Source organism: Macrobrachium rosenbergii, chromosome 13 (genome assembly GCF_040412425.1).
Source record: "Macrobrachium rosenbergii isolate ZJJX-2024 chromosome 13, ASM4041242v1, whole genome shotgun sequence".
Taxonomy (NCBI): Eukaryota; Metazoa; Arthropoda; class Malacostraca; order Decapoda; family Palaemonidae; genus Macrobrachium; species Macrobrachium rosenbergii.
The window spans coordinates 33,969,314-34,113,492 of NC_089753.1; the positions used below are offsets into that span (position 1 = coordinate 33,969,314).

Sequence of the window (144,179 nt, forward strand, 5' to 3'; positions counted from 1 at the left end):
TGACTGTAAGGCACATCCCCAAACCTTACAGTACGGGCAGGATTTTAAAAAATCACTCCGGCTTGTGCGACCGTCACGGGGCATACTTGGCGCTCCCGCTATAGGCACCATCTAGGGGCGTAGGAGATCAAGAATTTTGTATAGCGTAAAATAACTACGTTGTTTTAAGCAATAAAAGCTGTTTAAGAGAAACTTTCTTTCATTTTCCACTCCCAGGTATTCAGACTAAAGGATTATCCCTGCCTGCATAATGAGAGTAATAAAATGAGCAGAATAATAAAATTAGCAAAACAAAAATCAGTTTTAGATGAAACGAAAATAAAAGCACAAAATATCAATGAATAAATCTGTATATCACTGAATGAAGGACACACTGCTTGTACTGACATGAAATCTGAGACTAGAAATTTCTTCCAACAAAGTAACGCAAGGAAAATATATTTTTTGCACATAAAATATGTCCTAAATCGAAACCAGACAGGTGTTCTGTGTGAAATGACTCAACGTCTGTTTGAAAACGTAAAAGATATGCATTAAACAGGTAAAATAAAGTAAATAGTGCAGTTATCCTATAACCAGCAAAATGATTTTATATAGACTTCAATATATTATGAAGACACATATAAAATTCAAAGGGAATGTAAAGGGTAAACTTAGTAATCAGCAAAGATCACAAAAAGCAACAGATGAATTGGTAAAACCAGACTGAATAGTAATGTTCATAAAGGTACTAAAGAACTTGTAAGCCGGAGGAAGTTGATCTTTGTGTGTATGCTTGTGCGTACATCAAGAAGAAAATCAAAATATAGAACATCTATTACCGTGCCATGTGTTCTGGCGTAGACAGTGATACTGAATGTTAAAGATCTCCCACAGAAATACGTGACGGAAAGGAAAGTACGGGTGCATGTAGGAGTATAAATAATTAGATTAATTGGTGCCATGATGCAATAAGGGCATTAAAGTCTTTGAATCCACAACACATAGTCCATTCAGTAAGGTACCAGAGGAATAAATTATCTGAATAATTAGATATTTAAGAAGAATTGTAACAATAGTTACACTGACGAACAATCTATTCAAGGCAACAAACTGCATCCGACAGGTAAATGTGGCTCTCCACATGGACCAAATAAGGGCCGAAAGGAGGGTTTACTGAACTAAACAAGGTGGGGAGGAGGAGAAGGAGAGTAAATTTCAGTACCATATACTGTATTATCGAAAAACAACGTGTATTTTTACCCGCAAAAACATCCAACAGGCATAAAGAAACTAGAGTGGGTCTGAGAGCCGTTACATAGATTTTCCCACTACAGCAGCTTGTTTACATTTACTTCTACCACCACTACTACTACTAGACGTAGGTGATGAGTGGAGGCTACGTTGACTGCGTTAATTCCTTTTGTCACTTTATGGTAAGTGTAATTTTTATATCCCTCTGCTTGCTGTGTGTATATATAGACCTTAAATGATACCCTAGGGCACAGAGCTGAAAACTACTGGACTAAATTGTCATAAGCGAGCTTTGGGTAGAAGTCGAAGCTTGGCCGGGGGAGGTTAGGCTAGTAAAGCTTAGCTAGTAGCCATGCCTAGCTTGCAGTCGACGTAGCCAAAAAGCTATTCGGCACCTAGAGTAGTTGGTAATTTGCAGAGGCGCTACTTCTAGGAGCGAATACAGACCAGGGGGTCAGGGCTACTATAAGATTAGGCTATTAGGCATTTCAAGGTGAATGTAATATAACCAGATGTAGACTACCTTTACCTGAACTAGTCTGGGACGCCGAGTACTAACCTGGCCGGGGAGGTTACCCCCCCCCCCGGCAATTCGTGGCCCCTTACTCAGCATTCAACCCATCTACTTGTTAATTATGGTAGGCTATTAGTATTGGCCCAGGCTTGAAAGCCTGTTGTAGCCTAATTTAGAATAGCCTGTGATAAGTAAGGGTTGGCATAATATTGATAAATGTTACTTGAACACTGAGTTCATAATTGACTACAATTTTAAAATACTTCTCAGCCTATAGGGTACTTGAGTAGCTTAATCCTAGGTTACAGTTGAGGCTGTCAGTCGAGAGACATGCCAAGCGCCATCCTGGGTCAAAGTATTTTGTAATTTAATTTATTATATTTTAAAAATGGCACTTGGCAAGTTTCTCGACTGAAAAGTTCAATTATAAAGTACAGTGTAGTACAATAGCCTATTGCAGAATGGTTGTGCACTCCTCATTCTGCTATGGATAATCATATAGGGTTGGCCAGGTTCAACGTGGCCAAAGCCTACCCCTCTAAGTAAGGGCATTGTAGGGTAGGATAGGTTAGGTTAAGGGAAGGCTAGGGTAGGATGCTTCTTTGTTGGAATTTGTCTTTGATCTTCTTGTAAGTTGGCCGTGGCATGTGGAATAAGGCCTGCCTTGCACAACTCAACTGAACTTTTACCAGATGTAGCTATATCTGAGTTAATTTTGATGTTCATGTAGTGATAGCTCATGATAAGTTAATAATGTTAAGTGTTACTGGTAAACTTATAATTGATTATGACTGAAAATACATGTGAACCTATAATAGAGTAGGTTTATATTTAAAATATAGTTTTTTTCAGAGGGTTTGTGTTGTAAATTAAAGGAATTGTGATATAATCTTCCATAAAGAATGCTTGATAACTTGGTTAGGATAAGACATTTGTATTTATAACAGATTTTTAAAATTTATATTTGCTTTGCTGCAACCTAAATTGACATTACCTACTTATGCTCTCAGAATTCATTTGCAGTACAAACCATTTTGCTTGTTCCACTGATTAAGAGTGATTTAGGTTTGTTTTCAATTGCCATGTACCTTTGAAAACATCTATTGTGATTCAGAAGCAAGATGGAAATGTGCAACTTTCTCTTGGAAGAGTTGTGGGGTTTTGAGGTTAGTAATTATGTTTAGCAACAGCGTAGATTGAACAGCAGCGGTTTTCATCCTAGTTTATGTAGAACAATTAGAGAGCCCATGCAAATATGAATCCTTGTATTATGGAGTGTGTCCATAGCTTCCTTCATTCTGCTTAATACAATAACCTATCATTCCTTGCAACAAGAGTGAAGGTACTTTTGAGTGATCAGGTCCCCTTCCCCCTTGCTTGTTTCATTATTTAATGGATATTTCAGGCTCAGGATTTAATTTCACCATTAGGGTCATTGGTTTGAGCCCTTAAAACAGATATTGTTTAAGATATATTTTTCATTTTATAATAGCTGATTCATCAGTTTTATTATTTTGACCATCCCATGTATTTCGTTAAAAAATGCTAAGAAAAATTGACAGAATTGAAGTCATAGACTAATTGCCCTGTGGATGAGGAATGATGACAGGCATGTCTGAGAGCTTTCTTATTAATGTGAGTCATATTGCCACTGACAAAACATTCTTTTTCAGTAATCTTAGAAGCATGCTACCACAGAAGTTGTAGCAGTTTAGTACTGCAGTGGCTTTATACAAGTTTCATTAGAAGCAGGTTAAAAGTAGTGTCCTATTTTTTGAGGGGATATGAAATCTGTAAAGCATAATCCCATTTCATCAGATGTTGAAAGATGCATGAAATGAACTAATTCTTGTTTTTTATGTTAAGTTGGGTGTCTTGGTTTTAGTGGGGGAGCAGTGCCAAGTCCTTCAAAATACTTGAGAATATGTGTTACAGGAAGTAATTGGCAGTGCAGCTCATGTCTCCACTTTGATATGAAACTCAACACAGCTCTGATTGTAGTAGTTGGTACAATGTAAAATATTTTAATGTAGTTTTAAATTTTTATGTGATAGTTTCTGATCATCATTGATTTTGGCAGTGATAAGTAATTAGAGAAGTTAGGTAATTTGCATGTGGACTGCAGTATATAATTAGCTATTTTCACCCTTTGTTCTTATACACTGCGTATTTAAGTTATTATTCCAAAAAATACTACATGTAACATATCTTCTTGATTAAAATTTTTACCTTAACTATTTATTCTTTCTTATGATTATTTTCTTTTTTCTTTTTTCTTTGCAGGTTATTGCATTACTACAAGAGCCTCCATTTAACATTTATCCCCTTGTCATGATTACCCTTGAAACATGAAAACTTAATCATAAGTAAATTTAGTTTCAAAGGAAAAGTCTTTTTGTATTTAAAAATCCACAGCAGGAAGTTGGAGTTGATTTTAGCTGATCTGAAAAGTCTCACAAGTATACATGTAGTAAAGTCTTCCCATAAATGCACATCCATCATTAGAGAAAGCTCATGACTGAATAGAAGTCCTGTGGTGCAGAAAATATCTTTTCAGATCTCTGATGGTGTGCTTGCAAGAATACTTGAATTCATGTGACGTTTGTTTTAAATTTATACATGAATACTTTTATTCTGAATTAATGCTTTGTGGAGAAGCATGATGAACTTTAGCTAAAAATTAGTCATTTTGAATAATTTGATGAGGCTAATTGATGTGGCACTTATCGGACCCAAATCAAGATGTCTTCAAGTCGTTTTGCAAGGTAAGTAGAAAATTTCTGCCTTTGTGAATATAGCTTAAGGTTTTTGTTGTATAGTTGTATTGCATTACCAGATTCTATGTACTGTATACTAGTTTGCAAAGATTTTTATATGAAATAGAAAATGTGAAGTCTACAAATTAGGGTAAGTTCACTTAGGATCTCATATGAGAGCAGAATTTGATCTGTGAATACTTTGTGAATGAATGTTCTAGTGGTTTGGGTAACATTCGAATCACTTTTAGAAGTACGAATGTGGTGTCTTACTAAGAACATAACACTTGATTACATCATACCCATTACTTAACAATAACCTAATTGTGCAGCCACACAGTTCTTCAGACCTGGCAGGGTATACAGTACATCTGGGCTCCAAAGTGCCTCTAATCAGGTACAGTTGTCGCTCAAAATTTGTGCGTGTTAGGGGACCTAACACCGTTTTTAAGGAACGTTATGAGATAACTGGAAAAATCTTCAGATCAAGTGCTCTTTGAGGATTTCTCTCCATATTCTGTTCTGCTTTTTTTGCTGGCTCAGAACAAAGTACAGTATCTGGCGATGCTACATCATTTCTATTTCACCATTGTAAGTATTAGGCAACCGTGTGTGTGTGTGTGTGTGTGTATGAGAGAGAGAGAGAGAGAGAGAGAGAGAGAGAGAGAGAGAGAGAGAGAGAGAGAAACACTCCGGTACTTTACTAAGAAACTAACTCCCCTGCATACATAATTGTCTTATACACAGGCACCCTCCCACTCTCCTTTCATATTGCCAGTTTGCACAGCACAAAACAATGAAAAACAATAAAAATTATTAATGCTAGATCATTGTTTCCAGTTTAGGCTGATGCACATTGAGTGCTGTGCACTGTATAGTAGGATACATATGTAATAATCAGTTACAGTATTCATTTACATTTAGTTATAAATTTTTTCATAATACTGTCCTGTGTAAGAAATCCTGTTTCCATGATTTTATTATTCTTTGAATTACTGTATATAACCAGTAATGGTTATTTTAAAAGGTATAATGGGATTTAAATGGGCATAAACAGTTTGCTTGTATGATCAGCATTTCTTTAGTACTCTGTTACATACAGGGTTTGCATTCATGCTTGGTTTCCTGTTGATGGGAGAGTGCAGATAAAAGTATATATATCTTCAATTGCTTTTTGCCTTGGTGACTTATTAGGGTGTACTCACTCTAGCAAAACATATTATAAACTTAATGTTGCCAACCTATCGCTTACATATCACAAACATCGTGAAAACAAGTGGATAACAGAAGTGGAGAACCAATCTTTGGCAAATGCTGGATAATAGTAAGAAGCATTGGTTAGGACTACCAATTAGTCACTTAACCTGTTTGTGATGAAGTTACTGACAAGTATTTATGATGTTTGACTGCATTGTGGATGCATCCTTAGAAGAACTTGTGTCCTAGAGATGTTATAAGTGCAAGTGAGAGAGAGAGAAAGAAAGAAAGGAAGGGAGGAAGGATAGAGGTCTGCCTCATCTACCAATAAACAATACATGACCATTGGAGGCGCTTCAGGATTTTAAACTTGCTTTAACTTATGAAGACGAAGTAAAAGAGAATTTGTCAAATATTGTTTTAGGCTATATCTGTGAATCATGAAAATCTGCTGAATTTTTAGTTTAGAAGGTATGTTCAAATGACGAAATTTTTCGTGTTGAAACTTGTTAAGGCAACTTCATGGTTGGTTTTGGGGAAGGAGCCTAATTCATAAGAGGCCTGTTTTGGAGGGGGGAAAAAAACGAGTTTTTCCAGAAAATGAAAACTTTAGTGCATGAGGTATCTAAACGAAATCCAGACTTTTTCCCACTTGCATATATGTTTAGAGATTTTTTATGTATGTATTTACTTACTTGAAGTACTGATATTAAATACAGTACTAAAAACTGGGACAGTGTCTTTATTTCTTTGAAGTTTTATACGACTAAGGTTCTTAAGGGAAATGGCCTTGCTTGTTAGTGATATACAGCACAGTTGTTATGTTCAAAGACAGTTATGAGTCAGAAAACCTTTAAAAGACTGTATGATATTGTGTAACTCTAATGAACTTTTTGGGATACTTGGAAATAATTTTTCATCTTGTAGTTGGTAAAATATATATTGTAATGGGTAATATTCTTCTGGGTGTTTGCTTACAGCTATTTAGGTATGCCTCATGCTTTATTTAAAACTAATTATAAAGGGTACATGTACATCTTTTATATCCAAATACCATACTGTGTCATACATCCCTGATTGAGCTTGGTATCTGTTGGTTTTAAAAGAAATGACTCAATACAACAGTTATCGGATGATTATTTACGGGCTGCTTCAGAATAAAAAACTAATTTCTGTAATTTTTATTTTTTTCAATTTTTTGCAGTGGTGAAGATCTGTTTAATGCGAAAAGCAGAAACCAAGTTCTTCCTTCGTGGGGCGTGAAGGAGAGCGAGGTATCTGGATCTTGGTTTGAAGAAAAACAGGTGGAAGCTCGCCTTCAAGACCGCCATGAATTGATTTCGGAATTACGATTGGCAAAGAAGTAAGATGTAAAAACTGTGGACTGCCTAGCATTATGTTTTTCCTTAATTTTATAATTTGGTATAGTGGTAGAGTGTATTTTAAGCCTCATCTTCATAATTTGTCAGTGATCAATAAATCTTCCTCAGTCAAGAGTAGTTGTATCTTGATACTATAAGAATGCAATCCCCTGTTTCTGGAAATCCATTGCTATTAGTTCCAATGCTTTTAGTGTACAGTATTTACTTGAAAAAAAATTTCCATTATGAAATCATTTGTTTTAATGTTAAAAATACATTTAATGGAACAAAACCATTTTAATTTCAGAATTATTGTTTCTGTAAAATACAGTAGTATAAAAACTCAGACGTCCCAATGTACTATGAAATAATTGGTCTGATGGACATAAGATTTTTTTATAAGTTAATTTTTTTATACAAACCAATATTTATAGCCCATTTCATTGTCTGTTTGTCCTAGACATGTCTGTCTAATTTAACAAACCAAAAGAAAAACGACAGCCAATAGGTAACTGCACCTTTGCCAACAGATCTCAGAGTCCTTTTTGGTTAACTGCCGTACTGTTTGTGGTTCGGGCAATTAACTCAGAGGATAGATGTGAAGAGTGAGACCAGATAATTAATAATAGGCATGTGTTGAAAAAAATTACTGTTTTATAAATCTGGCTTCACTGCAAACCCAACACTAACAGCTGAATTGAAACATATGAGATAGATCCCAATTTTAATTTGATGACGCCATATGATCTGTTATTAAGAGCTCCTGAGATGATATATATGCAGCTTTGAAGCCCTGATGGAGTAAAGTGAGAGGAAGGTAAGTGTGCATCCATTGTGAAACTCAAAAGAAGAAGCACTTGACTCTAATGTAAAGGACAAAATCATATTTGATGGAAAGTGAAGATGAAAAGGATAAATTAATCAGCCATTTCCAGAACTGAATAGGAGCCCATCTACTCATGGGTAATGCCCCTGAGATAAAAATATACAAATGAAAAGTAGATTGGCACCTGCTAAGTATCTTCTGCTAAAACAAATATTAATAGTTTTCATAAAAAGCAACAAAACAGTGAGTTCTGATATCATAGACACTCATTTTATTGATTAAAAAGCCACAATAATATAATTGATAAATTGTATATTTTAAGACAAAAATATACAAAAAGGGGATAAAAACGAGGAGCTTTCGACCGTTTTGCGCAAACGGTCGAAAGCTCCTCGTTTTTATCCCTTTTTTATATATTTTTGTCTTAAAATATACAATTTATCAATTATATTATTGTGGCTTTTTAATCATTATTTTCGATCACAATATAGTGATGCTCCACAGTTACTCATTTTATTGTGTAAAACATGGTATCCAATAAAAATGTCTCCTGCTAGAGATGCACTGTGTTATATAGTTTATGATTAATGGCTTACAGCATATGCCAGTAATCAAAATTTACCTCTGATTTCACAGCTTGTTATGTGCAATGTACGAGTATGTAGAAGTGTTGCTACCGTTAATTTTTGTCTTTTCATTTTCTTATCTGTAGTTTATGCAGCTTCAGAATTTCTTAAATTATATACAATTTACTGAAGATATATTTTCAGGGACCAGCTGGCTGTGGGTAGATGGATAGACAATTCAAAAATGGTACTACTAGTTCATCAGACTGGCACTTTTTGGGAGTATATGGGAGTGGAGACAGACATTGGTCGATGTCTCTACCCTGAGGAGGCACTTTATCTTATTGAGATGGTAGGTTCAAATATATTGTATTGATCACTTTGTGTCGTTAGTTTTCAGTTATTGTTTGATATAAAAAGTGTAATGTAAATATTTCCAAGTGGTTTTATAAGCTCTATATCATGTCAATTTACAGATGGACTGAGATGTCATTACTGTTTCTGTCTGACCTTTATACAAGAGGTGCTTCCTTACTATTTTGTTTATTAACACAGAAAGACTCTTAGACATATGGCAAGATTATTTTCCCTTGTGTATGTACTGTATTCATTTCTTTCCATTATGGTTTTAACTTAATGGTGCATTTGTTTTTCACTTGAAATGCTAGCTATGAGACTGAAAAGAGGAAGTCTGCAGTCAGATCATGAATATAGTGATTAACCAACCTTTTGAAATAGGAAAGTTTTTGTATTTTTGGTGGGAAAGTTCAGTAACAATCATTATTTAATATGTTGCACTTCGTTTTTTCTTTTCAGAAAAAATGTCATAAATCTTGCCTTTCATATGATTAAATGTTCAAATTAGAATAGTATAGCTGCATTACCTGGTGTATTGTATAGTTCTTGAAACTAGTATTTTAAAGATTTTGTTTGATGAGCCTGTTTAATTTTTTTTTTTCTTAAACCAAACTGTTGTTGTGCTGATGAATTTTGTTGCTGTACTTGAAAGAACTATGAAGTTGATGCATACAGTCACCATCCTTCTTACGAACATTCATGTTATGAACATTCAGAGATACGAACAGACAGGGTCACAAATTAAAATAGTGTATGCCACCCGTAAGTTTAAATTTTGCTCTGTGCACATATTCTGGTAGTAAGAAGTTTTGCAAAGAACAGAAGAACATGAGGAAGAAGCTGATTATCCCAAATATTCTCATGATTAACTACCATGTATTCTTCTTACAGTCATGAGAATACTCCTACTTATTTCTATCTTCCCGATATAACTCATTCTTTGGTGAATTCCCATTTTCTATATTTCCTCTGCCCATAGGAAATGTTTAGTATGTATTTTTGTCAATAGATGGCAGTATGCATTGTGTACTCTGTGAACTTCCAATGTCAGATGCTGCTTCTGCAAAATTCTTTCTAAGTTCATAACATTCAAAGCATGGAAAAAAATACTAAATTATGAATGCTGTATGAATCTAAATTTTATTTCCTTCTTTTTACCTTTCTAATATCCGAAGTAATTCTTTATAATACTGCATGATTTAAAAATACAGTAAAAATAGTATAATCCATTACCCCCGAGTTAACTCAGGAATGTAAACATCAACAAAAATTATGCACTTTATCTTAAAAACCAACTTACGAACAATTCAAGATACGAACAGCTGTCTGGAACGTAACTCGTTTGTTTGAGTCGGGTAGTGACCGTACAGGGTTGCTGTTTAGTGTGTCTTGAAGTGCTTTCAACAAAACATCATAAGGTTTTTCTTTCTGTCATGGCATAAATATTACTTGTCAAACTACCAGACAATAGTAATAACTTATTAACAATCAGATTAAAGGTATATTACAGTAGCTAGTCATTGGTACAGTGGTTAGTGTCTTGGCATCCTACTCAGATGTACTATCAATTTAAATTAAGAAAAAGATGAGTTATATTGCCTTAGATAAGGCTACTGGTAACTTTGGGTTTATATGTAAAAAATTATGTTGAAGTTTGAATCTGAGAAATAGAATCTAACATAATTTTTTCTGTTTATAAATTGTTACATGAAAGGTAATGTGAGGAGGAGCCTTCCATTGATCTCAGTTGAGAGTTGACCCTTTGGCTCAATTATGATGATTCATCAAAATCCAACCATTGAGTCACATGTTAACCCGTCATTTTCACAATTTCAACCTGCCGTTTTATTGCAGTTTTGACTCTTGATTTATTGTTTGATTTTTTGTCAGCATATAAGAATAAATTACAGGTATTCTGCTTTAAAATTAGACCAGAATGAGTATCATAGCACAAATAGTAACTTCACAGTGTGCAAAATAAGATGTTGCTTGTCACAGCTCTTTCTCTGGGACAGACAGGACTTACAAAGGCCAGTGAGGGTAAACTAGAAAATGTCTAATTGTAAAAAAGAAATGAGTTTGCAATATTTTTTTTTATCAATTTTGTTTGAATTTCCAAGGTTCTTTGCACCAGAGTGAATTAGGCAACACTTGATTTCTTGCTCCAGAGTGAAGTATATTTTTTCTACAAAAATGATTTTGAGTCACCTTGATTGGAAGTGGATAAAAAGTTTCCTGTTACTCTTAAATCTACCACTTATGTTATTATTTCAATTCTTTGTTCCAGGGGGAGTTGGAAGTAATGTTTGGAGATATGCCATTGAGTATGCAGTCTGCTCAGAGTGTTATGCTTCTTGATGAGTACCACCTGGATCTGTATTTTGTTTACTGTCATCTCGCACGTTCTGGATGTAAAGTAGTGCGTCATCAACCACACATCAGATTCACAAGTAAGAGATAGCAGATGTATGTACACTATTTAAATACAGCATACAGTATTTGCAATGTTATTGTTACAAATTTTCATTTCAAATTGTGTATGGTTGGTAATAAGAAAATTTAAAACTGCCTTCAGTATGTTTCACTCAGTTTAATGTATGGTGTATCAATAAAGTGGCCATTTTTTGGCACCTTGGAGGGTTACCACTGTGTGCCTGGTGTGGCACATTGTACTTGGTATTAATGGTTCTTTGTAGTTCCACTTTGCCAGTCTGTTGTCTACTTTCTTAAACTTTTCATCAGATGTCTTGTTTCTTCCTACTGAACAATTATTCAGTTTCTTTAACCTCACCTTGTCGTACTTACCACCTCTTTCAAGAACAAATCCTTCAGGCAAGCATTATTAGGTTATGGGAATGTGATCCAGTTGCATTGTTCAACTAATTGAAATAATGATAATTTATAATGCATTATAAGCAGGCCTGAAAATTGGTGATAGAGACCAACCTCCTCCTTGGGGATTTGAACCAGGCAAACATTATATCCACTCATTCACATAAGGCATTATTCATTATCATTGGAGAGTTAAATATACCTACTCACGTCTTGAGAGGCGGGTAGTGAATAAAACCATAAATGTGGTCACAGTAGTCCTGCTATGATGCCGGATTATACAGTATATATAGTGGCATATTTGGTACTACTCATTTTATTCCCTTAATAACTGATTGGATACAGTGTCAGCCTGGCAAATTGCAGGTGAGAATTTCAGATTCCCAAAGAGTTATGTCTGTATTAGTAATAAGAATAATAATTCACCAGTTACGTGTTAAAATTCTGATACTTTTTAAGTATCAGAATATTTTTTCCTAAGCACCAAGATTGGATTTTAACCCACCCCTCAGTTACTGACTATTTCAATGTTCAGCATTTTGCAGTTATGATGTATATCCCAGAGATTCAGGTTCATAGTGAGACTTTGCCCTGACAATGCACAGTTTTTTGTGCAGCGTTTTTTTCAGTTTTGAATGGTGTATATTTTCTTTCTCTTGATAGGGTTTTTTAAAAACTATGAAAAGTTGTGTTTTTGAAAGTGATAGAACAAGTCTTTTTCAAGTGTTTTTAACTCTTGATATGTTGTTAGAAATATACTTAAAAACTTAAAGGTTTACAAGGAATACTGTCATCATTGTCAGAAATTGGTCTTTTTGTTATGGTAGGCTCGTCTACATGTATTATCAAACCATGGCTGGTCATTTGTCGTAAATTTGGTTACCTTTCTAGGGACATATTAAAGTAACGATCAGCATTTCATTTAACTTCTTGGGATCAGGATCTAATATAACATCTGAGATAGTAGGTGCCTGACAAGCTCTTAATGTTTGAAGACCGTGAATGTGGGCATACATATGGTTGAAAGGCGGGTATAACAAAATTCAGATTGCCATATCACTGTTTTAGAGGGAACTAGTCAAAAATTGAATCCACAATTGCAGACAGTTGACTAGCTTGTTTTATATCACTTCTGTTTGTAGATGAAATGAGGTGGCAGTAGATGGTTCTTATTATTTAAGTATACAGTACTGTATATATTGTTCTTACTCTTATTTTGATTTTTCTAGAGTATGAAAAACAGATTCGACTTGACCAGCATCAGGTGAAGAAAAATAGGAAAAAGCTGAAGTTGAAAGCTGAATCTTCAAAGGAGTCATCACAAGAAAATGTAAGAGATGTACAATTGTTGCCAGAGAAATTAGAAAATGACGAGGAAGTGGTAGAAATAGAGAAGCCAAACCTGGATGCAGCTCTCAAGGATTTTTACTCTGTTATTGGAGATGATATGTCTTCTTTAACTGAAACACACAATACAAAAGTTTTAGAGGTTTCTAAAACGGATAGCAGTAGTGAGAAAGCTTCAGAAGTGTATGAAGTTATTAATTTGTCAGAGGATATGAGTGATTATGAACGAAAAAGGCATGAGTATTTGAATAGGTTTCCTTGTATGTTAGGCATGACCTCTCAGATTATTTATGCTGAAGAACCTGACCTTCTCCCTGAACATTCTAAGCCGGTTAAAGAAGTATATAAAATTTCTCTTGAAATTCTCAATTATTACAGTAGGTATTTAGATGATGGCAATCAAAATAATAATTGGAAGTTTGATAAGAGAAATAGTTGGAACAGAGGCCAATGGAATGCTTCAAGGCAGCATAGAAATAACAGAGGTAGATTTCAAGGTTTTAATAACGCACACGGTCGGTCTTACAATGATGGCAGCTGGCTTAAAGGTGGAGGAAACAGTGCTAACAGGGACAATAGACTAAGTGGTAGAGGCACTGGAATGCATACGACCAATGACCAGTTTGTTAGAGGGAAAAATGAAGATAATGTAAGTGTTGACAAATTTTTGTCCACTGTAAGAAATGAGAACATTGAAACAGAGTATAATAGTGGCGCATGTAACAGATCAAGTGATGATGCCAGTAGTGCTAGGATGATAGAAGGGAGAGAGAAGGACCCAAGGGACAGGTATAGATTTAGTAACGAAGATGATGCTTTGCAGAGCAGTAGAGTTTTAGGAAGAGGGTCATTGCATCACGGTCATGTACCTGAGGGCTTTCCTAATAGAGGAGACAACATACCACAGGAAAACAGATGGGCTGAGAATGGAAAATATTCTGGAAGGCAAAATAAAAATACAAGGGATGGTGATTCAGAAGAAAGGAGGGTTAATTGGCAGGATGACACAAGAGAGAATATTCACAGCAGAAGCATTAGGGATCAAAATATTTATGGTAGTAGAGAGAGGGAAAATATTGATAATAGGCAAGCAGTTCGAAGGGAAAATAGCAGCAGATGGCAAGATGAATATGAGAGTGAGAAAAGGGCAAGAATGAGTAGTGAAGTAACAAGGGGGAGACCGGAAATATCGGAAAGAGAGAGGTGGGACAGGACTAATCATAGGAATGATGAATGGGAAAGACCAGAAAAGGTCTTGGAAGAGAAGTGGCGTAGAACTGGGTTCAGTGATGATGATAGGTGGGAAAGACGGAGTAGTCTATCAGAAAATTTAAGGGACAGGGCTGAGCAGAGTTATGATGTTAGATGGGATAGGCAGGAAAGACCACTTGAAAAAAGGTGGGATGGCACCAGCATGGACTTTGATAATAGAAGGGAAAGGTGGGCAAGGTGGCCTGAAGATAGACAAGATTTGGACTGTAGAAGGGCAGGGTATAGTGAGCTAGGAGCCGAGTGGCAAGGAAATGAATTTCAGCATGCAAGAAGAGGTGTAAATGAATCTTTAAGAGGGTGGAGGGATGATATGAGGAACCCTGAGTGTATACAAGAGAAAGTAAGTGATAGGCAAAGGGATAAATATATGCAGCAAGATGAGATGGATCAAGATAGAAGGGCTGATGAAAGATACCAGCATTGGAGAAAATCTCAGTGGGATTGTGACAGAAGAAACGATAGTAATGTTTATAGTGCTCATCAAAATGACAGAATGGATTCTTGTGGCAGGAGATCAAGTGATTATCAAGAAAGTGCAAACACAAACAGATTCCAAAGTCATGAAAATAGAACTTACTCGAGTGGCACAAGAAAACCTGATTGGCATCAGCATGATGATAGATGGTCAGATCAGAACTCTCAAAGTGATAGGGTCTGTTCCAGTGGTGAAGGCAGATCAGATTATTCTGGAGAAAGTTTTGGAATCAGAGGTCACGACCCTCGTGAAAAATGGGGCTCATCACATACCTCTAGAAATTCTCCTGATTGTCATCAGTTGCCAGAGAAATCATCCGTTCCCTCCCCTGGTGACATGGCATATTCAAATCAAACACCTTATGAGCCTGAAGTAGACTTGACAGTCACCCCAGAATGGAAGAATAAAAGAAGAAGAAGAAATAAAAAAGGTGGTTATGACACTTATCCAAGTTACTTGGTTAAAGTAAGTTAATGCCTTTAATTTTTTTTTATTTAAATTTTATGAGACTTAAAGTAGTAATAATGATGTGTCACTTTATTTGCTGTTTTTAAATGACATATACTTTAGTCACTGTTGTCACTAAACTAATGTGCATTCATGCAATATACAACTCTCTTATTTTGTTTATGGTTACTATATGGAAAGATGCAGTTAGAGTTGTTCACAAAACAACATTGTTCACAAAACAACAGTAGTTTAACCAGACCACTGAGCTGATTAACAGCTCTCCTAGGGCTGGCCCGAAGGATTAGATTTTATTTTACGTGGGTAAGAACCAATTGGTTACCTAGCAACGGGACCTACAGCTTATTGGGGAATCCGAACCACATTACAACGAGAAATGAATTTCTATCACCAGAAATAAATTCCTCTAATTCTTCATTGGCCGGTCGGAGACTTGAACGTGGGTCAGCAAAGTACTATCCGAGAACGGTACCGACCTGTGCAATGAGGAACTACACTCAAAAGGTGGCAGGAGATCAGAATTCCACAGTGCGCTTATAAAGTGGTTTGAGCTCCAGCATAGCAAAGGTGTAAGCATTTCCAGGGAGATGCTCATAAAGCAGTCCAGAATTTTCATAAGAAACTTAGCCTAACGAATGACAGTGATTATTCATAACCTTTTTTCTACTTTTGATAACACAGCAATATATATGTGGAATGAGCTGGCAAAATTTGTGTCACTGTCGGGGCTATCCATTGAAGGAAGCTGGAGGGGAGAGAGAGGAGAACTACTTAAGTAGCGGAGTAGCTTAATCTACACACACACACGAGAACAAAAGTTTTGCGATATAGTCATGATGCATCTTTATGCACCACTCAAAGGCAATACAAAATGACATTTTGTTTGACATAGTTGATTTTGAACCAGTAACTGTTGTGAAAACTCCCAAGCAGACCAGCCCTCCCCATTCTGGTATTTTGCTGCCCCTGTCCCTAAAACAATACCCATTTATGAGTTTATATGAAATGTTAAGTGTTGCCATCACATTTTTCTGCTCACACAATGTTGGAAGGCTTTTTATTCACTATAAATACAGTACAGTGTATCCACATATTTTGTGGTGGGCTGCAGTTCCATGTAGATAATGTCGAGTTGTGGATAATGCAGATGCAGATAATTAAGGTAATACTATATTAGTAAAATACTTATTTTACTAATAAGTTTTATGATTTGTGGATACCGTAGATTAGAAAGAAATTAAAGGTGGATGACATTACATGTAAAGCACTGCAAACGTGGTCTCCTTCCACCTTTTCAGGTTACATCTCATTAAGTCTCCCCGACAATGGACAGTTCCTAACTGAACAGCACAAGCTCTCTGACAAGCTGATTTCTCGCCAGTTAGTCTTTTTTACCATAAGTAACTGATTATTGTACAATACAGTCATTAATTCTTGTATTGTTCTCCCTTCCCTATCAGTGGATTTCATTGAATTCTAGATTATAAATTCCTATAATAATTTTGTTTGAATAAAGGCTAGTCCTACAATAGTGGTGCACCTTACAGTGGGCTAGGCTCTATATGAACTTCAATTGTCATATATTATTCACAAACCAGAACAAGTGAGATTTATATATTGAAGAAAGAAAAATTTATTATTAGAATAAAAAACTATTTATGCCCCATGAAATGTTGCTAAGCTAGTCTTGGTTTTCAGCGTTTCCCAGTTATTAGACAAACCTTAGTCCCAAGGTAATAAGGTGAGGGTATTCTTTACTTGAGCAGCAATCATCCTGACTCCACCAGGAATCACCTGTTCTTTCTTTTGTGAAGATAAATCAGTCTGTTCTTTGAAGTACATGCTGAATTTATTTACTGATAAGGCAGTGATTTGTATTTTATGATAATTAGTTTGTACAAGAAATAATTTTATTTCATGAAGGTTCCTTTTATTATCTCAAATGCCATCATCATTACATAGCCTTTAACACTGCTGGATGCATCCTGGGCCGCAAAACAATAAGTTCCAAGAACAGTTGCAACACATACTCGGCCAACTCCCTCTTTCTTAATTTACTTAATAAAACTTCATTCTATGGCTGCAAGGGGGTATTGCTGTCAGTGCAGCTCACATGCAATGTAGGCATTACTGAAGGGCGTTTGCAGTGCCACTTTAGCCCATAGCTTTATCTCCATTCTTGTAAATTATTCTTCCAAATTATTTCAGTCTTGCTGCTACCTTTCATGTTTGAAACACCTCTTCACTCAGGTCTGCAGAGTTAGCAGCATTGGTCTGGTGTGTGCTCTTGAATGTTTTTTTGGAATTCTGTCATCTGTTCAGCCAACTCCCTCATTCTACAATTGCAAGGGGGCATTTCTGTCAGTGTAGCTCATATGCACTGTAGGCATTACTAAGGGGTGTTTGCAGTGCCCCTTCAGCGCATAGCTGCATCCACTTTTTAGCCTATTCCTTTACCTCCATTCTTGTAAATTATTCCTTCAGAGCCTTGCCACTGCCTTCATGTTCGAAACACCTCTTCAGTCAGGTCTGCAAAGTTAGCAACATTGGTTTGGTCAGTGCTCTTGAATGTTTTTGTGGCACTCTGTGCATCTGTTTTATGCAGTTTTCTCTGTTTGTGCTTTGGCATTCACAGTTGCTATGGGCTTGGCAGTCCCCATGTTCCCAGTAGTTCTGGTATCTTCAGCTGTAGTGCTATCCACTGAATCAGGTTGCTCTCGAGTGTCTGACCATTCCACCTTACTAGTCCGTTGCCATTACCATGATCAGTCCTCAGTTTTTCGAGCCTTTTTGGCATACTCCTGCAACTTCTCAGGTCTTGTAATCCTGACCACCTCATTGCTTTCACCCTCTTGTTGCAGCTGCTTACCTCACCATAGCTTCTAGCAGTGATGTCTTCATGCACCTGTCTGCATATTATTTTATGATGAATGAGTTTGTATAAAAACTTGCTCTATTTGGAAACAGTCTCGCCTTACAAAGATAATGACAGATAAAGTAGTGATAAGCAGTTCATTTAGCTTAAATATTTTTTTAATGTAAAATCTTCTCAATAGCTCTCGGTGAAAGTTAATTCGTGGAAGGAGTACAAGGATATTGTTAATTCCATGTCAGAAGGAAAAATTCTAAATCAAGGTTTTGGTAAAGTTTTGTGGAGAGGACCCTCAGTACCACTCGTCAAACCTTCCATGGCATCTACTTTAGGTAAGATATCAAGTTTTTTTGTAAACTCCCATGGCATTTATTTTGGGTACACCAAGCATATCATAAACTATTGTGGACCTTTGTACTGTGCATATCATGAAGATCTATCTGCCAGAATCCATGAATGTCTATAATTTTTAGGTGGCTTACATTATAGCTAGAATTTATTTTTACTTCCTTTCAGAAAATATTTTGAGTAATTGTTGTATCAAGACAGAGGAGGATGCCAACCCAGGTGAGGTGCATCCTATGGAGGGTTACTTGGTGTTGCATTATGATGTGTATCTTCCTAATATGGCATATAGAAAATCAAGTCCATCCATCCCTGGTAAAAGAATTACTGTGATAAGGTAAGTAGGAGGTAATTTTAGCTAACCTAAAATGACACGTAAGTATACTAGCAAAACTGTTTTGCAGAATTTGGAATGAGAAAAAAAATACCAATGATTGCGAACTGAAAGGTTTAGATAAGGTACCAAAGAAAGTGACCCGACTGAACGTTAGTTGTAATGACAATAATTAGTGTGATAATTCTAGATAGGGTGGAGAAAGAAATTGATAAAAAGCATAGAGATAAGCAAAGTGGTTTTAGAATAGGCAGGAGCTGAACAAATCAGTTGTGTTAAAAGATGTTTTGCAGCAGTGAATATATAGAAATCCCTTCTGATGCCTTTTATTGATTATGAGAAGGCTTTTGACATCATCCACAGATGAATATTATGGAATGTCCAGCATCACTATGGCATTCCCATGAAATTTGTAAAAGTTAACTGAAATTATCACTGAATGAACTAGATGCACAGTCAGTGTTGGTAGGGTGCTACATGTGAATGTTATTTCACCTTTGTTGTTTGTCCTTCTCATAGATTTTATGTCATAGCTGCAACTTAGACAGAGATCTGTCCTCCTGTTTATATTTTAGTCCTGATCAGTATTAGTGAGTTAATTGATATGAAAATTTGGCTATACTACAACCAAACATGGGGCACTTTCAGCCATTCAGTGCTTAAGACTGAAAATGAGTTAGAGTGGTTGGACAGCATGATGGAAGAAAGTGGGAACAGAGGTTAAGTCAAAGGCTAAAAAAGTGGGTTAAGGGACACTGCAAACAACCTTTAATAATGCCTATAGTGTTCCACATGAGGTGCATTAACAGCATTACCCCCCTCCAGGGACAGTTTCATTGGCGGCACAACTCGCATCTCGTACAGAGAATAAATTTGTTTCTCATCTCCCCATAGATTTTCTGGTTTTCAGGGTATGGTCATCACAGGAGAATCTCAAATCTTTTAAAACTGAAGGCCATCTTTTTGACATTCTAAGGAAGTATTCTGTCTTATGACAGCCAAAGGCAAGATAACCTATATTGTGACAGGCATCACAAACATTGTGGCTATGTAAAGAATCAAGGGCTATGAGACAGAGACATTTTCTAGTTGTTAGACTTCTCCCATGGGCAGAAAGCAAAAACTCGGAACGTTTTGAGATTCATCCCCGTGAAGAACAACTTAGCAGTAGACTACAAATTCTCCAACCCATAAAATGGTCATTTTATCCAGACATCTTTCAAGGCCCCTGACTAGGGATTAAACCAAGATGATGATGATGATGATGAAATGCAAGTGTAAGAAAAGAACTGGGGCTGCACTACAGAAATTACCTATAAAGCTCATCATCTAACCTTACTTTAAGTGTAAGTCATAAAAAGTTAACAACCTAAACCCAAGTAAACCTTTTCAAATCACTGAAGAGGTAGAAGACTTCCTGGAAGGGGCAGAGGATCATGAAAATACACAAGCAGTAAGCAAGAAGTCTTTATCTGAGGGAGTAGTAAAGTCTCATTGCAAGTTTCATAGACTCTCCATCAAATTTTACTCTGATCCAAGATCCAGGATGGTGTTGTCTTTGCCATGATGACGAATCCCATGTGGATATATTATCCGTTAACACTTCAGTTTTTATTGGTGAATTGACAATCACTAAAATCTCTAGAATTTGTGAACAGAATGTATGGCAGAGATATCACTACAGTATTTATTTAGGTTCTTTTAGTGCCATTAAAGTTATCATGAAACAACCAGCTGTTTAGAAGCACCCCATTTATTTTGCATGCCAATTTTTGTTTGTTCCTACACATATACAAACCTTTGGTCTTTACACAGGATTTAGCTTGCAGACACGAGCTAAATCATATGTAAAGACCTTCAGGTTTGTATGTTAGGAAAAACAGAAATTATAATATAAAAAATTTGTACTTTTTATAAGGACTGAAAGGCCAAGGATGGTAATGTTGTGTTGTATCCCATTACAGATCAATCCCTTGTAACTGATATGAAATAGCCTTTCTGAGCTTATAAAAAACAAAAATTAATATGCAGAATAAATGGGGGTGCACTCTTATAGAACTAGAAATATCAGAAAATCATACATCAGTTGACTCATGTTCATCATAATAGCAAAGAAATTGTGGTTTAAGACTAGACTGAGGAAAGATCATACTACTTATTAACCCACTAGTTATGATGCTTGGTGATGGCCCACTAGCGAGTGATCTTTTTGATATCCTTCTACCTGTGGAGCACATATTGGTGGACTGTCCCAGGTATGTAGATGAAAGATGAGAACATTATAGTTCATAGTCCATAGACGTTTTTAAGTAATGATTTGGATAATCATCAGGACTTAAGACATTAAAATTTTTTGTTTAATCATTTTTATTTATTACTAGATTATTAATAATTTATTAGTTTTACCTTTCACCTGTTTTCATCTAAGTATTGAATAACCAAATAGTCCCAATGCCAGGTCATCATACCAGATTTTCCTAAATCAAAATCAGATATAATAGTGCAACATATTGAAGGTTGTAGATTTGCTGTATCTTAGGTCTTTTATTGTTTTGGACTAACAGTGGGCTCTTCAGGGGAACCAAGAAACTTTTGCTAACATTTTCATATGGATGTTCTTCGGAAGACTATGAAAACATTCTGGGATACATGTCAGTACATCTAATAACATGGAAGCTGTTGTCTACTGGTAATTTTGCCACACACAATGTAATGTAACGCATTATGACTGACTGTTCAATATTTTTCTCTGATAATGAAAAAATGTTAAATGAACTTTGGGACTTTTTGTTTACAAACTCCTGACTAGTCATGTTCACTCGTAGAGCTTTGGATTTCTTTCCGGAATCCAGGCTCTAAGACAAATCTCCGGTGCTCATTTAGCCAGTCTGGGTAGCAGTTTGATCCATTTCTCTTGAATAATGATTAGTACCATTACAAATAGTGAGTTTACTGTAATGTGAAAAAAACCTCTCCAAAAAAACTGATACATACTACCTAAGCTGTCTACTGAGCATTTGGGGATCCAGGGGCACACGGATTTACCAACCTGTTTACTAACCTTTTCTTTACAGGGACTGGTGTTGCTAGCAGTTAATGAACCATGAATGTGAAATTTGAACATTTTCATTTCAGAAATGGTGCAGTTCCTTCATTGAAACAGATTCAGGAAGTTACCAAAAGGTTTCCAGATGAAGCTCCTGTTGTTTGTGCTGTTGTGACAGTGGGGGAAGTAAGACTGTACACGTTATCCCCTATCACCATTCCTTCATTGGGTTCAAGTTGACAAAGCTTGTTGAAAGAAAAATCTTTATTGCTGTATATACAGATATTTATATTGTAAATATTGTATGAAGCAGGCTTTTATACAATCATGTGCATTTAAGACTTTGTACTGTGGTTTTTGAATATTTGTACTTGGTTACAAGGTATGGAAACCAAGCAGCAGTGGTTATGTTGAGAACTTACAAAGTTTGACATTTGTGTGGACTTTTGCAGTTTTGACATTGTAATACAATGTCTGAATTCTCATGGTAATATTAGCAAAGTGTACTGATGCTTTAAACATTGGTAATTTTATATATTGGATTTAAAAGAGCTTTTGAATCAAAGCCAGTACAAAACTTAAGTATTATCAGTCAGCTTCTACATCTTGTAATCAATGATATATTTGCAGTTAAGTTTTGAAAATGGGAAAAGACTACAAATTTTTCAAGTAATTTATATTTTTCCTAACATACAAACCTGAAGGTCTTTACACAAGGGTATTACTTTCAGCACGAGCTTGGAACAGCCGTTTAACTTTGTTTTAAACAAAGTCATTAACTGCTGGCGGTAGGGGTGTGGGCCCCACCCACCCATTGGTACACACTCACTTTGCCTTTCGGCCCAGGTATCAGAATGAGGGGTGGCTGAGGTAGGCAAGCAAGAACACAGTCTTGAGGGTCAGATCCCTGTCTGACGACTCTCATAAAGGCTTATAGGGTGCACGAGTCAGGCTCCATAAAACTAGTCATGCCCCACTCAGGGGGCCTGAGTTCCCTGGGAGGACAAGACTACTCAAAGCTTCTCAACAGCATAGAGGTCTCCCACAAGGAAGAGAGATCGATGCCTGTCAGGCGAAGGACTTGGTCCAGGGCAGACCAGTAGCCCTTAATAGCCAAGATGGAGACCCCTCTTCTCACGGCGAAGAAAGACGAGAAAGTCCACTACCTGCTGAAAAGTAGTTCCAACTGGAGAGATACCCATCGATGACACCAACCACAGAAGATGGCCCATTTCCCCTGGTACAAAGCCACAGAGGATTTACGAAGGTATTCAGACATTCTCGGGACTGGTACCAGTGACACAGGGGTCTGTGGAACAGATCAGGAGTGCAAATGAGAGAGCCCTTAGCCTTTTCCATGGAAGGCAGCTGCCCATTAGAAGCCCTACGGGCCCTCTTATGGCTGAGAGAGGCAGCCTTTTTCCTCCGCCTGCTAGCTTTGGAAGAAGGGGAGGAGGCCGAATTACATGACAGATGATGACAACATGCGACTCCTCTTCAACCTCTTCCTACGGTTGCGGCAGGCCTTTTCAAATAGGGAGTGGAGAAGGACATCCCTCCAAAGGGAGAGAGTCAGAGGGAGCACTTGGGGGCACAGTACAGGAGGCAGGATTGTAAGAACCACCACTGTAGTTGTGGTCCTAGACCAGGTAGACATCGTGACCGTAGCCGTAGTTACAGTCACAGAAGCAGCAGTCACTGGAGGGGCACTAGCAGCCCTCAAGTGCAAGATCAAGCCCACCACAGAAGGCTCCCCCAGGAGGCCCATAACTTAAGCCCCTTGGGCTCCACCACACCTGCAAGACAAGTTGGGTTAAAAGGGACAATCTCCCTTCACCTCGAGGGGGAATCCCCCCTCCCCCACCAACCAAACGGAGACCACCAGCAAAGTCGTACTGGACTACTGCCTCCCCCTCCCACTCCAGCTCTATACTGATGAAGCAGTAGGAGACAGTGAAGGGGAGACCACTCCCTTAGGAGGCAGATTGGTTGGTGTCAGGAAGGATCTAGAGAGAACCCTCAGTGTCACCGGAGACGTATTGCAATCCGAAGACACCAGGGAACCCTCTTCTCTCTTTTCCTTTTCCGGGCAAGTTGCACCCATTGTTAAGATTGATTACATACGTGTCTTCTGTACAAAGTGCACAGAGTATGAGGGTCTATCTCAAGAGAGGAGAGGAAGCGATTGCGGGGTTTGTTGGTGCCAGGGAAGGCCCTCATGAGACAGCTTCCTCTCCTTAGGCTCATATAAGTCGTGGGTTTGCATTGTATGTTAATATAAGTAAAACAGTAACAAACACTCATATATCAATATCACAATCAAACAAAAGTATGGAAGGGTCAAACGGTCAGTTGGGCAAAGAAGACGTCTACACTCGACGGCCACCAAAAGCAATCTGAGTAAGTACCGATGGGTGGGTGGGGCTCCCACCCCTATTGTCGGTAGTTAACTACCTTGTTTAAAAGTTGAACAGGTGTTTCCAGCTCGCGCTGCAAGTACTATCCTTATGGAAAGACCTTCAAGTTTGTATTTGTGTAGGAACGAAGGACCAAATAAACTTTTTCTTTTGGTCTACATGTATTTGAAGATTTCTGCTTCTTGATTATTATAAATGTCTGAATAGAACCATTTCACAAGTGAATTCTGTTTGTAATAATTTGCAGTGTATAAGAATTGTTGTTATAGTGTACACCAAAATAAAAAGAATTTTTTTGACAAATTGTCACATTTTTTGTGTGTGAGAGGATTCATTTATTGTCCACTGATATAAGTAAATTAGCCAGCCCTCTTATTAAACAATTATCCAGTTTGTCCATATTGTCTATACAGGTATTAGTAGTCTATTCCATTTCATGAAGCTTAATGAGTATAGGCCCACATGAATTGAGAAAAATCTGTGAACAGTTTTTGGTCCCCCAAAAATGTGGGATTCAACCAGTCTATAGGCTAGGCAGCTTAATGGTTTTAGTGATAATGACAATAAACTAAACTCAGAATACCTTAGATTACTTGGGTATTAGTAACTACGTTTATTATTCTTAAATGTGTAAGTCAACCATACACACCACGTCTTTTCTTTATATTACATTTGGTGAAAACCGTAACAAATCCCAATGTCCCAACAACATACATGAACAGTTTACTTTTGTGACAGAGTTAATGCCTTTGAAACAGCTCTCTTCATTTCTAATCCTTACACAAATGTACAAACAGTGTCTAGTTACTGCCAATCACATGCATAAAGACATTTCTTTAATATATTTTTAATGCGAATCAGTAAAGTATCAATAATGTCTGGTAGGCATGAGAGATTATAAGTTAGTGCACCCGCACAATATGATAAAAATATCTACTGTATACCTATTTATGTTCAAATATGCTTAGCTCCAACAATTTTCAAAGTAGACTGCTAATTCTGTTTCATTTTGCAGCCGAATGACTGCTCTTTACAATGGCATCCCATAATTTATATAGTGAAATGGAAGTTGAGATACAGGAAAAATTTCTGCATTTCCCACTAAAAAGTTGTTAAAAAAAAAACTTGCAATAGTCTTCATTTTTGTTACATAACACATCCAGATATATTACCTAATTATTGAAATGCAAAAATGTGTAATTATAGCAAGGAAACTATGAAAAAATAAATGACAAAGTAGCATTGCTTTTCCGTAAATAAAGGTTTGTCAAGTGTTCGTCCTCCCCTCTCTTTATAATTTAACCTGTTAAGCGTCACCAATGGAATATCTCAGTCGCCCACCCTCATCACACCTCTTTTGATGGAGTAACATTCTCCCTCTTTCAAGGCTGGTACTGCACTGATCAAGCTCAGAAATGCACTTTACTCTTATACAAATTATAGGAACATCATTTGGTAATACTGTACTATGAGCTAAATAAGGGGTAAATGGGGATAAATGGCAATTTTTTTTTTAAACAAAGACAGTCTGACAGAGGACATTCACCTCTCTTTTCCTGGTACACTTCAGGTGTTCATTGATAAACAGTTTGTTTCTTTTTGATTTCTTTTTGATTTTTTGATCCCACTTATTCCCCATAATGAGTATTCTAAAATGAAAGAAAAATCTTTCACCTGATGATGACTGCGAGACCGAGTAGCAGCTCAGACGCCTCTAACATAGCCTGAAGATTTATCTGATTCTGAAGAAAACCATGATTTAGATTCGAGCAAAGCACTGCCAAGTGACTGGGCAGTAACCGATAATGAGAGGAGTCCCTTTACCCTTTGTTTGTCCAAGGTGTGAAATTTGTTATTCAGGATAAGGGAAACCCCATGGAGTTTTTTGAGGGGTTTCTTGATGACAAAGCCATGGAGCACACTGTAACAGAAACTAACAGATCTGCCGGACAGTTTCTAGATGAATATATTTAAAGTTTACCTACAATATCATGTGCACTAAAATGAGCTTAAAAAAGCATAACAATTAGCATACACCAAATGAACGCTCTGCCAATGAGAAAATGCAACAATACCGGAGCGGCGACATCTCCCAGAAGTGACACTTAACAGGTTAAATTATGTAATACTGGTATAAAAATCTAAAGCTATACAAAACATAGAAACATTCATGTTAGATAAATAAAAAAAAAACATCGGGAACACTCACCAAAAATGATCCTCATCTTGGCTGCTGGTGTGTGCAATTCTTCAAGATGTGCTTACAAAAGTACAGTAATAAGATGTACTATTATTATTATTATTAATCAGAAGATGAAACCTATTCATATGGAATAAACCCCCAGGGTCCATTGACAAAATTGAAGCTTCCAAAGAATATGGTGTTGAAGTAAAAAGAGGTAAAAGGCAATATATAAGAGGAGACTCCCACTTACTAAAAAAAAATATATAAAAATGTATTAAAATGCAAGGAGAATAGTTAGGGTAGAAATGTACTGCATCTTCGTTTTAACTTCTGAGGTTTCAATTGCATGACGTCCTCTGGGAGGCTGTTCCACAGTCCCATGGCGTGAGGAATAAAGGACTTCTGGAACTGAAAAGTTCAACAGCAAGGCACATTTACTGCATACTGGTTCTGCTGTTTAGTGAATCTGGTTGCTCTCAGCAGGTATAGGGGATCAGGATCAATCGTGAGTGAAAGATCTCTGTTGAAATACAACTTATGAAAAACTGACAAATGAGACCATCCAACAATGGTCCAAGTCATAACTGCTACTATTAAGAAGCAGAATCCTACCACCACGAACCACTCTATCTAAAAGTGATAAATCTCTGGCAGAAGCAAGCATCCACAGCAGAGAACTGTATTCTAGTAAGAAAGCACAAACAACCTAAAACAGGCTGCAGTGATTTTATCACTGTTATAAATATCTGAAGCTTTACGAACAATACTAACTTTTGTGCAGCATTTGCAGAGGCTTTCATTAGGTTTTTCTTAAAAGTTACACCTAATATAGTTAAAGCTTCAGACTCATTCAGCAAAATTCCATCCACCTGAAAGGGAGGATGAGGTGGGAAATCTGTACAAGATCTGCTAATCAACGTTTTCGTTTTACTGAGTTCAGCCTCATAACCCACCGACTACACCATTCCCTGATCCGGTCCCTGTCCCAATTGAGGCTGAGGACAGCTAAATTTCTCGTAAGTGGAGACGTAACTAAACCACAAGTATGGCATCATTGGCACGCTGAAAACACAAGCATGACATCATGGGCACACTGAACACTCTTGTTTTCCAGGCCAACAACCACATTATACTTGTATACACTAAAAGTAACAGTGGACCAAGAATACTAACCTGTGGAATTCCAGACAAAATAGGTCTTGGTTCACTGAAGACCCTGTTAACAGCAACTTCCTGCTGCCTGCCTACCTGTAAGGAAACCTTGAAGTAATCCTAAAATATACACATCCCACTCCAAGATTCTGAAGGTAAAAGCAGCCAAGAAATGTCTCGTTGAAACGCTGAAGGAAACTGCAAAGGGGGGTGGCTACAGTTGCTGGCCATGCACCCTTCCTCTTGAAGGGAGTGCTGATCAGTACTTCTGGTGGGTGTGTTACCTTTCAAAGCAGTCCCTTACTGATGCAGAGTTCCACCTGACATTTGGTACACAGATATGAGGTGATTCTCCTTATGCCATTCTTGTAGCATACATGGCAACATTTGTCTCCCTACTGGCATTAGCTGTTCAAAGACATGATGAAGCAATGCTGTTTGCAGATGTCCAGAAGGATCCAAAATCCTAGGCCTCTTCTTGGAATACAGAGTTTCCTTGAGGAGATTGGCATCAGCATCAGCATCGTCATCGTCATCATCGTCATCTCCCTACAACACAACAGGCTCAGCAGGGTCGACAGATGAGCGGGCCTGACAGGCAGAAGGGTAACAGTACTCCTGCTGATAAACAGGCAGCAAAGGAGCATGAGGGAATTCAGTGCCACTAACAGGCAATTCTTTGATGTCCAAGTAGAGCAGTGCATCCCATGCCATCTTGTTGAAGTCCAGCTGAGTAAACTTCCATACATCCCAGGCTGTATTTCAGGCAAAGTACATGAGCATTCAGCAGCAACATCTGGATCAGATAAAGATATCTGCCCACTTAACACTCTTCCAAGTGAAACTGTAGTACTTAATCTTATGATCAAATCAATCAACTCTTCTCTTATACCTGATGTACTGTCATATCAGACATGGAAGTTGCAAGGTAGCTGATTGCAACTTTGACTTACAATCTTCTGTACTCGCCTGTGATGCATGTACTCTACTTCCACACCATCAGCATTCATTATCATACTGATGAGCCAAGTGTCCTGCCAACACACCATGATTTATTACCTTTGTAGCAGTAATCCAGTGTGTTCCAAGGCACTTTGGAATGTGCAAGAGCTTTCAATAGCTTTGTCCCCATAGGGGGGTAGTGCAGTGCACCTCACACAGTGCACTGTGGGCATTACTTACAGTTCTTTGCAGCATCCCTTGACCCCCTAGCTTCAACCCCTTTCATTTCTTTTATTGTACCTCCATTCATATTCTGTTTCTTCTATCTTGCTATCCACCGTCTCATAACAATTGCTTCACAGTGCAAAGGCGAGGTTATCCTCCCGTTACACCCTTCAAACCTTTCTACTCTCAATTTCCCTTTCAGTGCTGAATGACCTCATAGGCCCCAGTGCTAGGCCTTTGCCTAAATTCCATATACTGTATTCCATTCTGTAGCTTTGGTGCTTCTCTCATCAGCCACAAAGTGCCAGTAGTGTGTATGCTGTACTCCAAAGTTATTCAGACAGGATGACATAAAAATTATCCATGATATGGTATCCTTTATTCAAATATGTTGCCAAACGTCCAACCACATAAATATGAAAGCCTGGGATGCATCCGCTTTCCGTCTCCCAAAAGAAATAAAACTTGATACCATACTTGTCAGGTTTGCGGGGGTTATAAACTTTTATGGATAATCTTCCTTTGTAAGGAAGCATGCCCTCATCCAAGGAAAGATTTTGCAATGGCGTATAAAACCTAGAACCTGCAGAACTTTTCCTGGGCATTTTCCATGATGGTCTGGACTTGCACACGTTTATCCCTGTTGCCCTTAGTCACTGCTTCTTGACTGAAGTAGTGGAGCTATTTCCCAATCCGTCATAATTTGTTGTGCAATCAGTAGGACACAGGGACCTGGCAACCAGTAGGTCTGTTCCTGAAGCAAATGGCATACCCTTATGAATATGCACAACCCAGGTAGCATGCAATGTTGGTAATGTTGCTCCCATGCCATGAGTATTTGGTCCCCATCTGCAACTGAACCCTATTTCAGTCACTAAATACTCGAGGAACTCAGGAGTAGGAAACAGCCGGAGGAAACCAATGGGGATGGTAGGAATGGGTACAGACATCCCTGTGGTGGCACTGAAAGGATGGACAACAAAAGGCACCAGATCATTCAGGCTCTTCATCCACTATGAGATGTCACCGTGCTTTACTTTGTTCCCCCGCTCCCTTGTGCCCACATGCGAACATACTTAAATAGTGGCACAGATAAACAATGTGATTTGTGTAAACTCACTAACTGTTCAGTCTCATCATCATCAGCACTAGCATCACTATCATCATCATCATCACTTTCACTCCCCCTTCCTTCTCTTCAACTCCCATCGCAATCACATCCCTCACATACAGACTTGAATTTTTGTAAGCATTCTCTCCAATTCGGCTCTTCCTCACTCATCTGTTTCTACCAATTCATCTTCATTTATTTAACTTTTTGTCTCATCTTCAAATAGAGTCTCAAGAGGTTTTTCTTGCTTACTCAGGGTCAGACTGCATTATTTGACACTCAGTAAGCGACAAAAGTTACTAGTCGCTTGCCGAGGTAGAGTCACCAACAATCACTCCACCATGAACAGCATCACTTTTTGGAATACTTTCAGGGATCTTGCCATTTAGACTTGTAATTTTTGACATGTTCCCTTATATCTGCAATGATTAAAGAATAATTAATGACAAAATGAACAAAATTGAATCATAAATAACAGATATATAACACTTTTCATGGTAGAGGAGAACACAGATGCTTACCCTTTCACAAGTGTGACAAGCCTGAGTAACATCAATACCTTGTGGGCTCCCACACACAATGTAAGCTTGGTCACTAGCCTTTGCACATCACCTTTCATCACCACTTTTCATGCAGAAACAAAAGACCCACTATTATTGTGAAACACTTTTTCTGTTTGTTTACATCATCAATATGCGAAGGACTTAAATTTGGATGACACCTATATCAGTCACTAATAAGCGAAAGGGTTAATGGCGTTTACATTTTGCTCAACTTCTCACATATTCATGAGTGTGTGTATGTGTAACTAAAGATTTATAATAATGTGCATATATTTCAGTGATAAAACACTCTATGTACAAATATTTTATGCTTTATTAACATACTACCGAACCGTAAAGTTTTCTTGACATTTTCTAACCTGTGTCAGCTGTCATTAACTGGTTAACACAGATGGCCTAAAAGAACAATCTGCAGATATTTAAGATTAATTGTATTTTCTCCAGATATACAAGCCTGAAGTCTTTTATGTGGAATACCTTCAGTGATAGTTGGCCAGTCCACTGAAACTGGATATCAAGGTAACTCAGTTGTGCAGTGTCACTTCCTTTAGTAACAGGGCTAGTGAGGGGTTGGTTACAGTTGGGATTGAGACAGATAACTTCAGGTTTGCAAGTATTGGAAAAATACAAATTACCATAAAAATTGGAAAAATGCATATCTTAAAAATCTGTGATGTGTTCCTTTCATAATTCAAAACCTTGTCTAATATGTTGAGACTTCCCTAGCTCCATTGACAGAAGAATGGTCTCAAGATTATGACTGGCATTGATCTCTAAGAAATGTCTGACTCCCAATCATGTGACTGGGAAAGCAAAAGATGATTCCTGTAACCTCTACATCTGTGCTTGTGTGATACTGAAGATGACAGAGCCCCATACCAGAATGTGGTCTGTTGTAAACTCTCTCTAGGATAAAAGGAGGACGTAGGTTTTCTGTGAAAGAAAAGAAGACAAGTTTGGATGGTTGAGTAGTACGAAAACCCCGATATGCATGTTCTAAACTAACCCCCATTAAAAACTGGATGAAGGGAATTACATTACCTGACTAATGAAAGCCAGAGGTTGGAGTAACTCTCCTGCATCTGGCCTGACCAGCAAGAATATGCCAACTGGCAGCTTGGAGGAAGAAGACAATAAGTGAAAAATTACCAGTCATCCTTCATCCATCCATTTTCCCCATAAACCTCAAGCAAGGTGCTGTTCTGTCCAAATGGAGCTTCAGTATCTACATAAGTCAACCAGCCACCACAGGTCCTAAGGAGAACATATCCAAGGAGAGTAACACCTCTTAGGGTCTCACTATAAGGACAGAGTACAGGCAAGGAAGAATGTCTGAGGCTCCTCGAGAGCATGTAGACCTTCAACAAGACAGGTCCATGCCCTTCAACTGAAAGACCTGGGAAAAGGCTGAGTGGTATCCCTGAACCACTGACAGACTGAATAGGGGTTCTAACATAATGATACCCCATTGACAACACCAACCACAAAAGATGGCCCACTGCCTCGTAAACCCAATTGTCATTCCTGGAAGGAAAGCCTCTTTCACAGATACTGGATAATTTCCAGCCATGAGTGCCAGTGACTGCACAGGTTGGTGATACTTGAGAACATGAAGCTACAGAAGCAGTAGGCCGAAGGAATTGTTCTCTTGGTGCCTTGTTGATATGGGACAGCAGATCAGGACACAATTCACCTTATAGCCAGCAAGAAGCCACTGAAGTCATTTTGCAGATCAGGAAGAAAAGCATAAGCATCAAGGTTGTCCTCTGAGTACTGGAAGCTTCACTGTTTAGCTGTGTGGTACACTGGCCAATCACTGGAGGTTTCCCAAACCTCAAGCAGCTTTCCCACAATGTACTGGTGCCAGGACCACTCCATCCCCATGACTTGCCTCTGGAGACTGACCTGGTAGGCCAACACATTCCTGGGATATACAGTATCTGGCTGACATCTTATTGGCAGAGCGAGCTGCCTCCTTATGCACTTGCCTAACCAGTACACAAAAGGGTGAAAAGAAATTGTGACTCCATATGTTGATGTGTGACACCAAGGTTGTGTTGTTGCTCATCAGCACTACATGGTATCCCATGAGCTGATACCAGAAGCACTGCACCCATCTTGAGAACGCCGATGTGCTGGTGAGAATTCTACCAAGTCTTTACAACTGAGACAAATGAACTGCTTAGGTGTACACCCCACCTTTGATACGTTCAAGGACAGAGGCATCTCTGGTGGGAGTTCAGCAGAACTCCCACAAGAAGGCTTCTGTTGTCCAGTTACAGGCAGTCCCTGGTTATCGGCGGGGTTCCGTTTCTGAGGGTGTGATGATAACCGAAAATCGCCGCTAACTGAAAATCAGCCTTTTTCGGCAATTTTTGTGGGTTATCGGCACCGAAAAGCACTGATTTTCGGTTATCGGCGCCTCTGTTAGGTATGTTATTGGCGCCAATACCCAATTATCGGTAACATACAGAATGAGAATGGACTTTCAAAAACAGAAAAGAAATAATGGAATGATGTAAACATTTTAAAATTTACAAAATTAATATGAATTTGAGGATATAATACAGAAGGACCAATAAGTGATGTCTGCAGAAGCTAAAAACTTCATTCCATAAACATAACGATTCTCTAGAATCAGTCAATACAGATGACCAAAATATATGACAATGTAACAAAAGAAGTGATGGAACCAGAAAAAAGTCTAATAATAACAAAGAAAATTATGCACTTCATTGTGAAAAGCCTTGAATAACATTGCTGACGCATGTTCTTTAAGAATGGGAAGATGTGCTGGTGGAAAGGCCTCAAAAATATTTTTGATCTATACATTAATTGTCAATTTGGCTTTGTCACAAGAAAATTGACCATAAGACCATTTTTATAAAGAGACAACTACTTAAAAGTACCTTGGAAATTTAGACTTTGAGGTACTTGAAAGACACTGAGTAGTTGATGATCTTGTACTGTAATAAAAGACCTAGGGTGGTCTTATACTATAACATAAAGACCTTAGGTGAAGATTGTTTTAAAGGTACAAAAATAATTTGAGATAAACATTTGTACCCATCAAGAATCAGCCCCTGAGTCTTTTCTCTACCATAGTTAGTTATAAAAAATAGTTTTACCAAACAACTGATCTTTGTTCCTACAAGAATCCTCTGTTTTGTCAAAATGCAGTATGATACACCTGCAAAGGGACGCAAACAGGGAGCCTCTGGGAGTCGCTGTACATGGCTGACCAAGCGTTTACAGCAGAATCAAAAGGTGCAAAATTGGAATGGAAAAGAGAAGACTTAATGGACAGCTGGAGTTCAACCCTCCAGATATATGGCAAAATAGTAGAGTAACAAAGACTTACAATAGTTTGCACAATACCTGGGAGCCAACTCATATAAATTGTTGTGTACAGCAATTTCATATAAAGTACTAATAGCCTATTCAAATAGGTATTTATCATTCAGTTTAAAACATCAGTTCATTTATGATTCAATTTCACAGATAAAATATCAGCTCATTTAGGATTCAATTGCAGAGATATATCCGCAAAATAAATTGCTTCCAAAACTACACACAATACAATATTGTACAGTATAGCCTAACAACAATGTAGCCGACTGCAACGGCAGTTGTTCTACCTTCTTATACTTATAAAAATGTGTAAAATATACAAAACTAATACATTACAAAAAATAAAAAGACCATAAACATCTACATGTTTCTGCTTTGACGTTACAATACGCTACACTTTTACTGTGCTCCCTCCCCGTGCAGTATTTCAGTATTTTTACTGAAATGCAACACAGTACTGCATGTATATTTGCAGGTACACTACGTGCATATATGTATGGATCACTTAAAGGTAAACTAGGTACTTACTGCACATCTGCTTGCCTTTCCCTCTGTCTCTCTCTCAGATATTACTGTATGAAATACAATACTATACTGTGTTATATGTCAATAAAATTACTGGAGCAAAGAGAGGGATGGTGGGCACAGATGTGCATAGTTCATCTTAATGTGATGCACAGATGTACATACACATGGTCACACAGATTTCAAAATATGTGTAACACTACACTGCTATATTACATACAATACTGTACTGCATTAAATGTCATAAATACCGTACCAAGAGAGAAGACCCATGTGGCTGTGGTGACTCTGGACATTTAAGTCTGGGTCAAATGCCAATTCCATTGGTATTTAATGGATGAAATGACGTTTCAAACTTGTGAAGCGTAAGGAGGTAGGCTTAGGCAACTGCTCTTCTTTTAACCATGAAACAAAGAAGCATGGTGCAATTGCTTTAAAAAATGTCACATATGGAACTTGTTTTATACACTCCATTAACAGTGACTTCCTATTCTGAAGTACACATGCAAGTGCAATAACCCTTCTTTTAACCATTGACCTTAGAATTTCAGAGCACTTGAAGCATGGCCTCATTGATTTACAAAAATTAACGTAAGGAACTCTTAATAGGTGTGATTAACAATGATTTGCAATAATGTGACTGCCTAATCTGAATTACAAGTACAGTGTACATATATTTACAGCAATGCACTTTATTTAACCAAACATCTCAGAATCTCTGAGTTCATGATTGCCAAATGAACAAAGTGAAACTTTCACCTTTGAAAAATTACTTTTTAAGCATGAATTTAGCTACATACTGGAAGTAAATACATTATGTAACTGTTACTTTGTAAACATAAATCAAACTTTCAACATGCACATTTTACTTTTAAGAGCAAAATCACGAAAGTCTGCATGGATATATTTACGAAACAGACAACCGATGCATGAATGACTGACTCGGTGCTTGTAGGTTTACACAGGTAAGTACTGTACAGTATTGGTTGTACGAGTTTGTTATACCATCCGATAAATCTAGCATACTTACCAGATTATTCTGTCAAGTGCAGAATATTTTTATTTTACTGGACATGAATGCATCTGATAATAAAATGCAATGAGCAGAGGTGCCACCTTAATTATGCAATGAAAACAGAAAAGGTGCTAGATTAAAGGCTGAGAAAAATTGTTCGGCTTTATGCCAGAGATCTCAACAACAGTAGTCTTCATAATGTGGCAACGCAATTAAAATGGGAAATTTGAAGGACGAGGACACTAGAAACTCTTTAAGCTAGTGAAGTTACTTTATTATATAAACACTAGATCTAAAATGAAGACAGTGGCAGATGCATCTGAAGAATTTCAGACAAATGTTGGTGTCCATCAGTGATTAGAGTGCCAAGCCCCCAGAAGGTTAATTAAAGTAATGGTTGCTGTAGGAAAAGTGAGAGAGGTGAAGTCTGTATTGTGTACCTAAACATTCCTTGTTACCTTGGAGATACACTAGAGAGAGAGGTGGGAGTTGAGAGAACTATAACAAAGAGTAGCTGTATCATGGATGAAGCAGAGATAAGTAGACAACTGGTAAATAAAAATGTCCCTTACAAATTCTATAATTAGGCTAACTGAACAATGTGGAGATCCTGAGGAAATTTCTTCAACCAATTTTCCAAAAATTGACAGACATTGCAGATTATATTTTGAATAGTCACACAAAAACGTTGAACTCTTATTTTCACTCCACATTCTGTACATACAGGGATTGGATTGCAAGTTATTCATCAAATATCTGGGTCAAATGAGTATAACTAATTCTAAGTTAAGTCAAAATTAATTTTGTATGTCTGTCATGATATGATTAATTTCATATTCAAATACTGGACCTGATTTAATTTGTTAAAGTCACATCCATTGTACCATATATTCTGCCATTTATTGATTACAGTGGCTTTTAGGTATATTACCACCAATACAATTAGCTGTGTGATCTTGTCATAGTAGCTAAAGCTTTGGCTGCTTTATCAGTTTCTTCATTTCCTTTAATGCCTACTTGGTCAAGAATTAAACAAATTTCTACATTTTTACTGTGTCTGTATAATTTTTAAAGAAAAATTTGTATCTGTTGTGCACGGGTATTTTTTGGATTACAATTCTGAAGGGTTTTCTACAGCACTTCTAGAGTTGCTAAAATTTAGAAATTTCTGCGATGGAATATCCTTAATGGTTAGTCCTCTTGCAGAATTGTGCAGTAGGATTAGCACATAATTGTGCTGTGAAAACAAACATTGTTAAGCAAGGAAAATTGGTTTTATTGGGTGACATGGTTGCAAATCCCATGCCTGACAAAGATTTGGACTCATCAGTGCATATGGCACAGTAAGAACCTTCATGTCTTTTAACTTCTATTGCATGTTGTTTATGATGTTTTGGGGTATACCTGTATGCATTGTTTTTAAATAAGTATTTCAAGTGTATGCAAGACCAAATCTTATGCATGGTCCAAGGAGAATGTAGTTTTAATACTTGATAAAATCTTTACATTGATGTGTGTTGACCCAAACAGGCTCTACGAGTAAGGTGGCAAGTGCTTGTTGGTAAACCACTTGCTTATATTTTTATTGCAATATGCACTATTGCTAGGTGATGCTGAAGAGTTAGTGGTTCATCACTTCTGACTTGGATAACAGTTTGGGGAAAATTTAAAAACTCCACTGCATAGTTAAGGTCCGTAATTTGGAACTGAATCTAAACTTTTTAAAGCTGTAACTCAGCCTGAATTATATATCTGACATCTGCAGTCTAGGAGAGAGATAACAGTTACTTTGTACAGCAGTATCAATGTTGGTCTGTCAGGTCCCTGATTTGTGTGGGATAATTTCAACATCAAATCTAATGCATTTTTGCATTTGACTTTTATGCAGGTTTTATAGACCTTTCAGTTCAGGAGTGTTGAAGGTTATGCCCGAACTTTACTGTTTGACTTAAGGGCATATGATGACGACTACCTTTACATCAATTTCTTGATTTTTTCCATTTTGCATTTTCTTAGAACAAACTTCCACGGTCTTTTCTACGAACTGGAAATACTACTGAAGCCAAAGTGTTGATTTTTACTATAGCATCACTGACGACACTTTCAGCATGCCTCATGTCTCACAATGTAGCATATAGCAGAATCATTCATGTATATTTTATTTGTTATACCAACTGGTAGCTGATTACTTGTATTTATTGACAGTGTGAAGAGGGTACTACTAAGAACACTGTGTAGAGACAGTCTGTTAGAATGTGGTAGTCTGTTAGAAAGTTTTCAATGAAAATTGGGTATGTGACCGCATATTATTTTTGTAAAATGTTTGTAATATTGATTACCTTTACATGCTAGCACAGACTTTCTTATTTTAATAGCTTTTGCTATTGGTCTGCTTTCAAATCCTCTACAGAAGTGATCTTCACATGTGATCCAAACTAGGTGGGTGTCAATGTCTTATTTCAATGTGTGTGCCATACGAGTTGCACACTGACTGTTTTCTCTAACAATCTGCATAAGCAGATGGGGGTAATTATGGCTTTACTCAATTGTTCAGGAAACTATTTTCTGAGCCAAAAATTACTGTAAAACTAAAATGTGTAATTTAGCTAAAGTTGCTAAATGCCTGATCATTTCAAAAATTTTGTCTCTCCCAAGAGCAATTTGTTACGATTTGAAAAGGCATAACCTAATTCTTACATAATTCATTTCCTATAGCAATGTATAGCTTCTGTCATTTCAAAATTTAGTGAGTTTGATTCAGTTTTTAGCTTTTATTTCACGAAAATATTCATATTTCATGAAAATATTCATCTTTTTTCATGCTGAGTTGGTAAAATTTCCTCCTAATAATGTTGCCTAGTTCAAAAGAATTTTCAAAGGCCAAAATGTTTAAGGGGTAAAAGTGAAGAAAGGGGGGTACGACCCTCTTACATTGGAAGGGCACACATTAAAGGCAATGATGCGATTTTGTTACCTTTGCAACTTACTGCATTGCCAAGCTAACACTGAAAAGACAGTAAGAAAAATAATAAATCTGGATGGGATGGAATGAAGCTGCTTGAATAATGATAAACAAGAGCATGTAGTTAATATACAGACCACTATCAATATTATTATGTAATAACTGGACCACTGAGTTCTGTATAGTGAGCAAAAATCTGTGACAAATGTACTTGACCTGTACTTCTCTACACATCAGACATCACACTTGAGCAAAAACTGCAAAAGAACAATTTACTGTTCACGATGACGATACCATAGATACCATATTACATCAATATCTATAAAACATACCCTACAATCTACTTGACATCATCAATATAGAATTCTCTTTAACAGATAGAGAACCCTCCACTTGTCAACCTTTAATAACTAAATCCTGTAATCTGCTGATCAATCCTCGGTGATAATTTCTGGCAGTCTTCCATAACAATAAAAGACACAGAAGTATATGAATGAAGGAAAAAGGGGTAACAAATGAAAACCCCTGGCATTCATCATATCCTCACATCTACACCATGACTTCTCCACAAGGGTACCACTTCCAGCATGCCAAGCAAGGTACTGGACAATACTCCAGGTTCTTTGCAGTGTTCCTTTGGACTCAACTGCATTAATATGAATTTACTTTCAAATTGTTTCTTTTGATTAATTCCAACTTCTCCAATTTTTAGTTATTTATGAAAATTCATTTAGGTTTGCCTTGCAAGTCTTGTTAAACTACGTATAATAATGATAAACTATGACTTCTTTTCCATACGACGCTGTTATATGTAAAAGCCAAAATAAATTGCCTGAAGAAACAGAACCGAGGGGTGTTTGCAGTATCCAATGCTAACAAGAAGTGAAAAAAAAAATGTTAGCAGATACAAAAAACTGCAAAACGGAAAATGGAATCGATAATATTAACATTAAAAAACACAACACCTATGTTTGGATATGAACATCACACAAAACTAGATGCAGCACCCTCTCACGCTTTTAAGAGGCCCTTTTCCTGAGAAGGCAGAGCTCAAATTCAATTAGAATTTTCAATCAGACTTAATCACCAAAAATTTAAATGAAAAATTTAACAATAATTGTCCTACAATATAAATATCATGAGATCAAAGGCAGCATCAATAAACCATATAAGAAGCGCAAACACAGAGCACACTGCCACCTTTCTTCAGATCAGGCAAACAGGTCAGGTGGGTTCTAAGCTTTGCTTTACCTCCCCTTTGAATTTCAGCCCTCCCAAGACATCCCACACAGGTATATATAGAGATTTTTCATGAATTTACTAAAAAAAAATTACTTTCAAATGATGCATATGCACATCGAAAGGACTAACGGATTGGATTTAGTATGACATGTAAATGCATCAAAAGTAAGTAAAATGGTTCAGCTTACATAACAATACAATTTATATTTGTACTGTATATGAATATCAAAATATTAAAACTATGCAAGTAATCATACAGTTTAAATCTTTATGTATGAAATTTTCAAATACTTGAAATATACAGTTGGAAGCCTTTAAACAAATGAAATCCCTCCTTGGAAGATCCATGCCTATGCCTCATGTGCCCTGAAATAAAACAATGCAAATTAATACTACAGCAGAAATTTTGTGCTTCATAACTTCCTATAACAAATATAGCAATAACCAATCCTTTTAGTTCCTTTTACCTATGAGAAGTCGTAATGCAATGACCTGGATCTGACAAGTATATGTTTATGAAACTGTACTTTGGACTAGTACTGACTTAGTGGCATGTGGTCATACAGTACAAGCCCTGACAGAAATTCACTAGACAAACTTGGCACATGGGCCAGGAACTCAAAGTACCTTTTGTTACATACAAGGGGACCTTTGGTTAAAAACAAAACTGATCATCACTGACATAGATTATTCTGGCGACAATTTATAACCACTGTTTGTTGATTATTCTGGAGACAAATTATAGCCAAAGTCTTCTAGGTTTGATTTGAAACATTAGTCCAACCTGCCCCAACATTTAGCTGCACTACGTACCCCAACAGAAGTGGGAGATGACAAAATTTTATTTTACATTTGGTAACATAGTACTGTATGCAAAGTACTGAAATCAAATGAAGATAATGTACAACTATCTAAAATTAAGTAATTTACTGAACTTGTTACATAACTAAATTTTATTGGACTCTTATGAAGTTTTGGTATGGTATACATGAAAGGTGAATTATATCAAGCAGGTACCACTTTATATGACTTAAGTATGTCTGTAAACAATTATGGTATAGGTCTAAATTTAGACCCTAGGTTAAAAAGACTAATATTAAAGATCATCATCATTACAAATATCTAAATTGCCTGTTATTAAATGTTCATGAAAATCATCCTTAAATCTATTGTCTTCACATGATCACAGCATATCATCTACAGCGTTGATGTTAAGTGCAGGCAGTTCCTGGCCGAGTGCCACTAACCGAAAATCGCCAATAATTATGGCAATAAATGGCATTTACAGCGTCGTAAACACCAATAAACCGCTTATCAACGCAGTTAACTGCTTATCGGCCCCAATAAACCACTTACGGTCGCCAACAAACTGCTTACTGATGCCGATACGCCGCTTACCAACGCCAATAAACCACTTATTGTCACCGAAAATCTAGTTAACAACATTGTTAGCCAAGCACCGTAAAACTAGAACGCCGTTAAACGACGCCTCCAATAAGCGAGGACTGCCTGTATTTAGCAATCTTCACATTAATAATACTAACTTTACCTAACTTCCATGAAAATGTTCATGTAGTTTTGGGGTATGTGTTTTCTGGCAGAAATTAATTCAGGATTATAAATTAAAATTCTGGAATATTTAGAGTATCAATAAATTCATGATCACACTCTACAATTGGGTGCTTATAAATTATATTACTATTAACAACTTCTAAACTCCAATTTTGATGATTAAGTTTATATGTAAGTAGATCAATTATTAAATCTTGTAAGAGGCCATAGTCAAACTGTATTGTTTTAACATAATCAACTAATTATGTAGCTCTGCTATGTTTAAATCCAAGGATTTCCCATTTAGCAAATCTTACTAAATTATCCTTATTAGGAGCATTATTATTAATCAAATCTTACTACATTATACATATTAAGAACAGTATTACAGTACAGGCAGTCCCCACTTACCGGTGGTATCAGTTAACGGCGTTTGTCTAGCGACACCGTTAACAGGATTTTCGGTGCTGGTAAGCAGTTTATTGGCATCAGAAAGCGGTTTATCAGTGTCAGTAAGCAGTTGTCGGTGCCGATATCCAGTTAGCAGTGCCGTAAAGCGGTTTACTGCGTGTGTGTTACATCTGAACACAAAACACTACATATTCAAACATCAATCAGTTACCAGTATCTTACCTGTCAAACATAGTTTTTAATATGTTATACGAACTAATGTAGCGTTGATCATTAATTCTGGATGTATTTTTCCACAGATTTCGAATCTGACGCCATCTCTTTAAGTGTTCTGGCAACAACATTCCAACAGGGGTATTTTCAGGATTCTGAAAAATTAAAGAGCAAAAATTAATAAAATTACAAAATTTCAAATAACTTTCAGTGCACAATTGTAACCACTTACTTTAATCATGCTTCACTGCCAAGAACAGCACTGTGTTCGCTGAAAATACTCATCAGTTACATCTTGGTAGTGGGGACTATGAGGGGAGTTCCACAATAACGATATGGTTCTTGACAGAGAGATGCATTCCCGGGGATGTTCCTTGGCAGTTTCAGAGATGGCTAAGGGGCATAACATGGCCAATCTCCAGTTATGTCTCAGGTTATCAAAGTTATATGGTTAACCCTCCCCATCGAAATGGAACACCAATGGCTTCCTTGCCAGAGCTTGCAACTGGGTATTCTGCCAGTTAGTGCTCCTAGATTCCAAGGTGGGGTTTCTGGGGTGAGCAGCACATTCTTGACTTTAAGGACTTCTTGGTCAGGTATAACTTCCTTTTCTCCGACTTGACAGCAGGATTAGGCATAAGTAATCTTTTTTAAATGAAATGTAATACAATCTGCAAAGCTGTACATTAATCCCTTCCATTTAAGCCAAAGTTAATCTAGCATAGTGCTATCTAATCTTCATGAAAGCTCACATACAAGGAATTCCAGTTTTCTATGTGGATTCCTTTCTTGTATTCACAAGCCTAATATGCAATCCTTATTAGCATTTGCAAAACTTCAACTGTACGTCTATATAGGACATTTTCTCAACTTTTCACTGATCTGTAACTTGTAACCAAAGAATGAGCACACCGATACACAGCAAAGCATCAAACAAAACATGTGTAAATTAAATGGTTATCTTATTCTCAATGTGTTTTGTATCTTTCTTGTTACAAAAACATTTAAAAGAGGAGAGTGAGCAGCTATTTTGGGGAGAATGGACCTTTTTGTGCCCTCTCTCTCTCTCATTTTTTCTTTAATAAAAGGGGAGAACACTCAATTTATTGCATTGTCATGAATGTAGTAGCAATTACAATTCGATGTGCAATGAGTATAGGTTCCACAGTCATCAATACCCTGATGTACTGCGCAACATTCTTTTAGCAAATGATAATCAAGATCCATATTTGCATGTTTAATACAATTTAAAACTAAAAAGGATCTGCAAATGATGTGCAACAGGCCAGAAATGTAAAAAGGATTCTAGCTTGCAGACATGTGGGTTGATCCCTTGTGCCAGACAATTTAGTAGCCCATCAAGATGACCATATATGATGATGGCATTTGGAATACTGCCTTAACCCTTTGAGGTTCAAATGATGTCATGCAAATTCCACTTATAGATATTCTGATGACTTCAAATGACATATCTGTAGTCAAAAAATAAAAAACAAAAACCAACCATAAACATTTTGATCTCAGGTACCATAGGATGAGGGAAGGTTTAACCCTACTTCTCCCATGCAAGCAAAGGCTATTCAGAGTTACTGTTTAAGCAGCCCAAATTGTAAATCATTTAAAAATTTTTTTTTATTATTTTTAAATGCAAAAACCAACATAAGTGCCAGTATCATTGGAGGGAATTTTTCATGATGTAAAACAAACTTATAACTGTTCATTACGTTTTTTTTAAATAGCTAATAAAGTACAGATATTTATATTCTCAGCTAACTTCAGCACAACATTCTAACTATATGCTGTACGAAACAGCAAGTTTATGAAGGTACAAAAATGGAAACCAAAAGGAAATAAATATAATGGATGGCAGTACAATGAAAGAAGGGGTGAGTCACATATCAGGTAAAGCAAGAAAAGAAGCGGGGCTTGTGCATACAATTGGAAAGAGATTTGGAGTGTTCACAGAAGACTATCTGGGGATTCATGTCTCATTGAGCCAGTTCTTTACTTGAGTGAAAGGTCAGAGTGAATTGTGCCTCACATTCTCCAAGTATCAAAAGGAGAATTACTCACTGATTGCTAACGATTATGGTGCAAGCTTACAGCATACAATATCAGACTTTAGCATTCAACAAAAGCAGAATTCACTCTTTTATCAATTATGGGAGCACAAAAGTGAAAAGGACTCGCGTAAATTATTTTAAGTGAGAAACAATGTCAACTATTTTAGTAATAAGACTGCTGGACCAGGAAAAGTGAGGTTGTTGATGAATATATACCTGGGGTCCAGGAAGTGCACACTCAGTGAGACTGTTTTCTTTTTCTGTTTGCCAAAGGAGTGATACTACAAACATAGTGGGATATAGGTGCATATATAATTAATGGGGCTATGATGAAAATCTCCGGTAATCTAAAAGTTTACTGAAAAACAAGATGGGCAAAGATAAAATTAATCATCACAAAACAAGATTTTTTCCTTTAAGAATGATAAAAAAAAGTTATTTTATACCACTGCTTGTCAATACTATGGAGAAAGCCCGTCAAATCAAGAAACTGTTGACACTAAGATAACATTTAACAAAATAAACTTACATTAATATCAAGTCTGGCATCCGTGTTTGGAAGTGGTTCAGGAATCCGTGGATCTATCCTTGTTATATCTTCAGGCCACATTTCTGGGCTAGGCAGTTTCGTAATTATGGCAGGTGGACCATCTGGTAATATTTCCGAGACATAATCTTCCTCCTGAGTGTTAACTGAACTATCATAAGGTTCACTTCTGGGACTTCCTGGTTCCTGCCTATGGGTATTCTCGTATTAGATATAAACTAAGACAGAACTCACTGGATGTGAGGAAATAAAATTAAGGAACATATTGCATTGATTTCTAAAACAATACTGTACTGAAGTAAAAGTAAATCTTCAGTCCCATACAAAACCCTTTTTCTAACACACAGTTTACAACAGGGGTTCCGTTCCTACGCCGCGTCGTAAGCCGAAAATCATCGTAAACTGAAAAATCGTCGAAAATTGTCAAAAATCCCAAGAAAACCTTACTTCTAATGCTTCAGGTGTATTGAAAACGATGTTAACTGCATTTTTATTGAGTTTTTCATCAAAAAACCTCCAAATTTTTATTATTTTGCCGTTTTGTAGCCATATTTCTTACGTCAGATCGGCGTTGTAAGCATCGTAACTCCGGAACATGTGTCGTAAAATGGGAAATAATTTCTGATGAATAAATTTGAAAAGCGTCGTAACCTCGGAACGTCGTAATCCAGGGACTGCCTGTATACAGGTAAACTGACCTTTACTGACAGCCTTGCAACAATTAGGTAAACTTCACATGTCTATTACAGGATTTTGCTCATTGAATTTCCACAGCATCATTTTTCCCCTCATTTTAAAAAATAACAACTTCTCAACACCTTTGATATCAATTACCTACTAAAGATTACCAACATTTTACAACCACCCTTTCCAATATTTGTTCTCTAAAAAACTCTAGAAATTCTCTTTTTTTTGTCTTCTGCACTTTCAATATTCCGCTTACTTGTAATTTCTACATTCTGTGGACTTCCTCTCAGCCTTCATATAACTATCCTGTCTATAGTAATTTAAAGATTCTTTCTATGCTTAATGTGGGCCCCAGCCGAGTTCTTTCCCAACTACAGTACAGTATAATTATTTATCAATCTCCAAAAATTATTTATATATCCTAACATGTTTCCTCCAGAGAAGTCTAATCTAAGAAAACTCCCTTTTCTTAATTGAAATCTAGGCCTAATCTTCTTTGAATCTAAACAGCATCTCTGACTCACATTGGCAATACCTTTTGCAATATCATCAACACAAGCTGTCTGATTTCAACTAACATCCTCAAACTTTACCAAGTTTAGGAGGCAACAGTATTAAATCAAAGGACATAGTATAAATATCAGGTATTCCACACACACAAAAAAAAATCAACAGTGACACTCGCAATGTTCAGCTACAATAAAATAAAAGTATGCATCAAGTTTACCTTTTCATAATATCTTCACTTTAGGAGGGAACATGTAGTATGCTGTACTGAAGTTCTCAAGCTTCCCTTTACTGAACAGCCCCATTTTGACAGATTCAAGAGATGATTCATAATCACAACTGGTCTAAATCTAATTTTAAATTCCCTTTAAAACCTAAAATAATAAAAGAACATTCTTGAACAGGACTTGCAATTTACAGGTTTCTGTCATTCACAAAAGAAGCATATATAAAATATGAGTCTTCCTCTAGATCCTACTTTATTACTTTACAAAGTACCAAAACATGTCACTACAGAGGATGAAGGTAACAACTACCTCACTCACAACAGATTTTAAATTGTTTTCTTGGCACATTTTAAATGTGTTCCTAAAAGTAAGATAAGTTAACTTACCTGAGTAGTGCAATGAGGCAGAAGGAGATTCACATGCTCTTTTTTGTTTGACTATGATGGAATCCCACTGAGAGATTGGCAGTATGTACTGCAAGGTTTGGAAAGAATGGTATGTAAATCTAACCTACTCAACCAGAGACTCACTATAAAAAGTGATATTTTTCCTACGGTAAATATCACTTTCCTCAGATATACAGGCAGTCCCAGAGTTACAACAGATGTCCGTTCCTACGGTTCGGTGTAAGTCGGATTTCATCATAAATTGGTTCTTAACATTAAAGAATTTATATAAACGAGAAAAAAGTGAAGAATGCCTTGCCTTTAATCCTGTGGTTGGCTTGCGCACTGGAAGAGGCATTTTGAAGATTGTAGAGACAGGCTTATAGGGATGAGGGAGCTGGAGATGCAGGAAGAGAACCTGTGAAGTTGCAGGTGGAGCTGGAGATACAAGTGCTGGGGAGTCTGGATTAGGAGAAAGTACTGGGGTCACTGTGTCTGGAGTGGTAGATGGTGTTGGAGATTGCTTCTTGAAATAAAGTTTGAGGGTAGGCTGGACTGTTCTTTTTTTCTTCTCCTCCAAAGTCTCCCTGTAAATACTGAGCCAATCCATGACCCCACTAAGTATCTTGGTTTACCTTTCAATGTTGGGGTCCTTACCTTCAAAAGATGCCATCCCTGCCTCTACTAGGGAAAAACCTTGTGAAAAGCCCTTTACTCTTAATAACCTGGGCTCTGGGATTGGTGCCTCTTCCTCCTTCTCAATCATCTGCTTCTCCAGCTGAATGAGGTCCTCTTCAGATAACTCCTCTCCATGGGATTCCACAGCTCATTGACATCATCAGCATCCACCTCCAAATTTAGCTCCTTACTTATTCCAACAATTTTGTTGCTGAAACTTTCAGGTGTCTCCTCAAACCCCTGAAAGTCATTCACAAACTACGGACACAGTTTCTTCCAGCCCCATTCATACTGGTCTCCTTTACCTCCTCCCAAGCACCTGCAATGTTCTTCACAGCTTCAAAAATGTTGTATAGTTTCTTTCAATAGCCTCAAAGGCACTGTCAATCTTCCTTCAGAGGTAGCAGACCTTGACAGAGGCAATGACACCCTGGTCCATTGGTTGCAAAATGGATGTAGTATTTGTAAGAAGGTAAACTACCTTCACATTAAGATGCATGTCATTCAATTGTGAAGGGTGTCCAGGGGCATTATCCAATACAAGCAAAACCTTAAAGGAAGACCCTTCGAAGCACTCGTTCCACCGCTGGTACAAAGTGAATATCAAACCAGTCTTCAAAGATATGAAGTGTAACCCAAGCCTTCTTATTAGACTTCCAAACGACAGGGAGATGAGAGAAAGTGTTTACATGGGTAAACAAATGAATTGGCAGCAAACATCAGTTTGTGATTGTGATGGATTTTACCTTTAACATAAAGTATGTTAGTTTACCTCTGTATACCCATTTTACACATGTTCAAAAATAATAATAATAATTCCATTAATATATCTGTTTCTTTTAGCAACTAAAAAAATGATTTTTCCTAACTCTTTCGGTAGGCTGATCAGCTTATTCTGAGAATCACTTTTTTGCCACAGGCAGGACGATTTTTTTTTTTTTTATACATACTATGATGATAAAATATCAATATAATAATACAGTAGTAGCGCACCAAGATAACAGACCTTGGTATACTGTACTTCTGGATATATCAGTGCAAAATGGAAATATCAATTTAGAGGTTTTCACCTCCGGATCGAGCGCCAAACTGTTTTTTATCAAATTACAAGCCAAAAGGAATGCTGGGAGTTTGAGTGAGGGAGAAAGCGCATCACCTACGCTCACCCAAGCTCTCAATGGGTCACTTGCTTGCCAGCATCCCTTGTGTTAACGCGTCTGACTTGCGCTCACTTTATCTCGACCCCTTGTGTGCAGCACGTGGTGTTTTTTAGCTTTTTCATGATTCATTGTGATATGTGCAATGGCTCCTACCCAAGAAAAGCATTCAAGGAAGCATTTAAGCATCCAGGAGAAGCTGGATAATATTGTAAAAGTAGAAAGAGGTTGGCAGCAGAAAAGTGTGGCTGAACTTTATGGTATCAGGGCACAGACAATGTCTGACATTATGAACGCTAAAGGCAACCTGGCAGCATTTAAGAATAAAGGCTATGACATTGAACATGGAGGGGACAAAGCTGGTGCTCCTTGAAAATCTATGAGGCTATAGAAGATGAAAAAATTGAAAAATGGTCTATTTCCAGGGGTTTGATGATGACGTCATCCTCAACCAACTTAGAGCAGCAGGTGAAGAGGAGTTACAGGTCGAGGATGTTGAAGAATAGATGGAGGAAACGACAGCTGATCCAGGCTATGAGACACTCACAGAGGAAGAGATGGCTGAGCAGGTAATGCATGAAGGTGCTGCTGCAGAAGGCGACAAGGAGGAGGAGGAGGAAGAGCCGCAGCAAAAGAAGGTGCCGCTGGGTGAGATGGCTAAGTACCTGGACTTATTAATGGGCTTGTGGAGGACCTAACTGAGCCACATGTCTCCAGTCTCTACTACCCCCTTCATCAGCTAAAAGACATTGTGCTTGATCTACGTCAGAAGGGCTTTGGAAGAAAGCAGATGAAGATCGACACCTTTTTTGGACCCAAGACGCTGGTGCCAAGTCTTGCTGCTACCCCTTCCTCCAAACCCCAGCCATCCAAGTCTTTCACCTCATCACTGATAATGCCGAACAAAATTGATGTGAGGCCCTCCCTGAAATGCTTCAGGTACTCTGAGGGCAGTGATTCTGAATAAATCGCTGCCTTTCACCTGCCACTACCACATTGGAATTTGTCCTTCGACTGCCACTCCCGCAGTGACTTAAGATCTCCATTATACTTTCAAAGTGCGTACAGCCATTGTAAAACAGTCTAGGCCTAGGCTAATTTCATTACCATATATACTCACTTATCATGCAACTCGAGATATAAAATTAGCTTATGTAATATTCACGTACTGTTTTAGTATATTATAAAATACAAACATAACAAATAAGCCTCTTTTCCATGGCTCTTTTAAAAAATTATGCTTTACTTCACTGTATCCAATAATATTGTATGTATCTCATATTACTCTTGTATTATAAAATACAAACATAGTGATCATTGTTTTGGTTTGAAATCAGCTGAGGGGTGATTGTGTAAAAAATCAACAGATACCCTTTGCTATTTTCACTTGATTTCATCATACACTGTATTTATGAGCCTTACATACTTATCTTTTATCGGTATGAAAACGAGTATAATGTGTTCTTTCATGCCCTGCAGTTTTGATAAAAATGCTTTCCTCCAATTTTATTCACGTTTGAGTTTGATGGCATATCGAAGTTTACAGGAATTTCATCCATGTTGCCCATGCACAATAATTTATAGTCATTAGCAGCTTATATGTTTTTTCTTAGCTTCAGCTACAACTTGCAGCTTAAATTTATTAATATGCGTATATTTCCTTGCCGATCTTTTCTCCATAGCAAATTAGGGTATAACGTAAAAATATATCAGTTCTACTCTATTTAAAGTCATTTATAAAATAACTACATTAATTGTTTACTATCCTACGATGGTTGAGATGCAAAAAAAAAAAAACAGCTGTTGTTATCCGATTCGGTTGTTCTTAGCAAAACAGCTGTTTCTCCTTCAGTTGTTTATGGCTGTACACGTTTACGCTAAGAGTATAACGCTACTAACAATACTGTTATCATTCTCTTTTACCTTTTTAACTTATTTAACTAGAAGATGGGATAAAGAGATGGAGATACATGATGAAATCATGAGTATATACGAAAATTTTTATTTGTTATTCTACTCAAGTATTTTCCATGTTTATTGTAGAGCTAGATAAGATTTGTTATTGTTGCTGTTTGTTTATTAATTTACACTGCTTTCAACTCTGAAAATTATAGTAAAAATTTTACTGTCCTGCAGTTAATATTAACAATAAGGATTTTATCTGACTTTACTTTATATAAACTGTTTGTTTATATAATTAGTAAACGCTTCATCGCAAAATAGAAACAAAACGGTACTATGAGAGAAAACAACTATGCTTACGTATAAAAGGGTAGCTTAATTAATTGCTAATATATGATGACTTGGGTGTTTTGGGATGGTTTGGGGGTGTATTTTTGTTTGAAATGATTATAATTGTTTTAGTGTGATAATTCACAGTAAATTTTTTTTCTAAACTATCAAATTAGACAGCAAACTGTTAAAATAGGCAGTTATAAGCATTTTACAGTAGTTTAACAGGTACAAGGTATAAATATACCTGCACTTTATAACAAAAACACGCATTCACATATATGTAAAACGATACATCGGAGTTTCTTTTATAGTGGGGTAGGCTCGGACGCTTTAGTCCATTATCTCAGTAAGCTACTGTACAGTATAAATGGATTCTACAAGTAATATAACAGTTTCATTACTATTACCTTTATCTTAAATACAGCTGTAATAGCCTATTTGACTTCTGCAAATGGATACTAGAGTGTAACACCTGGGCTAGTCTAGGTCTATAGTTCACACATAGGCTACACACTCCTATCTCGTGTAGGTAATACAATATGGTAACAACTGATACGGAAGTTGCAGTATAAAAATACATTAATGGTCACAAAACCATGGTAGGCTGTGGGTATAGCGTAGGCTAGGATACTGTTTATGTATAGATTGTGCTGTATACCCTAGTGTAGGCTAGGCTAATTTCATTTTACATTTTTTTCAAGAAACGATGGGGGTTTTTGTAACATAATCCCATCATGAATGGGGAAATACCTGTGCTGTACCTGTTATTTACCATAAGCCATCCTGAGGTAACGGGTTTGTTTTGAAACACATTTTGAAACAAAGCATTGTTTTTATCACATCATTACCATATTCAGTACTCATAATGAACTATATAAGCACTGGTTTACATGCAAAACCCTGTACATAATTTTCAAATAAAACAACAAAAGAACTCACTTGACATTTAAACTAGAGTTGTGTGGCTGATTGATCATCCACGCTCTGCATATAGGATACAGTGGGGCACTTAGCTCAAACTGAGCAAGGTCAACACTGCGGTCAAACATCCTCATGACAAATGTATGATGGAAACCAGAGTCCCTTAGGTCTATTTCTTTTCTCCTTCGCTTTCTTGGAGGTCTTGTTGTTCGGCCACTGTGCAGTCCAACTTTTGAGCTATAAAATAACATGGTAAAATTTACATGAACTTACTTTATTTCATAATCCATTTTTAAGTACTGATATATGAATATACTGAACTGAATACAATTTTGCTAGATCTACAATCAATTGAAAAATTTCAAACAAGATTATTTCCCAATTAATTTTACATACAAAGCTTAATGACTTGATATCCATGGTAACACAACTAACTTGGAAATCCCACCAAAACTTCAGTTTCACAAAACAACAATGGGACATCACAAAATGCAATATGAATACTAACCAAATGACCAAAGCAACTGTTCATTACATTACTTGAAGACATTACTGTTCATAAAAAATTAAAGAGAGAAAAATGTCATTTACTCACAATACAACTTTTGATTTATCGTCAGATTCGTTCTCAGAATCTGATTCTTCATCCTTCTGGAGAAGTCCCTGAAGGGCAGCATCAAACCTCCCTCGTGCTGCGTCAACATCCCCTCCTGAAGAACAGAGATAATGTACAAAACAGATGGAACAAAAAATGCAATACATTCCCATATCATTGTTTCATAACAAACCAATCAATCATAATTAGCCTTAATTCACAGAGTCAAATTCCTCATACACATAGCTTCTTATTCAGAGAGTCAAATTCCCCATACACATAGCTTCTTATTCACAGAGTCAAATTCCCCATACACATAGCTTCTTAAGTCTTGAAGAGGGAAGAACAGTTACCAGATCAACCATGGAGTAAGTGTTGGCATATGCGCACCTTAACCTATTGCTGGTGCTAAAAACATAAAAACAAAATTAAAATAATGTATCCAAAAAACATCTAAAACCTAAAAAATATGTTAATAGTACATGACATTCTAGTTCCAATGTAAGTCAAATGGCAGTATTAGTTCTTGGGAACTTATTCCAACATGTGCTTATATGAATGTTATTTGAACTGTATTTGTCTTGGATAATTAATGCCATTCTTCGAAGAAAGTTTCTAGTGCTTATGCTAATGAGAGTAGTGCTATTCCATTGGGAAATAAGGTGGCCATGATAAACTTCCACAAAAACGGTGAAACGATTTTTGCCACAGCTCCGTTTCTATGCTTGAGCTGGACGATGGTATCAACAATTGTTAGGGATGGAGCACTGATGTCTAGGATACTGCTCCAGGGATGGCGGACACATCATCAACTAGAAAAAAGGTATGATCTTTATACCGAAATTAGTAAGAATAAATTTACTGTAACAAAATAAGGTAAAATGTTTAACTATCAGAAGAATTATTGTCCATGTATTAGTGACAATTTGGGTTCCATATATGGGTTTGTATGGCATCTTACATTCTTTTTTAAAGGGCCTATTTGACCAGTCTTTTTCGACTAAAGTTACCTGCCTTGGAATGAATTAATGGCATAGTGTGAGGTATTACTGTACCATATTTAATGCATTCTTGTTTAAATTTTGTCATCTTCAAGGTAAAATTTTGTGCTGTACGCAATTTTTTTGTAGTCTGCATGTGAGTTCATGTCTATAAGAAAACAGGTATCATGTTAGCAAACACTACACATGTACTGTGGTGCTTCCCATACAGCCCCCTTTCCCTGTGGTACAGTATCTTATTAACTCTTATCTAATACAGTGTAGTATATATTGTACTTAACATAGTAATGAGGTTTAACACAATTTTTAGTTTGTGTAATTGCATGTCTGTACATACAAGAGCATCAGCTTACAAAACATTAAGCATGTACTGTGGCACACATACACACACACTCCCCTCTCTTTGGTAAAGTATTTTGTTTAATATTTAAATAATGCAGTTCAGTACTGTACTTGGTACAGCAATGTACTGTTGCATTCATATATTTTTCAGCCTGTGTATGCTTGTGTGTATACATACATGTACACATCATCTTCAAAAGACCACACACCATGTTTGCGCTCACTCTCTCTCTCTCTCTCTCTCTCCTGGGTTCTATATAAAAAATAAAATTCTGACTGAGAGAAAAGTGAAAAAACACCAAAATGATATACTTTTTGGAGAGAGAGAGAGAGAGAGAGAGGTCCCAGCAATCCACTGTAACTATGTAGCTTACCTTGATGCCATGCATATGTACATTTATACAAACACACACACACTGAAAAATATAGTGTATGTAACACTTACGTATAATACAGTACTGCATAAAATGTCAATGAAAATACTGTAACAAAAGAAGGGTGGGAGGGGGCACAGCAAGTAGTTTACTTAATGCCAGGCATACAGTACATATACAGTACACAAGCACACATACACAGGCTCAAGAACATAAAAATGTAACACTTTATTACTATATCAGGTACAATAGGGTACTTCACAAATTATCAATAAAAATGCACCAGAGAGAGAGAGAGAGAGAGAGAGAGAGAGAGAGAGAGAGAGAGAGAGAGAGAGAGAGAGAGAGAGAGAGAGAGAAAGGCACACTAAGTGTAAAATGTATCATAACGTGTTTAAACACACACAAAGATGTTCACGATCATTTTTTTAAATCGGATGATATTCAAAAACATTCCTTTGAAACATGCCGGTAAGCAGGTATAACTACAGCAATCTGCTACAGTTTTGTTAGGAAACTTTACAGCACTATATTGTGGGTACATTTCCATACATTTTTTAGAAACTGAATCAGCAACATGTTAAAATGAATTAAAGTTACAAAACGCCAGTTAGAATAGGCTATTAATTACTTTATATGGAAATGCTGTATATAATACAAGTCAAGCAAGTTGCTCCATGATACTGTTTTGTATGGGCTATATGCCAATCTTATTACTTAACAGATTTCATTAGTTATTGGGAGGGCAGACCAAAACTATCCAGTAAGTTTAGTTACCACTTAGGAAACATCACAGTTTTTTAATAATTCTTATTTATGTAGGCTATGCAAACCTGAACATTTTGTTCATGAGTACTCCTCAGAGCAATCTTAAATATTCCTCTGGAATCTGCTGTTTGTGGTAGATGGGTGAGCAGAAGAACCGTCCATTACCTGCCAACATTGAGCACTTTTTCCTTTGGCATTAAAGACAAATAAATGGCTCAGGTTTGTATAGGAAAAATCTCAAAATTTAAAAAATTTTTCAAAGGCGTACAAACCACAGCCTTTTGTGTAGGAGTATCCCTCAATGTGAGCTGGGTTTGGTCACTGAGACTTGGTAACAAAAGAGTTCATGGGTGGTAGGTGGGTGAGTGGGGGGAGGGTACCCTTCATTACCTGCCATCACTGACCACTTTTCCTTCATCATTAAGGACTAAGTGGGATAGTTCAGGTGGACAAATGGTAAAAGGTTAGGTTAGGTTAGGTTAGGGTTGGTTAGGTTAGTATAGTTCCTTTTGCAATAAGTTTCCTTAGCCAATCCCTTCTTGAACATAGGTTATGTTATGGCCCCCATATGTCTTGCATTTACACAGAACCACTCTAGGGTGGCCATCATAACAATAACATGTACGTTCTGTTTCCCTGTGTCTTACCCCACCCAAAAAACCCCGATCCGAAATGGTCCCCGACAGAGATGTGAAGTTAATTAACACCACCACCTCCTTCATCAGCAACTCTAAAAGTACACGAAAACTCAATTTCCAATGTAATAAGCAGTGCGTAGTTGTTCTATAATTTAACCCTTTGTATTAAGATAAAGCAGGTTGATCCAGGGTTAATTTTACGCTAACCTGATAAACCGGCAGTAGTTTACCCTAATTAACCTGGGCCTATTAGCCCACCAAACTTATAAGATTAGAACTCCTTCAGATTCACTAGGTTCTAGAGTTATCTTACCAGGCTCATCTCTTTCCAATTTAATTCGCAGGCTTGAAGATGACATGTCACTGCTCACCAGTAATTTTACAAAAGAAACTCAAGGACCACAACTACGTCAAACTACGCCAAACAAACAGTGCACAGTTTAGTGGACAATTTCCCAGGTTGAATTTAGTGTGTTCGTTTCTAAAAGCTTCTCTGTCTATTGACAAAATGTCAACCCTTGTATTTTGGCAAAAAAAATACCTGTAAGTATTTTACCAGCATTTATGATATTTTTAAAAACTCTCTTCCCTTCCAATATAATATCTCTAAGTACTTAACATTATCATATTACTGCGTTTCTGCCAAGCGTTAATAATCCTACATAAGAATCGGACAGTTTGTTTACTAAACCTTCATAGATATTGTATTAAATAGAGAAGAGATACGCGACATTATTTCAATATGTTAAATTCGCCTGGATATCGTATATAACTTGCTATATTATCCATACTTTATAAACATATTATCAAGTAAAACATTCGAATAATGACATGAAGTTTTATTAATGCTGTTGGCGTTTAAAAATACTTTAGACATTAAGTGATCAAGGTTTGAAAATATAACATTAATGTTCTCCGTATGTAGGATAACAGAAATTATTTACCTAATTAAATGTCATATCATCGTATTAAACGTCTTAGACGTTTCTCCCTATCATTTTATCAAGATTTCTCGTTACACAAGATGGTAGACCATCTAATATGCACCTCTTTATTTCTTGTAATATTGTCACCATTCCAGGTGACTAAAATGAGACTCGAGATTCTGTAACTCAAATAAAACTCCCACATAGAATATTTTGAGTTCAGTAATTTCTAATGTTCTACCACTTAATCTGCAAATTAATAATGCACTTTGGCACGCAATTAGAGCCGCATCTTATTGGCGGGAATCCGTGGATCGCGCTATCAGGAAAGTTTGATCACAGGAGGACGGGTAATCCATCTTGAAAAAATCGACTTAATTCACGACCCCGATGGATAATTTGGGTGAATGGAAACTGAGAAAATATGCAAGAGCGGTGGTTAGTGGTCCACATGACGGTAAAGAATGGGAAAGTTTACTCTCCTCCACAGAAAAACCGTTGGTCATATCTTTAACAAAGGTAGGCATATTTGTTTATGGATGTTAGGAAGATCATCCATAGGCCTACACTGGCCCAATCATAGTTGTTGGTTTTTTCTGTGTACCATAATCCAAAAACTAGGGTGGTCCAAGTATTTTTGTTCCTGTGCGTTACAGAAGCAGCCTATAGTAGTATAACTGAACGACATTTTATAAGCGTTTTCCTTCATGGTGGCTCCAGTAGGTGCTAGCCTTCTGATTCTCAGCACGTGGTTTCTAAGCCCTGTGTCCATCACTGTCGTGGCTACCAGGTACAATGGTACATAATCACCTAGTTCATAGATACGCAATGGTATTTAACTGTACCTACAAATAAACATAAAGTTTTTTTTTTTGTCGAATTTTAAAGTTGCCTAGTAAGGTGAGCTTCCGGAAGGACATGAAACGTGTGTTCGATTATGTTCATGGGAGAGTAAAAAGTTTGGTGTACAGGGTGATCCGAGACAAGGGAGTATGTCTATTTGTCTGCTTAATATTTTTTTATGAACGAATCATATGTGACATAAGAATCGAAAGGTTGTAAACGTAGAGACTGGAGCTTCTTGGAAATAAAAGGTAAGCATAGGAGAAGGGTGGACCAGAGTGATTTGAGACGGTTGGGTGACGTGGAAAATTTTTAGGATGATAGGTTGTTGACAATAGTGCATAATATGGAAGTAATATGAAGAGAAGAAGACCTAGAAAATGCTGGATAAAAAGTGAAATAGCAGGAAAGGAAGTGCAAGGTAGCTGTGAATGGCGCAGTGTGTAGGGGGAATTCATCGAAGTGAGCTAGTGAGGTATAGTGTTATACACAGTGGTGTTCTCTGGAGACACCCTGCTAGGAGAAACGGTTTAATATTAATGAAAATGTTGTTATGTGTGTGTGTGTGTGTGTGTGTGTGTGAGCCTTTGTAGAATAACAATTAATTTTTATATTTCCATTGTAGTTTAAAAAATAGTTTCTTACTGTACTACATGATTAAAACTTACTAACGTATTCTACATGAGGTTTTATTCTTTCGTTAGAAATCAGATAATTCATGATTTGTCCTATAAAACACCATCTACTTAATCCCTTTTCATGCATCTTCATTTACTTTATAGCTGGTAAATCAGGCTGACAGTTTCAAATATGACTTGAGAAGAATTTCTTATTTCTGTTAACTTCGTTCTGAAATTTATCCTGCAAATGTTTTTCACACTTAGCTATTACTGTTTCCTGCCACAGGAAGGAATACTGAAAGTTCAGATGGAAAACGATCTCCTGGAATACTGGAACTTACTCAGAGCAAAAGATATCCGGGTGTTTATTCGGGAATCTTGTCTCCTCTTCTTATGCAAAGCTAAGGTAAAGTTGTAATCACTGGGTCATTTGAATAGCTGTTTGGCTGCGGTTCATGTGTACAGATACATATATATGTAGACATAAATACGTGCCTTACCTGCGTTTCGTCTTCTTTGTCACAGGGATTGGTGCGTAAATGGCGGATACAGTTCTGCGGCAGTGCATCAGCCAACGAGCACTGCTCCAGGTGTTACGTAGCAATCAACAAGTTCTTAACCGAACCTTTCATACCTGTTGACCATGATGTGTCTGATAAGCCTGATTCTTCGACATCTACCAGGCCTCCCATGTTGCAGATGTCTACCATAGCTCCTGTCTCTTTGCCAGCTTCATCGAATGCTGCTGAACCCGTAGACAGTCCGACAGTGAGTGACACTGGCCACGGCAATGTTCAAGCCACCAAAAGATCACCCGTCAAGAAGAGATTCAAGTCGGCTGACGGAGGCTGTGCCAGAACACGAGGGGACTTTGAGCAAGGTAAGAGTACATAGCGCCAGTGTAATTTAGTATTTTTGCAAAGTGAGGGTTTATCGTGTCCCGCAGACTTCCGTCTTTTCATCATAGAGGAAGTTTTAAGAAACATAAATTAAAATTGCACAAAACGTACAGGCTGAAAGATAACCTAAATCAATAAAGTAATTGTCATAAACAATTTTCCCCTATAAACTTGCTCCTAGTTTCCATTTCCTGCAGCACCATTTACAATGTAAATCGATGGAAAAGAACCTTAAGTAATGCCTACATTCCACCATGTGGGGTGCACTGATGGCACTAACCCCCGCTACGGAGCTCCTGGATTGAAGCTGTCGAAGTTATGTCGTATTCTTGGTAATTAACTGCACTTAGAATATTGTACAAGGGAGACTTATTTACAGCATTTGGTGACGCTCTCTAAAGGTCGCACATTTAGTTTTCTTTACAGTCTTTAGATGATAGGAGCCAAGTTGAATGCTGCCTTTGTTCAGGGCGGTTTCACGTATTTCACTGGTTTTGGGTTTTGTACTTGTTTTACGAAGCTGGATCGCTTGTCACTTTTCCTAACTATGCAAATTTGACTGCATGATAGAATTAAATGAGCAATAGCTTTTATCTACGTGTATACAGCGCCCCACTTGAAACATTTTGAGGAATCAATGAGTATACACTATACATTATATGTACGTGTAGGCCTACACGTATGCATATTTGTGTAACCTCATTATTGGATATTTATTTTTGTGCTTATGCTTTTTATTTACTTAAAACACAGATTAATATAAATATCCACACTAATTCCAGGCTCTGAGAATGACAGAAACCTACCAAAAGCTTTGGACCTGATTATCATGCCTGGACTGGAGTCCTTGGTGACGGCAACCCTCCAGGATCCTAACTTTCCAGACCTGGTTGAAGCTGTCCATAGGATCATTTCAAATATGTGAAGAATGTTCAGTCTTTAAGTTGTGGCTTAAAATTAGAAACCAGTGTTGGTTTCATTTCATAGTGCATTTTAGATGACTTTGTTGGTTTCTGAATGATAAGCTTAGTCTTTTCATGTTAAGAGCAAGTTCAGCCAAGAACTAATTTTTTTTTACTTAAGACTATGTTTACTGTAAGCTGTTTTTTTTTTTTAATAATGTCAAGCTCTAGTATCAATGAAGAAAAACAATGAGGCTAGGAACAAGCATGACTAGAATGGCTGCAGACCAAATATTAAATTTAGTTTCATGATTATAATCCTAGTTCTAAGCCTAACTGTTTATACTTGTATGGCGGTATAGAGCCATGCTATAAACATGTGTATGTATAATACCAACAAAATTATCAATGGGGATTTTGTATGAAATACATTATATGGAAGTTCTGTAGTGTAATTCATCCTTTAAAAGTATTACATTGTTCAATCATGGGGCCATGCGAAATATCTAAGATTCATACTGACTGCTATTGTTTAAAGGTCACTACTGAGCGGCAGAGGCAAGGGACAGGCCACTGACACAACGTCCTGGGGACAGCGTATGATTAGCGTCCTAGCTACCTCTCAACCTAAGCTGGGACCAAGAAGATCAAGGCAATGGCTATTAATGACTCGACATGTTGACCCATGGGCTTCGCCAAACTCCCCATCCCTAGCTCACAGGAACAGAAAGGTCATGTTTTGTCACTGAAATCTCACATACTATGCGTTGGGGTTGAGATCGGAACTGTCACACTTTGGGGTCCAGGGAAAACCGACTGAGCTACCACGACCCTAAATTGTACCTAAAATGTTTTGATGCTTATTACAGACTTACCATTCTAACTTAAGTTTTGTGACTACGTTATGCCTGTCGTGATCAGTTTCACTTCTGCTAACAGTGCCAAGTGATTTGGCTACTTCAGATACCACCCTGGTAGAAAAGCATTTACTACAGGGATTCAGTAATCAAGCAACACATTTTCGAAAAACCCTTCGATTTTTTCAGATTTTTAATAAGGCACCGTCGCGATGAAACTCGGACATGGTCCTGCACAGGTCTTCTGTTTAATCCTCTTTCAGTTTTAATTTCCTGAGTGAGAACCTCGTTACCGCGAGAAGTGTTGCGCAGAAGAACCATATGATCAGAGCCAAAGATATCACCAACATCAGCCACACGTCTGCATTGTAGACTTTGTACCTACAACATAAATAGTCTGTTGAAGCATCTGCATCTTTCTAAACACACACACATATAATATATATAATATACATACATATGTGTGTGTACTGTACTAAGAAATCATTGCTTTAACAATAATAGGGTACACAACTCATTATGTAATGAAACGTAGAGAATTTTAAATTATCAATATACTGTAAATCATACTTCTGGATATGAAAGAGACGTATAAATAATTAGGGCCAACGCACCATGGCATCTGGGAAATTGGGCTCCGGAGATGTGTGGCTCCCTTGTGGCGGATGACGTACCCTGTCCAGAACAAGGCCATTTCCCTTGGAGTCAGTGGCTGGTCTCTCATTAAGCTAGATCTCACTTGTACCATTTCATGCATTCTGTAAAGGAAGCAGGGTTTTATAGTGATCAAGGAAAGGCAGTACAGTGGTGTATTGCCTGGGCTTATTTTTGCTTATTAGTATGGTTACTGGAATGCAAAAGTGTAGACATTCTATACTGGCAAGAAAGATTCATTTACGTTTTGTTATTCATAACAGACAGGATCTCCTCCAGGAGTCTTCCATCGGTGAGATCCTTCCACAGGAGCGTCCTGCCCCACCCTTGGCGTTCCACGTCCCTCATATTGGCCTCTTGGTCACCTATGACAGGTATACCCAGCAAGGGTCTCCCGTGGTACAGAGATTCCAAAGTGCTCAGCAGGCCTCCGTGCGTTATGAAGAGGCGAAGATTGGGGTGACCTGGTGAAGTTCCGATGCAAAGTTTGTAAGAAATGGATTGAACTGAATATACAATTTAGGCCAAGCGCTGGGACCTATGAGGTCATTCAGCGCTGAAACGGAAATCGACAGTAAAAGGTCTGAAAGGTGTAATAGGAGGAAAACCTCAAAGCAGTTGCACTATGAATCAGTTGTTAGTAGTGGGTGGAAAGTAAGATGGAAGAAAGAGAATATGAAAGGAGGTACAGTAAAAGGAACGAAATGGGCTGCAAAGAACCTTAAACAATGCCTACTGTGCACCTCAGAAGGTTCACTACCCTTCTACAGGAAAAATAAAAGTTGACAAGAATGAAGTTATTTTATCTAATTGTTAGATGAGTATTCTTTTTCCCATTTTTAAACATCTGTCAGTTTGAATAAGAAATTGTCGCATAAATGTTTCATTCTTCCTTACCCTTGTCATACATCTGTCTACAGTACACTCAGATTTTGTTGGAATGTCTGGAGTCTTACTTGGTGGGACCTAAAATCAAGTTCCACTAACTCACCAATGTCAGAATATTTATATATCTGAGAAATGTGAATTACAGATTTGAGAAATCAGTCACCAGACTCCATTTTTCCTGCTTTATACATTTAAACTATGGGACTATTTGCTTTCTTAAGAGTTTCCATACATTCTAAGTGTTCATCAACCCACGTGGGAAACGACATATTCTTTATAATCAAGTTTATGATTTTTTAATTTCCTAAAGTTGTTCCCACGAAAGAAACAGTAGTGTGAAAGAGAAAATATCAAGTACATCGCAATAGATTCAAACAGTCAAAGAAAAATTATATTACGTCGGAAATGGTTGTAGGCACGTGCCACATACACCATAATCTTAGCACATAACTGCTCATGGCAGTCATAGAATCGTATTCAGACAGACAAACGATTTATGAAGGAACACACGTATCAAATGCACACTACAGAATATGAATATTACAAAGCCTTCCAGGAGATAAATACAAAACAAGAATCTCATTTAAATAATGGTAGAACGCCGGATTAGGCTCTGGGCCCGTGAACAGACTTACGAATGTCAAACACTCATAAAAACATAATGAATATTCCTTCACCCAAGACGTGGATCAAAATCAAGCGGATTCAAGAACAGAAATTAGGATCAGTTAAAAATAACGCAAACAAGCGAACGAACTGTCATCAAGAAGGAGACATTGGACATTGCCATACGGCAAAGCACTATTTCTGCAACGGTCATAATCCCACTAACCAAGAATATCCTGCTGCGGCAACCACTTCGCTACTCGCACGTTCGCGGGCATTCCTGGCATGGACGGGTCGTCCCATTTCCAGAGCACTCGCTGTTTCAGGGATCCGAAAGTTCTGATCAGCATCTGTCTGTGGCTGCGAAAAAGGAAGCAAAAGAGGGCCTCTTGGCTTGAATCTCATTTAACATTAACACTAATAAAATGTTTAAAATATACCGTATGTTGGTGGTTGGAACATCAGAGATGTATATAATTTTTAAAAATTAGCTTTACTTCCAATTTCTTTTATTTTCGACTGATCTTCGGGGGTGTTTTGTGATGATTATTCACCGGTGACGTTTAGATTACCTATAAATGCAATTACCACAGCAAGTGATACATTCTGCAATGTTTTTAAGACATTTCTGATGTCAAGACTGTCTTACGCTTGCAACATATAGTTGTCAGTATTTCATTTGCAATGACATTTATACCCGTAACGGATCAATAAATTTCAAAAGGCTAATGATTTGAGGATTTTTTCACAGTGACGTTATCTTAACATCTTTTCCAAGGCCAAGATAGATAAGGCCTACCCAATTCGGCGAGTCGCCTCCCACCTGGGGTAACTGCGTAGGCGATGACGTATCTTAGAGGTACCTGCTCATTACGGCAATTCACCTGCTGACGCAATAAGTAGGTAGACAAAGCTCCGCCTACATGGGGGATTTTGGGGGGGAAGTGAGCAGACCTTGTCTCTCTTGGCTTTGATCTTTCCAATAAGGTATCCCAAGTGACGATCGTGGGAAGGACCGTCTGATGCCAATTTGCTATTTACCGATTTTGTCTGGGTTTCTTTACCTCAAACAAAACGACTTCCCACCTACCTCTCCGGAAGGTCAGCTGACTTGACGGCAGTTCCGAGGCTGAAGAAAATGAAACCGTCCTCCCCAGACTCTTCCGCCCAGTCGTTGAGATCCTACCGGTTCAGAAATGTGTGTTTTGCCCGTAAGAAAATGTTTGCATATCGATATTTTATGTATCTACATTCATTATCCTGTTGCTCTGTGAATAATGTTTAGGCATCTTTACTCGAGTTCCATAAACTCCAGTTCCGTCCCACCAGATATGTCAGACTACTGTGTTATTTTTATCGATGTCTCTAACAAATTCAAAGGTTGCACAAAGGTAGGTAAATTGTAATGCATGTATTTTTTTTTTAATTTACGCTAATTAATCAACGTCATTCTTAATTTCCATGCTATTTCTCTTTTCACACTTAGACCTATACCTATTTACCAGTGGCTGAGGGAAATCCCTCAGAAGTCTGAAGAGCTTACGTATGTACGCATGCAATTCCATACTTTTGAATGATATGATTCATTGCATCACTTTATAAACTCAAGATCTAATTTATCTCATTAACTACGCTTTAATTACAACGAGACAGACACAGCAAACCTTAGGAAGGGGTTCCGCAGGTCGGCAGTGGATGCCCCCTAAATGGATGACAGCTGGGACGTGGGGGCGGACTGGAGTCTCCAGTTCTCGTACGCTGAAATCAGGTGGGAATCAGGAACGTGACGATCAGAAGAAAAAGGAATTTGTACATTTTTTTAACAACTGAACACTTACAGAGTAAACACGAAGTATAACATATTTTTAGTGTACTAAAGACGTGGATTTTGTCCAAGGATATTTAATTTTTATCATTGTTTTGGACAATGTTTCCTAATAACTATTTTTAAATAAGGAAGACTGCCAGGTGAATCCTCAAATGGAAAATATTTCGGCAGGAATTCAAAATATGAATGTTCTCTCATTCTTAAACAGTTACTTCGAAGATCCAACGGGAAGTCTAGTACCTATTAGCTTAATCAGAAAGAAAATGAAGATTTCATAATTAAACTCAATTCAGTGTCCGCCAGGAGGAATATACAATTTAGGCCAAAGGCCAAGCGCTGGGACCTATGAGGTCATTCAGTGCTGAAAGGGAAATTGAGAGTAGATAGGTTTGAAAGGTGTAACAGGAGGAAAACCTCCCAGTTGCACTATGAAACAATGTTAGGAGATGGTGGACAGCAAGATGGAAGAAAGAGACTATGAATGGAAGCACAGTAATAGGAACGAAAGGGGTTGCAGCTAGGGACCTAAGGAAGGGACGCTGCAAAGAACCCTGAGCAATGCCTACAGTGCACCGCGTGACGCGCACTGACGGCACTATACCCCACTACGGGAAGTGTCTGCCAGGAACATGATCATCACCATTACCTGTTTAAAAACAACAGCGAGACATTTCTCTGGATTTCGGAGAACGGGGGCATGTCCTCTGGGCAAAGTCCACTGCTGCGACAGTCCTCCTCCATTCTGAAACAGGTAATAAAAGCGTCTGAGAGAATAAAACGAAAACAGAATGAAAATATGGGAAAAATATAAGCTAGAATATACTATTTTGGCCAAAGACCAAACGCTGGGACCTACGAGGTCATTCAGCGCTGAAAGGAAAGTGAGAGAAGAAATGTTTGAAAGGTGTAACAGGAGTAAAACATAAAACTGTTAGGAGAGGGTGGAAAGTAAGATGGAAGAAAGAGAATTTGAACAGAGGTACAGTAAAAGGAATGAAAGGGGTTGCAGGCAGGGGCCGAAGGACGGACTGGCAAAGCCGGCACAATACTTTTCTATTAAAAAAACTAAAAAAAGAATAATATAATTTAGATGCGGCAGAAATGAGAGTGCTCAGATGGATGAGTGGAGTGGCAAACAGAGATAAGATAAGAGATGAATGCGTCAGGTGATCAGTAAAAGTCGTTGGAGTGCCACAGAAAGTTCAAGAGTCAAAACTGAGATATTTCGGGCTCCCGATAAGGAGGGGAAATAATGAGCGACATGTTGCAAGAGAGATCACGAAAATGGAAGTGATAAGGACACAAAGAAAAGGATGACCTATGAGAGGATAAGAGACTGCGTTCGAGAAGACATGACAGACAAAGGAAGGGAGGTCTCATGATAGAAACACCTGGTAAAGAGTCATTAAACACAGCGACTCCGATAAAGGATTGTGATGAAGAACCATTGAATACTCTTAAACTTTATGTTCCATGATATCTAAATTTGCATATTTACGGATTAAAGTTCATAACATTAACTAACAATGAAAACTGTACCAAAGAAGTTTGAAAGTACTAAGGCCGTATGCAATCAACCCCAGCGGGGTTTAGACCCAGCATAAAAGTCTGCCCAACACTAGAAAAGTCGGAGTTTTATGGAAGTTCGTCATAAAGATCTTAAGGCTGACGAGGCGATGAAAGGTGTTCATATTTCTTTCCAGTTTTGGGAAATCCTAAAACAGTCACTGAATAAATAGAAGGATAATAGTTAGGCCGCTACGTAACTTACTTGTCATTAAGTATGTATTTCCCGGCTAGGGAGAGTGAGAGTTCTGCCAGCACATTCTTCGCCCTTTGCCAGAAAGTCAGTGGGTGGCTGTGGTCGAAAATCTGGACAGTTGCAAATGATGGAAAGGTTGGATTCCCGACGACTTCAGCCATGGCCGGTATCATGCCAGCGGGGTTGACGTAGATGAAAGGCAACTGTAATGGTAATGTTCATCGCTCAGCAAGTTCGAGTTTTAAGAAATATATCAGTAAAATATGTCACAGCAAGCGAATAAAAAACAAGTAGGAAATGCGCCGAAGTTTCTTCAGCGCTATCGAGTTTTCTGTACATCGTATAATCAAAGCCATCGAAAGTAGATCTATCATGCTGTATGAGCCGCGACCCGTGAAACTTTAACCACGGTCCGGTGGCCTATATCGTTGCCAGACGCACCATTATGGAAAACTTTAACTTTATATAAAATAAAAAAAAAATCTACAAAGGCTAGAGGGCTGCAATTTGGTACGTTTGATGATTGCAAGGTGGATGGTCAATATACCAATTTGCAGCCCTCTAGCCTCAGTAGTTTTTAAGATGTGAGGGCGGACAGAAAAAGTGCGGACGGACAGACAAAGCCGGCGCAATAGTTCTTTTCAGAAAACTGAAAAAAGCATCTGATAACAAACTAAATACAGACGTAACGGGAGCATAATATGGTAAAATACCAGTTGACATGAAAGGAAAGAGCATTTTTTTTATCTCAAAATATAGCAACTCGAAGAGGCAGATGATGAAAAACAATCAAACAAATTATATACCTTAAAAAATGTAAAAACAAAAAATCGGAAAAGCGCTTGTCTTTATAACTTGATGAGTGTGATTTGAATGAGGTCTTACTTTGGTACAAATCTTCTTAAAGTTTGTACTAAATCAATATCACCAGTTGTTTCTGGCTTTTCCGTCCGATGTCGCGAAATTTCTGTCCATGCTTTCAATGTTTTTATTCATTTACAATGGCCTCATCACTAGGAGACAAGAAAAAAAAGTTTTATCATTATTTTCACTGAAGGGATATATATATATATATATATATATATATATATATATATATATATATATATATATATATAATATAGGCCTATATATCATATATATATAATACAGGCCTATACATACATATATATATATATATATTATAGGCCTATATATAAATTTATATATATATGCACTAGTAAGTGATTCACATCACACAAAATAACTGACACATGGCAGAAACACATTCGCTTACCTTAAGTTGGTGGACGATTGAGAGGTAACAATCGTTGAATGGCGACATCAAAACAACATCAAATTTGTCACGTAACAGTCCCTGGACTTTGTCATTTCCCAGAGACTCCGTGCACAGAGGCGCAAACCCCGCTAACTGAGCCATAAGCACGATCACTGACGTGTTGAACCGGTTCTGGTTAAGTCGACCGGCATCAGCTTCTGGAACCCATATTTCGGTGATGTTCTCGTTCCTCCGGGATTCTTCGTAAGTGTATGCGGTCACGAACGTTACCTGCGCGGAGGGATTACGATTTCTGGGTTACGGAAAAATTTGTCGTGTCTATAGTTTTACAAAGGAAGTTCTCTGATACCTCGTGTAAGCAACTGGAAGGAATAATTCACTGAAGAGATTCGTAGGGCTGCTTGCTAACTCACATAACCGAATACAAATATAAGTCGTTAAAGAGAAGGAAAATAATTGGATGGTCAAATAACTACTCAACTCTGAATTAGCAATAGGGCAATGACTTGTATACACACGCATATATATATATATATATATATATATATATATATATATATATATATATATATATATATATATATAATGTGTGTGTGTGTCTGTGTGATACATTAAAAAAACTACTAGACATTTAATTCCAATGCATATTACCATGGAAAAGCTAACTTGTTCTAAAAACTGTACGACATAAGTTCAGATTAAATCTAATATTCAATTGTGGAGAAATAACAAAGTGTTTTATATCCATCCCAGACATAAAAGAGAGAGAGAGAGAAGCAGTAGCTATTTCACTTTCAGCAACTCTCCCTATTTTCATAAACTAACTTACGTGGTGCCCGTTGCCCGCAAGCGCTTTAATGACACCCAAGTAGAAGTTCGTATGGCTTTTGGTACCAAGGACTCCGATGAAGAGGACCCGGTAGGCACCCGAACCTAGGACGGTTACGGCAGCGACCATAAGCAACAGCAAATGCCTCGCTCTCGACATTTTCCAGGCACGGGTGTTCTTATTAGCTGCTGCAATGAGTGAAAATGGGAAAGGTAAACAAAGCTTACAGAATGATTGATTGGTTATTGACGCCGTAATGAAATAGGGAAAATATTAAAGGAGTTTCAAGTAATAAAATCTAAATATGTGTATGTGTTTATATATGATATCTGTAAATACATACATACAAATACGCACACATACTCCATATGTACATGACCTTAATTTTGTTGAGGAAGCCCGCCTCACTTAAGGCCGCCACTAACGTGCAGTTATGCCTGCACAGTCGGCCTGTGCAGGCAAAACTGAACCCACTACCGTTCTGTTATGCCTGTACAGGCCGACTGTGCAGGCATAATTACACAGGTATAACTGAACATTAGTGGCGGCCCCTAAACAAAAGATACATAACTGCTCTATATTACGATCCCCCCCCGAGAATCGTAACAAGGATAAAATTCCCATTTCTGTCACGCCCCCATGAGAGGAACCTATGTGTCTTAGACCCCCAAGACTGCGGGACTCGGCCAGCAAATGTCTTGCACTCCAGGGAACAACAACACAGGCGTCACAGAATGGATGGTTTTCACCTGACATTAAGAAGCCATGAGCGAGTCTTGTATGTCCAATCCTTACCCCGCACAGTATCGTTTCTATCAGTCACTCGGTAAAAGGCTACTACAATCAAATGAACATAGGCAAGCGCCTATTAGTAATCATGAGAGACATTCAATTTCAATATAAAAATAAACAATGTTATTTTTCCATTTTATCGCAGAAATATCCACTAAAAAAAGGCAGCATCATGTTTTACCTACGGCTAGTTAAATAAATACTTTTAGACTCATCGCAATGTGGTTACGTCTCGGCGTCCATCAGTAGCGAATCTTGATGGTAGCGGAAACATTTTCTAAATTTAATGGTATACTGACTGAAAAATACGACAACTAATCCAAAATGACAATCAGATCAGAAACAGAATTTATACTAACTCGTACCATCGATCGCAAAATTGATTTCTCGTCTAAAGCCGACAATTTTCAAAGTTGAAATAAAATAAAATTTAAAAAAATAAAATTCTTCCATGACTCTGAATAACCCTGAGGAATTCAAAGCCGTCACTGACAGTAACCTTTCAAAATAAGGACGCGAATATCTCAGATTAAAGCAAAGAGAAACTTCAGTCTAAAGTGGAGGAAACATGGAAACTTCTCACCACACGCACACACACACAGCACTTCCGTTCCGTCTTGTATCAGATCATAAGAATGCTATAGTCAGAAAAAAATTAACTTACCTCATTTAAAGACGAGAAATACCTCATCAATCCACCAAGACGTTTCAAACAGACCTCAGACAGTGTTGCGTTTTAGTACCAACGACAAATGATTTAAGTTAACGGATAGAGGGACCCTCACGCTCACCAACAAGAAACTGTGTGCGACGAATCTCTTGGAAGACCATTAGAAAGGATAATCAGAATGTGTAAATGATAAGACTGTATCACTGATAGTTTTTTTTTGTGAGACGAAACGACCTCGATCGCAAGGTCACTCAACAATAACTGATAGCAATTCCGGGTGAGATAACATCCATATATATATATATATATATATATATATATATATATATATATACATATATATATATGTGTGTGTGTGTGTGTGTAGATATATATACAATATAATACATATAGTATATAGTATATATGTATATATATATATATATATATATATATATATATATATATATATATATATATATATATTATAAAACCTAATGATCACTTGCTCCTGGTATACATGTATTTTTATAGCTACAATGATCTCTCAACTTCTACATTTCTCATTTTTTGGATACACTTGACACTACAAGACTCTGACCCAAGTGAACCAACTAATGCGGAAACAGCCATTATAGTAGCGGAGTCCAAACCCACATAAGCTAGGTTAGGTACTTCGTTCATTTTTCACTTTGCTCCCAAGCTTATAAAACTGAGTGCATCCAAGTAACTTACGGAAAACCAGAGGGCTTACACCTTCTCAGACCATTCTTACTAAGAAATAAGGTGAGAAAGGTAATATATACGGTAATTATAAACGTCAACTTGTCAAGGGATAGACTAGGCACCTGCCTTGCTTCGCCGGATTTCTTTTCCGGAACAGATCGGAGGCGATTTATTCCCTTGCTGAAAACCCATTATGCCTTTTGACCTAAATAATTAATGAATACCTGCCAGTTAGTGAGCTGACTCGGGTGGTAACAAGAACAGAATTTGCCAGTGAAAATTAATTATAATCAAACCTGTTTTTTTTTAACGAAAGCTAGTACAATAGAGCGAAAATTACCTATGGTTAGTCACTGATAACCATCGATAGTTAAAGTGAGACACCCAGAATAAAGCGCCTACCACCAAATACTTACTTTTTAATTCCAGTCGTCAGACTTATGAATCAAGATAATAAGCACAATGTAATCCGATTAGTCCTGACGGAGGGTCGCGTTTGTCAAATGAAAATAGCATTAAAAAGTATCCCAAGATCCTTCTGTGTATTCTTACGCAGGCCTATCTTACATTTTTATATGTAATTAACGACAACAACAGGAGTATAGCAACCACAAGTTATTGTAGCCTTGATTACCTTTGCTGTTGTAGCGCTAGATCGATAAAGTTCAGTGAGTCAAATCCTCGGTTGCGAGGCATTATGAGATTAGCAAAAGGCAGGGGTTAAGATAGCCTGCTTGGGGCAAACCAGCCAGGCTTCCTACTAGTAACAGTAGCCTACTACTAGGCTAAGCCTATGCCTATAGGTTTACTTCTAGTAGACAATGCTGTTCAGACCTTGATGTGATTCAGGTTATAATCTGACTTCCATTACTTTATGATGGACTACGAGATTACTTGAAATATTTCACCTCCAAGACAATTATAACACTAACGCTGTTCCACTTTTCGTTTGTCACAATATATCACACCTGATGTTTACACCGCAATGTCAAAAGATGACGTCATTAAAGACCGCTGGGTTACCATAATATTCATTTAAAAAAAGCTGATCATCATGAAATGTTTTGTTACTGTTGTTGCTTACTGTTTATAATAGGATTTAATGCACTCAGATTTTAAAATTTGCATTGATCTATTCCCACAAATCAAAGACTGCTACATTTCCAAACCACTTTTTAGTTTTCTGAACAAGGGAACTATTGTGCCGGCTTCGTCTGTCCGCACGTTTTTACGTCCGCCCTCAGATCTTAAAAACTACTGACACCAGAGGGCTGCAAATTGGTATGTTGATCATCAACCCTCCAATCATCAAACACACCAAATTGCAGCCCTCTAGCCTCAGTAGTTTTTATTTTATTTAAGGTTAAAGATAGCCATAATCGTGCGTATGGCAACGATATAAGCCAGGCCACCACCGGGCCGTGGTTAAAGTTTCAATGCAGCATTATACCGAGACCACCGAAAGATAGATCTGTTTTTGGTGGCCTTGATTACACGATGTACAAAAAACTCGATTGCGCCGAAGAAACTTCGGCGCATTTTTTACTTTTTTTCTTGTAGGTGTCATCAAGGTCCATATATAACCTTAAGTGTCACATGGACTTTTTTTTTTCATTATCTATGATGCCGTACCAAGCAGTTCGATCAGGTCTGGGGTAACTGCTGATGACGCTAATATCACCGTCCGTCGCTTAGTATTTTCACAATTGTCCCACAATTCTGTTAGTAAAAGAAATGTGAAATCAGATGAAAAGAGAAACACTCAAATTCATATGAAATGTAAAGAAAATAACAAAAATTCAAATGAAATTCAGGAAATAAAAACGAATTTTCCAAGAAATTTAATGAAAGACACAAACGAATTAAAAAACATGAAAGGCATTATGTAAGAGAACAGAGAATGTGATCTGAATAAGAAAGAAAACTTTTCAAGTCAAATAAAGCTTTGTATTTTATACATATATATATATATATATATATATATATATATATATATATATATATATATATATGTGTGTGTGTGTGTGTGTGTGTGTGTGTGTGTGTGTGTGTGTGTGTAACTTCCACGAGAGAGCTGGTTCCTCTGGAAAGATAGGTGAGTCGTTACCAGCTTAATCCTTTGACTTAATAACTGCATGGCAACGCTGTCTACTTCAAAGTTCAGCAGAATCTAATACAAGTCACAGATTATACACCATTTAAGATTCAAGGTACATTTCCACAGTGTTCATAAGATCCTATTCTTTCATCCCCAGTTCAGTCTTGTTTAGCTTTCACTTTCCTGATGAGGAATCTCGCGACTGTGACAGTTATTCTCCAGAAGAGCCACGTGATCGCTACAGAAATCATCGCAAACATCAGCCACACATCTGCGTTGTAGAGTTTGTACCTAAAACAAGGAAAGCACAAATATAATTAAGCATGTGGCTCTCTCTCTCTCTCTCTCTCTCTCTCTCTCTCTCTCTCTCTCTCAAATTATCACCTCAAAAGCTCAGATTTATCTTTCTATTCTAACGAAAGGCTATTAGGCAGCGGTTAAGTTAGCCTACCATAGGTACTACCGTACTAGGCTAAGCCGCAGCCTTACAGTTTTCTAATATCATACTCATTTGATAAATTATTCTTACTTATCTAAATGAGAGAGCCAAAAGTGCATAGCAAATTATGGACAACGTACCAGGTCATCTGGGCAATTGGGCTTCGGAGGTGCGCGGCTCCATTGTGGCGGATGACATACTGTGTCCAGAACAAGGCCATTTCCTTCGGGGCCAGAGGCTGGTCTCTCATTAAACTAGATCTCACTTGCACTATTTCATACATTCTGTCACGGAAGAGAATTTAACTTACGCACAGAAAGATTCACCGGTATGTTATATTTAGTTCTACACTCATCTATTCACAGTTAATGAATGACAGGATAAAACAGGAGAAAATATAATGGAATGAGTGACATGCAAGGTCTGAAGAGGCACACGGGAAGGCTTTAAATGAGAAAGACAGTTCACAAAACAGTGTGGTTTTCAATAATGTAGAGAATAAGAGTATCAAGGAGTCCAAAAACAACCATGCTAAATGAAAGTACGAGAAAAAGTGTGACGTAGGCTACTTAGACCTAGAAAAATATATTGATAGCATGGTTGTAATTGTGGTGAGGATTATGTCAAGGATAAATAGTGCAGATATAGTTTTGTCAAAAGTAATATAATACCAAGTATTCTTGATGACGGCAAGATATGGTTCGAACATATAGATGTAAGGCAAAATGAATTGATAGGATAATGAATGTAGAAATAAGTACTATGTTGTAAAAGGGCAGTTAAGTCAGCAAGGTTAGTTCCGAGTATTTTGATATTGTGAGATTATTAGAACTGAACGGTCTGAATATCCAGAAAACTGAATGGTCTAAATATCCAGAAAGCCCCAAAATGCCTGGCACAGTATTTATAATGGAATCTATGTATATTCTGGAGAAGCATGAAGCTGTTGCTGGTTATGGACGGCTTGAGCATGGCGCTTATTTTTTTTAAATCAGTGTTCACAGGGAGAATGTGGCAGTGACCATTGCCTAGGTCTTTCAGTAGAGGTAGTACCACATTTTAGATTAGTTGATTTGTTACCGAATGTAAATAGCGAGAGAGAGAGAGAGAGAGAGAGAGAGAGAGAGTTACGTTTTGTTGTTCATGACTGAGTTGATTTCCTCGAGGAGTCCTCCCTCTGTGAGGTCATCCCACAGGAGGGTCTTGCCCCAGCCCTGGCGCTCCACGTCTTTCATGTTGCCCATCTGGTCCCCAAAGACGGGCAGTCCCAGAACGGGTCTCCCGTGGTAGACCGATTCAAGGGTGCTCAGGAGACCTCCATGTGTTATGAAGAGGCGAAGTTTGGGGTGGCCTGAATGGTTGCGTTGAGCGGATCAGCAGGGAATACATTTAGAAAGTTTTGATAATTCACAAACAAACACGCACATATATTATATGTTACAGGGAATATGTGATATCTAGGGATTTCACGAAATTCCTAGGGAATTTGTGAAGTGAGCAACTCGCTTAGGAACATTTGATCCCCGAGTGCTACTACTAAACACGGCGAAACAGTGATTCATCTACACTCTTTCTCCGTGTTTAGTACTAGCCCCAAGGGGGTTAAATGTATTTTGCCATGTTTCTTACTAGCCCATGGGGGATCAAATGTCCCTAAATGCATTTGATCCCCCGTCCACAGGGGCTAGTACTAAACACGGCGAAACACATTTGACCGCCCAGGGACTAGTACAAAACATGGCGAAACAGTGTAGACTGGTTATTTCACAACTTCCCTACGGATTTCGTGTAATCCCTGATTTCACATGTGTTTTAAGCCCAGCATTTTTCCAGGTTTTGCGGTTTCCTTGATATTTCTATTAAGTTCTCATTCTCTGACGCTGCTCCATCAAGTTAGCGGTTTTAAACTTTTATCAAGTCTTGCGCATAAGAATATATGGGAATGCTGTTTCCTTCTTTGGTGAAAAACTTTGTCGGTAACAATAGGGTGATAATTTTAACATCAACTGGTAGAGATAAATCACGAAAATCATTTCTATACAACAAATGCAGAGAATCGTTTTAAAATGAGAACGCAACTGAAAGAAGGAATAAAGCCTGGTGCTCCGAGTTAAACTTTCCGGTTGTCCTAATTTCACTAACCAAGAATATCCTGCTGAGGAAGCCACTTTGCTACCCGCACATTTGGGGGCATTCCAGGTATAGATTCGTCGTCCCATTTCCAGAGTACTCGCTGCTTCAGGGAACCGAAAGCGCTGAGCAACATCTGTCTGTGACTGAAGAGAGAGAAATGAAAGAGGAACAAACTCAGTTTATAACTTCGGTGTTGCATCTCTTCAAAATGCAAGGCATTAATCCTTCGTTCCCTGCTCAGCCTATAAGTAAAAAAAGGGTCAAGTGCTTTTTCAAAACAGATATTATTATTCGTCACGCTGAACAGCATTCTCCAGTTTGGCTAAGATTAAAAAAATTTGATTGAACTGGTCCTGTGTCTAGTGAAAACTTTTTCTGCAAATTTCATGAGAGTCATTCCACGTTTGCTTACGTTAGCTTCCAGTAAATTCTGTAAACACACAGACCTATAAATAGTCGGAGAGTAGGCCTACTCAGCAAGAGAACTGCAGCCTAAGATTTTGTTGCATGATAGATTTAAATAAATTGTCATACACAAATGACTCGGATTTACTTATCTTATTTCATTACCCAGTGTTTCTCTTAAAATTATCTTACCTCAGTTGGATTAGGATATTTCACTCTAACAGTCAGAATCATTTGTTGAAACGGAAAATAAAATTCCTTACTGTTACATCCACTTATTTTATTCATTGACTATGGAACATCCTGTATTGTGCATAATTGTAACTGCCAAGTGACAATGACATACCCAAAATGTTATTACCAAGTATTTTTGGTTCTGATGTAATTCTAAGCATATTTCTTTTTTGTTGATCAATAAAGGAATAAGCATCCGAAATGGGTCGGGTGCTAAAGTATTACTTCAAATATTATCGGTATATACCTAATAAGAGATTCGATATTAACCATTCGCCTGATGCTTCTTTACTACTGATTATGTTTGCGTTTTCTTATCTCTATGAAAACATACCACTTACCTCTCTGGGAGGTCAGCTGACTTGACGGCAGTTCCCAGACTGAAGAAAATGAAGCCGTCCTCTCCAGACTCTTCAGCCCAGTCATCGAGATCCTACCGGTTCAGAAATGTGCGTTTTGCCCATAAGAAAATATTTGCATATCGACAATCCATGTCTCCACATTCATTAACCTGTCGTTCTGTGAATAATATTTGGGCATCTGCACTTGAGTTCTATGAACCCCAGGTCACGTCCCATCAGATGATGTTAGATTACAGTATTATTTCTATTGACGCCTCTAACATATTCGTAGGTTGCACAAAGGTAAGTAAATTGTAATGCATGTATTTTTTTTACGCTAAATAATCAACGTCACTCTTAATGTCCAAGCTATTTCTCTTTTCACAATTAGACCTACCTATTTACCAGTGGCTGAGGGAAATCCCTCAGAAGTCTGAAGAGCTTACGTATGTAGGCTATGCATGCAATTCCATAATTTTGAATGATTTGATTTATTGCATCAACTTTATAAACTCAAGATCTAGTTTATCTCATTAACCACGCTTTAATTACAACGAGACAGACACAGCAAACCTTAGAAAGGGGTTCCGCAGGTCGACAGTGGATGCCCCCTAAATGGATGACAGCTGGGACGTGGGGACGGGCTGGAATCTCCAGTTCCCGTACGCTGCAATCAGGAGAGAATCAGGAACGTGACAAGAAAAAAAGTAATTTGTACATTTTTTTTTTTTTAACAAATGAACACTTACAGAGTAAACACTAAGTATAACATATTTTTAGTGTACTGAAGACGTGGATTTGTACAAGGATATTTCATTTTTATCACTGTATTGAACAGTGTTTCCTAATAACTATTTTTAAATAAGGAAAATTAAGAATTTACAATCGCATGTTTCACTGTTGAGATAATTCCCCAAGCTGTAGACTGCCAGGTGAATCCTCAAATGGAAAATATTTCAGCAGGAATTCAAAACATGAACGTTCTCTCATTTTTACACAGTTACTTCGAAGATCCAACGGGACGTCTAGTACGTGTCAGTTTAATCAGAAGGACAATAAAAAAAGAATTCATAATTACACTCAAGTCAGTGTCTGCCAGGAGGAATATACAATTTAGGACCTATGAGGCCATTCAGTACTGAAAGGGAAACTGAGAGTAGGTAGGTCTGAAAGGTGTAACAGGAGGAAAACCTCGCAGTTGCACTATGAAACAACTGTTAGGAGATGGTGGATAGCAAGACGGGAGAAAGAGAATTTGAATGGAAGCACAGTAATAGGAACGAAAGGGGTTGCAGCTAGGGGCCGAAGGGACGCTGCAAGGCACCTTAAGTAATGCCTACATTGCACCGCGTAAAGTGCACTGACGGCGCTACCCCCCTTCGGGAGGCGTCTGCCAGGGACATGATCATTACCAGTAATTACCTGTTTAAAAACACCAGCGAGACATTTCTCTGAATTTCGGGGAAAGGGGGCATATCCTCAGGGCAAAGTCCACTGCTGCGACAGTACTCCTCCATTCTGAAATAGGTAATAAAAGCGTCTGAGAGAATAAAACGAAAACAGAACGAAAATAAGAGAAGAATATAAACTAGAATATACTATTTTGGCGAAAGGCCAAGTGCTGAAAGGGAAATTGAAAGTGTAAAGGTCTGAAAGGTGTAACAGGAGGAAAACCTCGCAGTTGCACTATGAAACAATTGTTAGGAGAGGGTGGAAAGTAAGATGGAAGATAGAGAATATGAACGGAGGTACAGTAAAAGGAATGAAAGGGGTTGCAGCTAGGGGAAGAGGGGACTCTGCAAGGAAGCATGAGGTGCACTGACGTCACTACCTCCCTAACGTGAAAACAAGAGAAAAGCAAATTAGAAAAAGTTAAGTATACCTTAGTTTTACCAGACCACTGAGCTGATTAACAGCTCTAAGCAAAAGGTTTTTGATTAGAGTCGTCTTGACCATCGGGACCTTGCATCATTTCCAATCTACCCTCTATTTCTTGCTAATTTTTCGAGTCAAATTGGTGTCTCGTAGGGGATAGTTTTAGGGAGCGGGAGGCACCAGAATAATACGTGAAAGCAATTGGTGATTTGTATAGAAACACAACCACCAGCATGGGAATTACTGTAGGGATGGCTAAGCTTCCAGGTCAGAACAGGACCTAACCAGGTATCAGCGCTGAGCCCCTTCTAGTTCAGTATGACTGAGGGTGTATTGTCTACGCTGATGACATCTTTTGATTGCAGAAACCTGAGAACATCTAGATAGCAAATCTAGATAGGTGGAGAAGAGGCTTAGGGAGAGGGAGTAGAAGGTTGAAGTTAAGTCGTACAAAGACTGAACCGCGGCCCAGTGGACTAAACATACTGTATAAGAAATGGGACGGAGGATGACAGCGAGCCGCAATCAAGCTGGGAGAAGCAAGGGCCGGATAACAGAAGCAATGGGTCATATGGATAAAAAGATTAACCACTGAATTCAAGTGGATGGAATAATTTGAGGTTATATCAGGCATACTCTACGACAAAAGAGTCCCTATCAAGCCGAAGTCAAGGGACATAAGGTGGTGGTAAGGCCTACTTTGTTGCATGGGCTAGAACGGCACCACTACAGAACAAGTAAAAAATGCCCCGAGGTTTCTTCGGCGCAATCGGGTTTTCTGTACATCGTGTAATCAAGGCCACCGAAAATAGATCTATCTTTCTGTGGTATAGGCTTGACCTATACATATCGTTGCCAGAAGCACTATTATGGCTAACTTTAACCATAAATAAAATAAAAACTACTGAGGCTAAAGGGCTGCAATTTGGTATGTTTGATCATTGGAGGATGGATGATCAACACACCATTTTGCAGCCCTCTAGCCTCAGTACTTTTTAAGATCTGAGGGCGGACAGAAAAAAAGTGCCGACGGACGGACAAAGACGGCACAATAGTTTTCTTTTCTGAAAACTAAAAAGAATAATATATAAGTTAGATGTGGCAGAAATGAGGGTGCTCAGATGGATGCGTGGAGTGGCAAACAGAGATAAGATAAGAGATGCATGCATCAGATGATCAGCAAAAGTCGTTGGAGCGTCAAACAAAGTCCAAGAGTCAAAATCGAGATATTTTGGGCTCCCGATACGCAGGGGAGATAATGAGCGACATGTTGCAAGAGAGATCACGAAAATGGAAGTGATAGGGACAAAAAGAAGAGGAAGATTGAAGAGAAGATAAGAGACTGCGTTCGAGAAGACATGAGAGACAAAGGAAGGGAGGTCTCTCAACAGAAACACCTGGCAAAGGCTCATTAAAGTAAACATAGCGTTTCTAACAAAGGCTTAAGTCGCGATGAAGAACTAATAAATATGTTAAAATTTATGAACTTCCAAGACACACAAAGTTACATATTTATAGTATAAAGTTCGTAACAAATTAACAATGAATAATGTTGGAAAAATTTTAGAGTACTGAACCGATAAGTAAGCAACTCTGCGAGGTTTAGACCCAGCATAAAAGTTTACCCAAAACTAGAAAAGTCGGGGATTTATGTTAGTTTTCCATAAATATCTTAAGGCTGACGAAGCGATGAAATGTGTTCATATTTCTTTCCAGTTTTGGGAAATCCTAAAACAGTCACTGAATAAGTACAAGGATAATAGTTAGGCCGCTACGTAACTTACTTGTCACTGAGTATGTATTTCCCGACTAGGGAGAGTGAGAGTTCTGCCAGCACATTCTTCGCCCTTTGCCAGAAGGTCAGTGGGTGCCTGTGGTCGAAAATCAGGACAGTTGCGAATGATGGAAAGTCTGGATTCCCGACGGGTTCAGAAATGGAGGGTGTCATGCCAGCGGGATTGACGTAGATGAAAGGCACCTGTAATGGTAATGTTCGTCGCTCAGCAAGTTCGAGTTTTAAGAAAAATATTGGTAAAATAAATCACAGCAGGCGAATCGAAAAGCAAGTAAAATATGCGCCGAAGTTTCTTCAGCGCTATCGAGTTTTCTGTACATCGTATAATCAAGGCCACCGAAAATAGATCTATCTTTCGGTGGTCTAGGTATAATGCTGTATGAGCCGCGACCCATGAAACTTTTATCACGGCCCGGTGGTGGCCTGGCCTTTATCGTTGCCAGAGGCACTATTATGGTAAATTTTAACTCTATATAACATAAAAAGTACAGAGGCTACAGATCTGAGCCTTTGCCTCAGTAATTTCTAAGATCTGAGGACGGACAGAAAAAGTGCGGACGGATAGACAAAGCCGGCACAATAGTTTTCTTTTCAGAAAACTGAAAAAAGTATCTGATAACAAACTGAATAAAGAGTAACGGGAGCCTAGTACGGTAAAATACCAGGTAGCATAAAAAAAGGAGCATGATTCTTAGTCTCAAAATATAACAACTCGAAGAAGCATATGAAAAACAGTCAAACACAAATTATGTACCTTAAAAAATGTAAAAACAAAAAATCGGAAAAGCACTTGTCTTGGTAACTTGACCTGTGATTTGAATGAGGCCTTACTATGAAACCGGTTATCACTGTAGTGCAAACAAACTCATACTTTGGTACAAATCTCTTTCAAGTTTGTACTTAATCAGTATCACCAGCTCCCTCTGGCTTTTCCGTCAGAGGTGGCGAAATTTCCGTCCATGCTTGCAATTTTTTTTTTATTCATTTACAATGGCCTTCAAAACTGGGTTTTATCAATGTATATATATATATATATATATGTGTGTGTGTGTGTGTGTGTGTGTGTGTGTGCGCGCGCGCGAGCGCGCGCGCACAGAAAAACAGGACGACAATATCACATCTAAGTGATTCACACCACATAAAATAATAGACATGACAGAAACACACACGCTTACCTTAAGTTGGTGGACGATTGAGAGGTAACAGTCGTTTAATGGCGACATTAAAACAACATCAAATTTGTCTCGTAACAGTCCCTGGACTTTGTTATTTCCCAGAGACTCTACGCACAAAGGTGCAATCCCCACTAACTGAGCCGTAAGCACGATCATTGACGTGTTGAACCGGTTCTGGTTAAGTCGACCGGCATCAGCTTCTGGAACCCATATTTCGGTGATGTTCTCGTTCCTCCGGGATTCTTCGTAAGTGTATGCGGTCACGAACGTTACCTGCGCGGAGGGATGACGATTTCTGAGTTACGGAAAAATTTGTCGAGTCTATAGTTTTACAAAGGAAGTTCTCTGATACATCGCGTAAGCACCTGGTAGGAATTCACTGAAGAGATTTGCAGGGCTGGTGTTTAACTCACATAACTAAATACAAAAATAAGTCGTTAAAGAGAAAGAAAATATTTGAATGGTCAAATAACTACTCAGCTGTGAATTGGACATAGGGCAATGTCCTGTGCATACAAACGCATATATATATATATATATATATATATATATATATATATATATATATATATATATATATATATACTGTATGTCCGTGTGATACATTGAAAAACTACGAGACACATTTAATTCCAATACATATTACCATGGAAAAGCTAACTTGTTCTAAAAGCTATGCAACATAAGTTCAGATTAAATTTAATATTTAATTGTGGAGAAATAACAAAGTATTTTATATCCATCCTAGACTTATAAAAGAGAGAGAGAGAAGCTGTAGCTATTTCACTTTCAGCAACTCTCCCTACTTTCATAAACTAACTTACGTGGTGCCCGCTGCCCGCAAGCGCTTTAACGATACCCATGTAGAAGTTCGTATGGCTTTTGGTACCAAGGACTCCGACGAAGAGTAGCCTACCCGGTAGGCACCCGAACCTAGGACGGTTACGGCAGCGACCATAAGCAACAGCAAATGCCTCGCTCTCAACATTTTCCAGGTGCGGGTGTTCTTATTAGCTGCTGCAATGAGTGAAAATGGGAAAGGTAAACAAAGCTTGCAGAATGATTGATTGGTTATTGACGAAGTAATGAAATAGGAGAAAAATTAAGGAGTTTCATGTAATAAAACCTAAATGTGTGTATATATACATATAATTATATCTGTAAATACATACAAACACACAAACTGCATATGTACATGACCTAAATTTGTTGAGGAAGCCCGCCTCACTAAAGGCCCCCACGAACGTTCAGTTATACCTGCGCAATTATGCCTGCACAGTCGTCCTGTGCAGACAAAACTGAACCCACTGCCGTTCAGTTATGCCTGTACAGGCCGACTGTGCAGGGATGATTGCACAGGTATAACTGAACGTTAGTGGTGGCCCTTAAACGAAAGACACATAACTGCTCTATATAACAATTTTCCCCGAGAATCATAGCAAGAATAAAATGTCCATCTCTGTCACGTCCCCATGAGAGGAGCCTATATGTCTTAGATCCCCAAGACTGAGGCACTCGGCCAGCAAATGTCTTGCAGTCCAGGGGGCAACGACACAGGCGTTGCAGAATGGATGGTTTTCACCTGACATCAAGAACCCATGAGCGAGTCTTGTATGTCCAATCCTTAGCCTGCACAATATCGTTTCTATCACTTTCACTCAGTAAAAGGCTACTATAATCAAATGAACGTAGGCAGGCGTCTATTAATAATCATGAGTTATTCAATTTCAATATAAAAATCAACAATGTTTTTTTCCCATTTTATCACGGAAACATCCACTAAAAAGGCAGTGTCATGTTTTACCTATGACTAGTTAAACAAATACTTTTAGACTCATCGCAATGTGATTATGTCTCGGCGTCCATCAGTAGTTTATCTTGATGGTAACGGAAACATTCTAAATTTAATGGTATACTGACTGAAAGCTAAGGCAACTAATCCAAAATGACAACCAAATCAGAAACAGAATTTATACTAACTCGTACCATCGATCGCAAAATTGATTTCGCGTCTAAAGCCGACAATTTTCAAAATTAAAATAAAAAAAAATAAAATTCTTCCATGACTCTGAAGGATCCTGAAGAATTTTACGCTGTAACTGACAGTAACCAGTGAAAATAAAAACGCGAATATCTCAGATAAAAGCAGAGAGAAACTTCAGTCTGAAGTGGAGGGAACATGGAAACTTCTCACCACATACACACAGAGGACTTCCGTTCCGTCTTGTATCAGATCATGAAAATGCTATAGTCAGAAAAAAATTAACTTACTTCACTTAAAGACGAGAAATACCTCATCAACCCACCAAGGCGTTTCAAACAGACATCAAACAGTGTTGCGTTTTAGCAGTAACGAGAGATGATTCAAGCTAACAGATTAAGGGACCCTCACGCTCACAAACAAGAAACTGTCTGCGACGAATCTCTTGGAAGACCATTAGAAGGATAATCAGAATATGTAAATGATAAGATTGTATCACTGATAGTTTTGGTGAGACGAAACGATCTCAATTGCAAGGTCAGCCAACAATAACTGATAGCAATTCCGGGTGAGAACATCGATATATATATATATATATATATATATATATATATATATATATATATATATATATATATATATATATATATATATATATATAATATATATATATATGTATGTATATATATTATAAAACCTACTGATCACTTGCACCAGGTATACATGTATTTTTATAGCAACAATGATCTCCCAGCTTCTATATTTCTCAATTTTTTTTTTTACACTTGATATTACAAGATTTTGACCCAAGTGAACCAAATGATACGGAACTATACCTCTTATAGTAGCCGAGTCCAAACCCACATAAGAGTTAGGTTAGGTACTCCGTTCATTTTTCACTTTGCTGCCAAGCTTATAAAACTGAGTGTATCCAAGTAACTTACGGAAAACCCAGAGGGCTTACACCTTCTCAGACCATTCTTACTGATAAACAAAGTGAGAAAGGTAATATGTACGGTATTTATAAATATCAATTTGTCAAGGGATAGGCTAGGTATCAGGCTTGCTTCGCCGGATTTCTCTTCCGGAACAGATCGGAGGCGATTTATTCCCGTTTGCTGAAAACCCATTGTGACTTTTGACCTAAATAACTAAAGAATACCTGGCAGTTAGTGAGCTGACTTGGGCGGTAACAACAACAGAATTTGCCAGTGCAAATGAATGTTTATAATCAAACCTGTTTTTGTTACGAAAGCTAGTACAATGGAGCGAAAATTAACTATGGATACTGTCACTTATAAACATCTATAGTTACAGTCAACAGGTTCTAGTGTTACACAAGAAGCTAAACAACCAGAATAAAGAGCCTACTACCAAGTACTTTTCAATTCCAGTCGTCCGACTTGTTATGAAACAAAACAATAAGCACGATGCAATCCGATTATTCCTGACGGAGGGTGGCGTTAGCCAAATGAAAATATCATTAAAAAGTATCCCAAGATCCTTCTGCGTATTCTTACGTAGGCCTATCCTACATTTTTACATGTAATTAACGGCTACAACAGGAGTATAGCAATCACAAGTTACTGTAGCCTCGATTACCTTTGCTGGTGTAACGCTATACTGATCAAGTTCAGTAAGTCGAATCCTCGGTTGCGAAACATGAAATTAGCAAATGGCAGGGGTTAAGACCTTAAGATAGCCCGCTTGGGACAAACCAACCAGGCCTCCTACTGGTAACAGTACTAGGTACTAGGCTAAGCCTATGCCTACTTCTAGTAGACAATGCTGTTCAAACAGCGGCTTATTGCTCTGTCGACCTTGATTCACGTTATAATTTCACTTCCATTGCTTTATAATGGGCTACGAGATTACTTGAAGTATTTCATCTCCAAGACAATTGTAACACTAACGTTGTTCCACTTTTCGTTTGTCACAATATATCACACCTGATGTTTACACCGCGATGTCACTTCGACGATTCGGGCTCCAAAAGATGACGCCATTAAAGACCGCGGGGTTATCATAATATTCATTTCCAAAAAGAGCTGATCATCATCGTGAAGTGTTTTGACACTTTGTTGCTTATATTTTAAAATTTGCATTGATCTATTCCCACCCATCAAAGAATGCTACATTTTCAAAACACTTTTTGGTTTCCTGTAAAAGAAAACTATTGTGCCGGCAGTCCGTCCGCACTTTTCTGTCCGCCCTCAGATCTTAAAAGCTGCTGAGGCTAGAGGACTGCAAATTGGTTTGTTGATCATCCACCCTCCAATCACCAAACATACTAAACTGCATCCCTCTAGCCTCAGTAGTTCTTATTTTATTTAAAGTTAGCCATAATCGTGCTTATGGCAACGATATAGGCCAGGCCACCACCTGGCCGTGGTTAAAGTTTCACGGGCCGCGGCTCATACAGCATTATACCGAGACCACCGAAAGATAGATCTATTTTCGGTGGCCTTGATTATACAATGTACAGAAAATTCGATTGCGCCTAGGAAACTTCGGCACATTTTTTCACTTGCAGCCGTCATCAAGGTTCATATACTGTATAACCTTAAGTGTCACACGGACGATTATTTTTTCGCCATCTTCGATGTCATACCAACCAGAGAGTTGGATCAGGTCTCTAGTTAGGCTGAAAATAATTGTCTTCGTTTTTTCCGGAAAAAGAAAAACTCAGGATAACTTGTGAGTTAATGTAACTGCCCCCATAATTTTCTTAGTAAAAGAAAAGTGAACTCAAATGAAAAGAGAAGCATTTAAATTCATGTCAACTGTAGAGAAAATAAAAACTCAAATGAAATGCAGGAAATAAAAACTAATTTTCCGGGAAATTTAATGAAATAACACAAATGAATACAGAAGAAAACATGTGTATATATATATATATATATATATATATATATATATATATATATATATATATATATATATATATATAATATATATAATATAACTTCCAGTGAGAGATTTGATTCCTGGGGACAGCAAGGTGAGTCGATACCAGCTTAATCCTTAGACTTATTAAGCGTATGGTAACGCTATCTATTTCAAAGTTCAGCGGAATCTAACACAAGTCACAGATTATGCACCATTTAAATTCAAGGTACATTTGCACAGAAATAAGTGTTCATAAGATTCCGTTCTTTCATCCCCAACTCAGTCTTGTTTAGCTTTCACTTTCCTGAAGAGGAATCTCGCGACTGTGAGAGCTATTCTCCAGAAGAGCCACGTGATAGCTACAAAAATCTTCGCAAACATCAGCCACACATCTGCGTTGTAGAGTTTGTACCTAAAACAAGGAAAGCACAAATATAATTATGTATGTATGTGGCTGGCTCTCTCTCTCTCTCTCTCTCTCTCTCTCTCTCTCTCTCTCTCTCTCATTATCATCTCAAAAGCTCAGATTAATCTTTCCACTCGAATGAAAGGCCATTAGGCAACAGTTAAGTTAGCTTACGTGGGACAAATCACCCACGCTCACCTTCCATTGGTACTACTGTGCTAGGCTAAGCCGCAGCCTTACAGTTTTCTAATATCATATTTAGTTGATTAATCATTAGTACCTGTCTAAACGAGAAAACCAAAAATACATAGTCAATTTGGGACAACGTACCAGGGCATCTGGGCAATTGGGCTTCGGAGGTGCGCGGCTCCATTGTGGCGGATGACATACTGTGTCCAGAACAAGACCATTTCCCTCGGAGTCAGTGGTTGGTCTCTCATTAAACTAGATCTCGCCTGTACTATTTCATGCATTCTGTAAAGGAAGAGCATTTAACTTACGTACAGAAAGATTCACTTGTATGATATATTTAGTTCTACATTCATCTATTCACAGGTTAGTGAATGACCGGATAAAATAAGAGAAAATATATGGAATGAGTGACATGCAAGCTCTGTAGGAGGCACACGGGAAGGCTTTGAATGAGAAAGACCAAAGTTCACAAAACGGTTTTCAATAACTCCTTGATACTCCTTGATAGGAGTATCAAGGAGTCCAAAAATAACCATGCGAAGTGAAAGTACAAGAAAAAGTATGACGCACTTAGAAAAATATATTGATAGCATGATTGTAGTTGTGATAAGGATTATGTTCAAGATGAACAGTGCAGATAGTTGTTTGTCAAAAGTAATAAAATACCAAGTATTCTCGATGACGGCAAGATATGGTTCGAATACGTAGATGTAAGGCAAAATGAACTGGTAGGATAAAGAATGTAGAAATAAGTACTATGTTGTACAAGGGTAGTAGTTAAGTTGACAAGGGTAGTTCCGAGTATTTTGATATTGTGAGATTATTAGAACTGAAGGGTCTAAATATCCAGAAAGCCCCAGAATGCCTGGCACAGTATTTATAATGGAATCTATATTCTGGAGAAGCATGAAGCCGTTTGCTGGTCATGGATGGCTTGAGCATGGCGCTTATTTTTTTTAAATCAGTGTTCAGAGGGAGAATGTGACAGTGACCATTGTCTAGGTCTTTCAGCAGAGGTAGTACCACATTTTAGAGCAGATGATTTGTTACCAAATGCAAATAAGTAGCGAGAGAGAGAGAGAGTTACGTTTTGTTGTTCATGACTGAGATGATTTCCTCGAGGAGACCTCCCTCTTTGAGTTCATCCCACAGGAGGGTCTTGCCCCAGCCCTGGCGCTCCACGTCTTTCATGTTGCCCATCTGGTCCCCAAAGACGGGCAGTCCGAGAACGGGTCTCCCGTGGTAGACCGATTCAAGGGTGCTCAAGAGACCTCCGTGCGTTATGAAGAGGCGAAGTTTGGGGTGGCCTGAATGATTGCATAGACTGAATCAGTACAGAATCCACTTAAAGTCTTGATAATTCACATACACATATATATATATTATATGTTACAGGGAACATGCGAAATCCAGGTATTTCACGAAATCCCTATGGAAATTGTGAAGTGAGCCACTCGCTTAGGAACATTTGATCCCCAAGTGCTAGTACTAAACACGGCGAAACAGTGATTCATCTACACTGTTTCACCGTGTTTAGTACTAGCCCCTGGGGGTTAAATGTATTTCGCCGTGTTTAGTACTAAGCCCGTGGGATCAAATGTCCCTTTTGATCCCCGCCCACAGGGGCTAGTACTAAACACCCCGAAACACATTTGACCGTCTAGGGACTAGTACAAAACATGGCGAGACAGTGTAGATGAATCACTGTTTCGCCGTGTTTAGCACTAGCCCTCGGGGATCACAGGTTTCTAAACAAATTGGTCATTACACAAATTCCCATAGGGAATTCGCGAAATCCCTGATTTCACATATTCCCTGTAACATATATAAGCTATTGCGTGTGATTTTATCTTTTTTAAAATCAGTGTTTTAAGCCCAGCATTTTTCCCCCGTTTTGCGGTTTCGTTGATATTTGTATTAACAGTTCTTGTTCTTTGACACTGCTCCATCAAGTTAGCGATTTTAACTTTTGTCAAGTCTTACGTATAAGACAGCAGTGCTGTTTCGTCCTTTGGTGAAAAATTATTTCTGTATCAATAGGGTGATAATTTTAACATCAACTGGTAAAGATAAATCACGAAAATCATTATTATACAACAAATTAGGAGATTCGTTTTAAAATGAGAATGTAATCGAAAGAAGGAATCAGCCATAGTGTTCTGAGTTAAACTTTCTGGGGGTCCTAATTTCACTAACCAAGAATATCCTGCTGAGGGAGCCACTTTGCTACCCGCACATTTGGGGGCATTCCAGGTATAGATTCGTCGTCCCATTTCCAGAGTACTCGCTGCTTCAGGGAACCGAAAGCGCTGAGCAACATCTGTCTGTGACTGGAGAGAGAGAAATGGAAGAGGAACAAACTCAGTTTATAACTTCGGTGTTGCATCTCTTCAAAATGCAAGGCATTAATCCTTCGTTCCCTGCTCAGCCTAAGAGTAAAAACGGGTCAAGTGCTTTTTCAAACCAGATATAGTTCGTCACGCTGAACAGCATTCTCCAGTTTGGCTAAGACTAAAAACAAATTGAATGAGCTGGTCCTGTGTCTAGTGAAGTCTTTTTCTGCAAATTTCATTCGAGTCATTCGATAATTGCTTACGTTAGCTTTCAGCAAATTCTGTAAACACACAGACCCATTAATAGTCGGAGAGTAGGCCTACTCAACAAAATTATCTTACCTCAGTTGATAAGGATATTTCACTCCAACATTAAGAAGCATTTGTTGAACAGAACATCAGTTTTCTTACTGTTACACCCACTCATTTTATTCATTGACTATGGAGCATCTTGTACTGTGCATGATTGCAACTGCCAGGGTACAATGACATACCCAAAATGTTATTACCAAGTATTTTTGTTTTGATGTAATTCTAAGCACATTTCTTTTTCGTTGATCGATAAAGGAATAAGCATCCGAAATGGGTTGGGTGCTAAAGTATTACTTTAAACAGTATCAATATGTACCCAATATGAGACTCGATATTAACCGTTCTCCTGATGCTTCTTTGCTATTGATTATTTATGCGTTTTCTTATCATTAAGAAAACATCCCACTTACCTCTCTGGGAGGTCAGCTGATTTGACGGCAGTTCCAAGACTGAAGAAAATGAAGCCGTCCTCTCCAGATTCTTCTGCCCAGTCGTTGAGATCCTGCCAAGTTCAGATTTGCTCATGAAACAACAGACTACATAAGACTATACTGATCCCCGTAGCGGGGTAGCGCCGTCAGTGCACCTCACGAGGTGCACTTTAGGCATTACTCAAGGTTCTTTGCAGCATCCCTTCGGCCCCTAGCTGCAACCCCTTTCATTCCCTTTACTGTACCTCAGTTCATATTATCTTTCTTCCATCTTGCTATCCAGCTTCTCCTAACGATTATTTCATAGCGCAACAGCGAGGTTTTCCTCCCGTTACACCTTTGTAACCGTTTACTCTCAATTTTCCTTTCAGCGCAGAATGAACTCATAGGTCCCAGCGCTTGGCCTTTGGCCTAAATTCTATATTCCATTCCATTCCAAGACTGCAGATACACTCAACTCCACCAACCTGATATTATGTTACTGAAGCTCAGTTAAACTAACCTGTGGTCTTCTCACATTGTCACAACCACTAAAATTTTTGTCATCCACAAGGAACATATTATTTTTGTCGAACTGTTTATGGCAATGACAAAATAACAAAAAGGAAGAATAAATGGCAAAAAAGTCATACAGGCATTATTCTATATATATTCAATATACAAAAATACTTCCGTGTTAACTGTCAAGTATTTTTCCCGCTATCAACAGGTCTTTAGCAGCAAATTAACGAATGATCGTAGGCATGAAGGAAATGAGCACAAATAAGCAAGATGACAAAGACTTTCTGTTTGATGGTTTACGCAAATACGAGGAATTGTTTTTTTTTTTTATTCAATGGCTTTCTGAAGTTAACAACCCTCAAAGGTCCTTCCAGAACGTAAAATGAATATGCTTGTAGTTCCATATTCTGAGAACCAATTGAAAAATATGTTTCATTCATTGAGTAAAATTAATTGAATTGAATATAGAATTTAGGCCAAAGGCCAAGCACTGGGACCAGTGAGGTCATTCAGCGCTGAAACGGAAGCTGACAGTAAACGTATGAAAGGTGTAACAGGAGGAAAACCTGGCAGTCGCACTTTGAATCAACTGTTAGGAGAGGGTGGAAAGCAAGATGGAAGAAAGAGAATACGAAAGGAGGTACAGTAAAATGAACGGAAGGGGTTGCAGCTAGGGGCCTAAGGAAGGCACTATGTGTTAACTACCCTCGCAGTTGCACTATGAATCAATTGTTAGGAGAGGGTGGAAAGTGAGACGGAAGAAAGAGAATATGAAAGGAGGTACAGTAAAAGGAACGAAAGGGGTCGCAGCTAGGGGCTTAAGGAAGGCACGCTGAGCAAAGTACTACACGTTAAGTACGAGACAGAAACGGCAAACCTTGGGAAGTGGCTGAGCGAGGCGACAGTGAATCCCTCCAAGATGGACGACAGCTGGAACGTAAGGACGCGTTGGAGTCTCCAGTTCTCGTACGCTGCAATTTCGGAAGGATTAGGGACGTCAGGGAAAAGTGAAAAAGTAGTAAATTCTCTTTTAGAATAATAAACATGTACCTAGATAATAAAAGCAATGACAAATGCAATTAAGGTGATGGTCAATATTAATATTTGTAGTGTATTAGAATACTATACAATGTCTTCAGATTCGTGTTCATTTTTTTTTTTAGAAATATAACTCGAATTCTTTTTCGGAATTCTGAAGACTTTTGATGCAACAGTAACGTGAATTAATTTCTAAATGAATTAATACCAAATTTCGGCTTAACGAACAATTAACATTAGTATATGAGTACCAAACCGATGTTTCTTTATATTTTCTCCAAGTTTTGAAGTACCCAAATACTAAAATAAAAACAATTTAAGTTTTGAAAACTTAAATTTGGGTCCTTAAAATAATAAGATTTTAGCTTGAAAACTTACAAGATACCTTACTGTATAAAAATAATCATATTTTAGTTTCTCAAAATAAATTTATCTGACAATATGTTTAGGCTGAGATCAATTTATTTTGAGAAACCAAAATAAATTTTTGTAGAAGAGCTGGATTTTCCCCACTATTATATCATCTTTATTGGTATGATGATTATATGATGATTATTTTTATACAGTAAATTTCGTGTTAAGTTTCCAAGCGTAAAATCGCATTATTTTCAGGACCCAAATTTCAGTTTTCAAAACCAAAACTGTTTTTTCCTTAGCAGATAGGTACTCCAGAGACTTGGCGGAAACATTTATAATTCCCAGCATATTGCAGGAAAAAAAAATTTAAAACTAGACTCATTCAGCTTGAATGAAACACGACCAATACCTGTTCAAAAATACCAACGAGACGTTCTCACGAACTTCGGCGAACGGAGGCATGTCGGCGGGACAGAGTCCACTGCTGCGACAGTCGTCCTCCAGTCTGAGAATTAAAAAAAAATAATTAAATATTACTTAACTTATTCTGAATTTTAATATACCATTTTAGTGTGTATGTAAGGTAGCATTGTATTGTATGTAATTATTCCCGTGTGAGAGCAAGCGCCTAGTGAAGTTTCTAGTTTCATTTCAATTCGTTCGTCATCACACTGTATGACCTATCGGGTCCCAATGCTTGGCCTGAGACCTTGTCCTGGTATTTTGTTCTAATCCTTCGGGCCAACCCTATGAGAGCTGAAAGTCAGCTCAGTGGTCTGGTTAAACTACTTTAATAATAATAATGATCCAGTCTGAGAATGAAAATAAGAATAATTGGGGATGAGTAAGCATAGGCAAAAAGGTGAGGTTTTAAAATAATTTTGGTTACTTTCTGTCGATATGACCCACAGCTGGGATCGACACGTTCATTACCTGTTTATCAACTTCTGTCTGATGTTCAGAAACTTGTGTACAATTCTACAAACTTAAATTTGATGTGAATCTGATTCACATCTATTTCAAAAGCTTGAGTTTGGAAGAATCTCTTGTCTAAGAGTTAGCAAGAGTGAATCCAGGGTCCAGGGATGGCCCGTCGTTGCGGGGGGGTGGGTGGGTTTGGTTGGTTACCTTTCCTCAATGTTGATTTTGAGTTGGTAAAAAAAATGGCCAGTACTTGTTGTTTTAAATTGAATAGAAAATGTTCACTCTAATGAATCCTCACATTATTTATTTCTCGCGCTGAAATTAACTCTTTATTTTTTGTTTTGTTTTTCTTCCCCTTCCAACGTGCCACTTTTTTCTTTTTTTCAGATTAATAAACTATAATCTTTATTTTCTTCGCATTTTAAAATAATCTCGGGGAAAAATGTTGTTGTTGTATAAAAAATAAAAAAAACATAAAAAATTTGGTTTGTATATATAACATTACCTACAGGATATATATTGTATCTAGTTTAACTTGGTCAAAATTACTAAGCTGGTCAAAATTGTCTTTAGCGCCCTCCCCCCCCCCCTCAATCAGATGTTCCTCAACACATCCCCAGCTCCTAACTGGAGTGGGTATCGTTCTCAGCTAGCACCATGCTGGGCCCGCGTTCGATTCTCCGACTGGCCAATGAAGAATTAGAGGAATTTACTTCTGGTGATAGGAATTCATTTCTCGTTATAATGTGATTCGGATTCCACAATAAGCCGTAGGTCCCGTTGCTAGGTAACCAATTGGTTCTTAGCCACGTAAAATAAATCTAATCCTTCTGGCTAGCCCTAGGAGAGCTGTTAATCAGCTCAGTGGTCTGGTTAAACTAAGGCATACTTAACTTTTTCTCAAGCCATCCCTGCCAGGGACCTTATTTCTATATACAAAGCAAGAGCCCTTTGTTGGCCGACTCGGTAGAGCTTCAGACTGTCATTCGATGGGCCGGAGTTCAATTCCCGCGGCCGGCTGATGAAGAGTTAGAGGAATTTATTTCTGGTGATAGAAATTAATTTCTCGCTATAATGTGGTTCGGATTCCACAATAAGCTGTAGGTCCCGTTGCTAAGTAACCAGTTGGTTCTTAGCCACGTAAAATAAGTCTAATCCTTCGGGCCAGCCCTAGGAGAGCTGTTAATCAGCTCAGTGGTCTGGTAAAACTAAGGTATACTTACTTATTTCTATATACAAAGAAAACTCAAGTGATCACTATTTACGTGTTCATATACATATATCTCGAGATGACCTCGGTCGCAATCGTCGCCAGTTCGTTCTTTGCCCTTTGCACAAAGGTCAAGGGGTGGGAGTGGTCGAAAACCTGCAGAGTTGTGAAGGAAGGGAAGTCTGGGTTCCCTATGATCCCAGCCAGGGACGGAGACATGCCCAGTGGGTACACGTAGATGAAGGGAATCTGTAAAAAACATTCAAGTAAGAATCATATCTCTCTTCAAGAGACGGATGATAAAATAAAAATACTAGAAAATAAATGCGTTATGAACAGACCTCATTTGATGGAACAATAACGAATAAAAATCTGAAAACGTGACAAAAGAACTGCCATGTCCTCAGTACATTTGATGAAACAATAACAAATAAAAATCTGAAAACGTGACAAAAGAATTGCCAAGTCCTCAGTTAAACTTGTAGAACAGTCATTGTATAAAGCGAAGAATGAAAATGTGAAAAAGTGGTAATTGTTTTGAATTACGCAAATGCATATATGAATAGTTAGACATCCGAGACATTTAGTACGAACAAAAACGCGATCATTGATAAACCACAAATTCATTGCCTGTTAATCTTGAACCGACGTGCATATCAATTCAAATGGTGAAGTTTCGGGTCACGAAAGCTCTCGTTGCCTAGCGTTCGAGTTGTCTCATTCTTAGGTTACAGAAGAAGGGACAATATATGCAATACCGTCATGAAAATTGTAGACGAGATACTTGTATGACTGAAGAACAGAACAGAATACAGAATTAAGGCCAAGCGCTGGGACCTATGAGGTCATTCAGCGCTGAAGCGGAAACTGGCAGTGAAAAGGTTTGAAAGGTGTAACAGGAGGAAAACCCCTCAGTTACACTATGAAGCAATTATTAGGAGAGGGTTGAGGAAAGTAAGATGGAAGAAAGAGAATATGAACGGAGTTGCCGGAAAAGGAATGTAAGGAGTTGCAGCTAGGGGCCGAAGGCACGCTGCAAAGAACCTTAAAAGTAATGCCTACAGAGCACCGCATGAGGTACACTGACGGCACTACCGCCCCTGTGGGTTGTACTGAAATACAAGCGGTTTACCTGTAGCTGGTAGACGATTGAAAGGTAGCAATCGTTGAAGGGAGACAGCAAAAAGACGTCGAATTTCTGACCCAATAACCCCTGGACTTCGTTATTTTGCAGAGACTTCGTGCACAACGGCGCCAACTCCTGTAACTGGGCAATGAAAGTCGTGAAGGATATGTTGAATCGGTTCTGGCTGAGGTGACTGAAGTCAAACTCTGGAATCCAGATTTCCCGGATGTTCTCGTTCGTCCTTGATTCTTTGTAAGAGTAGGCAGTCACGAGAGTTACCTGAACAAATAGATAAAAGATTTTACAATGTGCAGATTATTACAGTGTTGCCGTATTTTGGTTTTTCGTATGATAACGTGGTCAAATAGCGATATCTGGCATCTCTCTATGGCCACACTGACTACGATTACATCTTTGTAAAAAAAAAAAACACTTCATAACATTACTTTAAATTTTGGTAATTAAGCTTTGATAATGAAAAAACTATCATGAATAAAATATATAGAGAGAATATATTTTTTATTTAATCCTTAAATAAGAAAAGTTTAAAGATGTATCAAAATTTGTCGAGTCGAGTATCCATCTCTAGTCCTACTCAGTCGTCAGTCACAGTGTGGGTCGTTTACCCACACTGAGTGTGGTCAAGACGGATAATGATGGACTGCAGAATAACTATATTAATTCATTCTGAAGCCAACATCTATTGGCATGCTGATGCTGGTGCTTTCCCCAGTCGAAATGGTCCTTAAAATGGAGGGTGTTCGCCATCGTTCTTCGTCAAAGATTTCATAACAAACATGGCGGTGCGTAGCTAAGCCCTTTCCTCGTCAAGTGAATGATCGTTTTCAATAAAATAATCATGGTCAAACTCACGTGATGCCCGCTGTCTGCAAGTTCTTTGACGATGCCCATGTAGAAGTTCGTATGGCTTTTGGTACCAAGTAATCCGACGAACAGTACGCGGTAAGCATCTGCTGATCCCTGGAGCGTTAAGGCAGCAGCCACAATTAGCAACGGCGTATATTTTGCTATCCCCATTTTCCCAGCGGTTGTCAGTTGCCAACTCAGAGACTGCAAATAAAAAGGAAAAAGAAAATGTGAATATTGAGTGGGCAATCATTAACAAATTTCCAGTAAAATAGCTAAATAGGTGTCTGGGAAGTTCCCATCATAAATGAAGCCTAGTGTATAGATAACCTTTGGAAAGAACCTTCTTGAAAAAAGTATTATACAACAAGAGAGCGCTTGCGTATATACACACACACATATATACACATAGATTATTCAAGTACACGCCTTCTGAACTTAGAGAAGATGGCTTCCTGAAGGTACATGATATGCAAAGCTTTTGATTCTCTAGAAGTATTTTGGAATGAGATTGCTAGGCCTATACCCACTAGCGACCTTCTACAGCTAACTGATTAATGGGCACGTAATTCACTATTTAGGTCTACAGAGGCACACTGGGTTTGAACAAAAGACTTCCAGACAATACCGACGACATTCAAGAGAGTAGGTCACTAGGTGACCTGGATATCGCGAATCTAGAAGGACAGATATATTGTAAGCATTTCATCCTGTTCTCAGAGCGCAACACTAGACTAAAGACAAAACATCCACCTGATTACCGGAGGTAAATGTCTGACCAGTCCACAAATTACCGCGCTATTATTGTCCTAACAAGCGCATTAACTCATCTTCACACTCACACACAAAAGAGAGAGAGAGCGAGACTGGACATGATGATGAACGGTCAGAGAGAGTGGAGTACTGTGAATTAATACCACAGATAGCGTTCGAGTGGAATCGGTTTCCAAGGCCGTTCACGATAAAAGATAACAATTTAAGCACTCACACATGCAAGAACCTATAATAAGAAAATCCGAGTGGATCTGATCTTGTTTGTCCTCGCCCGGGTGACAGAAGGGGGTAGACATAACAGCCACCCACCCCCTAGAAACCGGTTTGTCCGTCAAGGCTATGGGTGGGGTAGGTAGGGGAGACAGCAGCGCCGTGTTCCAGCGAGCACCAACAAAGTCGTGCATGGATATTTGTCACTTATTCACGCGTGACTTCATCATATCCACAAATATTGTTTAACGTACTCACTAAACTCGGGGAATAATTTACTATCAGATCAAGATCAGCTGTCCATCGTTGTTTCTAAACCTTAGGCCCAGGTTTGAATCTTGACAGGGGCAGAAACTCTTTATCGTTGATAATTTCCTGAGCTTCCTATGGGTGTAATCTTGGTATACATACATACAGACATATATATATGTGTGTGTGTCAAATCTCTCAAAATGCCTTAAAGACTTTCCTTTTATTTACAAATAAACGAAATCTGTCTGGAAGTGAATATTGTAAAAACATAAATAAAGCGAGGCATCTATATTGTTGTGCCCTAACAAGTATGACAAATGCTACAGTATAGAAGTTCTTCAGACACCAGCGTTCCTTTTTAATTAGAGAGATGAAGACGTAGAGGATGCACTATAGAGTAAGACACGAACATCGAATCTCTGAAGTGTATTCTGTATTAGTGTAAAATAAGTTTTGGGCGAAATATCCAGGCATGAACCCCCCCGGAGCATTTTCCCGAGATGTAACAGAGCACTGAGACCTTTACCTGAAAAAAAGCGGGACGCCCTATCTTAAAAACTAACCATAGAATTTTCTTGAAAATAATCTCATTATGTTTCCCACACCCTTTAACACTGACGGGCTTCATTAATCTCTCTCAGGGGGCATGGCAAAATAGCCAGGGCTGGTGCAATACTAGCATACATCTCAGGAATTTGCGCCCCTGGAGACAGTGTCAGAGATGGCTGTGGTGCTGAAGAGAGACGAAGGAAGGGCGTTTCAGATAGCATCGCTGTGCGCACCATTGGCAGTCATATTCGATGGAGCTATAATACAAGTAGTAATGGTAGTAAGATATATGAAGGGTTTATGCGAGCAGTGACGATTGCCTCTGCCTTATTAGAGGTAAAATAAAGATGAGATTCTTCCTTTAAAGACATCGGTCAATGAGCAGTAAGTGTCTTGATCTGCTGAAATTGGCATTAATAAGAATATTTGTTAAATATAGTGCTGTTAATCAGCTCAGTGGTCTGGTTAAACAAAGATATACTTAACTTTTTTTATGATATTTCAGACTATTCAAGTCATGTAGATTTATTTTCAGTACGAATTCTTATACAATTTTCCTTAGTCATGCTGACAATTTTTTTCTGTTATCTTTCTTGGACACTGATAACACTTCTCTGATTAGGGTACAACATTGCCATCACCACATGGGGTAGGGGGGAAGAATACTGGAGGTACTTTAATTTTCTTCTGAAGATCTGTTGGTTGATACCTCCCTGTGGCTTGTACATCACACGCTGAGACTTTGCACAAAGAAGATTACTTGACCCAGAGCAGATTTAGAATGTGGGAAGAGGCTTCCTGAATGTTGTGGCCTTAGAATTTTAGATTAGCGACAATTATAGGTTTTCCAAAGTACAAAAAATGAAAGTTTCACCTGTCTGAGAAGTCTTATGGCAGTTTTGAGTTTATTTATGGCTTTATTGCTGCTTCAATTTCAGTATTAATCTGAAAGAAATCAAATGGAACTGAACACTGAACATTAGAAGTCAAAAACGCCTACGCCGAGGTGATGACTGTCGCGTGGCTGGCTGCGGTGGGGGTGGGGTGGGGGTGGGAATGGGCTTAATATTGATTTGCCAGTTACGATAACTAGGGAACTTTTGGATATTATACTACAATAATGTGTTTCTTTACCAGATCACAGGAATTTGTGCATTAAGTATATCTTAGTTTAACCAGACCACCGAGCTGATTATCAGCTCTCCTAGGGCTGGCCCGAAGGATTAGACTTATTTTACGTGGCTAACAACCAACTGGTTACCTAGCAACGGGACCTACAGCTTATTGTGGAATCCGAACCACATGACGAGAAATGAATTTCTATCACTAGAAATAAATTCCTCTAATTCTTCATTGGCCGGCCGGAGAGTCGAACGCTGGGCCAACAGCGTGCTAGCCGAGAGCTCTACCCAACCCTCCAATGAAGAACTTGAATAGCACTGAAAATAAGAGGCCATCTTCCTCCCCTCTTTACTCCTCAAATATGCACAGGCACGAACATACTTAAGTCCAGCAACGTAAGAAAGTAATATGAATCCCCTTGCTTAGCTGTAACGCAGTTCTTTAAAAAAATTAAACCGCCAATGACTGGTAACGCCTGGGAAACCGCTATCTAGGAAATAATCATATGCTCTGTAGTTTGCTTTAGTATACACATAAAAACGTGCAGAACTTGAATACAACACCACCAGTAAAGCGTTATGCTTACAGTGGGCCTAAAGGTTCATTGAAGTGTCCCTATATGGGTCCGGCTGCAATGCTTTCTTCCTTTTACTTTTTACCTGTTCACTTCGGTTGCTTCCTGCTTTGCCATCTACCTTCTTTCAGTTTATTTTGCTTCACGTTTACCTTTCATTAAATAAAAAATTCTTAAAATAAAAATGTCTCGATATCTCTCAACTGACTCCTTGAGACTAATGTGCGAGTACTGCTACATCTCGCTCAGAGTCTTGAGCTGCATTAATGTGGTTCTGTTTTTGTTATTATATAATTCTAGAAGCTGCTCTTTGGTGACCAGAGCTAACAAACACTTCCAACAACAGTCCTGCGAAGGAGGGAGCCGTGAACGATGAGACCTTTCTGATTCTGTGTCTCAAGTAAGTTGGATCTCTCGAGACTTGCCATCTCAGTCTTCTCTCACATTCCGTCGTATTTAATGGTTTGCGCACATTAGTCAGTATATTAACTGGTTTCACTCAGGAACTTCGTTTGCTTCTTTCCATTTATTTTTCTGCCCCTTGATTGATTCATGGCAGGAACTGAAATCTTTCTTCATCAAGGATGTGGGGAGTGAGATACCTACCGATATACTTGGCCGCCGTCGCAACCGCCCAAGAGTCGGAGGGTTACCGGGTGCTCTTCGTTTGTGGTGTGAGCACCAAGAGTCACTACAACTTCTACAAGGGAATCATCAAGGAACTTGCGGACAGCGGAAACCACGTGAGTTTATAAGCCTCGGTCTCGTAAAAGAGGCAGATAGACTAAGCAGAGGAAAAGCGTGGGAAAATCAACAAATTTCATCTACAAAGATGTTCACTTATCATAACATTACCGATTTTCGTACAGGTAACGGTGATAACACCATACGCCAGCAAAGATGAGAGGAGGAACGGAAAGATCAGGGAAGTATTGGTCCCTGAAGCCGATGTTATGCGGACCAACCCCAACAGGTTCAACTTGACCATGTTGACGTTTTTCCACCAAATCCAGACGTTAATACCTATATGCGTTGAAATCCTGGGGAAAAGGGAGGTGCAGAGTCTACGACAAGAGAAGTTTGACGTTATTCTGCTGTCACCATTCAGCGACTGCTATCTCTCCCTGGTCCATCAGTTACAAGTAAGGGAGAGTAGGCCTACTTTTAGCACACGTGTTTTGTTCCATTTGCGTGGAGTGTTTTTAGCCATTATTTACGGCTATTGAGCTATCTCCGGTGCTACAAATAATTGCCTAAGGCCATATTTTGCCGTACAACCAAAGCTCACGAGCCTAGGAGTGTGAAATAGAGTACCTTAGCCTTTAACAGTCTTGATTTTGAGTTCCTTTCGTTTCGTGTTACACTTGACATTAACTTCATCCTACAAATGCCAGCTGTCACAGTAGATATCAATAACATAAAATTCAATTGTACCTCAGTTTCACCTGACAACTGTTCATTACAACGACAGGTTCCTTTGATTTACGTATCACCATTCGGTCTGACATCCAACCTCGCCGAAGTGGTGGGCAACCCCATCTTCCCTTCGTGCGTCACAATGCTCGCTCTGGATTACGTGCACCCTTTGACTTTTGCTCAGAGAACCAAGAACATTCTGGCAGAACTTGCACTGACTCTTCTCTTTAACTATTACGTGAGACCAAAGTAAGTTTCGTGTGAGTTCTTCCCTTAGGTGATCTAACTTGACAGTTGACAAGTATTCTGAGAGCCAGGTAGGTAATTTGCTGAACATCCACAAAGGCTAAACGTTGTTTAGCAAACTGAAGTTCTTCCAGGGTTAACATGCATTTTGTCTTATCTTCATGTTTCTGATTAATTTTATGTCAGTCTTTTTTTTTTTTTTTTTTGTAACCCTCACATCAATCTTTATTCGGTTTGTAGGCCTACTTTGTAGTCTGTTTGAGAAACTGATTCTTTTGTTCGATAACAGTTTCCAATTACATTTTGCCTTTAAATTCTACTTGAAAGTCTGTGAGGTTTCTGCACGGGAAAATACCGTGATAAAATAATAGCTACAAATGCTTCTAAATCCTCTTGGCTTCGCCCGTTTCAGAATGGAGGAGGAATGTCACAGAAGTGGACCATGCAGTAATGGTACGCCACCGTTCGCCGAAATTCAGCGAAACGCTTCCCTGCTCTTTGTTAACAGGTGATGGTCGTGTCACTTGCAAGCCTTGAATGAGCTAGACATTTAAATGTTCTCTCTTTTCCTTCTAATTTAACTGCGTATTAATTGCTTCCTTTTGAGATTGCAATAATTATGCAATGCTAATAAAGGTGTATTAACGGCTTGAGGAAAAATCATGATAACAAAGTATTTTTGTGCAACTGAAAACTGCCAGATTTCTAACTGAATCCTCAGTCATTATTCTGCTACAGAAATCCCTTCCCCAACTCCTTAATATTTTTAATACTCCGAAATTAATGAAAAGTATTAGAATATTCTACAGAAACTTCATCTAATCTTTATAAAAAAAATTACTAAATACTGCTGACTAATTTTTCTCCTTGCAACACCGAGTTCAGACGGGTCTGTAAGCAAATTGGTACAGTAGTTGTTATCACATTGAAACTTGTTCAGTTACAAGTTTGATTCTTTTATGGAATGCGATCTTACCTTCACATTCTTTAATCGAATATGACTTTGTCCTCGAATCTTTTGATATCATACGATCAAACTCTCTTTTGCTTCTTGTAGAATATGATGTTATTCTCTTATTTTCTTCACTTTCAGCGTACGTGAACTGGAAATCCCAGCTCGTCCCTACATCGCCAGCGTCATCCATTTAGGCGGGATTCACTGCAGACCTGCTGAGCCGCTTCCTAAGGTTTCTCAATTTTGTCTTTGTCATTCTCACGTTGATTTTTTTTTCTTTCTTTTTTTGTAAGTTTGATTGCTGAGAAATGAAGAATAATCTTCATGCAAAATACAAGCGCACTCGCGCAGAGACATCCTAGATACCTCTTGCAAGGCAATTTCTTTACTGATATTCGTAAAATCCTCTCCTTATAATTAGTTTCTTTTAGGTTTTCAAAAGGCTTTTGTTATCTTAGTCCTTTGCAGTAAATAGTGCAGTGAGTCACAGATACTTACATTGCATAACGAAATGTCCATTTAAAACTGAAAGAATTGCGTTGAAAGGAATGTGAGAACTAGATAAATCGATCATTCGTTTCTTTGCTTTTCTACCTCGCGTACTTACTAGAGTAGAGATTAGCATATTCCGAATATATTCAACTGAAATAACAACACATTTTGTGAATGAATGATAATGACTGTACTTATCACATATTCGAGATTTTAACCAAGTAGTCATGGTGTGACTCTTGCGTTTATACCTGGTTTACGGAAATAGAACGTAAAATTTAGGACAAAGGTCAAGCGCTGGTACCATGGAGGTCATTCAGCTCTGAAAGGGAAATTGAGAATAAAAAGGTTTTAAAGGTGTAACAGGAGGAAAACCTCGCAGTTGCACTTTGAAACAATTGTTAGAAGTTGGAAAGTGAGGTGGGGGAAAGAGAATATGAACCGAGGCCAAATAAAAGGAATGAAAGGGGTTGCAGCAATGGGCCTGTGGGGACGCAGCAAAGAGTAACTCCACACTGTTACCCGTAGGATCTCAGTGACTGGGTTGAAGGCGCCGGAGAGGATGGCTTTGTTTTCTTCAGTCTTGGCACCGCTGTCAAGTCCAGTGATCTCTCAGTGAGGTAAGTTTCTGTAAAAAAAAAAAATAAATAAAACAAGAAAACGTGCAATGGGACGTAGATGCAATAGATAATCAATAGTCAACGTCGTTTTATGTTACACTTTTCTCAGTCACTCCGAGGGCAAGTATATATAATATATAATTATAATATATATATATATATATATATATATATATATATATATATATATATATATATATATATTTAAAATTCAGTGTTCTTTTGCATCATAATGTTAATGAACAAAGTTGATTAGTACACGGAAAGTAGAAGCAATGCTGTAGATAACATAAGTGTTGCTGAACTGCGACAAGATACTTGTAAACAGCACTGATGTCTAATGATATGAAAACAGCGTATGAGATAACGTAGGTATTAGCATTGCACATTGACAGTAACTGGTGAAATTTAATGTAAATCTTCTTGACCGGTCGTAGCATAGTGATGGAATAAATACTGTAAGTGATTATATAGTGAATGAGAACCAGAAACTTGAAATGCAAACGCAAGAAATTATTAGTGAATGAGCTAAAGCCTGTTCGTTTACTAACTACACAAAACATCAAACGAAAACAAATATTTCATTCAACAGTCGTAGACGAGTCTGGCCAGGGGTCAAAAGACAACAACTTAATTAAATTTCGAGGGGAAAACTGTCACTTTCTTTCTTCAGCCATAGGAAAATCCTGACGAAAGTCTTCGGATCCCTGAAACAGCGAGTGCTCTGGAAATGGGACGATGAGTCTATCCCCGGGATGCCACCAAATGTGCGAGTGGCAAAATGGCTGCCACAACAGGATATTCTAGGCGAGTGAGACCATCACCATCTGCAGGGAGTGTTTTTTTTTTTTTTAACATAATGGTCTACTTATCCGTTAAGTTACATAATTACTTAAAAAGAGCATTTGCATTTGCTATATACTATTTCCCCTGTCAGGCTCACTTCTTATCCGTTTTTAACGAAATCATCATCCTATATGGTGCAAAATTTTTCTCTCGTAAGATAAAATAACATTTATTACAATTTATTTTTTACAATTTCATAGGTGGGAATTGATGAATTATGATAAAAGTGAAAGGTCTGTTAATTTAGACAGGCCAACGTAAAAGTATGAGAAGGATTATTAGACAAAAATTGCAAACTGCAAAATTATAAGGCTTATAAAACCGTTTGGTCTAGGGAAATCTCTTGTTGGTATTCAAAAGAAACGTTGAACAGGCAGTATATATATATATATATATATATATATATATATATATATATATATATATATATATATATATATATATATATATATATATATATATATATATATATATAAAAGTTTTTCAAAAGTTTCCTACCTAATTCAATCTATGCAACCATTCAGGCCACCCCAAACTTCGCCTCTTCATAACGCACGGAGGTCTCCTGAGCACCCTTGAATCGGTCTACCACGGGAGACCCGTTCTGGGTATGCCCGTCTTTGGGGACCAGATGGGCAACATGAAAGAAGTGGAGCGCCAGGGCTGGGGCAAGACGGTCCCGTGGAATGACCTCACAGAGGGAGGACTCGTCGAGGAAATCAACTCAGTCATGAACAACGCAACGTAATCCTCTCGAGATATTTGTCGGTGCTACTTTGGCTTGTTATCTATGCGTCACCTCCGAGGTGCTAGTACTAAACATGGCGGAAGCTCCTTAGGAAGCCGTGTTTAGTACTAGCCCCTCGGGGATCAAAGTATTATATTCACCCATTTCTATATTGTGTGGTCGACAGATTATATTGATAAATGATATCTTCTTGCGGCCGTCTACTTTACATTTACCATACGGTGTTTTAAACTTTGTACGGTGTAGATATTATTTCCTTGTAGATAACAAGCCAAAGCAGCACCTATTTTTCTGTATCCGCCATTGAGTTATTTACTCCACATTCATCCCCAAGCACCTAAACCCAAGATGAGCCATCAGTAGAAAACCTACAGAATTCTCACAGTAACTTTATTCCTACAAATTCCAACCCTTTTGCTCTAATAGTTCCACCAGGCCTCACCCCGCCAGTATCTAAGTCTCCGTCTCTCCCTTCCTCCTAGGACAAGCTAAATACATATCTGTTTACTTCATCCATTTTTTTTAGTTTCCTGTAAAAGTAAACTATTGAGATGGCTATTTCCGTCCGTACGCCCTCAGATCTTAAAAACTACTGAGGCTAGAGGGCTGCAAATTGGTATGTTGATGATCCAACCTCCAATCATCAAACATCCAAATTGCAGCCCTCTAGCCTCAGTAGTTTGTATTTTATTTAAGGTTATTGTTATCCATGATCGTGCGTCTGGCACCGCTATAGGTGCCAACAACACAGGCCACCTCTGGGCCATGGGTGAAAATCTCATGGGCCGCTGCTGAGAGTTTCATGGGCCTTGGCTGAGAGTTTCATTTGGCATGTACAGAAAACTCGATTGCGCTGAAGAAACTTCGGCCCATATTTTACTTATTTTCTATTCATTGTACATTGGCAAAGTGTCTCAAAACACTGATATTTCGCATTATCGACTTCAACCTTTTACTATATCTAGCCCCATGTCTGGCACAGTATTTTTTTCGTATGTTAATCATTTTCTTTCATAGCTATTTCATAGGTCTTAACTCTCCAATCATAATCCTTATCCAATCAAGGATTGCGCTTCCCCTCAAATTGTCATCTACAGTACATCTATTTGTCACTCTAATCTTTTCCCATACCCTTTCCCAGTTACACTGTGAGGTGTCATGGTGGTATTTTACTCTGTCATATGTCCTCGTATTTTGTATCCTTGCGCAACAAACGGAATTGGTACCACAATCTGTATACCATACAACTAAATCTGTCTCCGACTCAGTTTAAATCCTTTGCAGAATACCACAGTCTGTATACCATATAATTAAATCTGTCTCCGACTTAGTCTAAATCACCTTCTTTTACAGAATGCACGAAATAGTAGAGACGAGATCCCGCCTGATGAGAGACCAGCCGATGACTCCGAAGGAGCAGCTGTTGTTCTGGACCGGGTACGTCATCCGCCACAAGGGAGCCACACGCCTCCGAAGCCCCATTGCCCAGATGCCATGGTGCGTTGGCCCTAATTATTCCTGTACTCTTGGCTGCCTTATGCAGAGACATAGTGTCGTATTTCATTATCTTCAAAGGGAAGGAGGGGAGATATGATGATAAATGGAGTGAATGACTGAGACGAGGTATGAAAGCTGGCTTAAGTAAACGGATTAAACCGTTATTTTAGTTGATATGAGAGAATGGGAAGTTAGAGGTTTGCCCTCAGTGATTCGTTTACTGCATAAAACCAGAAAAGAATGATTAATGCTAATAATTTCAAGTTATTACATTGTTTTACTATCTGAGTTTCACTTTCAACTTATTTCCTTATCGGCGTTTTTCTTGTTCTTTAAAGGTACAAAGTCTACAACGTGGATGTCTGGCTGATGGTAGCGGCTCTGTGCGCACTGACCACGTGGCTCTTCTGCAGAATTTCTCTTTCAGTCATCAGGTTCCTTCTCAGGAAAGGGAAAGCAAAACGGGATTGAATTTATTTTTGCGAGGATATGTCTTATACAGTGCAAACTGTCAAGCGCAGAAAAATTCAGTAGAATGCGCATATATAATGCGGTAAAGGACGAGGCACCGGTTATGGTTGTGGATTTAAACGTTTGACCCTTACCCCAATGAAATTTGTAGCTGTTAGTTTGGTTACTGTTATGTAACGATTACAATACAAGAATGTTAATCTTACAATAAAACCTATGCAAACTTTTGTATAATTTCAGGGGCCTCTCTAGGAGCAAGAGATTGTGCTGGAAAATTATCAGTTTCATCTAAAAGAACAAAACCCTGTAGAGGGGGTAGCGCCGTCAGTGCACCTCATGCGGGGCACTGTAGGCATTGCTTAAGCTTCTTTGCAGCATGCCTTCGGCCCCTAGCTGCAACCCCTTTCGTTCCTTTTACTGTACCTCATTTCACATTCTCTTTTTCATCCTACTTTCCACCCTCTCCTAACAGCTGATTCATAGTGCAACTGCTTTGAGGTTTTCCTCCTGTTACACCTTTCGAACCTTCTTACTGTCAATTTCCCTTTCTGCGTTGAATGGCTTCATAGATCCCAGTGCTTGGCCCTTGGCCTAAATTCTATATTCAACTCAACTTAAAGAAAAAAAAAAACATTTTTTATTACCTACTGCGGTGAAAGATCGGTCCTCAAAATATGAGAAGCACTATACCGTACAGTATAATGGTGTGCTTAATTTACCCTCATGCCGCGCTGACTTTTGATTAAAAAAAATATTCAGAATCTCCATAGCAGATCTTTTCTTGAAATAATCATCTTTAAAAAGAGAATATTGGATATCTCGGCGCAAACAAAAATAATAAGCAATAAAAACACTATTAAAAGAATTAATTCCGTTTTTTTGTACTGTGACTTTCCTCGATACTAATGTTGCAACCTTATCTAGGAAATATGATCGCGATGTTCTCGTTATCTAAGCTCAACTTTATAGCTTGTCATCATGATTAATGAGGAATGCATGTTTCACGGATATCTCAAGGTCAAAAGCCCCGTAGGAGATTAGCTCCGTTAGTACACCTCATGCGGTGCTCTGTAGGCCTAACTTAAGGTTCTTTGCAGCGTGCCTTCGGCCCCTAGCTGCAACCCCTTTCGTTCATTTTATGCCTCCTTTCACATTCTCTTTCTTCCATCTTACTTTCCACACTCTCCTAACAACTGATTCGTAGTGCGACTGCGAGGCTTTCCTCCTGTTACACCTTTCAAACTTTTTACTGTCAATTTCCGTTTCAGCGCTGAATGACCTCATATGTCCCAGTGCTTGGGCTTTGGCTAAATTCTATACTCAATTCATGGTCAAAATTCCAAAGTGTATATATTTACAGCTATAATAAGAATTAATATTTCTCCATTTTTTTTAAAACTCGAAAACAAAAAATGAACGAGTTTTTGAATGAGTATCAAGCATACCAGCGACTCTGTTGAAATAGATTTTTTGACATTACCTCCCCCTTGGTGTATAAAGTCAGGTTTTTGTGGATAAAGAATAAAGCTTCGGTAAACTTATTCATTATTTTTTGCCCTTCTCTGAGCCCCCAAGGCTGTCTGTACCTGGATAAAGGGTGAGCAGTATTTATGAAATGGAATTTTGATCCCATTCCTAATATCCCTTTCTGTTTTCACTTCGTTGTGAGCAGTAATTCACATTTGAATAGAATTCACCAATAAACTTTTGTATATTTATTTGTAAGGACAAATACATAATTACGTTCTGAAGTCCAACAGAACACTCAAATTTCATGGGAGCTGGTTATAAACACTGCTAATTTACTATTGTGGTGTGAAAGAAACTCGAAATATTGGTGGATAGTTTAAGTCCAGATAGGTTAAGGAGCCGCGCTGGCCCGAGTTCGGGTTTTGGCCAAGGTCTAGAAAGTATAGACCTTGCTTTAGACCGTTAAACTCGTTTACGTGCAAAATGGGCGCTGTGTTTAGTACCAGCCCCTTGGTGATGTACGTAAAACATAAGATGATGACGGTAAATGCCATAAACATGACGGTAAATACCATATATATAACGTCTCACGTTGTTTTGGATGCTACGGCCTAAATATCGTACGGACGAAACGACCAGCACGGGATGGGAATGTCTGGAAATATGTGTAGGGATCACTGAAGCAGGTTACTTCACTACGTGACACTAGTTGGGTATTTTCCCATATTTGCGTGATTCTGCAGAACAGCTTATATGTATACGCTATAAAAGGGATAATTATTAGTGCTACGTGTGTACGAAACATAAATAAGTGTGTGGGGGAACATCCAGAAGGTGGAGTGAGCAAAACAGCGCCTTGCGTCAGAAAGATCCTTGATCGCTACTGTAGATTCAGACGACAACAAGGCCGCGAGTTCTTTGACGTCCTTCTTCGGATGGAAGACGAGATAACTGTTTATGCCTCGTCATCCACCCAGAGCAACGTCAACACGAACAAGACCTAAATCATCAAATTCTGCACCGACAAGTAGGACAAACAACACTTGCAACAAATGAGTGACTCTGTTCGAAACGAACTAATTTTGTTCGTTCTAAGAAAGAATAGATTTTTTTCAGGAAATCTTTCCATCTTCTCTCAGAAGTTATGCGTGTTATCGTCTTATCGGTTTAAATGAGATTCCGATAATCGTTCTATTAGTCTGTCAAGCAGCATTGGTGCTGTACTGTCAGTCTCTCGCTGGTGCGTGGGGGTCCTTTAATGCTTATTGTTGAGGAAGCATTCTGTACTTGCAGTGTAAAAGTAGTTGGTTACGCCATTCTGTACAAATCGTCTTGGGCTGGCAAAACGATTTCTTTCACTAAAAAGCAGGTAAGATTTTTTTGTCTATTTTTTTTCCTTCTGTGTGATAAATGGCATACATTATATGTTAAAAAAAATTATCTCTTTCTTTCGCTGTGTCTCTGTTAATGTAATTTTCATTCTCGGTTCTTCCCGTGCCTCTTCATAAGTGTCAAGATTTTAAAACACTTGCATTCCCCGTAGGTAGATAGTGCCATCAGTACACTGTAGGCGTTACTCAAGGTTCTTTGCAGCGTGCCTTCAGCCCCTAGCTGCAACCCTTTTCGTTCCTTTTACTGCACCTCCTTTCATATTCTCTTTCTTCCATCTTACTTTCCACCCTCTCCAAACAGTTGATTCATAGTGCAACTGCTTTGAGGTTTTCTTCCTGTTACACCTTTCAAACCTTTCACTGTCAGTTTCCATTTAAGCGCTGAATGACCTCATAGGTCCCAGAGCTTGGCCTTTGGCCTAAATTCTATATTCATTTCAATTCAAAACAAGTGTATTTATTATATTCTTAATTAATAGATCGCTAATTCAGGCATAGTAGACGCAACAGAGTAATTAGTGTTGAAATTTTAATTCTCGCATATTGTTAGCAACCAGTAATAAAATGAAAATGTCACTTACAACAATAAAGTGATAAGTGTTTACTGAGGCAGAAAATTCAGTCGATTGATAAGTGACTGTTAACTAGAGCTACCCCTTGTATATAGAAAAAGGTTAATGTTAAAGAAATGGATGAAAATAGTAAATACATATGTACATATTTATATACATGTGTGAATATACATATTATATATATATATATATATATATATATATATATATATATATATATATATATATATATATATATATATATATATATATATATATATATATATATATATATATATATATTAGCCTTTAATCACTCTTTCTCCATTCCACTCATTCCAGCATAAGAGACAGCCAGAATAATGTGGGAAGCCAGACATATTCTTCTGTGTACTGCCGCTGCCCTCCTGACCGTTCAAGCCTCGGATGGGTACCGGGTACTCTTCATGGGGGTCCTGGGTACGAAGAGTCACACGAACTTCTACATGGGCATCATCAAGGAGCTGGCGGACAGCGGGCATCACGTAAGGTCAATTATGGGTAGTTAAATATGGATTGCCATTTCATCAAAAGCTACTGTTGCTTTTCTCCTGGTATTCTACTCTCTCTCTCCCCCCGTGCCAGTAATATTATAAGATATAATTTTTTTTTCTCTCTCTCTCTAGTGTCATTTATTGTGTTCTTCATTGGACTGGTGGGTAGAGCTCTCGGCTAGCACGCTGTTGGCCCAGCGTTCGACTCTCCGACCGGCCAATAAAGAATTAGAGGAATTTATTTCTGATGATAGAAATTCATTTCTCGTGATGATGTGATTCGGATTCCACAATGAGCTGTAGGTCCCGTTGCTAGGTAACCAGCTGGTTCTTAGCCACGTAAACTAAATCTAATCCTTCGGGCCAGCCCTCTCTAGGAGAGCTGTTAATCAGCTCGGTGGTCTGGTTAAACTAAAATATACTTAACTTTTTTTTATTGTGTAAGAAGGAATATCTCTCTCTCTATATATATACAGTGTCAGTTATTGTGTAAGAAGGAATCTCTCTCTCTCTCTCTCTCTATAGTGCCAGTTATTTTGTAAGAAGGAATCTCTCTTTCTCTCTTTCTAGTGTTAGTTATTGTATAAGAAGGAATCTCTCTCTCTCTTTCTAGTGTCAGTTATTGTGTAAGAAGGAATCTCTCTCTCTCATGTTAGTAATAGTATGGGATGGAATCCTCTCTCTCTCTTTCTCTACTGTCAGTTATTGTGTAAGAAGGAATCTCTCTCTCTCTCTTTCTAGGGTCAGTTATTGTGTGAAAAGGAATCTCTCTCTCTCTCTTTCTAGTGTTAGTTATTGTGAAAGAAGGAATCTCTCTCTCTCTCTTTCTAGTGTCAGTTATTGTGTAAGAAGGAATCTCTCTCTCTCTCATGTTAGTAATAGTATGGGATGGAATCCTCTCTCTCTCTTTCTCTACTGTCAGTTATTGTGTAAGAAGGAATCTCTCTCTCTCTCTCTCTTTCTAGTGTCAGGTATTGTGTGAAAAGGAATCTCCCTCTCTCGTGTTAGTAATAGTATAAGATGGAATCCTCTCTCTCCCTCGTGTTAGTAACAGTATAAGATGGAATCTTCTCTCCCTTTATAGTGTCAGTTATTGTGTAAGAAGGAATCTCTCTCTCTCTTATGTAAACCCAGACTCATAAATGCTATCTGCAGTTCTTTATGACATGAACTATTGGTCTGTCGCCACAAACACATTCATTCTTTGCGTCCAAACATTTATGCTTTGTGGGAATCCTTGTACTACACGAGGTTATCTTTCATTTCTACACAACAATAAGCAGCTTTTCTCACAAAATGTATTTTGTTTCTAAATCCTATTAATTTTACGGGGAGCCCGACTGCGTTCACGGGTGGCGGTTTGTGACATTAAAATCAAACGTATATTTGGCTAACATAAGAACCGCAAAAGCACAACTGAAGTTTATTCTAACATCATTTAGGTTCTTACTTGGCAAACAATCAAGTAACTCTCTTCATTCTTTTTGGAGTGATTTACTTGTTGAAGCGAAGAATTTCCTACAAATAACTGTGTTTATCTTTGAGGGAAGATCTGTTCGTTTTAAAGTTGTTCTCCAGAGGGCGCTGAAAGAAATGTGCACCTGTTTCCAAACTTTTTAATGCTGCTCCCCAGCAACCGCCCAAACCACTTCCCCCGGCTCCAAGGCCACAATGCTGCCTCCCCCACCAACCGTCCTTACTCATAAACACATACACATACAAATTTTCCAAAGGATATGGTCTACTGTAGACTCTAAAGAACAACTACTCTGATATTAAAATTAAAAAAAAATTGTTTTCCATGAATAAAAATGAAACTAACCAATAACATTTTCGATGCGAAAGGAAAATTCACTTTTTACCGTTGACAGAACTTTGGACTTTCATGCCTGGTTGCAGACCATATAAATGAAATAAGCCATGCCTCAAACATATCCCCGGTTAATATTAGGCTTTTTAATCAAGCATGCTTATTATTCAAGTGTCCTCAATTAGCTTTGGTTCTATAGACTGCAAAGAGAAAGAAAAACAGCTCTTTCGACTGTTACGTCACATGTCCAAATTTTTGTCTACGGCTCCTATTATAGAGCCTTCACATTGCCTCGAGGGGACTTAGTTCAGTGGTTCTTAACCAGGGGTGTCGAAGTCTGTTCCTAAGGGGTGCGAGTATGCCTATGAATAATTAAGGAAAAATATATTTTTATATAAGCATGCTATTTTTTCTGCAAAAAAATAAAATAAAATAAATAATTAATAATAATGATGATAATAATAATAATAATAACAATAATATTGTCATTGCTACAGCAGTGCTCTGAGTTATAGATAAGCCTACACCTAATTTCTAATGAAGTGGCAACGTTGCAAATATATATATATATATATATATATATATATATATATATATATATATATATATATATATATATATATATATATATATGTGGTTTTGTTATTAATACACATCATATCAACTCTGTATTTTAGCTTCTTCTTATTTCAGCAATTCATGGGGTGCGAGAACTGACTGCTGATTTGAAAGAGGTGCATACATTGAGAAAGGGTAAGAATCACTAGCAAAGCTAATGAAAGAAGGTTCTCTCTCCTTTCTTTATTTAAATGCACGCATCTTCTAAACAGTGATGACGGAGCTTAAAAGAAAGCCATTATTCACGCAGGTAACGTTTGTGACTTCGTATTCTACTAAGGAGTCGCGGACGAACGAGAACATCAAGGAAGTGTTTGTTCCAGAGGTGGATTCTTTTCACGACAGCCTGAACCGATTCAAGATGTCAACCGTCGCTCTAGTGTTTAAGATGAGAGACTTCATGCCGCTGTGCTTAAATGCTTTGCGAAATGATAAGGTCCAGGGATTATTACGAGAGGAATTCGACGTCGTTTTGCTGTCCCCCTTCAACGACTGCCTCCTCTCAATTGTCTACCAGCTACAGGTAATTTAAGACCGCCGCTAACATTCAGTTATGCCTACGCGCAGGCATAATTGCGCAGGTATAACTGAGTTAATGGCAGCCTTTGGCATCCGGATTTCAGACAGACCGTTGATCAAAGGCTATGCTTAATTGGCTGTATTTCAGCCATATGTAACTATTATGCTTTCGTGTTTTATGAATAAGAGTCATGCTCTCTCTCTCTCTCTCTCTCTCTCTCTCTCTCTGCACGAAAGTTCCTTTCGAGAACCTGGAGGGAACACTATGTTGCAATCATTTCCCCAAATCTGTTGACTATTTGTAAAAACTCCAAGAGGTCACCAGTCCGAACAGACCTGGAGTTTTCACTTTAATATGGACGAATCTATTTCTAGACAACCCTCTCTAATTATTTTATTTTTCCCCCACGACATGGCTCTTTTGCAGGGTTAGCCTTTATCGATTACGAATGCAAATCACGTGTTTATTTTTCACGTATACCCAGATTTAAATTTCATATTTCTTTCCATGTCACTCGTTGCTTATACAGAGAGTAACTTTCTTGCTTTCGTTGAGGCCTATCTATATATTTATTTATTTGTTTATCTATTTACATAGTAACTTATTAACTTATTCATTTGCTAAGTTATTAATCTATTCATTCATTCAATATTTATTTATTTGTCGACTGAGTCTCCCTTTTAGAAACCTTCCTTGATTTAGAGCTTATGACCAGCTACTTTTTATGCTACGGTTACGCTCGTTGCATTTAGACCAATATTTTCATCTGAATGCTAAAGCTTAACACTGACAAACAATTCACCCCCAGGCACCGTTCATCTACGTCTACCCAATTGGCATGACGTCATACCTGAGTAGCATCGTCGGCAATCCAGACTTCCCTTCTTTCGTGTCTGCACTCCTCTTCGAACATTCTTTCCCGCTCTCGTTTTGGGAACGAACACTCAACGTACTGACAGAACTTGGGATGTTCTTAACCATGACACATATATTCCGTGACAAGTAAGTTTACGCAGTACGCTTAGACTTTTTACTTGTTCTTATTTATTTTTCAGTCGTTTCTTGTCCTCTTGTCATTCGTGGTAATTAGTGTTTGTGAGAAACGAAATCTTTATACCAATCTCCTCCATGGCTCAGAGGCAAACAGAGGCTTAAGCACTACAGAGTTATTGGTTTATCAGATTATAATAATGATGATTATTAGGCCTATATTGCTGCTTTGAATTTGTTGAACGGATTCGCGGAGTGTCTCATTTTGTGGACTCGCAAAAGGCTGCAAATTGAAGCAAAGTAAAGTTAAGGAAGTTGGACAGCTAGTTGGAAAAGATGAAAGACAAGAGCCAATGCTGCTGGTGGCGAATGAGAGCTGCAGGGAGCCTCTGACGCCGTATTCCACGAAAGGCATACAAAGAAGGAGTAAAACGAGCAAGGGAGCCGTTTCAAAGGAAATCCCGCCTACTACTACTACCAAACTTTCCCCCGAGCAATACGGGGGCTACAATTACCGTGAATCCTGCCTTGACAAGGGCCATTTTTGCTTTCAGAATGGAACAGGGCTGCCGCAGCACTGGGTTATGCCAGGACAATATGCCTCCTTTCGCCGAAATTCAGAGAAATGCTTCGCTGGTCTACATGAACAGGTATGCCAATAAGTGTTTCTTGCAGAATCTCATCAGTTACATTTTAAATATTCCTTAATTCTCATTGCACGAAGTAACTTCGTTTGATCGAGTTATTTGTTTCGGTCAATTCAAAATATAATTTTCCATTTGGAAATTTCCAAGAAGACTCATTACACAAATTGAGACTAATAATCTGACTTGCAAGAGTTTTATACTGAGAAAATACTGAAAGTTATCAGCTTTGAATTCCATACCTAACTCCCGAAAACACTGAAAATCAGAAGCCTTTGGTCAACATTCAGACTTTTAATAGGCAAAATGATTGAAAATGCCCTGTATTTTTTTTTAACTTTTAGTTACAATTCATGTTATAGAACGGGCTCTTTCTGTTAAGGAAATTATACTTGTTCTTTTGAAACTTGATCGTCACGTTTCTGAGTCCCACCTAATTTCAGCGTACGAGAACTGGAGATTCCAGCGCGTCCGTACGTCCCCTCTGTCATCCATTTAGGGGGGATCCACTGCCGACCTGCTGAGCCCCTTCCTAAGGTTTGCTTGTTTCTTTCTCGTTGCAATTAAAGCCGCCACTAACGTTCAGTTTTGCCTGCGCAGTTTTGCCTGCACAGTCGGCCTATGCAGGCAAAACTGAACCCACTAACGATGTTCAGTTTTCCCTGCACAGGCACAACTGCGCAGGTATAACTGAACGTTAGCGGGTTCAGTCATGCCTGCACAGGCCGACTGTGCAGGCATAACTGCGCAGGTATAACTGAACGTTAGTGGCGGCCTTTAGATCCATTTAATCAAGAGTTTAGGGAGTGATTTGGTTAATCAAACAATTCAGTATACAGCGAACTACACCATACATAAGCTCTGAGAACATCACTGATGGATATTATCTTCAGAAAACATTTTAAAACAGTGGTTCTTGACCCTTTTTCAATGTATGCACCCCTTTCAAAAAAGCAGTCAGTTCTCGCACCCCCTGAATTGCTGAAATAAAAAAAAATAGCGATAATAATAATAAATTATTATTATTATTATTATTATTATTATTATTATTATTATTATTTATTTAATCTTATTTTATTTTATTTTATTTTTACTTCTTTGCAGAAAACAATAACATGCGTATATAAAAATATATTTTGCTTTAATTATTCTTAGGCATCCTCGCACCTCTTAGAAACCGGCTTCGCACCCCCTAGGGGTACGAGCCCCCCTGGTTAAGTATCACTGTTTTAAAACTTGGCCTTCCTGCAGTGATCTCCATCAACCACTAGCAAATGAATTTAAATCTGGGAGGAAAACAATTATGAAACTAAGAATGAAAATAGCTTGGTGCATATAATAACTGTAGTAAAATTAGAAAATACTCCCACTACAACTCATGAAATTTTGTTATGGGTATTAGCACATCGCAAGTTATTCCAGTTATGTAATAGGGTATCAGCCTAACGAGCCAGGTTGATAAGTAGCGCAATGAATAGAACTCAAGTCAAGAGAATAATCAGACTTTAATCCCATGACAACAGGTTGATGAAAGTAAACATATCATTACTCGGTTTTATCGTCACATGAAAAAATAACAAAACTCGTTTCTGAACTGACAGGATCTCAACGACTGGGCGGAAGAATCTGGTGAGGACGGTTTCATTTTCTTCAGTCTTGGAACTGCCATCAAGTCAGCTGACCTGCCAGAGAGGTAGGTGGATTCCATGGGAACAAGTGGAATTGTAGAAAATGCACTGAAAGTAAAGTGTCTATTTTGCATCTATAGAAATCCTGCCCAACTAGCCTCAAATATTATCGTGCTAGCAGGAATATTTATATCTAGTAATGTGTGATGATTTAATTAATCAATTGTATGTGGATATCACAAATGAGTGAAGGTGATAGTGATACTACCAAGAGGTTATTGAATAAACAAGGTCTATCTCCTTCTGTACTCTGTACTGTGACTTTCATTCTTAATGTGTAACGGAATCATCCGATCGGGAACAAGATCCAACATAAACTTTGTAGAAGGAAAGGCAGTACTAAGACTTCATCTTAATCTTATAAAGCAAATGATTACGCTTTTCACTCGTCTGTTCATTGTCAATTTATTAACATGACCGCAGGATTAAGTGAATATTTCGTTTCTGCTTTTAGCGACCGACAGGTGCTTCTTTTTTGCTTTCAGTCACCGACAGATGTTTCTTGTTTTACTTTTAGTCACCGACAGGTGTTTCTGTTTCAGTTACAGTCACCGACAGGTATTACTTTTTTACTTTCAGTCACCGACAGGTGTTTCTGTTTCAGTTACAGTCAGCGACAGGTGTTTCTTTTTTACTTTCAGTCACCGACAGAGGTTTCTTTTTCACTTTCAGTCAGCAACAGGTGTTTCTGTCTCAGTTACAGTCAGTGACAGGTGTTTCTTTTTCACTTTCAGTCACCAACAGGTGTTTCTGTTAGAAGTTACAGTCAGCGACAGGTGTTTCTTTTTTGACTTTCAGTCACCGACAGGTGTTTCTTTTTTGACTTTCAGTCACCGACAGGTGTTTCTTTTCAACTTTCAGTCACCGACAGGTGTTTCTTTTTTTACTTCTAGTCATCGACAGATGTTGATCAAAACTTTCGGATCCCTGAGACAGAGAGTGCTGTGGAAATGGGACGACGAGTCCATGCCTGGAATGCCACCGAATGTGCGAGTGGCAAAATGGCTGCCACAACAGGACATTCTCGGTTAGTGAATTCATTGATCTGTTTTCGTTCTTCATGCTGATATTAATTTTCCCATAATTTTTACCATATTCACGTGGTCTTGCATGACATCGATCATTCTTTATGACAGGTCAGGGGATTTTATTTATTTTCTGCCTATTTGTAGACCAACTGATTGTTTTTATGATTGTGTTTATATGGTTCTTTTGGTCAAGCCAGGGACTGTAATTTGTAACTTGAAATTTCAACTGTAGCTTGTAACCGATAATAATAATAATAATAATAATAATAATAATAATAATAATAATAATAATAATAATAATAATAATAATAATAATAATAATAATAATAGTGGAGAAACACATCCACAGTTATGTATATGTACATACTGTATATTTAAGGATAAATCTGGGCAGATTTATCCTTAAATATATGTACATATACATAACTGTGGATTTGTTTCTCCATTACAAGACTCATGCTACTATGAGTATTTTTTAATAATAATAATAATAATAATAATAATAATAATAATAATAATAATGTTCAAGCTGTAATCATAGAAAAAGTTGCACTCAGGACCCCGTATTTCAAAAGCAATTAGGAATTCAAAAAATTACATCAAACCTAACCAGCTTCAACTGATTACATTAAGTCTAGCGTGAGATATCGGGATTCTGTGATATAAGGGAAATTGATATTTCTCTTCAAAAATAATTTACACAGGTTTTCCCCTTATCTTAAGTCCTGTGGTTTTTCTAAGTCAGGGTAATCATAAAATCATTTTGACCAAGTCATGCTCATTTAGATATGCACCTTGCGGGGTGCACTGTAGGCATTACTAAAGGTTCTTTGTAGCGTCCCTTCGGCCCCTAGCTGCAACCCCTTTCATTCCTTTTACTGAACCTCCATTCATATTATCTTCCTTTCGTCTTGCTATCCTCAACCCTCTCCTAACAATTATTTTATAGTGCAACTGCGAGGGTTTCCTCCTGTTACGCCTTTCAACCTACCTACTCTCCATTTCCTTTCCAGCGCTGAATGACCTCGTAGGTCCCAGTGCTTGGCCTTTGGCCTGAATTCTCTATTCCATTCTATATTCCATTCCGTTTAGATTTACCAAAGTACTGTAATTAAAACTATCATCCTTAAACTGGAAATAAAGTAATTTTCAGTTAAACAGCTGAGTAACATATCAGCAACATCCCAACATCTGGAAACCAAACAATTATATGTGATGTTCCACAACATCTAAGACATGTAAGAATTGATTAAATGTATGGGTCAGAGGGTCAGGTTGGAAAAAAAAAGTTGGAGAGGGGTAATAATAATAATAATAATAATAATAATAATAATAATAATAATAATAATAATAATAAATTTTATTTCAGCTCTAGGCGAAATACATGGAATGTACAAAGTTGAGACAATAACATACACAATCTAGGTACATGGGATAACATGATAAAAGATGATAAATCGGCAGTATCCACACAGTTGCTGAAGAAGTAGAAAAAATAGTATTCATAATAATGGTAATGACAGTAATAATATTGAGAACAATAGTAAATCAAAGTTCTAATGATGTTTGCAATAACGACTGGTCAAAATTAGGCAACCACTCTCCTACTTAAAAGAAATTATCTTATTTTGTAAAGAGTTTTTCATACTGATTTCGTAATGACATTCCAAATCTCCAACAGGCCACCAGTGTAGGCATTACTTAAGGTTCTTTGCAGCGTGCCTCGCAACTGTGTCGTTTTCCTCCTGTCACACCTTTCAAACCTTTTACTGTCAATTTCTCCTTCAGGTCGCAGTGCTTGGCCATTGGCCTAAATTCTCTATTCAATTCAATTCAATCCACCAGGCCACCCCAAACTTCGCCTCTTCATAACTCACGGAGGCCTGCTGAGCACTCTGGAATCGGTGTACCACGGGAGACCCTTGCTGGGTATTCCTATCATAGCTGACCAAGAGACCAACATGAGGGACGTGGAACGCCAAGGGTGGGGCAAGACGCTCCTGTGGGAGGATCTCACCGATAGAAGACTCCTGGAGGGGATCCTGTCCATCATGAATAACAAGACGTAAATGAATTTCCTTGCCTGTACAGTGTCTACACTTTTGCATTCCAGCAACCATACTAATAAGCAAAAATAAGCCCAGGCAATACACCACTGTTCTGCCTTTCCTTGATCACTATAAAACCCTGCTTCCTTTACAGAATGCATGAAATGGTACAAGTGAGATCTAGCTTAATGAGAGACCAGCCACTGACTCCAAAGGAAATGGCCTTGTTCTGGACAGAGTACGTCATCCGCCACAAGGGAGCCACACATCTCCGGAGCCCCATTGCCCAGATGCCATGGTGCGTTGGCCCTAATTATTCCTGTCCTCTTGGCTGCCTTGAGCAGAGACAGTGCCGTATTTCATTATCTTCAAAGTGTGCTTGAGGGAAGGAGTCGAGGTACGGTGATAAATGGAATGAATGACCAGATGTAGAATGAAAACTAGCATAAGTAAATAGATTACATCGATATTATTAGTTGATGTGGTCGCGTTGAGAGAATGACTGGTTAAATGTTTGCACAATTTGAAATTCTTGAGAGGAGGAATAGGACAACTAGAAAGTACTAAGTAAATAGAAAGGCAGAGATGATAGAAGTTCAAAGCAGAGTGCAAAATGAGGCGAGTGGCACAGTGTGTGTGTGTGTGTGTGTGTGTGTGCGCGCAGATGTGTCTGTGGTTGCTAAACAACATTTTGTTTACTTGTAAGAGGCATTTATTAATATGAAAATTTGCTGCTTCTCGGTTTCACCCTTCATTTAAAAGATTATATATATATATATGTATATATATATAGGGAGATAAAAACACCATTACTTACATAATACTCTTTGTAATTTCCATTTGTTTTAGGTACCAACTCTACAACATGGACGTCAATCTAACGCTGGTGACATCGTGCGTACTGATAACATGGCTCGTCTGCAGAACGCTTCTCGCAGTCGTAAGGTTCCTCCTCCGGAAAGTGAAAGCTAAACAAGATTAAGTCCGGGTTACGAGAAAGTGGTCTCGTCAGCACAGTGTTATGCAAATGCCTTCCTTAGCATGTAAATCCTCATATTTTTGCGCTCGACAGATGTAACCTCCCACCCCACTCTCTCTCATATATATACGTGTGTACGACTATATAACCCAATAAATGACCAAATTGCCAAACTGAACGTTCGTTCGTTGATTTCTAACCAGAATTTGCCTTTCCTATTTCAGTAACTGGTGTCCATCTTCCATTTTTATTTTATTTTATTTTTTTTTTTAACTTACAGTAGGTTTCTCGTCTGATCCCACTCCACCGAAGGCGCTCTAATGGGACCTGCACATTCTTTTGACGTATAGTCACTCGCACGTTAGCAGAAACGTTCACAGAATCATAGGCGAACCCCAAAATAATTGTCATTTCCACGCCATTCAAACACACACACACACACACACAAAAGAGCAAGCCTAGTTTTCGCTTGAAAGACTTGACATTTTTTCTGTCCTAATGTCATTGTGTAGTCTTATGGCTTGAAAATCAACGTTCAAAATGCATCTTGGTTCTGGCAACTTCTGTAGCTTGTCTTGCTGATTCCATTCGTTGGCTCTATACAGTTAAAACCCTTTACATACCTTGGGCATTCAGTCTTGATAGCTTGATTAGTCATAACACATAACTTTGAGAGGCAGTCAGTGCAACTCAAACCATACAGGGTAATCTCATCCTGAGACATCCTTTATTTATTTATTTGTCATACCCCTCTGTTTAGTACCCTACATTTTACATCTTTAGTTCCAGTGGCCCAGTCTATTAGTGAAATATTTATTAATTAGTTTCTTAAACACTCAAGATATTTTTAACAAGACAGTATTTCAGCACGAAACGTTTCTTGCTTCAGTTCATTTCATTCAAATATTTGAGCTCATGCATGTTACATTTAGGGAATTTGTTTTTTTCTGTCATATTAATGTTTGGATATTTCATTATTTTCTACCACCTGAATTCGTACACTTTATTGTCATGTGCAATTCTTCCTGACATTTCATATGACATTTGAATTCAATTTTTATTTTCAATGAAGTTCATGACTAATTTTGTTTGCACAACAGAAAGAAAGGCTGATTTCATGAGAGCAAAGAAAATGCTCTATTATTAATACGTTTAATTTCGATAAACTCAAATTGTAGAATCTATTCCTATTAGTCTTTAGGCTCGCGGTCTTTAGTGACGTCACACATAGCTACGTGTCAGTGAATTCACGTCAAAGGTCGTTCAGAAGGTTTTGTTTAGTGACCATGATATTGAAAATAAAAAAAAGACCTCTTATACCATATGGGAATAAAAGAGAAAATAATATAGCAAAACTAAATATCAAAAACTATAACAAAAATCGCACGAGCAACTGAGGAGTGAGGAGCCGTTGCAGAGGCAAAGCCTCAACCCCCCAAATCTGCAGTTGCACCTGAACGTCAGTGTTATGTTTGTGTATTTTATTTACGAGAAACCATTGCTAACGACAATTTCTCGACAGTTAAATGTGAATAGAGGTAAGGTATGTGGTATTATAAGAAAAAATTTTGTAGAAATTTGATTTGCCAGCAATAAACTTAGTCCAAAGTGACTTTGTCACAGGTAAACATGGATGTCAGGTTAGGACTAGCGTAGCCGTAGCCAGTTTATCACTGGCCCAGTGTAGCCCCATCATGTATCTCTCAAATTTTATAGTGTCTTGCACCGTGATACTCAAGAAATGGCAATTTAATCACCATAACTGTGTTATTTAAGGAATTTACAAAGCCTGGGCTTATTCTAGCCCTAGTTCTAGCAGCATAGGATAGGGTTAGTATTACCCCATTGATGTACAATGTTTATTCAGACTTGCTTAAAGTGGCATATTTTGGATGGATTGCAGTATCTACAAACTGAGTATGGTAATTCTAAGTACTAGCTCCGCACCTGTTTTTACCTTGGAAATGGTAATTCTAGGTACTAGCTCCGCACCTGTTTTTACCTTGGAAATGGTAATTCTAAGTACTAGCTCCGCACCTGTGTTTACCTTGAAAATTGTAATTCTAAGTACTAGCTCCGCACCTGTTTTTACCTTGGAAATTGTAATTCTAAGTACTAGCTCCGCACCTGTTTTTACCTTGAAAATTGTAATTCTAAGTACTAGCTCCGCACCTGTTTTTACCTTGGAAATGGTAATTCTAAGTACTAGCTCTGCACCTGTTTTTACCTTGGAAATTGTAATTCTAAGTACTAGCTCCGCACCTGTTTTTACCTTGGAAATGGTAATTCTAAGTAGCCTACTAGCTCCACACCTGTTTTTACCTTGAAAATTGTAATTCTAAGTACTAGCTCCGCACCTGTTTTTACCTTGGAAATGGTAATTCTAAGTACTAGCTCCACACCTGTTTTTACCTTGGAAACTGGTTTTTTCTAGTTTTAGGGCTTCTGATACTGGCTGTGAGTTTGTTTGTTGTTGGCCAACTGTTATTTGCCCCCTGACTCTATGGGGAGCCACCCTCTGGAGGGGAAAAACGAGAGGGAGCCATTTGCCAACAGGAGGGAGTTAAATGCATTTCGCCGTGTTTAATACTGGCATTGGGGGGATGGAATGCCCCTTTGCCGTGTTTAGTACTGGCCCGGGGGTGTTACCCATACGTTAACAAGGTATTGCACTTACCAGACGAGATATGAACCGTTCCAAACAGACGTACCTGTGCTCTGTCTTGTGAAGATCGCGTATGGAAACACCTTGTTGGATGGACTTCAGGGGTTAATTACATTCGTGCGACAAAAATTGAAGATAAATCCATAATTAGCAACCAAAAAACTGTAGAAAAAGTCGGGTTAGAAGGAAATCGCTGCTGCGGAACTACTACTTAGATCTATCCTGGGTTTAATTATGTATACTGAACCAGTAAACATCAATAGGCTATGTCAGCAAAATTGCAAAATGCTTTATTTTTATATAGCTTAGCCTAAGCATAGGTGAAATTGTTTAAAAGATGAAAAAATGCCTAGGTTTACTTCCATCTTGTGGTTTAAGATTAATAAATGAATGTTGTCAGCCTGGACATGACGTAGGGAGTAGTTTGTAGTTCCTGTATTGTTCATACCAAGAAAAGATTCTGCCCTTGTGCTTTTGATCATAAATTATGGTATGAGAAGTTTATTTCAGTATGGAACACTCCACAATCTCTAATCTAAACTTGTGGAAAAAGGGTGCTGTGTACCAATTTTGCACAATGGGCAAAGGTAGGACATGACTACTTTGATGACACTGGGTTAGGTTATGATATTTCAGCTCAGGGAGTGGCTTCAATTTGGGAAGCAAAGCCAACCTGGCCAGACATGTTGGACATAGGATCATCTTGAGTTTGATTTAATACACAGTTTTCAAGTGATACTGTAGTGTACTATTTCTTGAAGGTTTGTCATCCCCATTGATGACATCTTCACCTTGAAGCAAGTATTTCTCATCTCACGTTTTCTTTGGTACATTTGTTTTTCACTATTGCTGTTGGTGTAAGTCAGTTTGTTTCGTTTTCTAATGCGACTTAACAGGTTAGCCCGTATAAGTGGTTGTTGTTAAAGGGGCTTTTCTTAAGGACAGCACAAAATCAAGTGGTTTCCACCAGCTAGGTATAATAAAGGCAGAGCAAAGATACACAGTGTATAGTACAGTATAAGTTGCCGGCAGTGAATGAGAATTTGATACTCAAAAAATTGCTTGAGCTTTTATGATCAGTATTGATGTTCTTGTAGCCTGTATGTTTATGCCCTGTAAAGGCATGTAATCATAAGACCTTAATGTGGCTGGAACTTTTGAGGTAAAGTTTATGAAACCTGGTTTGACATAACAAATAGCAAATGCACCATTTGCAGCAAAAAAAGAAAAATAGTGGTATTTTTTAATAAAGTGAAGAATAAGGTTACTAGCCTAACCTAACTGATGGAAATTTAGCTACCCTAAACTGTTGATATCACAGCAGCGTAACGTATGCTGATCTGTACTGAGAGTGCATAAAACTAGCAAAGTGGTTCCTGGTGTGTGATACATTCTACCAAGAGTGTCACAGTTTCTCTGTAGCCATTTCCTATCAGTACCAATAATCTGCCTTTGTGGTGTGCTGTGACCTACTGTACTTGAATCTTCAGATATGTCATAACTTACTAGTGAGCCATAACCTACCTGGATTTACAACTGCACTTAAAGCTACATAAATTTACAGTTGTGCTGTAACTCACCTAAATTTTTGGGTTCTGTAACTTACTAATAACTATCACAAGAGGATATTCACTTAGACAGTACTCACAGATTCAGCAAAACTAAATTGGCCTAAACTGTTACAGGAATTCTATCCAACTCATCTTTTTCTATGAACTTTTATTCAGAGAATTTGCAACTTTGTGAGTTTCTCCCCAGAATGTAAATGACGTTTATGTTTTCTTTTCAGAAATCCAGTAGAAAGACTTGCAAAGTGTGCCTTTTTTTACTTGAATAATTAGAGAGCCTTAGATAGTTAATAAAAATGTAGACTAATGTATCTTTCACAGTAACCTATTTTAGTCGAACAGTTGTAGTCTTAGGTGGTGAAAGGAGTAGAATAAAGTACATGCTAGTCTACTCCAAGTTTGGCCTAACTGTGCTTTTAAGTATACTGTATTGCGTACCTTGAGTCAGTAAATCTGTGGGGGGGAAAAATTAGTTATGTAAAAGTACTGCACTGTGGTTCTTTCCCTCAAAATGCACTCTTGTATGATATTGATGAACATAATTTATTTTATTTAACAACGTGCATGAAGTAATATACCTTGGTGAACATTTTTACCCTAGTATACACCATGAATCATCATCATTTTAATAGTTTTCATTTACTGATCTTCTCATCTGCTACCTTTCTGATCAGTTACAGTCTTCCTCTCCCATTCTCATCACATGTCAATCTTTGAAATCACACTGTGTTTTCCAGCCTCTGGACACCACATCGCACCATAGCTTGCTCATTTACATGAATGATCTTTGCAGTGAACTCCTGTGAATCTCAGAATTTTGTACAGTAGTCACACCTCTTTAAATCTCCTCCATTATCTTAATAAAGTTATCTCTGCTGTGCAGAGAAACAGGCCACATACACACATCACAAATTTGAGTTATGTTTACTAATACTGTCACATATTTACCACTGGTCTAGTAATTTCCTTCCCATTGCTGTTGGTGCTATTCCCTCCTTCCCCTCCGCCCACTTTGTTGTTGTTTTTTCTTTTGAAGAACTCTATTTACCCCCCTTGTTCTTCATTTGCTCTTCATTAGGAATCCCTCACGTCATATATGTTATTCAGCTCTTGTAACGTGGTATTTATTTCACCCCTACACCTTTTCTTCAGCATTCATGTGGTCACTTCTGTGATAAATTTTTCCTTTGCTTCTATTTTAGTCATTTTAATCTTTGTGGTACCCATAGTCACCTTCAGTCTAAACATTTCAACAAATTCTTTCACAGATATCTGCAGCTTTTGTAACTTCCTCCACTACTGTGATAAACTGGAGGGAACTTCGTGTTAATCCTTGATGGACACAAACATTACTCCCCTGAAATTGGGCCTTTGTCCACATGGCTGTCTTTTGTTTTTGTTTGTAATGTAGGCTATCACTACTACAAGTAGCACTGTTGGGAAAAAGACCGCAAAATAGACTGGTAATATATAAATTTTTTGTACAGGAACACAAACAAAACGGCCAGACTGATTGTAAAGGATGCTTTCATAACATGCGCAAACAATGTAATGGCAGGCAACAGTGAAAACGGATTTGAAGACAGCCTATCAAGAAAAATTGTATACTGTACAATAGAAAAGAAATGCCAAAACACAAGCAACCACATGGAAAATTCACACCTGGAAAGAACCGAGGGCAGAGAAAGGCCAAGGTCACGAGGGTAGGGCCACACAGATGTAGGATAACCACAGGAACAAGGGTTTTAAACCACTCCCCCCAACACACATATAAATACAGCTGGACCATGTGTCCGGTCATTCGACGGATACTTGACAATGAGGACTGTTGGTCCTAGAAAGCTTGTAACTTTTATTGAATAAATATATCCGCTAGATACCATCCAGTTTCAATGAGTTCCTGTTAGCAATATATATTTAACAATCAAACACTTTAAGTTTTCAACCATCCATTTTCCTGGTTTCCATTTGCCCTTTCATTCCTACACTTGCTCACATGTATTACAAACTTTCTCCTTTTGCTGTTATTTTCAAGCTCTTTACTGTTGTAGTCTATGCAGTTTCTATCACAGCTGTCTATTACCCATGCCACACTCCATTCACTACCCAGTTTATTTGATCCAATGAATCCTTGGATGCCTTCTCCTTAGACCTGTTGTAGCTGCTTAATAGTTTGTAGTCTTCAAGCTCCTCTTGGACAAATACTATTTCGGATGACATAGGGTAGAGGTTGTGTGGGTGAACGACTAGATCTCTCCTCTCCTTCTTCCTTTCTTTCTTCCTCCGTAAGGCAGCAGTCAGCTGAGTACGTGCTGGACAGGCCACGTGTAGGTGGACTTTACAATCAGGCATCCCCAACTAGATATTCGGCTTACAAGATGTGGCTTCCTCCAATCTCTTTCTAGTGTTCTGTAAAAGAAAGCTATTGTGCCGGCTTTGTCTGTCCGTCCGGGCTTTATTCTGTCTGCATTTTTTCTGCCCGCCCTCAGATTTTAAAAACTGCTGAGGCTAGAGGGCTGCAAATTGGTATGTTGATCATCCACCCTCCAATCATCAAACATACTAAATTGTAGCCCTCTAGCCTCAGTTGTGCAGGGCCCGAGTTCGAATCTCCGGCCGGCCAATGAAGAATTAGAGGAGTTTATTTCTGGTGACAGAAATTCATTTCTCGGTATAATGTGGTTCGGATTCCACAATAAGCTGTAGGTCCCTTTGCTAGGTAACCAGTTGGTTCTTAGCCACGTAAAATAAGTCTAATCCCTCAGGCCAGCCCTAGGAGAGCTGTTAATCAGCTCAGTGGTCTGGTTAAACTAAGGTATACTTACCTTTTTCTACCCTCAGTAGTTTTTATTTTATTTAAGGTTAAAGTTAGCCATAATCGTGCTTTTGGCAACTATAAGTTTTATGGGCCGCGGCTCATACCGCATTATACCGAGACCACCGAAAGATATATCTATTTTTGGTGGCCTCGATTAGACGCTGTAGCGGTTGTACAGGAAACACAATTGCGCCGAAGAAACTTTGGCGCATTTTTTACTTGTTTAAGGAAAAGGAGGCTGGGCTCGGGTGGTAAAGCTATCATCCGAACCCATCAGTTTATAACTGACCCAGATTTGTGTTGCCCAGTTCGTAGAGCAACACTTGGTTCTCCGATGATTTTCTTAGATTGAGATACCCACTGGTAGTGCCTTCAGTATACCTCATGCGGTGCACTGTAGGCATTACTTCAGGTTCTTTGCAGCGTCCCTTCGGCCCCTGGCTGCAACCACTTCATTCCTTTTACCGTAACTCCGTTCTTAATCCCTTTCATTGTTTCAGAGTGCAACTGCGAGGTTTTCCTCCTGTTACACCTGTCAGACCTTTCTGCTGTCAATTTCCCTTTCAGCGCTGAATGACCTTGTAGGTCCCAGCGCTTGGCCTTTGGCGTAAAGTCCACATTCTATCCTTCTTAGATTGAGATTCTAGGTACTCTGCTTGAGGGCCCTATCTATTTTGCATCTCGATGCTAGAATGTATAGGTTGTAGGAGTCATGGGTCCCTTACTCACTATCTTAACCGGGAACATGACATTTCCAGGTGAAGAGAGACTCAGCTAGCCAGTCATTTGAGAAACTGCCTTCTCGCCTAAGGAATAAGTCTCTGCGTAAAAGACAGTCTTTTGTAGAAACACATAACTGATTATGATAGTAATTTGCATTGTTGGTAGGTATACAAACCAGAGCCTAATTTGCATTGTTGGTAGGTATACAAACCAGAGCCTAATTTGCATTGTTGGTAGGTATACAAACCAGAGCCTAATTTGCATTGTTGGTAGGTATACAAACCAGAGCCTAATTTGCATTGTTGGTAGGTATACAAACCAGAGCCTAATTTGCATTGTTGGTAGGTATACAAACCAGAGCCTAATTTGCATTGTTGTTAGTATACAAACCAGAGCCTAATTTGCATTGTTGGTAGGTATACAAACCAGAGCCTAATTTGCATTGTTGGTAGGTATACAAACCAGAGCCTAATTTGCATTGTTGGTAGGTATACAAACCAGAGCCTAATTTGCATTGTTGGTAGGTATACAAACCAGAGCCTAATTTGCATTGTTGGTAGGTATACAAACCAGAGCCTAATTTGCATTGTTGTTAGGTATACAAACCAGAGCCTAATTTGCATTGTTGGTAGGTATACAAACCAGAGCCTAATTTGCATTGTTGGTAGGTATACAAACCAGAGCCTAATTTGCATTGTTGGTAGGTATACAAACCAGAGCCTAATTTGCATTGTTGGTAGGTATACAAACCAGAGCCTAATTTGCATTGTTGGTAGGCATACAAACCAGAGCCTTGTATGATAATCTCACCTCAACCACCCTGCCTAGTCTCTCGATCTCGAAGGAAGAATGTTTTGTTCTAGGCAGGTGAGTGGTGGGCCGTCCCCTCCCCTCCCCCCCTCACCTAGCTGCCTACCTCCAGTTACCCTTCTTTGTTACAGGTTTCTACGACTGACTGAAGGTTGTGCTTAGGAATACTCCCTCATGAAAGGCTCTGGTTTGTATAGGCTACCTAGTAGAAGTACAAACTACTTTGATATATATATATATATAGCTTACACATAGCCTACATATATATATAAGAAATAATATGAAATGGTGCATGTTGGCACTTGCACCCTTATTTTAATTGTACATTAGAAAGAGTTTTATTCGAAGCTGATGCAGTACCATGAGCAAGCGTGCAGAAGCATGAGAATATCTAAAACCTGGAGATACATGACATGTACCTCTTTCTCTCTCTCTCTCTCGACAGGTTGGCTGCTGAGAATTCAGTCAGCGCCGCACAACTTCAGAACTTCTTCCAAGCATTCAGGCCCGATGGAGATACTCGAGAATGATTAACCAAAAGCCAAGGTAGGGTTCTCGTCTTTCGTTAATCACTTGAGATCAGGAAGACTCGCGTCCATTTCAGCGTCTGTAAAAGAAAGAAGAGTTAGAAGTTTATAGAGGAGATGCCATTTTCAAGTCCACCATTGGCGCTTAAGCTAACGCCATTGGAAATGAGTGGTTGGCTTAGAGAACCCTTGACAATCAACTTACCTTGTGTCTTGGCCATTTTTATATAGTTATTCCGTCTGGCGTGGGAAATGGTTCGAAGTTATGTTAATGGGTGATGTCATTTGCACTGGCGCTATGCAAAGTGTGGGGTAGCGAGCCTCACCTCTGGCACGTGAATGACTTGCCTGTAGATTTTTATGCTGCGTTTCGGCGAACCGTAGTCGGTTATAACAAAAACATCATGTAGGCTCATCTTATATGCAGTGCAGCAATGTGTGCCTACAAGTCGGTAGTTCCTTGCTTAATTAAGAACAGATTTGGTCAGATGTAGATTTTAAATTTTTTGAGTTATCCGAAAGAGGCGTAATGTATATCAGTTCGTATGTGAAACCCTGACAAATAAGAAAAAGAAGCTTTTGTGATTGAAAAGTTGGAAATTCTTGTAATATGGGGAAAAAGGAAATAATTTGCTTGTATACTATTGCCCATATATCAAAGCAGTATGGGTAAAAATAGTTCTAATGTTAAATGGGAAATGTCGATGAAAACATCAGTGTGGTACTTTGAATTGAAAACTGTTAAACAATGAATTTTTTAAATTGTTGAATACACAGTGGATATTGACAATTAGAGAAGATAACGTCAGTGTAAGAAAAAATATGTATTTTGTTGTTAACTAAGATTTTGAAATCCACTCTTTCACAGCGCTGTAGCACTGGCTCATTTTTACAAATAGAATTCTAAGTGTTCTGTAACAGTTGTATGTTTAAAATATAAGGATTACTGCAATACACTTTGCAGATTAGTTTGAGTTGTATAAATGCATGTGCCCTGCAGGGAGGTGGTGCTGTCAGTGCACCTCATGCTGTGTACTGTAGGCATTACTTACGGCTCTTTGCAGCGTGCCTTTGGCCCCTAGCTGCAACCCCTTTCATTCCTTTCGCTGTGCCTCCGTTCATATTCCCTTTTTGCATCTTATTTTCCTCAACCCTCTTCTAACAATTGATTCATAGTGCAACTGCTTTGAGGTTTTCCTCCTGTTACACCTTTCGAACCTTTTACTGTCAATTTCCGTTTCAGTGTTGAATGACCTCCAAGCTCCCAGCGGTTGGCCGTTGGCCTAAATTCTTTATATCCTATATATTCTATATATTCATTACTTCTTCTTAGTACAGCTGTTGTATTTTCTTTGTTTCACCTTTAGATCAGTGTACTTCCATCTCATTTGTTTTCTGGATCTATCTGGCTGCGAAACCACTTCAGCCTATTCTTTCTCACTGCCTTAATAAGCTGAATGACTATAAGTGCCCAAGTGCATGCAATACAGCCTAAATTTCATGACTTATCCACTCATCCCAATAGCAAATTTAATATTGGTCGTTAGATTAACTTTTGCATACCACCATAAGTAAGCGTTATGGGCATATCATTATAACTTTTATTATAGTTGCAGCTCCGTTGATAATACCTTGCAATATCATAAATAGAAATATTTGTTGTCAGTGTTGCAGCTTAGGTCTAAGAATATTGGCATCGACTTCTAACATTCGTTATCACGGTCGGAAATACGGCGGCTGGTGCCGCCAGTGCACCTCGTGCGGTGCACTGTAGGCATTATTTAAGATTCTTTGCAGCGGGCCCTCGGCCTCTAGCTGCAACCCCTTTCGTTTCTTTTACTGTACCTTCGTTCACATTCTCTTTCTTCCGTCTTACTTTCCACCCTCTCCTAACAATTGATTCATATAGTGCGACTGCGAGGTTTTCCTCCTGTTACACCTTTCACACCTTTTAATGTCAATTTCCGTTTCGAACTGAATGACCTCGTAGGTCCCAGCGCTTGGTATTTGGCCTAAATTCTATATTCAATTCTATTCAATACACCAGCGATCTATGCTGAGCGATATTTATTTTTGTAGTTTATAGTTAAACGTTTGATTTTAGTCGTTCTTTCTTTAAAACAAAGTATAAATTAACCTGGAATTTAGATGCACGTGGATATGTTGTCAACTCATAATGTTTCTGGTACTGATAGACAAGGCGTTTACATAAGACTTAATCAAGGCGACTGGCCGTAGAATAACAGTATAACTTTAACTTTTGGTGGCTTATGAAGATAATGCGACTGTAAATGTAAATACCTCTGGGCAGTGCGACAGTGCGTACAGTATTGCAGTTTAAAGCTCTAAAGGTGTAGTTTTACTACTAGGCATCACTGAAATTACAATGTAAGGCTAACAATAACACACAAGAATATTACTAAGGATTCTCTTGGTTTTGTATGGGAGAAGATTAGGTGTTTGTTGGGGGGAGGGGGGGGGAGGGGTTGTGTGTGGAACCGGGGTTGCACCGGGCAGTGACACCAAAAGGTAGCCCAGCGTGTGTCATTAAGTAGTAGACACTGAATCTCGAGCAGTGATCCGTAGAAGGTATACCACTTGGGTCTCACCGTTGAGAGATACTGTGTTCGATCCCAGGCGGGGGTGGAGTGATTTGGCCATGTTTTCTGTTGAACTCACTGTATTGTATGTCTCTTCCTGTTAGCAGTGGATTATGTATCTCGTGGTTAGTCGACTGTAGTGTTTCGTAGCCCAGAGAGAGAGAGACAGAGAGAGAGAGTGAATGTACTCAGTTTCATTTCTAAAGGTGTTGGAGAGAGCGCCCAGTTTCATTTGTAAAGGTGTAAAGATTCTAAAAGAGAGAGAGAGAGAGAGAGAGAGAGAGAGAGAGAGAGAGAGAGAGAGATTTCTGAAGGTGTAAAGATGCTAAAGAGAGAGAGAGAGAGAGAGAGAGAGAGAGCGTGTGTGTGTGTACTTTATTTCATCTCTAAAGGTGCTGGAGAGAGCGCCCAGTTTCATTTGTAAAGGTGTAAAGAACCTAGAGAGAGAGAGAGAGAGAGAGAGAGAGAGAGAGAGAGAGAGAGAGAGAGAGAGAGAGAGAGAAGGAATGTAGGGGGTTTACATGCCTATTTTCCTTGGCGAAACCAACTTCACATTCAAAGATAACGTCAAAACACGCAGCGTGAACGATTAACATTGGCAGAGCTCCGTCCGGACTTCACCAACAAAGAACAGAAGTATAATTTCCCGCCGCAACGCGTAGCCTCTCGGGAAGTGAGTTGGAGGACCCGACCGTTATAGGAAAATATCGACGCTGTCAAAGATCTCCCGAGGCGAAACTCGAAGCGTAAACGAAGTGGATCTTTTAAACCAAATATTAGCTTTATGGCAGGAATCTAAACAGTCAGGAATAGAACGGTTGGAAATGCTCTCTCACTCCCTTTCTCTTGTTTATAAGCAAGCAGAGAAACTCGCTCAGATATTGCCAGTAACAGTTTAAGAACTAAACCTTGTTATAGGGTTTTGATTGATTGATTTATGAACTTCGGGCGGTCAAGGCAAGCACGGGGGAGCTTTCAGCCAATCAGCGATCAGAGCGAAAAGAGTGGTTGGACAGCAAAATAAAGATGAAATATATGCAAGGTTCTAAATGTGGGATTGGGGGAAAACCGGACATTTACACTAATAATTAATAGTTAGAGAGGTTGGACAGCCAGATTGAAGAAAGGAAGCGGGAGTGGAGGTACAGTAAAAGGCAAAGAAATGGGCCGAAAGTACAGGGCAAGCACCAATAGTAATGCCTACAGTGCACCACGTAAGGTGTACTGCACTACGAGCGGTATACTGCTCTCTCTCTCTCTCTCTCTCTCTCTCTCTCTCTCTCTCTCTCTCTCTCTCTCAAGTAATCTTGAAATACCTATAGGCCTATCTTTCGTAAATAATTAGAAGTTATGAGTGTCATTTTTTTCGTTATGAAATTATCCCCCGCACTATTTCTGTCCACCCTCAGATCTTAAAAACTACTGAGGCTAGAGGGCTGCAAATTGGCATGTTGATCATCCACCCTCCACTCATCAAACATACCAAATTGCAGCCCTCTAGCCTCAGTAGTTTTTATTTTATTTAAGGTTAAAGTTAGCCATGATCGTACTTCTGGCACCGATATGGGTACCACCAACACAGGCCACCACCAGACCGTGGCTGAGTTTCATGGGCAGCGGCTGAAAGTTTCATACAGCATTATACGCTTTACAGAAAACTCGATTGCGCCGAAGAAACTTTGGCGCATTTTTGACTTGTCAGATATAGAGGCCAGTGGAACAGGAATTTCGTGTCTTTTATGTAGCTAGGCCGAAGAAAAAAAAGAAGACGAAGAAGTTTGTTGTTTAAGAATACAAAGTTATGTCGGGAAACCAGAAGCAGGAAGAGAGTTCATTATCCTGGCAGGAGACTGACATTACTTCATCTAATCACATTTACCTCATTAGATGATAATACGAAAAGCAGAGGGTGTGATTCATGACATAAACATTTGCAAGAACACGTTCTCACATTTCCGCCTACCTGCTTCACTCGGCTTCTGTGAAAACTCTTAAATATTTATGACGTGCTAAGTAGCGTGGAATACGAATCACGTCTCGTTGGAAGGCCCTGTATGAATTGAATGGCTCCGTCGATCATGCATGCTCATGATGTACGTGCAAGTTTTGGTATCTTGACTATTGTCTCTTCCTCGTTCATCTTCCGTCTTTCTTAAATACCATAACTTCTTTTTGCCTGTTTCTAGAGAATTGATCTTGAGAACTGCATAATATATATATATATATATATATATATATATATATATATATATATATATATATATATATATATATATATATATATTATATTGTGTGTACGTATGGCTGCCAACGTCTTGCCAGCAGCACTCGTATATTATCTTTAGAATTCCTGAACGTAAAAATGCCTTGACTGTCTGAAGGAGTTTTGCATTCATGCAGCAGTTCGTAGCAGCTGTTTTGATCTTTATGTCATCATTTATTGATCTTAAGTATGCACGGAATGTTTATGGCGTGTATGAATGAACTGCTTTCAGATCCGTATGTAAGTTCTTTTATCTGTGTACGACCTCCATATATATATATATATATATATATATATATATATATATATATATATATATATATATATATATATATATTATATATATATATATATATATATATATATATATATATATATATATATCACATTACCATGGTGAAAAATAAGAGACGGGGTGTAGGTCCTGACCGGTTTCGACTTTATTTCCAAGCCATTGACGAAAGCGGTCAGGACCTACACCCCGTCTCTTATTTTTCAATTGTGGTAATGTGTGGTAAATGAATCACGTACAGAAGTGATTATAATCATATATGTATATAATATATATACATATGTATATATTTAGATATGTATATGTAATTTTATATATGTATATATTTATGTATGTATATATATATGTATATAAATTATATTATATATATGTGTGTGTACGTATGAATGTGTTTATGCGTGTGGGGCCACAATTAGAATATGAGAATAATTTGTACAATTTTCAGTGCATTTTTGTTCGTGTACGCGTGCTCTTAACTACAATCGGGCTATATTGAGGTATAGAATATTTATTAAACTATAATCCTGGGAGAAGACAACCACTCGTGCTCTTAACTACAATCGGGCTATATTGAGGTATGGAATATTTATTAAACTATAATCCTGGGAGAAGACAACCACTCAACACGCTTAAGAGCTATCGATTCTTTAAGGGTATCTGTTAAGAGGGAAGCCAAAAGTGACAGACTTAATCACTGCTTTAGTCTGAGGAAAAATGAAGAGGTGCAGGTGGTGGTGGGCTTAGTTCTCTCTCTCTCTCTCTCTCTCTCTCTCTCTCTCTCTCTCTCTCTCTCTCTCTCTCTCTCTCTCTCTCTCTTATGAAAGTGTTTGTGAACAGGTGGTTGTTTAATAAAATGTAACGTGTTTTATTTACAGGAATGAGAGAAAACACAAATTCCCTCCGATATCAGTCTTGCGACTAGGGAACATAAATCGGTGTTTTTTGGGGGATATAAAATTTTACGGATATTTCTTTCTTTTAGAGGTTTTGCATAGACAAGTATTTTCATCCAGGTTTTAGGGTCTTGCAGAAAGAGTTTGCATGAACGAAAATACTGTTTTTTGAGGTTCAGTCCATTAAGAAAAGCCTCTGAAATAATTAACGTTGGCAGAAATTAGACAAGTTGAAATATACACACACGTGCGCACCTATATTTATGTGGGTGGTGTTTATTTGTGTGTGTTTTTATTTATAATCTGTGTACATATTTGTTTTTTTTTTATTATATTCATATTTCCTCTGTAAGGGTATTGGCACTTACAAGGATAGAGCATTGCTGTTCTCGGCAAGTCGTTGGGGATAGGTTGCCAGCCCCATGAAAGTCTCTGATATGCAGCTGACGGTGGTACCCATTTGTAGCTGGGTCGACTGATGTGCAGCTGTCTGGGATAGAACTGATCCACAAACCTTACAAATGAAAGCTCAGTGCTCTGTACCACTGAACCATGCCCTGACTGTGGTAACAGAGTGGGATTATGTGGACTTTTCAATGTGTTAGTCAAGATTCAAACCCCACTCAGGAATTGTTATATTTTCACAGGTGTCACACTCTTCCCACCTCTCTGAGCTAGAGATGTTGGGTTTTGGGTTGGGGGGGGAGGGCGGTAGATCTACTCGCTGAGTCACCAGAAGCTGTCTATCTGGGTCCCCCCCCTCATGCTCAGATAATATGTGTATGTTTGTGAACTCTGTGTGACAGCACAGTGTCTTGTACCTTGTTTGCTAACTCTGTGTGACAGCACAGTGTCTTGTACCTTGTTTGTGAACTTTGTGTGACAGCACAGTGTCTTGTACCTTGTTTGTGAACTGTGTGTGACAGCACAGTGTCTTGTACCCTGTTTGTGAACTTTGTGTGACAGCACAGTGTCTTGTACTCTGTTTTTGAACTCTGTGTTACAGCACAGTGTATTGTACCTTGCCAACTCTGTGTGGCAGCACAGTGTCTTGTACCTTGCCTCTGCTGCTCACAAGAGACTTTTAAATCCCCTGTGCTTCATCTGAAGTCTCCTCACGCATTGAGGGTAAGAGGCGAAGGGTTGCTCGCCCGATGCCTTTCTTCACTTTTGCTGTACAGTACATCTCTTTGTTTTATTTTTCTCTCTAGAATCCTGCTTTCAGGGTAATGACCTTTTAGGGTTGTTCCATCTGTGGCTGTGCCCTATTCGTATTGCCCCGTAGGTTCTTTACAGCGTGCCTTCGACCCCTAGCTGCAACCCCTTTCGTTCCTTTTACTGTACCTCCTCTCATAACATTCTCTTTCTTCCATCTTACTTTCCACCCTATCCTAACAATTGATTCATAGTGCAACTGCGAGGTTTCCCTGCTGTCACACCTTTCAAACCTTTTACTGTCGATTTCCGTTTCAGCGCTGAATGACCTCATGGGTCCCAGTGCTTGGCCTTTGTCGTAAATTCTACATTCAATTCAATACTATAAAATTGCTGTGTGTTTATATATTTTTCTCTGGGTGTAAGAACATTAGCCTGCTTGTAATAATCCACGTGAAGACTTGCCATCATTCAGCTTAGGCAAGCGTCTTTCACCGCTGGATCTAATGTGAAAATGCAAAATGAGGGTACCTTGGTGAGAGCTTCTGGATGGTACGTAACGTCCTAGCGTCTTTCACCACTGGCCCTGTTGTGAAATTGCAAAGTGAAGGCACCTTGCTCCGAGCTTCTGGACGGTACGTAACGTCCAAGGGTCGGGAATGGCAGTTTCGCCTCCTTTCTTATACTATAATGCTTGTTATTTATTATGGAATGTATACAATTGTCTGACCATTTTAGTGTTTAGTGTTTTTGATGGACCCATGAGTACATTATAGTTGATAAGAAATGTAAACGAAACTCAAGTATATACCTGAAATGCAGGTGAAACCTCTGTCAGGATCATTTATGGGAACAAAAAAGTTTTATATCACTGGTTTACATATAGTGCAACATGCACTGATAATGTTGGCTAAATCACTTGGCTAGGTTCCAACTTCATCCTTAACACTGCAAAAAGAGAGAGAGAGAGAGAGAGAGAGAGAGAGAGAGAGAGAGAGAGAGAGAGAGAGAGAGCGCGCCTTTTACCACATGTAAATGAACCCAAAAGCTTAGCACTTGCACACACTATATGTATATATATAAATATATATATGTGTGTGTGTGCATTGAAGCAGTTGTGTAAGGACTTTGAAAGTGAAGGAAGGGGAAAAGTTGTATGTGGTGCAAATTGACATACAAATCTTTTGGTAGAATTGATGGAAGTGATAAAAAGGGAATGTGGAGGGTCCTGACGATGTATGGTAGAGAAGATAACCTGCCAAGATGATGAAATTAGGCATGAGAGTGACAGGTTTGGTGTAAAAGTAGGGCTGACACATGGGCATGATATGTCCTCCTGGCTATTTAAGATTAAATCTTTTTGGATGGATGATGCAAAAGGTCTGTGGGAAAAGGTAGATATAGATTTAAAAATATGGGATAAGAAAATGAGTTGTAAATGGAGTGAGGAATTGGAGGTGTTTTCAGATGACACTATTGATTGGGGATAGCAGAAGAAACTGCAGAGTCTAGTGAAAAAATTTGATAGTGTTTGCAAGAGGAGATTTTTGAGAGAGATGTTGGCAAGAATAAGGTTATTAAGGGGAACTATGGAAGCAAAAGATTCGTTTAAGTGCTTGTGAATGTATATGTTGGATGACGGTACGGAGAGAGGAAGTACGTCACAGAATAGGTGATGCAAGAAAAGTAGCAGGGAGGTGCCTTGCGGTGTCTGTAGAAGTCAGGGTTGGAATGGAAGAAGTGATTGTTGAACCAACTGTTCTTTAGGGAAGTGAAGTGTGGATGTTTAATGGAAATGAAAGAAAAAATTCAGCTCAAAAGACGAACATGTTTCATGAGAGGAATTCGAAGGGTTATAAATGCAAAGATACAAAAAAAAATGTAGAAATAAATCGTATAGGTGAAAGGATGGATCAGAGTGTTTTGAGATGGTTCAGTCATGCTTAAGAAAAGCTGACAGGCTGGTGAGATAAGAAAAGTTGAGGATCTAAAAAGTGCTGGATTTCTGGGGCTTCAACATTCATGAGCATGTGGAAGACAGAAGTGAAATGCACATTGTTTGAAGGGGCTGGACATGTTGGTGGTGAGTTTTCTGTGTAGGTGTATGAAGTGGCAAGTGTTGTGGAAGTTTTCTGCACATGGGAGATTCATCTATGATTCAGCACAAGATGGAAGTGGCAGCGATTGTTGTCTTGTTTATGCTGAGGAGCCGATGCACTTGGGAGAAAAATGCTTAGTGTTGAATATATATATATATATATATATATATATATATATATATATATATATATATATATATATATATATATATATATATATATATATACACATATATATATATGTATATATATATATATATATATATATATATATATATATATATATATATATATATATATATATATATATATATAATCATGAAGCTACAAATGTCGCTTAATATCAAATTCACGCTTCCTCAGGAATATCCCCGATGGGGAATTATCACCGAAGGGGAATTTATAAGTGATAAATGGTCTGGCACTGGTGTGATAAAAATTTCATATATATATATATATATATATATATATATATATATATATATATATATATATATATATATATATTATACATATATATTTCATTTCTTGTATTCGAATATTCTCTTACGCAACGAAAACAGGCTTTCCACCAACCTGGCACAAATATAATTTGTCTTTTGAACGCAAGCAAACATTTTCCCAGGACAAGGAAATATTACTTCCATCCGAATCACAGCCGGGAAAAAGCTCTCGGCTTTTCTTATCTAGGTCACCCCGATGTCTCGCAGTGCAAAAAACTCTTTTATTTATTACGCTAGATATTGGACCTCTCGTTATTACATATGATGTCATTCCAGCTGTTATGACATATTCCGTATTCATTGCATACAGACTCTACGGGATTTTGCATTGCTTTCGTCTCCTGGGTTTTCTACTCTCGTGCAGTCCATTATTAAATGTAATATTCTCTCCTTATGCTCTGAACTTCGGAAGTGGGCACCGCCTACATTGCGCATTACCTAGGGGGATGTTACAAGTTCTTCACTGGTGAGGTGGGTAGAGCTCTCGGCTAGCACGCTGTTGGCCCAGCGTTCGACTCTCCAACTGGCCAGTGAAGAATTGGAGGAATTTATTTCTGGTGATAGATATTCATTTCTCGTCATAATGTGGTTCGGATTCCACGATAAGCTGTAGATCCCGTTGCTAGGTGACCAGTTGGTTCTTAGCCACGTAAAATAAATCTAATCCTTCGGGCCAGCCCTAGGAGAGCTGTTAACCAGCTCAGTGGTCTGGTTAAACTAAGGTATACTTAACTTTTTTGTAGATGTTATACTATACTTAACTTTTTTGTAGATGTGATACTATACTTAACTTTTTTGTAGATGTTATACTATACTTAACTTTTTTGTAGATGTTATACTATACTTAACTTTTTTGTAGATGTTATACTATACTTAACTGTTTTGTAGATGTGATACTATACTTAACTTTTTTGTAGATGTGATACTATACTTAACTTTTTTGTAGATGTTATACTAAAGGCTGTTCTGTAGCGTCTCATCGGCCCCAGCTGCATTGGTTTTTACCTTTCAGTTTTTTACCTGTTCCTTTTTTGTGTCTAGCTGCCTCACTCTCTCTTGGGGAGTTCTAGAAACATGTCTTGTTGGTCTGATGCTGATAATAGCATGCACTCTTAAGTGTTTTGCCCTCAAAAATAGATTAGTGTCACTGTCTAACTGATGAGTGGGAAGGCTGTGCTTGACTTCTCAGGGTAGAGCTTCACTAAATGCAACCAATATTTACTTCGGAGGTATTTTTTGGGGGGCTTTTAATCTGTCTCTCACAGATGCCAAGATTGATTTGCGATGCTTTAATGTTCTGCCTAGGAATTCCTTCCAGCCACAAATATTGGTTTATAAATGCACTCTCGTTGACTTGGCTGCTTTGTTTAGTACTTATACATTAGGTTGTCAATGTTGTTAATATAATGTAGGTTTTGGTTTAATTTTTCCTTTTCTTTGCATTATGATTTGACGAAATGAATTTTATAAGTGAACATTTTTATCCCTACCCAAGTGCTCTAATGCTGTAAATGAACTTTTTCAAGGTACTGAAAAAGGATAGTGAAGAATGCATGCACGGAGAATGTTGCGTATATATCTATGTACTGTATATACTCGTATATGCACTCGAACACTCCAGATATTATACACACTGGAACAGGTAATTGCTCCTTACATAAACATACGTCGCATCTTCAGCACAGTTTTAATTGAACGGGAAAAATGTGGAAGTGATGATATTCTGTTTCAAGAAAACATTTGGCGCCTCGTAACACCCGTTAAACCACCTCTCTCACATTTACAATAAACAGATGAAACTTCAGTTTCTGCTGTTTTGACAGGCTTTTTTCTTCACTGCCAAGCTGCGGAACTCTCTTCCTGCCTCTTTTTTCCCTGACCCATCACAAACTGGCATTAATTTACCGAAAAAAGACGTACCCTGGCATTTACTGCTATTGCTGTTACTACTTTTAGTAGTACTTTTAGTTTTCTGTAAAAGAAAACTATTGTGCCGGCCTTGTCTGTCCGTCCGCACTTATTCTGTCCGCCCTCAGATCTTAAAAACCAACGAGGCTAGAGGGCTGCAAATTGATATGTTTATCATCCACCCTCCAATTATCAGACATACCAAATTGCAGCCCTCTAGCCTCAGTAGTTTTTATTTTATTTAAGGTTAAAGTTAGCCATGTTCGTACTTCTGGCAACGATATGATAGGCTACCACGCACCGGCCGCCGTTGTTAAAGTTTCATGGGCCGCTGCTCATACAGCATTATACCGAGGCCACCGAAAGTTAGATCTGTTTTCGGTGGCCTTGATTGTACGTTGTAGCGGCTGTACAGAAAACTCGATGGCGCCGAAGAAGAAACTTCGGCGCATTTTTTACTTCTTTTCCTTTTCACGTGAATTGAATGTCCTCGAACGGCGTCTATTTAAAACCGAAGGCATGGAGGAGCTATTCTGTGTTGTGAATCCTGATACCCTTTCCACCTGACGGTGGGCAGGTGTAAATTAGGAGAGAGAGAGAGAGAGAGAGAGAGAGAGAGAGAGAGAGAGAGAAGTGAAAACGGTTGGTTGGAGATCAGGAATGGGGAGGAGGGGAAGAAGAAAACCTCACGACAAAAGAAATGTGAAGAGAAAAGTGGAGAGAGAAGAGATGGGGTCTGACATCAAGAGAGACGTCTGGGTTGTGTTACAAGGCAAGAGAACTTTCAAGTACACGAGGTGCTCCTGAAAGTCGGTGCCAAAAGGTTGAATTCTTCGCTGTTATTTGGAGAGGGAATTATATTTGAATGATTTAAAATTGTGTACAGATGCATATATATAATTATATATATATATCTTTTATATAGATATATATGTGTGTGTTGTATACATACATACATATACTGTATATATATAAATGCATATATATATATATATATTTATATAAAATCATGTGTATATATATTATATATAATTTATTTATATCTTTATATATGATATATATGTAAATACATACGTATATAATAATAATAATAATAATAATAATAATAATAATAATAATAATAATAATAATAATAATAATAATAATATACCACCCTGTCTCCTACCAAATATTTTCGACAATACCACTAGGTGTGTAAACGAACTTTCCGTAGAAAGCTGCGACTTAGAGATCGAGGTCACGATCAACCGGGCCTCCTGTATATTGCACCGAGAAGTCTAGTTAGTGAAGGACATGACTCAAAGAAGGGGAAAGAACAGACAAGAATGGTGTTGACCCGCGAAGAAGAATTAGACAAACTTCTCTCTGAAGCGCAACCCTTACAGACGTTGAAGGAAGAGAGTTCCGTCACATAAGTCGTGCGGAAAGACTGCCGCCCACGCTGGTAAACAGAATAGCCTTCGTCAGCCACACATTGCTTTTTCAAGTTTTTTTAAATTTTTTTAGGTCTTTCCATGATTTAAGGGCCTTTATCTTAGGCTTTTTTTTTGGGGGGAGGGTCTCTCCATGATTGTAAGGCCTTTATAATTTTTTTTAGGTCCTTGCATGATTTTAGGGCCTTTATTTTAATTTTTTTGAGGCCTTTGCATGATTTTAGGGCCTTTATTTAAATTTTTTTTGAGGTCTCTGCATGATTTTAGGGCCTTTATTTTAATTTTTGTTTTTTTAAGTCTTTGCATGACTTTAGGGCCTTTTTATTTTTTTCTGAGGTCTTTGCATGATTTTAGAACCTTTATTTTAATATTTTTTTAGGTCTGCATGATTTTAGGGCCTTTACTTTTATTTTGTCTGAGGTCTTTGCATGATTTTAGGGTCTTTCTTTTTATTTCTTTTTTCTGAGGTCTTTGCATGATTTTAGGGACTTTCTTTTTTTTGAGGTCTTTGCATGATTTTAGAGCCTTTCTTTTTATTTATTTTTTTTGAGGTCTTTGCATGATTTTAAGGCCTTTATTTAAATTTTTTTTTAGGCCTTTCCACGATTTTAGGGCCTTTATCTTAGGTTTTTCTTTTAGGTCTCTCCATGATTATAGGGCCTTTATCATATTTTTTTTTTGAGGTCTCCATGATTGTGGTACCTTTATCTTAGTTTTTTTTTCTTTTAGGTCTTTCCATGATTTTTGGGCCTTTATCTTAGATTTTTATTTTGAGGTCTTTCCATGATTTGAGGACCTATATCTTAAGGCTTAAGGACCTTTTTCAGTATTCTAGGCTCCCTTTTCCCATTTTAGAGGATGTTAAGGAAACGCAGCCGTTATTCTCACCCGAAAATAGGTTCATGTGAAGGTTTTCACTTGAATCTATTTTAGGGATCATTTCTCGTTTTAGGAGGGCGTTGGCGACTCTTTCAGGCAACAAGCTTAAAAACTCCTTTGATTTACATGACTGTGAGCGAAAGGCCGGCCGGGAAAGCGTGTTGATGTTCCTCTGCTCTTTATCAAAGCAGGACTTTTTAGTCTTTGGAACGCCGCTGTTGTCTTTGGCTGTTTACGATTTTCGTAAGGGCTCTGGTGATCGTTAATTCTCTCATAATTATCTTACGGATTAATGGATTCCTTCTTTGATGACAGGAGCTGTGGGTAATATTTTAAGGTTTAAACTCTGATGGCTTCAGATGAGAGAGAGAGAGAGAGAGAGAGAGAGAGAGAGAGAGAGAGAGAGAGAATGTGAAAGATTAGGCAAACTTACTAATAAAGGAGAGGTGAGGAGAGAGAGTTGAACTCAGCACTTGAAAGGTATGAACTAGAGAGAGAGAGAGAGAGAGAGAGAGAGAGAGAGAGAGAGAGAGAGAGAGAGAGAATGTAAACGGTGAAGCAAAGTTAGTGATAAAAGAGAGATGAGAGAAATTTAAACTCAGTACTTAAAAGGTATGAAGAGAGAGAGAGAGAGAGAGAGAGAGAGAGAGAGAGAGAGAGAGAGAGAGAGAATGTAAAAAGTCAAGCAAAATTACTAATAAAAGAGAGAGAAGGAGAGAACTTTAAACTCAGTACTTAGAAGGTGAGAGAGAGAGAGAGAGAGAGAGAGAGAGAGAGAGAGAGAGAGAGAGAGAGAGAGAGAGAGAGAGAGAGAGAGAGAGAGAGAGAGAGAGAGAGAGAGAGAGAGAGCAAAAAGTTTGAGCTAAATATTTTGAAAATGTTCAGTATGCAGAAAAGGGAATAGAATTATTGGAAGACATAAAGTTAAGCTTTCTCAGAATGAGACAATCTCTTACCGACTCCTGAAGAGTGGTTTCACCTCAGTGGGATAAGGAGTACCTCGTCGAGGCCCTCCCGTTTTGGTGGTTTACGATTTGACGGAGCAATAAACACTCACGTTTAGCTTTTCTTTTTTTTTGCTCTCTCT

The 144,179-nt window shown here is 38.3% G+C and overlaps 8 protein-coding genes across 13 annotated transcripts in view; 5 read left to right on the forward strand and 3 right to left on the reverse strand.

Annotated features, from left to right (window-relative positions):
* Window positions 1-192, forward strand: part of LOC136845134 (acetylcholine receptor subunit beta-like 1) — a 263,925-nt gene extending 263,733 nt beyond the window's left edge. The window contains 1 exon segment of the mRNA XM_067115057.1: window positions 1-192. This exon segment is cut by the window's left edge and continues 8,135 nt beyond it. The gene's annotated coding sequence lies outside the window, so the exon portion shown is untranslated.
* Window positions 193-864: 672 nt separating this feature from the next.
* On the forward strand, window positions 865-24,521 carry LOC136845139 (homeobox protein 2-like). Its single transcript, XM_067115073.1, has 9 exons — window positions 865-1,415; window positions 4,031-4,512; window positions 6,905-7,063; window positions 8,658-8,805; window positions 11,098-11,260; window positions 12,872-15,201; window positions 18,261-18,408; window positions 18,593-18,758; window positions 21,891-24,521. The coding sequence occupies exons 2-9, from the start codon at window positions 4,490-4,492 to the stop codon at window positions 22,039-22,041; spliced, it is 3,288 nt and encodes a 1,095-aa protein (XP_066971174.1). The 5' UTR covers window positions 865-1,415; window positions 4,031-4,489; the 3' UTR covers window positions 22,042-24,521.
* Window positions 24,522-35,544: 11,023 nt separating this feature from the next.
* mip40 (Myb-interacting protein 40) lies at window positions 35,545-55,275 on the reverse strand. The gene is made up of 6 exons (XM_067115078.1): window positions 55,106-55,275; window positions 51,670-51,784; window positions 51,093-51,311; window positions 44,259-44,466; window positions 41,676-41,821; window positions 35,545-39,857 (listed from the first exon to the last, which is right to left on the reverse strand). Exons 1-6 carry the CDS (start codon window positions 55,149-55,151, stop codon window positions 39,842-39,844), a joined length of 750 nt encoding a protein of 249 aa, XP_066971179.1. The 5' UTR covers window positions 55,152-55,275; the 3' UTR covers window positions 35,545-39,841.
* Window positions 55,276-56,006: 731 nt separating this feature from the next.
* On the forward strand, window positions 56,007-59,425 carry LOC136845143 (uncharacterized). 2 transcript variants are annotated; one of them, XM_067115080.1, is made up of 4 exons: window positions 56,009-56,237; window positions 57,468-57,587; window positions 57,707-58,061; window positions 58,863-59,425. In XM_067115080.1, exons 1-4 carry the CDS (start codon window positions 56,109-56,111, stop codon window positions 59,003-59,005), a joined length of 747 nt encoding a protein of 248 aa, XP_066971181.1. In that variant the 5' UTR covers window positions 56,009-56,108; the 3' UTR covers window positions 59,006-59,425. The 2 variants fall into 2 exon arrangements, with proteins under 2 accessions (XP_066971182.1, XP_066971181.1); XM_067115081.1 differs by lacking the exon at window positions 57,468-57,587 and having other exon boundaries at window positions 56,007-56,237.
* Window positions 59,426-60,000: 575 nt separating this feature from the next.
* On the reverse strand, window positions 60,001-82,763 carry LOC136845140 (UDP-glycosyltransferase UGT5-like). 4 transcript variants are annotated; one of them, XM_067115076.1, is made up of 11 exons: window positions 82,619-82,763; window positions 67,686-67,873; window positions 66,854-67,126; window positions 65,587-65,780; window positions 64,462-64,557; window positions 63,652-63,745; window positions 63,078-63,169; window positions 62,214-62,347; window positions 60,738-60,957; window positions 60,454-60,597; window positions 60,001-60,220 (listed from the first exon to the last, which is right to left on the reverse strand). In XM_067115076.1, the coding sequence occupies exons 2-11, from the start codon at window positions 67,842-67,844 to the stop codon at window positions 60,088-60,090; spliced, it is 1,539 nt and encodes a 512-aa protein (XP_066971177.1). In that variant the 5' UTR covers window positions 67,845-67,873; window positions 82,619-82,763; the 3' UTR covers window positions 60,001-60,087. The 4 variants fall into 4 exon arrangements, with proteins under 4 accessions (XP_066971177.1, XP_066971178.1, XP_066971175.1 ...); XM_067115077.1 differs by lacking the exon at window positions 82,619-82,763 and adding an exon at window positions 70,487-70,822; XM_067115074.1 differs by lacking the exon at window positions 82,619-82,763 and adding an exon at window positions 69,142-69,284.
* LOC136844755 (uncharacterized) lies at window positions 71,974-95,802 on the reverse strand. Its single transcript, XM_067113990.1, has 21 exons — window positions 95,676-95,802; window positions 94,921-95,118; window positions 94,054-94,326; window positions 92,977-93,170; window positions 91,197-91,292; window positions 90,270-90,363; window positions 88,871-88,962; window positions 88,012-88,145; window positions 86,903-87,122; window positions 85,954-86,097; window positions 85,506-85,629; window positions 81,172-81,354; window positions 80,348-80,620; window positions 79,162-79,355; window positions 76,925-77,020; window positions 76,076-76,169; window positions 75,503-75,594; window positions 74,532-74,665; window positions 73,521-73,740; window positions 72,530-72,673; window positions 71,974-72,241 (listed from the first exon to the last, which is right to left on the reverse strand). The coding sequence occupies exons 2-21, from the start codon at window positions 95,083-95,085 to the stop codon at window positions 72,109-72,111; spliced, it is 3,099 nt and encodes a 1,032-aa protein (XP_066970091.1). The 5' UTR covers window positions 95,086-95,118; window positions 95,676-95,802; the 3' UTR covers window positions 71,974-72,108.
* A 2,891-nt stretch (window positions 95,803-98,693) lies between these two features.
* Window positions 98,694-120,103, forward strand: LOC136844756 (uncharacterized). The gene is made up of 21 exons (XM_067113991.1): window positions 98,694-98,795; window positions 98,955-99,138; window positions 99,265-99,537; window positions 99,867-100,060; window positions 100,470-100,565; window positions 101,151-101,244; window positions 102,033-102,124; window positions 102,798-102,931; window positions 103,495-103,714; window positions 105,072-105,215; window positions 105,554-105,677; window positions 109,446-109,622; window positions 112,310-112,582; window positions 113,388-113,581; window positions 114,124-114,219; window positions 114,657-114,750; window positions 115,815-115,906; window positions 116,795-116,928; window positions 118,775-118,994; window positions 119,132-119,275; window positions 119,827-120,103. The coding sequence occupies exons 2-21, from the start codon at window positions 98,980-98,982 to the stop codon at window positions 119,957-119,959; spliced, it is 3,087 nt and encodes a 1,028-aa protein (XP_066970092.1). The 5' UTR covers window positions 98,694-98,795; window positions 98,955-98,979; the 3' UTR covers window positions 119,960-120,103.
* Window positions 120,104-121,191: 1,088 nt separating this feature from the next.
* Window positions 121,192-144,179, forward strand: part of LOC136845144 (monocarboxylate transporter 3-like) — a 140,544-nt gene continuing 117,556 nt past the window's right edge. Inside the window, exons 1-2 of one of the 2 annotated variants that reach the window (XM_067115087.1) lie at window positions 121,192-121,494; window positions 128,986-129,086. The gene's annotated coding sequence lies outside the window, so the exon portion shown is untranslated. The remainder of the gene's footprint in view (window positions 121,495-128,985; window positions 129,087-144,179) is intronic. The other variant, XM_067115083.1, reaches the window with a different exon arrangement.

What these genes read in the sequence shown, in the direction of transcription:
- LOC136845139 (XM_067115073.1), top strand. Translation starts at nt 4,490, where the DNA reads ATGTCTTCAAGTCGTTTTGCAAG. An exon ending in CACTTTATCTTATTGAGATG is followed by an intron (nt 8,806 to 11,097) that starts GTAGGTTCAAAT and finishes TCTTTGTTCCAG; the next exon opens with GGGGAGTTGGAAGTAATGTT. An exon ending in AAAAGAATTACTGTGATAAG is followed by an intron (nt 18,759 to 21,890) that starts GTAAGTAGGAGG and finishes TTTTCATTTCAG; the next exon opens with AAATGGTGCAGTTCCTTCAT.
- mip40 (XM_067115078.1), bottom strand. Translation starts at nt 55,151, where the DNA reads ATGTCATCTTCAAGCCTGCGAATTAAATTGGAAAGAGATGAGCCTG. An exon ending in ATTGGAAAGAGATGAGCCTG is followed by an intron (nt 51,785 to 55,105) that starts GTAAGATAACTC and finishes TCTGTTCTTCAG; the next exon opens with GAGGGGATGTTGACGCAGCA. An exon ending in AACTCTAGTTTAAATGTCAA is followed by an intron (nt 44,467 to 51,092) that starts GTGAGTTCTTTT and finishes GAATACCCATAG; the next exon opens with GCAGGAACCAGGAAGTCCCA.
- LOC136845143 (XM_067115080.1), top strand. Translation starts at nt 56,109, where the DNA reads ATGGATAATTTGGGTGAATGGAAACTGAGAAAATATGCAAGAGCGGTG. An exon ending in TGGTCATATCTTTAACAAAG is followed by an intron (nt 56,238 to 57,467) that starts GTAGGCATATTT and finishes TTCCTGCCACAG; the next exon opens with GAAGGAATACTGAAAGTTCA. An exon ending in ACGAGGGGACTTTGAGCAAG is followed by an intron (nt 58,062 to 58,862) that starts GTAAGAGTACAT and finishes CACTAATTCCAG; the next exon opens with GCTCTGAGAATGACAGAAAC.
- LOC136845140 (XM_067115076.1), bottom strand. Translation starts at nt 67,844, where the DNA reads ATGTCGAGAGCGAGGCATTTGCTGTTGCTTATGGTCGCTGCCGTAACC. An exon ending in TCGCTGTTGTTTTTAAACAG is followed by an intron (nt 63,746 to 64,461) that starts GTAATGGTGATG and finishes ACCTGATTTCAG; the next exon opens with CGTACGAGAACTGGAGACTC. An exon ending in CTGCGGAACCCCTTCCTAAG is followed by an intron (nt 63,170 to 63,651) that starts GTTTGCTGTGTC and finishes CTGAACCGGTAG; the next exon opens with GATCTCAACGACTGGGCGGA.
- LOC136844755 (XM_067113990.1), bottom strand. Translation starts at nt 95,085, where the DNA reads ATGGGGATAGCAAAATATACGCCGTTGCTAATTGTGGCTGCTGCCTTA. An exon ending in CAATCGTCCACCAACTTAAG is followed by an intron (nt 79,356 to 80,347) that starts GTAAGCGTGTGT and finishes TTACCATTACAG; the next exon opens with GTGCCTTTCATCTACGTCAA. An exon ending in TCGCTGGTGTTTTTAAACAG is followed by an intron (nt 76,170 to 76,924) that starts GTAATTACTGGT and finishes TCCTGATTGCAG; the next exon opens with CGTACGGGAACTGGAGATTC.
- LOC136844756 (XM_067113991.1), top strand. Translation starts at nt 98,980, where the DNA reads ATGTGGGGAGTGAGATACCTACCGATATACTTGGCCGCCGTCGCAACC. An exon ending in TTGCGGACAGCGGAAACCAC is followed by an intron (nt 99,139 to 99,264) that starts GTGAGTTTATAA and finishes ATTTTCGTACAG; the next exon opens with GTAACGGTGATAACACCATA. An exon ending in CCCTGGTCCATCAGTTACAA is followed by an intron (nt 99,538 to 99,866) that starts GTAAGGGAGAGT and finishes TTACAACGACAG; the next exon opens with GTTCCTTTGATTTACGTATC.